General features: G+C 42.0%; 3 protein-coding genes across 3 annotated transcripts; 2 read left to right on the top strand and 1 right to left on the bottom strand.

The window, feature by feature from the left end:
- Positions 1-1,594: 1,594 nt before the first annotated feature.
- Positions 1,595-24,298, top strand: LOC139448426 (nuclear envelope phosphatase-regulatory subunit 1-like). Its single transcript, XM_071229979.1, has 6 exons — positions 1,595-1,664; positions 4,781-4,852; positions 9,842-9,915; positions 13,182-13,291; positions 17,565-17,619; positions 21,930-24,298. The coding sequence occupies exons 1-6, from the start codon at positions 1,646-1,648 to the stop codon at positions 21,966-21,968; spliced, it is 369 nt and encodes a 122-aa protein (XP_071086080.1). The 5' UTR covers positions 1,595-1,645; the 3' UTR covers positions 21,969-24,298.
- A 1,181-nt stretch (positions 24,299-25,479) lies between these two features.
- On the top strand, positions 25,480-27,757 carry LOC139453683 (mucin-6-like). The gene is made up of 2 exons (XM_071235158.1): positions 25,480-25,497; positions 26,294-27,757. Exons 1-2 carry the CDS (start codon positions 25,480-25,482, stop codon positions 27,755-27,757), a joined length of 1,482 nt encoding a protein of 493 aa, XP_071091259.1.
- Positions 27,758-36,551: 8,794 nt separating this feature from the next.
- LOC139454228 (guanine nucleotide-binding protein G(o) subunit alpha) lies at positions 36,552-100,519 on the bottom strand. Its single transcript, XM_071235815.1, has 8 exons — positions 99,819-100,519; positions 99,456-99,498; positions 68,579-68,720; positions 55,699-55,859; positions 50,697-50,825; positions 49,079-49,208; positions 48,439-48,592; positions 36,552-41,471 (listed from the first exon to the last, which is right to left on the bottom strand). The coding sequence occupies exons 1-8, from the start codon at positions 99,934-99,936 to the stop codon at positions 41,284-41,286; spliced, it is 1,065 nt and encodes a 354-aa protein (XP_071091916.1). The 5' UTR covers positions 99,937-100,519; the 3' UTR covers positions 36,552-41,283.
- Between the last annotated feature and the right edge of the window lie 2,297 nt (positions 100,520-102,816).

The raw sequence follows: 102,816 nt of genomic DNA, 5'->3' as shown, positions 1-102,816 counted from the left end.
CTACTAGTAGATATATCTATATCTGTATCTATATCTATATCTATATACATACAAATAAATATTTAATCATTTACACATCTTATTTACTGGGTATATTTTACATTATATTAAATGATAATTTATATGCCTCGTTAAAATGTAGACATTAATTGCGCAAAAAGTCGTTTTCGCTTTGTCACGGCGATAGATGTGTGACAACCCTGTCATATATTCCCCAGTACGCAATTTGTAGCGATCCCATAATGACAATAATCTACAACACTGTGTACGTATGCTAAGAAATAAATACCTAAATAACATATCAGAGTTGCCCTATTCAATTCTAATAAGAACGGTTTATGTATTCATATATCTGATAACTGCGCATGCAAATTATGATCAGTCGTTATTTTTTTGTTACATCTTTGGTGTTAACATGGTTAATTTTATTTTTGGGGGTTTAAAACAGAAGTAATGTTGCTTCCGTTGAATCTATAAATGGCAGGGGTTAATTACAGACGCATTTGCATTATTTTACGTCCGTTTCAGTCACTATTTGTCACATACTTTTTGTCAAATGAAGATGTTTGTGATTGGGGGATCCTAAATATGACACAAGACAGATATATTAACTAAGGAATTATTTGTTCTGGATATGTAAGAAGTGATTCGTTGAAATGGTTCAATGAGTATTTTGTATTTGCGTTAATCCAAACACGTATACACAATCAACAATCTTTTAAAATATCTGTTTTTGACAAGCTGAAGAAACTCCCCAAGTACTTCAGTAAATCATCACACGTCTTCAAACAGCATGCAACATATAATTCAACAAGTGCTTCCTGCGCATATGCTAGAAGTAAGCGTATTTGTCACTGTAAGCAAGCGTGTCTGTATATCTCTAAAAAAACACTTTTTGTTGGTTGGTAGACACAGGTGTTTGGTTGATTGTCAACTGATTATGACGATATTTCGACAGAATTCTCACAGCTGAATTATTTCTAAAAAAAATCAGCGTTAGTTTCGAGGATTAACAAATGACTTTTACAGAGTCAATTGTTTTATACTGATAATAGTAACATTTCGTGCTAATAAAATCCATATACGAAAAGTAATGGAACATTTTTTAGGGCTACTTGAGTGTGCAGGGTGACTGATTGGTAGTCAGCTTGATACTTGTTATGGTGTATTGTTTGTTGTTGAATTCTGCTATTTCAACCTGCCATACTTAGCGGATGCAACCAACCATTCACTTTCAGTTTCAACGACAAACTGTAATAACCAGACTGCCTGTTAGCTGACATCACAATTTTGCAATCTTTCATCATTTATATTGTTAAATCCTGAAGATCATAAGTGTATTCGAATTATGTTTGGAAAATATTTCCGGTATTCGTCTTTTAATTCGCCAAAATATTGATGATGATAAATGTGAATACATCGAGAGATTGAATAATGGGTTTGTGTAAAATAACGACACTTTGTCATCATTGGTGAATATACAATGTAGCGTAGCGCAACTGAGACCGGGAACCAGGTTTGTTGTGTATGAAATAAATGGACCAATCAGCGTTCGCGTCTCACGGCGGAGAAGGGAGTTTTCCAGTCGTGTATGTTGCACGGCATTGGTCCACATCTGCACGATATCGTGTATACAGACGGTCCGATGGCAGAACAAACGGAAGGTAACAATATATTGGAGAATAAACGAAGAACGTTTTTCTGAAAATAGTACAAGGATATTTTTTCTAGTTTTGGGCCTATATTGTCAAAATTGCAATCAAACTATTAACTTCAAGTGTATATTTATGCATGTGTAATCTTCAAAACTGTCCCCGAAGGGCACCTGTCAATGTCTTCTTGATAAAGGATAACTCGAAGACTTATGTTTACACCACCACAAGCGCCCAAAAATCACAGGCATCAGTGCATGTTACCAGAGACACGTTTTTTGCACCCTAATCTAGTAGATCTAGCAGTAATGATAATGTAACAGCCCTGAACAATAATATAGGCCTATAGTAAATGGGTCGAAGTAATGGTGGAAAAAATATCACCTGTCCATATAAGATAATGGGAGATTCCTTTTATTGTTGCAAAGTATGCAGACAAGAAATGTACCACTCCGTCAGTCTGTGCGGTTCCTTTTTCCTTTCATAGTCTCATTATCAAGGCTTCATGCGCAAACACGGTTGTCAATGGATATGATGGAGCACCCTAAGAATACAGTACCACAACTTCTTGTGAGAACGATATCTGCCGTAGGTCACATGTCTCAAAGACAAGCAACCAGTTTTTGTGAGAATCTGTCTGACGCAAACTCGCAACCTTGGGATTGTTTGTCCGACACGTACCCGACTGAACTATGTCCACACTGAGAAACTAAAGAAAATTGGACACTTACGAAGGTCCCGTACTCTACAAGATACCAAGTGGTGAGGAATGAGGCGATATGGTGCAAACTGAAAACGGCTCCAGGCATCACACGTCAAACTCTCGGGTATGCATGGATGACATGGTATTTAAAGATTTTTGTGCAGAAAAGTGTGTTAGGGAACACTGTAAGGATAATGGGGATAATAGTAAGGAAGGAGGGAGGAAAAACCATGGCTAGTGACGACAGGGTGAGTTTGCTTTTGAATCAGTACTGAAAAAATGTAGTGGGTGAAAGTGGCTTGTGTGAATGTTCCAGGACAGTTTCCAGTAGCCAAAATATTTGACACTAAACCATTTCATCCTTTTTTCTCAACATTTTTGTGTGAAAAATATTAGATGCTGCTATAGAATCTATAATAGCAACTAAACAGGTACTTAACCCTAATGATCATAAATCTGGGGTTGATTGATCATAAAGGGGATCCAAGGGCTAAGGACAGAGTTCAGGTATTCTATTAGCTACAAAACGGGTACCTAACCCTGATGATAGTAAAGGGATGATTGATTGTAAAAGGGATCCAAGGGCTGAGGATAGAGTTCGGGGTAACCTACTTTAACCCCAGAGACATTTGGATGTGTTCAGTGCCAATATAATATACCTAATAAACTGCATTCCTGTGCATAATAATGAAAGTTAATGAATCGAAATAATAATGTATCTATATTAGTTCCCATTTATAATCATTTCAGCCCTGGAATTATGAAAAAGACGAAATAACAAATATATTGAAAATAAAAGTGCTTTCATAAGCGCTTGCTATATAAAATGCGCCGCAACTGATTATATTTAGTAAACAAATATTCAAAACTCTCAACATCGCTGGGCGTATTCAATAACATTGCGTGTAGAGATGATAGATCACTGGGAGGAGCTTATGCACACTCGATGACCCCTGACGTCACAGCATTGTTTTGCCGGTGTGATTGGCAACAAAATACCACAAATTAAGTCATAGGGTATTGACATGTGTTTGAAAAGTCTGTGGTTCTGTATTCTAAGGGTAGGCTGATATGATTCACATAAAGCATGATTGAATGTTTGGTAGCTCTGCACATTGACAAGGTTTTCGTCTTCAAATGCTACTAGCCTACATATTAGCTCTCCACTGATCAGGTTAGAATACATTTGGAGTGTGCCACACTTTTAGTAAGAGCTGACTTATATCATGTCTTGAAGTAAAAGCTTGGTCCCTGCATGTACCTTCTTTATTCATCCTCTTTGGTTGTGTCGAACTTGGGATAACTTGAATGATTGACATAGGTCCTCTCCACTGCGACACAACAGTGTTTGACAGTATATCATTGTGTGTCACCTTACCCAGACTGCATGGGATGTTGCTCATAATATCAACCACTGGTTCTGTTTCAGTCTTGATTATTACAGGTTGCTATGATAGAGCTGGATATTATCCTGATTGATTATGGCACTATACTAAACACTGTGTCTGATAAACCACGTTCTTGCCAACTAATGTCAATTAAAGTCCCAGGAGATGTTTTGAAAATTTGATAAATTGTATCATGAGAGAGTCAGTTTAAGGAAACAATGTATAAGCATGTCTAACATATGTATGTTAAATGAGAATGTCAAAAACGTGACAAATATTTTGCCTGAATAAAAAAATTCCATTCGCCATATTAACATAATTGAAAGTGGATTAATACTTTTGAATACAATTTTGGAACATTTTGTATATTTTGAAGCATTTATAATTACATATAATTTCTGTGTATTTGACTCAATAATTTACTCAAATACTGCATCCATTTTTGATGACTGAGGCGATAAACATGATAAACTACTGACTACAATATTAAGTTTATCCATCTAACCTGAGGGCGGTCGGGTAGCCTAGTGGTTAAAGCGTTCGCTCGTCACGCCGAAGACCCGGGTTCGATTCCCGACATGGGTACGATGTGTGAAGCCCTTTTCTGGTGTCCCCAGCCGTGATATTGCTGGAATATTGCTAAAAGCAGCGAAAAACCATACTCACTCACTCACTCACTCACTCACTCACTCACTCACTCATCTAACCTGAGCCTTCAGGTTGCCTGCACTGGATCATGGCTCACGTGGATTCTAATGCATTCTTTGTACTTTCTTAAATGACACTTACTGCATGGACTGTGTAAATGCATAAATTGATAGAAAAAACAACTGTAAGATCATAACTGTATTTGTGTAAAGAAAGTCATGACTCCCAAATATAGAAAATAACCCCACCCACCCCAACTTGTGTCAGACTTAATATATTGCCCTAGCTCAAGAATTCTGACACTTGTATTGTAAAATCAATATGACACACATATAATAATCTCTATAAATGAGCTGGTGTTTTCAAGAAGTGTTGACTTTGTGTTTTAGATTTAAAGGCGTTTGAGAGGAGGCTGACAGAAGTTATAGATAAGCTTCAGCCCGCAGCAAGGTTCTGGAGAAGTAAGTACAGTCTGAGACTGGATTAATGATGTCGACAGCAATATATGAGAGTGGCTGAAAAGTTCAGAGCCAAACTACAAAGGATGTACAGTACACCCTTAACAGGTCACATGTGTTATGTACAATACCTTCAAAGCTGACCGGCTGCATTTGAACCAAATACGCAATCAGGAGTTCAAGAGGGAAAGAAAGCCTCGTAGATGATTCAAGGTCAGGAAGACCAACAACTGCCACCACTGAGGAAAATGTTGATAAAATACCTGATATGAGGGTATGATAAAGAATAGGGTGCAGGCTAAAATGGCACCTGAGCGAAAAGTCGCTGATTTCTCGGGCTAAAACGACACCCCATTTTGCAAAACGGCTACTAATTGTTGGGCGTAGTCCAATTTCTTGACATTTCCGCCAGACTCAGTTTCAGCTTGACATTGGCTGATGATTGAGTTACTTTGAGTAAAGGTACTTAAAACTTCAAAGCATGTGATGTTTCAATGATAAGTTTAGTTGCGCCTCCCAGTCAGAGTCGGTGAGTAACTTGGAGTAGAGGTTAATTTCTAAAGTAAACTTGTTTTATGAGGATTAACATTTCACAGTTATTTGTGTTTGCAAAATATTTTACTTCAAAGCATGTAATGTTTTCACAATAAGTTTAGTTGTGCCTCTAAATCAGATTCGGAGAGAAGAGGCAAATTTCTAATGTAAACTATTTTTAGCATTTCACAGTTATTTGTGTTTGCAAGTGACCATGTGAGTTTTATTTCAAGTATTCAGTATCAAGGTAAAAACAATAATAAGGTGCCGTTTTCGCCAGGCAGTAGTAGCTGTTTTCATTTCAGACGAGGTGCCATTTTCGCCAATAGGTGCCGTTTTGCTGAGGTGCCGTTTAAGCTACAACCCCAAAGAATGCAGTGAGCAGTTGTGCGGCATATTTCAAAATCATTTTCAAAAATCATTAGATTACCATCACATTCCTCTCTTATGGAAAAGTTATAACTTTGTACATGTTCCCCAAAAGCTAAACCCAACTGTACACAATGTACGCCCTGTGGCTTTTACTTCAATAGCTATCAAATGCCTTGAACACCATCTGCTTGATGTCATCAAGCGATTGTTATTTGTCAAAGTTCTGCATATTCTGGAGCTTGGTAATTTGCATATAGGCCCAACAGGGGATGCAACACAGACTCTCCTGCATAAAATCTACAGCCATCTGGTTAACAGTAAATTACATGTAAAAATATTGTTCGTTGATTTTTCACCCGCTTTCAATACCATACAGCATCACAGTCACATACTTATGCAAAACCTTAACAACATGAGTGTTTCAGTCAATATTGTCAAATGGGTTAAGTCTTTTATTGTAAACAGGCCACAGTTCGTCACCATTAACAGCACCCGCTCATCTCTTATTTGCGCTTGTACAGGGGCCGTCAAGGTCTTGTTATCTTGCCCATTTTATTCAATTTGTACACAGATGACTGTATAAGCCCTTTTTTTCATTGTTTTACTGTAAAATTTACGAATGACACTGCACTTGCAGGTCTTATCAAAGATTTGAGTACAGAAATTTCTAATTTTATATCATGGTGTAAGGAGGGTTGTCTGTTTTTTAAATATCAAGAACACAAAGGAAATGGTCATAGTGTTTAGGAAAGATAACTCCTGTTATAATCCGCTTGTTAATGATAATGAGGTAATAGAAGTTGTAGATAAGTATAAATATCTGGGCACATTGATTCAAAACTAGGATGCAAATGAAATATTAGCTTGTGCCACATTTAATGCTAATTCCGTTTGTGATGCTCTTATTTATTTGTATGTGTGTTTATCAATAAGCTGAGACTCAAATTTCCTTCGTGATAATAAAGTCTCATCTTACAAAGGTTTCATCATCCAAGTTCAATGACTTTACATTGTTTTGAAGCAGTCCCAGCTTATTTCGTTCAGCAATTTGTAACACTGGATGAGTCTTGGATTCACCACTATCAGACAGAGACTAAACAACAGTCTCCTCTGAAGAAGGCAAAGTCTGTTCAGGGTGATGGCTTCGGACAATGCACTTGTGTACGTCTGTTGTCACCATGGCTGCAATGCCCGACTGTGGCTTTCCACTCGCTGAATTTCCTCTGTATTAACTACATTTCCACCAGCAAATTTCCGGGTCTTCCCAAACTTGTGGAGTTTTTTTTTTCATCGCCTTTATAATACTATCATACCAAAGTAGTTCTATCCCGTTCTACCCTAATAGTAGAACACGCAGTTTGGCGTAAAATGCGATGCTAGTTCATTCATAAGCAGTCCTCAATACATCTATCTCGTTCTTACCCACTCTGCAGTCCGTTTGTATCCAGTTCAGATTGTGTAAAAGTGCCCGTTCACCTCATCCTGACAACAGTTCGAAGCAGTTCAAGCACGTCCATAGCCATTCTGAACTCGTTCTTAACCAGTTCAACCCCATTCAACCCCGTTCTACCTCAAACACAATATGTCCAAGCCAGTTCTAACTAATTCTTAACACGACCAACTCGTTCGCAGTACGTCTTCATCTCGTCCCAAGTGTGTGTGTATTTGCGTCCTGGCCCATCCTGGCCTGACGCCTATTGATACCAAGCTCATTGTTGCCAGTTTTCATTCAAGTTCAGGGCTCTGAGCTGTACACATCATGCCTTCAAAGAGAAGTCGACCCGATCGGTATGCACATGTACTGAAATTTATGTCCGACTGCACCACGTCGTAACATGTCCCTAGTACATGTAGTAGGTTCGAAGTACGGCAATTCTGTTCGTATAATGTCTTTCTCATTTTAAGTACGTTGTCAGTCCGACTAATTGCAGAACGGGATGGACAGGATAAAATTTTGAGCAGACTCAAAGATCTAGAGCACCCTCCCCGTCTGAGCCCGTCCATGAAGTTCGTAAAAAGACTGTCAATAGTTCATACACAGTTGGAGCTCATTTGACAACATTTTCACGAACGTATTGAGAACTAGTTTGGTGTGATGGGGGTAGAACACCAGTGGGACCCAGGCACTCCAGCATGGTTAGCAGAAGACTTCGGATAAAATTACTTTGAAAAATAATTAGCAACCGTCTTTTGATACACCAGCCCTGGGTTTTCCTGTCTTATGTTATACCAGCCCTGGGTTTACCTGTCTTTTGATCCACCAGCCCGGGGTTTACCTGTCTTTTGATACACCAGCCCTGGGTTTTTCTGTCTTATGTTATACCAGCCCTGGGTTTTCCTGTCTTATAATACACCAGCCCTGGGTTTACCTGTCTTATGATACACCAGCGCTGGGTTTACCTGTCTTATAATACACCAGCCCTGGGTTTACCTGTCTTATGATACACCAGCCCTGGGTTGACCTGTCTTATGATACACCAGCCCTGGGTTTACCTGTCTTATGATACACCAGCCCTGGGTTTACCTGTCTTTTGATCCAACAGTCCTGGGTTTACCTGTCTTTTGATCCAACAGTCCTGGGTTTACCTTTTTTCTGATACACCAGCCCAGGGTTTACCTTTTTTCTGATACACCAGCCCTGGGTTGACCTGTCTTTTGATACACCAGCCCTGGGTTTACCTGTCTTTTGATCCAACAGTCCTGGGTTTACCTGTCTTTTGATACACCAGCCCAGGGTTTACCTTTTTTCTGATATTCCAGCCCTGGATTTACCTGTCTTTTGTTACACCAGCACTGGGTGTACCTGTCTTATGATACACCAGCCCTGGGTTTACCTGTCCTTTGATACACCAGCCCTGGGTTAACCTGTCTTGTTGTGAATCCTGGGTTGACTCTCAGTAACAGTTGTGAAGGGTCCCAGGCTCACATGTTTATACACAATGTGTTCATTATACATTATAAATACATGTATATATATATGTGTGACGTCAAATGGTGAGTGCACGAGGAATGACGTAATACATTGTGCACCTCGGCATGCAGTTATCATATACACGGCGGAACAAGCCGATTAAACTTTGAATGTTTTACAAATTGCAGCGCCATCTGGCGTTCTTTATTGTCCACGTCCTTTTGTGCTGAGTGACGTTCTTTATTGAAAACGTCCTTTCATGCTCACGGACGTTCTTTCGTACACATAGTTCTTTCTTTTCTTATGACATCTTTTTGTAACATTTGACTATTAATATTGCGTACTTTTGACATTTATTTCACCTTTGTATGTTTAACCCTTGTCTGTTTGTTTTGTATTTTGACCTTTAGTAGTTACATTTAGTTCTTTATTTGTAATATTTGACCTTAATTGCATACTTTTGTCCTTTTGTCAACTTTGTATTTTTTGACCAAATGGCCGCCCATATAATTCTGTGAAATCTAACTGCAAAATTGCTTATGATATCAATCAGTGGAGATCATCAATTATATACTGGCCTCATATAGCTAGATTACAGGTGAGTGCAACGTTAAGCAACAAAAAATAAAGTTTTTAAAATTAGGACCCTAGACATCATTGGTTACCATGTCGTCACAATCAAATGACATCACCTAATGGCTCTGCTACTGAAGCTGTTAGCAGTACACAGTTTTTCCACTTTTATCAACTTGTGTTAATATATTTGGTATCAAAAGACACTTGGGTGAGATTCTTTACATCTCAGTTGGAACATCCTTGACTGAAACAAGCAGCTATATGATTAGCATTTCCCATCTCACTTACAGCAAGGTGCGGCTGGTAGCAGAAAGACTTCCCACACCCTGCCTTTATACTCAGGAAGACATCTTTTCCAGCCCCATGTTTGTTTAGAGTCTTCTCATTTGTTATGGTGTTATGCAAAGTCACCACTGCGCCGGAGTGTGCTTCTAAACAAGGTTGTGGAACAAAACATATTAAGAAATAATATGTATTGTAATGACAAGAAGTGTACGATTGGTACCTACATCATGTTGTAATGTTAAAGGTGCCTGTGACTAGACTTACTGTAGTCCCATTGACTATACTGAATCATTGATGGTCATTGTGTGTTTCAGTCATCCTGATCTTCATCTCCGTGTGTACAGCAGTAGGGGCATGGACGTGGCTCTGGGACCCCCTCACACCTCAGGTGGGCACTGGCACTTAAAGGGGGAACAGGGGATGTTGGTGTTGGCCCAAGTTGGCCCAAGTACCCCATAGTTGTCCCAAGTAGCCCATAGTTGTCCCAAGTACCTCATAATTGTCCCAATTACCCCATAGTTGTCCCAAGTACCCCATAGTTGTCCCAAGTACCTCATAGTTGTCCCAAGTACCTCATAGTTGTCCCAAGTACCTAATAGCTGTCCCAAGTACCTCATAGTTGTCCCAAGTACCCCATAGCTGTCCCAAGTACCTCATAGTTGTCCCAAGTACCCCACAGTTGTCCCAAGTACCCCATAGTTGTCCCAAGTACCTAATAGTTGTCCCCAGTACCCCACAGTTGTCCCAAGTACCTCATAGTTGTCCCAAGTACCTAATAGCTGTCCCAAGTACCTCATAGTTGTCCCAAGTACCCCATAAATGTCCCAAGTACCCCATAGTTGTCCCAAGTACCCCATACTTGTCCCCAAGTACCTCATAGTTATCCAAAGTACCTCAAAGTTGTCCTACGTACCCCATAGTTGTCCCAAGTACCCCATAGCTGTCCCAAGTACCCCATAGTTGTCCCAAGTACCTAATAGTTGTCCCCAGTACCCCACAGTTGTCCCAAGTACCCCATAAATGTCCCAAGTACCCCATAGTTGTCCCAAGTACCTCATAGTTGTCCCAAGTACCTAATAGCTGTCCCAAGTACCCCATAGTTGTCCCAAGTACCTCATAGTTGTCCCAAGTACCTAATAGCTGTCCCAAGTACCCCATAGTTGTCCCAAGTACCCCACAGTTGTCCCAAGTACCCCATAGTTGTCCCAAGTACCCCACAGTTGTCCCAAGTACCCCATAGTTGTCCCAAGTACCCCATAGCTGTCCCAAGTACCTAATAGTTGTCCCAAGTACCCCACAGTTGTCCCAAGTACCTCATAGTTGTCCCAAGTACCTAATAGCTGTCCCAAGTACCTCATAGTTGTCCCAAGTACCCCACAGTTGTCCCAAGTACCCCATAGTTGTCCCAAGTACCTAATAGTTGTCCCCAGTACCCCACAGTTGTCCCAAGTACCTCATAGTTGTCCCAAGTACCTAATAGCTGTCCCAAGTACCTCATAGTTGTCCCAAGTACCCCATAGCTGTCCCAAGTACCTCATAGTTGTCCCAAGTACCCCATAGTTGTCCCAAGTACCTAATAGTTGTCCCCAGTACCCCACAGTTGTCCCAAGTACCTCATAGTTGTCCCAAGTACCTAATAGCTGTCCCAAGTACCTCATAGTTGTCCCAAGTACCCCATAAATGTCCTAAGTACCCCATAGTTGTCCCAAGTACCCCATACTTGTCCCCAAGTACCTCATAGTTATCCCAAGTACCTCAAAGTTGTCCTACGTACCCCATAGTTGTCCCAAGTACCCCATAGCTGTCCCAAGTACCCCATAGTTGTCCCAAGTACCTAATAGTTGTCCCCAGTACCCCACAGTTGTCCCAAGTACCTCATAGTTGTCCCAAGTACCTAATAGCTGTCCCAAGTACCCCATAAATGTCCCAAGTACCCCATAGTTGTCCCAAGTACCCCATACTTGTCCCCAAGTACCTCATAGTTATCCCAAGTACCTCAAAGTTGTCCTACGTACCCCATAGTTGTCCCAAGTACCCCATAGCTGTCCCAAGTACCTCATAGTTGTCCCAAGTACCTAATAGTTGTCCCAAGTACCCCACAGTTGTCCCAAGTACCCCACAGTTGTCCCAAGTACCTCATAGTTGTCCCAAGTACCTAATAGCTGTCCCAAGTACCTCATAGTTGTCCCAAGTACCCCATAGCTGTCCCAAGTACCTCATAGTTGTCCCAAGTACCTAATAGTTGTCCCAAGTACCCAACAGTTGTCCCAAGTACCTCATAGTTGTCCCAAGTACCTAATAGCTGTCCCAAGTACCTCATAGTTGTCCCAAGTACCCCATAAATGTCCCCAAGTACCTCAAAGTTGTCCTACGTACCCCATAGTTGTCCCCAAGTACCTCATAGTTGTCCCAAGTACCTCATAGTCGTCCCAAGTACCCCATAGTTATCCCAAGTATCTCAACGTTGTCCCAAGTACCCCATAGCTGTCCCAAGTACCCCATAGCTGTCCCAAGTACCCCATAGCTGTCCCAAGTACCCCATACTTGTCCCAAGTACCCCATAGCTTTCCCAAGTACCCCATAGTTGTTCCAAGCACCCCATAGTTGTCCCCAAGTACCTCATAGCTGTCCCATGTACCCCATTGTTGCAAGTATTGGTTACCCAGTACGTTGTACATTGTTGCATGTATCGGTTACCCTGTACGTTGTACATTGTTGCATGTATCAGTTACCCAGTACGTTGTACATTGTTGCATGTATCAGTTACCCAGTACATTGTACATGGTTGCATGTATCGGCTACCCAGTACGTTGTCCATTGTTGCATGTGTCAATTACCCAGTACATTTTAAATTGTTGCAAGTATCGGTTACCCAGTACATTGTACATTGTTGCAAGTATCAGTTACCCAGTACGTTGTACATTGTTGCATGTATCAGCTACCCAGTACATTGTACATTGTTGCAAGTATCGGTTACCCAGTACATTGTACATTGTTGCAAGTATCGGTTACCCAGTACATTGTACATTGTTGCAAGTATCAGTTACCCAGTACATTGTACATTGTTGCATGTATCAGTTACCCAGTACATTGTACATTGTTGCAAGTATCAGTTACCCTGTACGTTGTACATTGTTGCATCTATCAGCTACCCAGTACATTGTACATTGTTGCATGTATCAGTTACCCAGTACGTTGTACATTGTTGCATGTATCAGTTACCCAGTATGTTGTACATTGTTGCATGTATCGGTTACCCAGTATGTTGTACATTGTTGCATGTATCGGTTACCCAGTATGTTGTACATTGTTGCATGTATCAGTTACCCAGTACGTTGTACATTGTTGCATGCATCAGTTACCCAGTATGTTGTACATTGTTGCATGTATCGGTTACCCAGTATGTTGTACATTGTTGCATGTATCAGTGACCCAGTACGTTGTACATTGTTGCATGTATCAGTTACCCAGTACGTTGTACATTGTTGCAGATATTGGTTACCCAGTACATTGTACATTGTTGCAGATATTGGTTACCCAGTACATTGTTGCATGTATCAGTTACCCAGTACATTGTATATTGTTGCAAGTATCAGTTACCCAGTATGTTGTACATTGTTGCAAGTATCGTTGATCTTGTACATTATGTTCCAGGTATCGTTCACCCAGTCTCTTCTGAACCACCCATTCTTCACCATCAGCTGCCTCGTCCTCGTCATGCTCTTCCTCTGGGGCATCCACAAGCGAGTGGTGGCACCATCAATGTATCCTTCAGCTAGCTCATGGCTTAGTATAGGGTTTTGGGGTAGGAAAAATCATTACCCGTTTTGGACTCGTGTATCGTGATATCATGTAAATTGATACAACATTCACCTTATTTCTCAAGAACAAATCTGCATGTTGCTTGTATCAATTGTTTACAAAGTTGCAAACTCAAACAGGACACCAAATATTCCCACAAAAGACAATGTCAACTAGCACACACTGCTGACTAAGTCAAAGGCTTAGCAAATGAAGGGAGGCAACTCAGGCAAAATAGTTCATGCAAGGGAAGTAATATGGACAGATAAAACATAAGTTGTTTTTTCGTTGTCTGTTTTTAATTGAATGTGAATTATAAATTCCCAAATGGCAAGTATACAGGTCACATTACCTTTTTTAGGTTTTTATCTTTAAATCAAACATACACTATAAACTTCGAACTTGGTTGTCAGTTTAGTTAATAAACTATACAAGTCACAAAATATGTTTAAGACAAATATAAAAAAGTTAACATTGCCAAAGCTCTGCTAATAATTTCTGATATGTTTTACTGTAAGGAGTGACTTAATTAAATTATCATCCAGTCAAGCACATGAAAACCTCACTAGTAACTTTTGACATTAGGGGAGTACATGATTCATTATGATTGACACTAATTTTAAAGAGAAATACTGTTATATTTGTTATAATTTGAGAAACTGAGACGCATTAGGATTTGAATGGTTTTGATTACAGGTTACAGCAAGACATTTCCTGTCTTCTGCCATGTTGATAATAATTAATAATTATAACATGAAAATGTATGTGACTAATGTATTTGTTGGGTTATGTGTAATGTTACCCGTTTGGTATAAAACATAACTTGCAGTCTTTGGTGGAAATGGCCTTTCCTCTCTGATGTCAATACCCATGGCAGAGATTTATACAGGCACTTAGTAAAAGGGGCATAACTCCGCTAAGCTTAACTGAAGATCATTGGCATTTTCCTGATATGCTTGGGATCACAACAATATATTTTTGTATTGTATTGTCACCAAGCTATCCTTTACGCAAATGTCGATATTGCAGCCATATTCATTATGGTCTTTTCAAAAATCATAAGACATCTTGAAATGGTATTATATTTAAGAAAACTTAATGTGAAAATGTATGACCCTCTATAACATGCCCCCCCCTAACTATGTAAGTCGCATTGTATAATTTAAAGAAATGAAGAAAATTTGAATACTTTTATGTCATAAGCTCATAAGATCAAAATTTATTGCATAAAATTTTATTTTGAGCTATGTAAGAAATACCATGAATAGACATAAAATGAAAATATTTCAAAACATAACATTACATTTTTTTAACAGACATTCTTGTATTACTACATTATCATATAACTATATCAGGAATTTCTTTCTCCAAAAACATCCTTTTTGTTTCAAAGTATCAGGATAAATTATATATTGTTTGCCTATAGTTATCAATAAAATTAAAGTATTATCAATTTTCTTCAAGTGTTCAGTTTATTTTAATTAGAAATAAAACAAAATGTTTTTTCATTAACCTGTTTATATGAAATTACCAGGATGAACTTACTCTGTGAAACAAAGTTCAAGTGAAGAGTAGGTTATCATAAGATTCATTACTTCTGTTGCATGTGATATTAAATTCTTGTAGTATACTTTTGTGTAATCGCCGTTCATATGTACATTAATAAGTCATGTAAGTAATCAAATCAAGCTGACAATCAATCTGGTTTTTGTTGTTAGTGTTTTCAGTTTCCATCGTAAAGGCAGATAAGCACTGTTGCTGTTGTGCAGGATTTTTTATCACTCATGGACAATTTTTGTTGAATTTACCAAATCACTAATGTATCCATTTTAAATTCCCACATTCTATTAAATTCTTCCTTAGTTGAGTCAATGAATGGATCAAATAGATGAATGGATCTTTCAAAAGTAGAAAATGGTACACAGTGTGAAACCAAACTTTCGCCTTGATCACTTTTCGAAACAAGTGTTGCATTCGTATTCACACTAGAGTGGATTCTTTTGATTTTGTCTATACAATTTTTGTGACGTTTGTGTGACATTTGTCATTTAGTTCTGAAAAATGTGGAATTTAGTTATTCATGAGCAGCAGGTGAGTGTGATTAGATGTGATGTAAAATGGATCCAATTACCAGCTTATGCAAAACGTGACTTTGTACATGCTATCCAGCATTGAAGAAAGTTCACTTCTGTGTTAATATTTAGGTCTTTACTGAAACCATCTAAACAAATTTCTGTTTTTTCTGTGATTTGGCAGAATGATTGTTGGTGTCTTGAAAAAACACAGACACTTGTGATCTTTTATCAGGGAAATGTCAGAACTAGAGATATTTATGGTGTATTGCTGTGTTTTGCATTGCCTAAAATGACTGTCAGTGATAGAACAGAACAGATGAAGTGTTGCTCTGTCCACAATTGGGAAGTATGTATTGGACTTTTGCTCAACTTCAAATTGAGGAGGTCTTGAATAAAGGCAACTGATTTAACTTGCACCAGTCGCATGTTGACATGAAAAGCTAGTTGCACCAGTCGCATGTTGACATGAAAAATTAGTCGACCAGACAATACCAGGTTGCACCCAGGACCCATCAAATTATCAAAGTTGAAACATTGATGTCTACACCAGTATAATATATACAATCTCAGATCTTGACGACTGGCATGATTTTAAAATGGTTAGTACTTACGGTTGCAGTGCTTATTTGGCACTGTCATCAATGACAAGCATCATATAATGCAGGGCCTGATTTAAAGACATTCATTAACTTGCAGCAGATGCATGTTGACACGACAAGCTAGTTGCACAAGACAACTAGGTTGCACCAAAGTTGAAACATAGATGCATAAACTAATCTAAATAAATAAAATCTCAAATCTCTGATGACTGACTGTCTTGATTTGACATAAATTAAGGAGGTATTGCTGTAACATAAGAGGAACATAGTCTATGTACATAATCTTGCAGCACCCAAGAAACATGACAAATTACACATAACACAGGAATTACTGATGTAGTGTGCTACATGAAGCTTAAAGGTATTGAGTGTGGTGGATGTTGTGTGGAAAAGTAATGGATAGTCAAACACGCTGGTGCTGGTGTTGTGGAGCGAAAATCTAACCCTGACTTCCAGGGGATTAACTTCTGGTCCTTTGGCCAGTCTCAAGCATATATAACCAAGGGCCTGCTGTTGTTTAAAGTCAGGGGCCCCTTCTTTTGTATCATGTATATGGTACTACACAGTATATATTTTTGGAAAGCTAGATCTTTCGTTCACTTCCTGGGTTCTTTCTGTTGTGAGATATGCAGGTTACTGTAAATCCTTGTCATTTAGTAAGTTCTGTAATACCCAACAATCAACAACTGCTTGCACCCTATTACAGTTATCTCAAACAATGTGTGTAAAATTATTTGAATATCCAATTTTGTTTTTTTAAACGAAAATATACCATTAATTATTTGAATTCAATATAACACATTTTGGGATGTATTTTATATTCACTAAGAATAGAAATATCAGAAACAAAAACTGCAGAAATGGGCGTTTGAACACATTGCATGAACCAAGGCAGCTACAGTAAGGGAGGTAACTCTGCTTGTCTCGGCACCAGCCATGTCACACAATGCTTCCATCTGGGCCTACATCATCATAATTTATCTGAGACTGGTGGATGAATGCACTGGTGTGTCTCCAGGCCCATTATGCAGGAGCAGGCAGACAGCCCTAGCCATGCTGACAGCTTGTCCTGTGTCAGTCTGCACATACACACACATAACTTGGGTGTTTACACTGACTGCCTTTCTTGTTCAGCTTGTGTAGACTGCTTATTGTGCATGCATTTATAATTACGGATAATTTGAATGGTTGTTTATGTTAATCTTGTGTATGTATATTTATGACATACAATGTATAGTTTACTTACTGGTAATTTTTTGGTAATTCACATAAGTATCTTTTGGGGGGCATTATTTATGTTATTATTTTTACTGGAATTTTTTTTATGACAGGTATTTTTTTCCTTATATATATATTTAAGCCATACACAGATGTTTCCTGTCAACAAAATTATTTTGTAAGTTGATATTGTATTTTCAGTTTAAATAATTTATATTGCTTGGTACCTATATATTATTTTGTTTGAATTTTGTTATTTGATGTATTTATATTAAAGTGAATTTCAGGTTGAGGAAATATTTTTGGTAATTGAGAACACATGTTAATTTCCTTAACGTTCACAGAATTGCTTCCAGATGCCGGCAAGTCCTGGGAGATTATAACATGTCCTGTGATGACGTAAGACTTTTCACCTTTCTCCTCAGTGTCAGTTATGGATGTTGCCTTCACAGTATAATGTTCCCTGTCTGTGGTTGTGCTGCACAGAGAGGAAGCATTAGGAAGGGAAATAAGTGGGGTTTTAAGAATTGGTTTACGGATCCTCCGACCTTAATTTCACAAATGTGGAATGAAGTTAAAGTTTTGGGAAGAATCAGTTTTGGGAAGAATCAGTTTTGCAAAATTTGTTAACTGGAAAGAAATCTGCTGTATGCCAGTATGATCAGTGTGTTGAAGTAATCCTTTTGCTAAGATTTGTTTGTCCTTTATTTCCCCTATCAATATCTTTGTGGAATCAATCGGAGAAAAAGATGAATTTTGTTTTTATTTCGGTCAGCAAAACTATGGGTTTGCAAAGAAAGATCTGGATAAAAACAGTAATAAAACAAAGGCCTAAATACAATTGTGTAAATAATTTTTATTCTCACAGGAATAGAACGATAAGCATTCAAGTTTATTTTCCAATATTTAAATTATGCTAATTAAGCAATTGGAATGGAAATAATTGTTTGGAGCCATGCCAAAATTCACTCAACAGCATCAACTAATTATTGAGCAATAAACATTTTTTTTCAGAATATGTTTCACCATTGTTATTGTTTGTATAGTAATGGACATGAAATACATGCTAATGTAGAGACTGTGCAATGGGACAGTAACCTGGTTCTGGGTTTATGTCAAATATGAAACAGAAACAACATTACCGGTACTCAGAACTCAACCATCATGTCTCAAGGAATGAAATAGGAGCCATTTTAAGTGAAAGTGTGCTTTGTCCAGTATGTCTACATAACAACAGTACCTTTATAAAAAACTGTTCCCATTTTATGTATCAAGGAACTCTGTTATTAGGGGTTGTGTCATGACTTGTATACCTTACCATCACAATAAAAACAACATACTAGATCTGATTGCATCCCAATTGCGTGGATCGATGCTCATGATATTAATCACTGGATTGTCTGGTCCAGACTTGATTATTTACAGACGGCCGTCATATAGCTGGAATATTGCTGAGTGCGGCATTAATCAACAAACCAACCAGTCTTTCCTTCTTTATTCATCTCAGCGGGTACAGCATATATATACATGTCATGTCAATAAAATTGTGATTTGAAAGTTCACCTGATGCGACCAGTGGATTGGTCCTCAGATGTTCATGCAGAGAGGAGTGGTATCAGATCCAAGATCTGATTTTACTGAGATTGACTTACAAATGTGCTATAGACAATAAGGAAAGAGGAAGTTGATAATTTTTTCTTTATGATTGTAATGAGTGTTGGCACAGTTATGACACAAAGGTGTAGGATGCCTCGTGACCTCTCTTTATTATTTATGCTGTAATGCAATGTAAATGTCAGTCATGCTGTGACATCCTCAATCCACAAGGAACAACTACCTCAAAATTCTTTTGTTGAAGAATGTTATTTCTAGATGTTGGTATGTACAGCTGTGCATCCTGTTGTTTTAAACTTCCTTGTCTGATTAAATTAACGTCATATTTAACCAGAATCGCTCAGTACTACCAAGCAATTAACAGGAAGGAAACATGTTAAGGTGGGAAATATTTTTCTGTTTGGCTTCACAAGAACATGAAGAAGCCTGATGGTACCAAACACACTGAGAGGCAGTTGAGGCAGCTACCGCTATATTGTTGTCATTACATTTGTTGACCAGGACAGGCTCACTCCCAACAGTGTGCACACAGTGATAAGAACATAGGCAGATTCATTCATGAAATTAACTAATGCTTGACATAGGACATTGTCAGCAGCTATAGATAGTAGAGTTTAAAAAAAATATTTGTTCATGATGTCAATCACTGGATTGTCACAAACAAAACATACGGCCAACTGTGCGTTGTTATTATCACACATGTGGAAGCTAGTAAAAGTAGGCAGTGTATGAACATTACCTGACTCTAAAGCAATGTGTACAGTTGTGGTATTAAGGGTATGGCACATGTTGTACGAGAGGTATCGCCGATGTACATGTGAGTGCTGATTGTTGTGATGACTGACTGAACCAGGCAGTGGGTTCACAATAGCGAGTACACAGCAAGGTGGCTGTGTGTATTCACGCGTGATGCCAGAATGTAATGTACACAAACCCTTCAAGTATGGACAATGTGAACAGTTTAAAATATATATAGATATATTCTCCCCAAAAAGTGGGAGACATTTGAAAATAATTGATATAGGGAAATACAACGACACAAAGAGTGATTGTAATGGATGAATAAGAAAAAAGAGACACTAGGTGTGACGATCAACAGAACATGTTGCCGGGGTATTGTGAGGCTGCAAACAACCAAGAACGACGACAGTGGTGTGCAGTAAATAAATGTATATATTTAGATGACTTGATCAATAATGGGTCAAACATTCATTTATATGACGTGACATGGTCCAAATCAATCTCCTCGCTGACTTGGTTGATGCATGTCATCGATCCCAATTGGGTGGATCGATGCTCATGATATCAATCACTGGATTGTCTGGTCCTATAGCTGAAATATTGCTGAGTGCGGCGTTAAACATCAAACCAACCAACAACCAAATCAATCTCCCAATGACAGTTTCAGGGAGCCTTGTCTACAACTCTTTCAGGCACAGACCAACATAGTGGGTGTCCCTTGACGTCTCATGATCCTCTCCTAGATTTGCCCTATTGGGTGAAAGGTCAGGACTCATGGATGGCCTTTGCATTCTGGTGATTTGCTGCTGGAGGTAGTCCGCTGCAATACCTGCAGGGTGGGCATGAGCATTATAGTTTTGGAAGACAAAATGTTGACCAGCATGGCCTGCAAACGGCACCACTATTGGTGCCAGTGTGTGTCTTAGTGGTAGTGCTCAGTGACCCTTCCTTGGACAATATGTAGTTCTGGCAGTCAGTGATTCTGACCCATATCTTTACAGACCCATCCCCAAATCTGTCACATTGTCTTATGAAGACGTTTGCGTGACATTTGTTAGGACGCCTCAAGACATGTCCTCGCCTATCCAAAAAAGTCTGAGGGGTGGTCGGATAGCCTGGTGGTTAAAGCGTTCGCTCGTCACGCCGAAGACCCGGGTTCGATTCCCGACATGGGTACAATGTGTGAAGCCCATTTCTGGTGTCCCCCACCGTGATATTGTTGGAATAGTGCTAAAAGCGGCATAAACCCTTACTCACTCACTCCAAAAAGTCTGAAAATGTTACAGAAAACCATCAGTGTTTTCTACTCTCTAAACACCATTGGTTCCTGGCTAGACTGTGTCAATTTGTTCATGCTGGTACAACACATGGTCGCCGAGCATGCAGATTTCAGAGATTTCTTTGGCTTTTTAGGCTTGATTTCTTAAAGCCTGGTTTCTGATTAATCAATCCCTGCTGTTGATCTTGGATGATGCCCTGTATGGTGCCGATCATTAACATTTTGTGTCTGCAGAAACCTGTTCCAAAGTCTGCAGATTAGAGACTGACACACATTGAATGCATTGGCTACCTGTCGTTTTAAGCCCTTGAGCATTCATCATATTGTAGACGACTCTTTCCCAATCGGATAAGAAATACTGCATTAAAGCACGAGTAGTGAGCTTACATGTTACTGTGGATAATGAAAATCAACAATACAAATGGCTCAGAGTGATTTTACCATCTACCGATGTGCACTTAGGAATGTGTTGGGGCGTTAAGTTATTGTTTCCATCTGGCAGTCATTTTCCAAAGCTGATCTTTCTTCTGACGACAATTCACAATATTTCATGATACCCCTACTGTATTTGGAGAGTATATTTCTAAAGTAAAACGTCTACTGCCAGACATATTTGAAACAGTTGGATGAAAATCTAATAATTAGTGTTTCATGGCCTTACGAGCACATGTCGTCTATCCAACTCTTTTCAAGTGTTGTTTTTTTTACCAAATGACAAGCAATATTTACCATCTGTTGTCATTGATGTGATTCAAAATATTAATTGTTGTCATAAGAGTTTGCTTAAACAGTGACTAGATGATTGCATGTGTGTCGGTGTACTCTGATGTTGTTTCTTATGCTATCAGGTCTTACCTGGATTATTTCCAAACTGAAATAGTATTTCTACATATGTGTGCACATATATGAAGTCATTTTGTGAACGAATCTGATGGCATATGCTTTGATCATTGAAAACATTGTGGCCTCAACAGAAAATCCCTGCTTGAGCTTTAGTCTGCTTCATGTAGCCCACAAGTGAAAATGAAATAAATCCAATTTAATACTAATTATCGTCTATGTTTTTACCTTGCAGACAGGAAAGCTTATTTTGAAGCCTAGGCCATCAACCTGACATAAAGACCTCGCCTAGAGCCAGTGAAGGACTTTCAGTGCAGTACATGTATTATCAGTGCATATCACATCCCTTGCCTGCAGCCAGCATCCATGTCCGGGGCCCATCAACATGAAGTACCTGGCCCTGATTGAGGATACTGAAGCAGCAAGATGAAGGATGATCAGCATCAGTTAACCAGCTGTGTAATTGTTAACTAGGGGGCACTTGTATGGACATTTTAGATGGAATTTTATTGAATGTCCCCTTGATATCTGTAAGGACGTGGAGAGGACGCATCACAGTGTTGTAGGGAAACTGAACTGGGTAATATTGGTGGGGAACTAAGTGTGAGGCCATCATGAATCATGAGAAGTGGAATATACATGTATATGTGTTTGGATTTATAGCTCATCATGACATGAGTCATACTGTCATTAGTATTCTTTCAATAAATGAAATGACCTGAAATTAAACCAACTGATGGATCCAGAGAAGGCTGAGTTAGGGACATAACACACACTATGTACATGATCTAGCCACAGCATGAGTTAGGGACATAACACACACTATGTACATGATCTAGCCACAGCATGAGTTAGGGACATAACACACACTATGTACATGAACTAGCCACAGCATGAGTTAGGGACATAACACACACTATGTACATGATCTAGCCACAGAATGAGTTAGGGACATAACACACACTATGTACATGAACTAGCCACAGCATGAGTTAGGGACATAACACACACTATGTACATGATCTAGCCACAGCATGAGTTAGGGATATAACACACACTATGTACATGATCTAGCCACAGAATGAGTTAGGGACATAACACACACTATGTACATGATCTAGCCACAGCATGAGTTAGGGACATAACACACACTATGTACATGATCTAGCCACAGCATGAGTTAGGGACATAACACACACTATGAACATGATCTAGCCACAGCAATGAGTTAGGGACATAACACACACTATGTACATGATCTAGCCACAGCATGAGCTAACAGCATAACACACACTATGTACATGATCTAGCCACAGCATGAGTTAGGGACATAACACACACTATGTACATGATCTAGCCACGGCATGAGCTAACAGCATAACACACACTATGTACATGAACTAGCCACGGCATGAGCTAACAGCATAACACACACTATGTACATGAACTAGCCACAGCAATGAGTTAGGGACATAACACACACTATGTACATGAACTAGCCACGGCATGAGCTAACAGCATAACACACACTATGTACATGAACTAACCACAGCATGAGTTAGGGACATAACACACACTGGGTACATGATCTAGCCACAGCATGAGTTAGGGACATAACACACACTATGTACATGATCTAGCCACAGCATGATCTAGCAGCATAACACACACTATGTACATGATCTAGCCATGGCATGAGCTAGCAGCATAACACTATGCATATCCAGACACTTACAACAGAAGCAGGATGTGCCATTTTAACCCAAAAGGGACTGACTGTTTGATATTCTTAGGGGAGGTGGACTGGGATTTTGCATATGTCAACCAGATATTTTTCAGCCATAGCCGTAAAACCAGATTTAAAAAATTTAAACTGTGAGCCTTATTATTTTTTTGGCAATCTGGGACAATATATGATTTTTCTTATAACCCCCAAATATCAAATGGTTGGTCCTTAATGGTATGAACATTTTAAGATGTATCAGTTTGTATGTCATATCCCTTTGTAATGTAATATCTGTGCAGCGTAAGTTGTGTTAGTGTGGCACTGTGTGTCATGCTTTTTGGATGATGGATGTATGATGAGGAATTCAGCATTGCATCCTAATGCAGTTCTTCTGTGTATTTACACAGTGTGGGATGCTAGGGGGTGCTTTCAGTCTAATAGTCTGTCTGGTAAATGTGAGATCCACATCTACATTTGCCTCCTCTTCATGTACAAGTCTGCAGTCCGAGCTATATATAGTCTCCATCAACAGAAGCTTTCTGCCCTATACCCTCTAGTCCACAAGGGTAAAACTCCAGTATCGGCTGATGGGTGGTAGCAGCCTGTACAATTGAACTAAACCTCACAATTTCTGAAAATTAGGGGGCGGTCGGGTAGCCTAGTGGTTAAAGCGTTCGCTCATCATGCCGAAGACCCGGGTTCGATTCCCGACATGGGTACAATGTGTGAAGCCCATTTCTGGTGTCCCCTGCTGTGATATTGCTGGAATATTGCTAAAAGCGGCGTAAAACTATACTCACTCACTCACTGAAAATTGGACTAACCCCTTCATTTCAGTCATGCATCATTTGACATCTCAGAGAATTAAATAAAAAAAAATGTACATACTTCATGTGAAATGTGTTTCTCCTTTTTTTGTATCACTGTTGCTGGCTAATCTTGCTGAAATCGTAGCTTTTGCTCAGATTTGATACCTCTGTGTGTGAAGATCTGAGAACACTTCCAAATAATAGGGGGCATGGGTGGCCCAGTCTTCGCCAGAAACCTATGATCATGGGTTCGAATCCTGGTTCGCCCTGATTATGTTTCTAGGTTTGTCAGTGCCATACCCGTGCTCTTGGGTTTCACCGAAGTGGTAAACGTCTGAGACCTGCATCACTTCGGGCTTTTCTCCCACATTAAGCTGACACACCATGATATAACTGGAATACTGTTAAAAGCGGGGTTAAACCCAACTCACTCACTCACTCACTCACTCACTCACTCACTCACTCCAAATAAAAGGAGGTGTTGGTGAACTTTTTAATCTGCCAATTTGCACCATTTTTCTAAATTCTTTTCCAAGCATGTCTGCTCTGAATGTAAAAACATGAAGCTGTTTATTTGTTTTCTGTGGAGGTTTACTTTTGCTCAATCCAAATTCCCCAGTTTAGATGGAAAAGAAAGCAGATATGTGATTGTCTCAAGGACCCACGCACCCTTTATTTGTATTGGGTGGTCACATTTGATTCTGGGCTCACCTGATAACTTTATGTGGAGATGCATATTCCTGCTAAGGGGTATTCTGGTCCATTTCACACATGAATATCAGATAACAGAATCGGCTTTCAGGGAGCCTCACAGTAACTGTGTCACATGCTGGAACTCATCATCATTTAAACAGGCTCACAAATTGTATGATGTGTTTTCATACATTCACTGCTTTAAAGAATACTAATATGCTTGACTCACAACATTTTTTTATCAACAATGTTATGATGCAACATGTGACACATATTGGTTACAATGTTGTGTTATCATGTCACTTCCAGCCAGAGTAACAGTGTCATGTCACCTTCAGCCATTGGGACAATGTCATGTCAAGTCCAGCCATTGTAACAGTGTCATGTTAATTCCAGCTATTGTAACAGTGTCATGTCACCTCCAGCTATTGTAACAGTGTCATGTCACTTCCAGCCATTGTAACAGCGTCATGTCACTTCCAGCCATTGTAACAGTGTCATGTCACCTCCAGCCATTGTACCAGTGTCATGGCACTTCCAGCCATTGTAACAGCGTCATGTCACTTCCAGCCATGGTAACAGTGTCATGTCACCTCCAGCCATTGTACCAGTGTCATGTCACTTCCAGCCATTGTAACAGTGTCATGTTAATTCGAGCCACTGTAACAGTGTCATGTCACTTCCAGCTATTGTAACAGTGTCATGTCAATTCGAGCCATTGTAACAGTGTCATGTCACTTCCACCCATAATAACAGTGTCAAGTTACTTTCAGCCAGGGAGTTGAACTCTGGTCGTTCAGGTTAACACCCAGAGCCATGCTGTCTCTATGATATTAATGAACTCCTGTATAACTGCTCTCTTCCTTTCTAATAAAGTGCAAGCTCTTATGGAAACATTTATCTGGACAATGATAAAAGTGTAATTTTGACCAGTTTGGTCATTTGATGAAGTCGGTGGTCTATGTCGTCAGAAACATAGTTGGGGTAATGAGGTGTACTCCTCGTCATCAAAGATAATAAGCTGGTATTAAACATTGACGTCATGTGCTGAATGTTCTTGGTGATTTATAGATTAACAAGCAGTAAAGACCCCTAGGGACATACTTAATATATCATATGGCATGTCATCAGCAGACTAGCGCTGAAGAGATCAGAAATCATAAGTGATTAATTGTATGCATGAATTATGTTTTATACTAGTAAATGCCACATGGTCTCATTGAAACGTGTATGTGTTTTGCCAGTAAAGGTTATTTAAAAAAAAGCTTTCAATAAATGTAATCTCCAAAATAGATTCCACAAGTTATCTTAGAATGATGTCTGCTGTAACTCCCATACTTAGTCGTAGAATTGAACACATTCCCTCTACAGGACACCACACCAGTCCTGCCGCTCTGCTCCTCTCACACCACACTCCCTCTACAGGACATCACACCAGTCCTGCCACTCTGCTCCTCTCACACCACACTCCCTCTACAGGACATCACACCAGTCCTGCCACTCTGCTCCTCTCACACCACACTCCCTCTACAGGACATCACACCAGTCCTGCCACTCTGCTCCTCTCACACCACACTCCCTCTACAGGACATCACACCAGTCCTGCCACTCTGCTCCTCTCACACCACACTCCCTCTACAGGACATCACACCAGTCCTGCCACTCTGCTCCTCTCACACCACACTCCCTCTACAGGACATCACACCAGTCCTGCCACTCTGCTCCTCTCACAACATGCTCCCTCTACAGGACACCACACCAGCCCTGCCACTCTGCATCACACCACACCAGTCCTGCCACTCTGCTCCTCTCACACCACGCTCCCTCTACAGGACATCACACCAGTCCTGCCACTCTGCTCCTCTCACACCACACTCCCTCTACAGGACATCACACCAGTCCTGCCACTCTGCTCCTCTCACAACATGCTCCCTCTACAGGACATCACACCACACCAGCCCTGCCACTCTGCATCACACCACACCAGTCCTGCCACTCTGCTCCTCTCACAACATGCTCCCTCTACAGGACATCACACCACACCAGTCCTGCCACTCTGCTCCTCTCACACCACACTCCCTCTACAGGACATCACACCAGTCCTGCCACTCTGCTCCTCTCACACCATACTCCCTCTACAGGACATCACACCAGTCCTGCCACTCTGCTCCTCTCACACCACACTCCCTCTACAGGACATCACACCAGTCCTGCCACTCTGCTCCTCTCACACCACACTCCCTCTACAGGACATCACACCAGTCCTGCCACTCTGCTCCTCTCACAACATGCTCCCTCTACAGGACATCACACCACACCAGCCCTGCCACTCTGCATCACACCACACCAGTCCTGCCACTCTGCTCCTCTCACACCACACTCCCTCTACAGGACATCACACCACACCATCCCTGCCACTCTGCATCACCCCACACCAGCCCTGCCACTCTGCTCCTCTCACACCACACTCCCTCTACAGGACATCACACCAGCCCTGCCGCTCTGCTCCTCTCACACCACACTCCCTCTACAGGACATCACACCAGCCCTGCCACTCTGCTCCTCTCACACCACACTCCCTCTACAGGACATCACACCAGTCCTGCCACTCTGCTCCTCTCACACCATACTCCCTCTACAGGACATCACACCAGTCCTGCCACTCTGCTCCTCTCACACCATACTCCCTCTACAGGACATCACACCAGTCCTGCCACTCTGCTCCTCTCACAACATGCTCCCTCTACAGGACATCACACCACACCAGCCCTGCCGCTCTGCTCCTCTCACACCACACTCCCTCTACAGGACATCACACCAGTCCTGCTGCTCTGATCCTCTCACAACATGCTCCCTCTACATCACACCAGTCCTGCCGCTCTGCTCCTCTCACAACATGCTCCCTCTACAGGACATCACACCAGCCCTGCCACTCTTCTCCTCTCACAACATGCCCAATCTCAGGGAATGGCTACACTGGATATTTTCCCAATCTCAGGGAATGGCTACAATGGATATTTTCCCAATCTCAGGGAATGGCTACACTGGATATTTTCCCAATCTCAGGGAATGGATACACTGGATGTTTTCCCAATCCGATATAATGACTACAAAAACACTGGATATTTTGCCAATTCCAGGCAATGACTTAACTGGATATTTTCTCAATCCCAGGCAATGACAAGACTGTTTTCCCAATCCCAGGCAATGACTAGACTGTGTGTTACCAATCCCAGGCAATGACTAGACTGTGTGTTACCAATCCCAGGCAATGACTAAACTGGGTGTTTTCCCAATCCCAGGCAATGACTTAACTGCGTGTTTTCCCAATCCCAGGCAATGACTTAACTGGGTGTTTTCCCAATCCCAGGCAATGACTTAACTGGGTGTTTTCCCAATCCCAGGCAATGACTAGACTGGGTGTTTTCCCAATCCCAGGCAATGACTAGACTGGTTATTTTCCCAATCAGAGACAATGACTAAACTGGATATTTTCCCAATCCCTGGCAATCACTAAATTTGGTGTTTTCCCAATCCCAGGCAATGACTTAACTGGGTGTTTTCTCAATCCCAGGCAATGACTAAACTGGGTGTTTTCCCAATCCCAGGCAATGACTAGACTGGGTGTTTTCCCAATCCCAGGCAATGACTTAACTGGGTGTTTTCCCAATCCCAGGCAATGACTAGACTGGGTATTTTCCCAATCCCAGGCAATGACTAGACTTGGTATTTTCCCAATCCGAGACAATGACTAAACTGGATATTTTCCCAATCCCAGGCAATGACTAGACTGGGTGTTTTCCCAATCCCAGGCAATGACTAGACTGGGTATTTTCCCAATCCCAGGCAATGACTTAACTGGGTGTTTTCCCAATCCCAGGCAATGACTTAACTGGGTGTTTTCCCAATCCGAGGCAATGACATGCCTTTCTATTTTTCCAATCCCAGGCAATGACTTAACTTGGTGTTTTCCCAATCCGAGACAATGACTAAACTGGGTGTTTTCCCAATCCCAGGCAATGACTAGACTGGTTATTTTCCCAATCAGAGACAATGACTAAACTGGATATTTTCCCAATCCCTGGCAATGACTAAACTGGGTGTTTTCCCAATCCCAGGCAATGACTTAACTGGGTGTTTTCCCAATCCCAGGCAATGACTTAACTGGGTGTTTTCCCAATCCCAGGCAATGACTAGACTGGGTGTTTTCCCAATCCCAGGCAATGACTAAACTGGATGTTTTCCCAATCCCAGGCAATGACTAAACTGGGTGTTTTCCCAATCCCAGGCAATGACTAGACTGGGTGTTTTCCCAATCCGAGGCAATGACTAGACTGTGTGTTACCAATCCCAGGCAATGACTAAACTGGATGTTTTCCCAATGCCAGGCAATGACTAAACTGGGTGTTTTCCCAATCCCAGGCAATGACATGCCTCTATATTTTTCCAATCCCAGGCAATGACTAGCCTTGGTATTTGCCCAACCCCAGGCAATGACTACACAGGATATTTTTAGGTCCCGGACAATCTCACACATACCCCTGCTTATAGCAAGTATGAGTAACTAATGTCCTTAAGCTCAACCCACCTGAAAGTATAAATTTCTCCAGAGAACCAGGTACATGAAGACACACAGTTAATATCAGTATCAACTGATTCACCTAATCGCGTATGTGAATACTGTAGAGATTATCCCAGGTTTACATTCCATGTTCATGTTCCTCTTGTGGCACAGGTGGTCCGCCCATGTGGCCGCCCCAGTGACACAAATGTGACAGTAGTCTTGTGTTATGTAGCAGTATATACTGTGTGTATTTTTAGTGTCTGTTGGTGGCAGCTAATTGAAGCCCTCGTAAAATGGTAATGTGACTGGATTATTTTGGTGGTATGCGTCAACCAGAAATTAAAGTTATTTCCCCACTTCACTTCTGGGACAAACTCCCCCACTCAAGATGATTCGCTAGGTAACAGTTTCTAGGAGGCTGGCTGAACCTTTATTAGCAAGATGGGGTGATTCGAGGCCTCCCTTCACGACCTGACTTGCGACTTATCCACTTGCCGAGTGAGGACGGAATCCCACCGACTGTCCTGCCAGCTTCGAACAGTGATTCCTGGATTCAAGAATGGAACACATGCCTCACTCAGTACATTCAACAGTTACAACATTTGGACAATCGTGAGTGCACGGATTATGTAATATGGCGTGTTATTTATTGTTGGGGCCACATATTTGACCCATTGTATTGCCTTCTATTACTGCAAATCTAATCTTGTATATTTTAATATAATTTTAATTATTTATTCACATTGTGTGGTTTACCGATATCCCAACAGTTCTGCAGGTACCGATTTCAGGGTTAACCTTCGTGTTTCAACTTGCGAATCAACTCGTAACACTAGATGTCCACTACAGCTTGTTTGCAACAGCTTATTAATTGAAGCATCATTCATTCAATCATCTTTACTCAGAGTAAAAATAATCCATTAATAAGACAGTCTTTTTGTATATGGTATTAAGTAGAAATTAGTGATATAAATTTGGCAACGCCTTCTTATAAACCCACTGCCAGGAAAGTCCAGCTTATTTCTTTGTTTTAAGGAAAGTCGACTGTCTTTCTTTGGGGTAAGAAAAGTCGACTTTTTTGTTTGTGGTAAGGAATGTTAACTTCATTTGAATGTGGTAAGGGAAGACGCCTCTATTTCTTGTGCTAAGGCCTACTTTGTAATTTTATTATGGAAAGAAAAGTCAACATTATCTGTTTGTAGTAAGAAAACTGTTATTTCTCTTTGGTAAGGAATGTCTACTTTTTAAACTTTTTGTGGCAGGGAAAGTCAACTTTATTTCTATGTGTTTAGAAAAGTCGACCTTAATATTTTGTGGAAAGGACAGTCGTGTCCATTTCTATGTGATAAGGAGAGTCGGTTTTATTTCTAAGTTGCAAGGAAAATCTATCTAATTTCATAATTTCTTTGAGGTATGGAAGGACCCCTGCATTTGTTTGTGGAAAGAAAATTTTAATTTTAATTTTTGCAATGAGGAAAGGAAAATCATCTTAAAGTTTTGTGGCAAAGAAAGTCAACTTAATTTTTTTGTGTTCAAGATAGTCGATTTTTTTCTTTTTGGAAAGAAAAAACGACTTTATGTTTTTGTGGTAAGGAAAGTCAATGATATTTCTTTGTAGTAAGGAAAGTCGACTTTATTTCCATGTGGTAAGAGGAGTCACGTCTATTTCTTTGTGATAAGGAAAGTCGACTTATTTCTTTGTGGTTAGAAATGTCAGCTTTATTTCTTTTGGGTGAGGAAAGTCTGTTCTGTTTATATTTTTAACAATCATTTTTTTATGTTTGTATATATTGTGCAACTAATGTATTTCCTTGGCTCCTGGGGTGTTTATTTGCAAACATCTCAGAATATATTTAGAGTATTTGGAAATGTTTCAAGGGGAACGCTTACATAAATTATATTTTAGGGTTAGTTAACTGGACAGAAGAATTACAACATAGAGCCTGTCAGTGTTTTTGCTGAAGAGTGTAGCTTTTTACACTTATTGGTGAGCAGTTCAGTCTACCAGGTATCAGCCCGCAGGTTTAAGTATGAGATCTGAAATTCAGTAAGAGGATTTGCACATATCTCCACCACAAATGGTACCCATGGAGGGGCTGCCGCAGAATAAGTAATACCCCTTGATTGTGAGACAGTAAAATGAGGTTCATGTTATAACATGTTTGACACCATACCCAGATGGCAATGATTCCTGCTCAAGCTATCAATCACTGGTGCAAGACAAGATTAATTACAGATCACTGTGATATAACTGGAGAAGGGAGACGAGGTGTACATAGTGTCCTTAAAATCAGATCTGTTGCTCCAACACGTTTCCTCTCTGTATGAAGATTTCAGAACACCTCCACAGGTCATATCAGGTGCATTTTCTAATCACTGAAGGATGGGTTCTAAATTCTTGATACCAGTGAGCAAAACATTCAGACAAGCTTTTCCGATCTCGAGAACAAATATAAGGTGAGGTGAGGTAATATATGGGGTTTAATATTTTTGCACTTATATAGTGATGAGCATGTTTGTGTGCGTGTGTGCATGCATGTTTGAGTGTCTGTGTGTGTCTGTGTGTGGTGTGACTGCTTGTACTTGTTCAGACGTATGCCGGTTTCATATAGTGCTAGCCAACTAAAATACCTTTCGCAGTTTAACAGACTATTCAGATGTGTGTGACTGATGAATAGGGTTCTGTTACAGGAGCAGCAGGTGTGTCTGGTGGGTCAGTGGGATTCTGTGACTGGAGCAGCAGGCGTGTCTGGTGGGTCAGTGGGATTCTGTGACTGGAGCAGCAGACGTGTGGTGGGTAAGTGGGATTCAATGACAGGAGGAGCAGATGTGTGTGGTGAGTAAGTGGGATTCTTTGACCGGAGCGGCAGACGTGTGGTGGGTGAGTGGGATTCTGTGACAGGAGGAGCAGATGTGTGTGGTGGGTGAGTGGGATGTCACATTGTAAAGAAAGCATGGGTCTGTGGGCGCATACCATATCACATTGTGAAGAAAGCATGGGTCAGTGGGCACATACCATGTCATATTGTAAAGAGAGCATGGGTCAGTGGGCACATACCATGTCACATTATAAAGAAAGCATGGGTCAGTGGGCACATACCATGTCATATTGTAAAGAGAGCATGGGTCAGTGGGCACATACCATGTCATATTGTAAAGAGAGCATGGGTCAGTGGGCACATACCATGTCACATTGTAAAGAAAGCATGGGTCAGTGGGCACATACCATGTCATATTGTAAAGAGAGCATGGGTCAGTGGGCACATACCATGTCATATTGTAAAGAAAGCATGGGTCAGTGGGCACATACCATGTCACATTGTAAAGAGAGCATGGGTCAGTGGGCACATACCATGTCATATTGTAAAGAAAGCATGGGTCAGTGGGCACATACCATGTCACATTGTAAAGAGAGCATGGGTCACTGGGGTTATACCATGTCACATTGTAAAGAAAGCATGGGTCTGTGGGCGCATACCATATCACATTGTGAAGAAAGAATGGGTCAGTGGGCGCATACCATGTCATACTGTGAAGAAAGAATGGGTCAGTGGGCGCATACCATGTCACATTGTAAAGACAGAATGGGTCTGTTGGTGCATACCATGTCATATTGTGAAGAAAGCATGGGTCAGTGGGTCCATACCATCTCACATTGTAAAGACAGCATGGGTCAGTGGGCACATACCATGTCACATGTTGTGAAGAAAGCATGGGTCAGTGGGCATATACCATGTCACTTGTTGTGAAGAAAGCATGGGTCAGTGGGCTTATACCATGTCACATGTTGTGAAGAAAGCATGGGTCAGTGGGCACATACCATGTCACTTGTTGTGACGAAAGCATGGGTCAGTGGGCGCATACCATGTCACATTGTGAAGAAAGCATGGGTCAGTGGGTGCATACCATGTCACTTGTTGTGAAGAAAGCATGGGTCAGTGGGTCCATACCATGTCACATTGTGAAGAAAGCATGGGTCAGTGGGTCCATACCATGTCATATTGTGAAGAAAGCATGGGTCAGTGGGTCCATACCATGTCACATTGTAAAGAAAGAATGGGTCAGTGGGTCCATATCATGTCACTTGTTGTGAAGAAAGCATGGGTCGGTGGGCGCATACCATGTCACATGTGAAGAAAGCATGGGTCAGTGGGCGCATACCATGTCACTTGTTGTGAAGAAAGCATGGGTCAGTGGGCGCATACCATGTCATATTGTGAAGAAAGCATGGGTCAGTGGGTCCATACCATCTCACATTGTAAAGACAGCATGGGTCGGTGGGCGCATACCATGTCATATTGTGAAGAAAGCATGGGTCAGTGGGTCCATACCATGTCACATTGTGAAGAAAGCATGGGTCAGTGGGTCCATACCATGTCATATTGTGAAGAAAGCATGGGTCAGTGGGTCCATACCATGTCACATTGTAAAGAAAGAATGGGTCAGTGGGTCCATATCATGTCACTTGTTGTGAAGAAAGCATGGGTCGGTGGGCGCATACCATGTCACATGTGAAGAAAGCATGGGTCAGTGGGCGCATACCATGTCACTTGTTGTGAAGAAAGCATGGGTCAGTGGGCGCATACCATGTCATATTGTGAAGAAAGCATGGGTCAGTGGGTCCATACCATCTCACATTGTAAAGACAGCATGGGTCGGTGGGCGCATACCATGTCATATTGTGAAGAAAGCATGGGTCAGTGGGTCCATACCATGTCACATTGTGAAGAAAGCATGGGTCAGTGGGTCCATACCGTGTCATATTGTGAAGAAAGCATGGGTCAGTGGGTCCATATCATGTCACTTGTTGTGAAGAAAGCATGGGTCGGTGGGCGCATACCATGTCACATGTGAAGAAAGCATGGGTCAGTGGGTCCATACCATGTCATATTGTGAAGAAAGCATGGGTCAGTGGGCGCATACCATGTCACTTGTTGTGAAGAAAGCCTGGGTCAGTGGGCGCATACCATGTCACTTGTTGTGAAGAAAGCCTGGGTCAGTGGGTCCATACCATGTCACATTGTGAAGAAAGCATGGGTCAGTGGGTCCATACCATGTCATATTGTGAAGAAAGCATGGGTCAGTGGGTCCATATCATGTCACTTGTTGTGAAGAAAGCATGGGTCAGTGGGTGCATACCATGTCACATTGTAAAGAAAGCATGGGTCGGTGGGCGCATACCATGTCACATGTGAAGAAAGCATGGGTCAGTGGGCGCATACCATGTCACATGTTGTGAAGAAAGCATGGGTCAGTGGGTGCATACCATGTCACATTATAAAGAAAGCATGGGTCAGTGTGTGCATACCATGTCACATTGTATAGAAAGAATGGGTCACTGGGCTTATACCATGTCACATTGTAAAGAAAGAATGGGTCAGTGGGCTTATACCATGTCACATGTTGTGAAGAAAGCATGGGTCAGTAGGCTTATATCATGTCACATTGTAAAGAAAGAATGGGTCAGTGGGCACATACCATGTCACATTGTAAAGAAAGCATGGGTCAGTGGGCTTATACCATGTCACATTGTAAAGAAAGAGTGGGTCACTGGGTGCATACCATGTCACATTGTGAAGAAAGAATGGGTCTCTGGGCTTATACCATGTCACATTGTATAGAAAGAATGGGTCTCTGGGCTTATACCATGTCAAATTGTAAAGAAAGCATGGGTTAGTGGGCTTATACTGTGTCACATTGTAAAGAAAGAGTGGGTCACTGGGCGCATACCATGTCACAATGTAAAGAAAGAATGAGTCACTGGGCTTATACCATGTCACATTGTAAAGAAAGAATTATTCAGTGGGCACATACCATATCACATTGTGAAGAAAGCATGGGTCAGTGGGTGCATACCATGTCACATTGTGAAGAAAGAATGGGTCAGTGGATGCATACCATATCACATTGTGAAGAAAGAATGGGTCAGTGGGCTTATACCATGACACATTGTAACGAAAGCATGGGTCAGTGGGCTTATATCATGTCACATGTTGTGAAGAAAGCATGGGTCAGTGGGCCTATACCATGTCACTTGTTGTGAAGAAAGCATGGGTCAGTGGGTGCATACCATGTCACTTGTTGTGAAGAAAGCATGGGTCAGTGGGTGCATACCATGTCACACTGTAAAGAAAGAATGGGTCAGTGGATGCATACCATGTCACATTGTTATGAAAGCATGGGTCAGTGGGTGCATACCATGTCACGCTGTAAAGAAAGAATGGGTCAGTGGGTGCATACCATGTCACATTGTAAAGAAAGAATGGGTCAGTGGGCGCATACCATGTCACATTGTAAAGAAAGAATGGGTCAGTGGGCACATACCATGTCACATTGTAAAAAAAGAGTGGGTCACTGGGCGCATACCATGTCACATTGTGAAGAAAGCATGGGTCAGTGGGCTTATATCATGTCACATGTTGTGAAGAAAGCATGGGTCAGTGGGCCTATACCATGTCACTTGTTGTGAAGAAAGCATGGGTCAGTGGGTGCATACCATGTCACTTGTTGTGAAGAAAGCATGGGTCAGTGGGCACATACCATGTAACACTGTAAAGAAAGAATGGGTCAGTGGGTGCATACCATGTCACACTGTAAAGAAAGCATGGATCAGTGGGTCCATACCATGTCACATTGTGAAGAAAGCATGGATCAGTGGGTCCATACCATGTCACATTGTGAAGAAAGCATGGGTCAGTGGGCACATACCATGTCACATGTTGTGAAGAAAGCATGGGTCAGTGGGCACATACCATGTCACATGTTGTGAAGAAAGCATGGGTCTTTTGGCGCATACCATGTCACATTGTAAAGAAAGAATGGGTCAGTGGACTCATACCATGTCACTTGTTGTGACGAAAGAATGGGTCAGTGGGCGCATACCATGTCACACTTGATTGGCTGGTTACTCGATTATTTACAGGCATTCACTTTTCCTCACATAAATGTACAATTAGACAGAAGAGGTGCTTTTTGTGGGCAGTAAAACTTTTCTGCCGGTACTGTTTTTGTACACTGCTTCTCACAATACGACTCCCAGAAGAAGATAAAACAGAAACTTGCACGTAAAATTCTAAGTTTTTATTTCAGGTTGATTGAAGATAGACAATAACACATTGACATCGTTTGTTGCAAATTCTCTACGGTTACTATACATCTGCCGAGTACTCAGTGTCAGGCCATTGATAGCCACTGATTAAAAGGACATATACTATGTGATCTTAACCTCTCACCGTGGAATTCAAATATTGAAATTTTAAATTGCAGTTAACACTTGACAGCAGTTCCTATGATGTACAAAAAGGGACATCCTGACCCTGTTTAAGAGGTCAAGGTTATTGACCTTGGTAAGATCTTCTCACTGGAACCGTGCAGGCAGCCAGAACGAAAGTGCCAAAATCAACCCACAGAAACATGAATAAATAGACCGAAAATTGACCCCTTGTAAAGAATTTTGAAATGTTTTCAATGCAGGAGGATTAGATGTTTCAATGGACAGTCTCAGACCAGCTGAATCTGCACGAGCCCCAGTATCAGGCCTACCTTAGCCTTGCTGATTGATGGCAAAGTCAGAAATCAGTACAATTGAACATTAAAATCGTTGGCTTTACACATATAATATATGGACCATAACAACCATCTTCTTAGTTCAAAGTTATACACTCATGCAAATGATCGTCTTCATAACACTGAAATAAATAAATAATAAATAAATAAACTGAAAGAGTAGGGATGTATATGTTCAATCCTCTTGACAGAGGCTTGTTCATCCCAATTACATGTACTAGGCTAGATGCATGGTCATTAACCCTTTACGTGCTAAGCACAGTAACATCTCTTTCAAAGCTCCAGGAAAGTCAGATCAGTAGCACACCAAGGGTTAACAGCATATGAATACAAATTCTCAGCACAATTTCACTAAGACCCCCCCTCCCATCCCACAATTCCCATAGCTAAGATTAAGACCCTCCCTCCCAATTCTGTTCACCGACACGTGAACAGACCTAGCGAGGAAATAAGCAAGCAGGCCAGGAAGATAGTGAAAATGACACAATTATAATAGAATGACGAGGCAGATTGCCCCATATTATTACATGATCCCGATATCGGGGTACCAGCCAGTGGTACGTAGCACGATCGATCGTAACTGAGTCTTTAAAACACGCTACTTAGCAGGTCAACAGGATGGAACAATTATCAAAACAATCTGTAGACAGTTGTGATGATAACGTTATATCCTACAGCAAGGGAGAACACGCTGTTCTCCCCACAACTAGTTTTACTTCAAAATATTCCAATGAAATGTGTCAGAAAAATAAGCCTCGTCTCAACAGGAAAACCAACGCTTTTTAATGTCAGGTGCCATTTTTACCTGCTTAGCACTTCCCTTTAAACACATGGGTTAATTTTCACATTCAATGAATTAATGCACATGTCCGCCAGTGTTCTTCATCTGGCCACATGTGGAAAGATGAATTACATGTCACACAACATGGAACAAGTTGAATTGTGATCACAATGTTTACTGATGCAGATACATGCAATGCTCATTCAACTAGTACAGAACACAGTTATTACGAATACAGTAATGTACATTAATGTGCAAAAAATCACCTTTACAACTTGCGTCATAGGCATACAGTACGATTTTAACAGACGTGCATGATGCGGCGTCATGGTTTATACACATTTCATCATCACTGTAATACACTCATATAATAAGTAACCTACAATTTCCTGAACAAAATAATTTCCATATATCAATTTGTCCAAGCCAGACAACATCTCTGGCACAAGACAGCGAAGAAATTATTTTGTAATATAACACACTTGCGTATAGTCAAGGCTTGAGTTAAACTGCGTAACGTTGCCAATAGCCTATTTCGAAAATTGTGACTTCTACAGAATTCACTGCTCATTGTCTGTGCAATGAAACAGACGAACTGATTCCCAAACACTCTACACAATTTTCATCCTCAGTTCAACAACATCTAAAATGAAAATTTGAAATAGGCCATAGCCAACAGATAGACAGTTGACCCCTTAAAAACCCAAGAAGAGGCCATACACAAGGTGTGGACATGGATCTTGTCACAGAATAAAGCAAGCTCATGGTTTATTTTGTACAAGATTATCAATATAATCAACAGGAGCTCATTAAATGTTCCAGCTAAAAGCACTGACAAAAGCCAATTTCACGACTATAAAGCTAGATCCCCTACAAAAACACCACTTTAGGGGAAAATATTTGTTTTTGAGCTCAAAATGATGGTCTCTTAACATGTAAGGGCATAATCAGTAAGAACGTGTCACTATCTACGTATAATACACAAACCGATATACTTGACACAGCTGACAACGAGTTCAGCCGCTAAGGTCATATGCCAACATCTCCTCTCCGTATGCCTTTCAGTGGATTGGAATAATCGTGGCGTCTGCTAGCACAAGCAGACGTCAGCCTTGTGCAAAAATCACAGAAAGTTCCCTGAACTGACGACAGTGAAAACAAAGCAAGGGTGTACACAATATTAGCCCAGAACTTCATTCCTCATAGACTTGCACTGCAGATGAGCTCCGTACGAAGTGAGTGAGGCATGATGGTCTGGGCTATTACAGGATATTCATATAAACATCACACATTATGAGATGTCTGGAAATCATTCACACACACACAAGACTTCAACTTAAAATGACAGTCTATAGTTTCTATTTCAGGTTTGCTAAAACCCTGAAATTCTCCCCAGTCTACGAGTTATTATTGAGAAATCTGCCACCAAACCCCTTTTTTCTCACCCCCATGCAAAATGATGCTCTTTAATTTTGGCATTCAAGGGATTCTCTTGGTGCATGAAAATAGAATCTGAAAAATATCAAGAATATTTTGCAATAAATCTTTGTTTTGACACAGACAAAATTTGTGTGATCATTAAAGACCTCATTTCCATTTATTCAGTTTGAGAAATTTAGAAAATAAACATTTTCTGTCATTTCTAAATAGGTTTTTTCACTAAGAGATTCTATTCTCACTATCTTATCTTTTTCAGAATAATTCTGCTTTAAATATATTTACTTTTCAAAGTAAGATGAAGTGTGTATGCCAGATAAATAAATATATAGTATTTCCTGACTCGTCATTCATTATGCGCTGACTAGTCAAAGAGAAATATTTGCACTTTGCCCGGATATTAAGAAAAATAAAAACAAGATGAGCAATTATGTAAGAGTGTAAAATAGTCATTTTGTTTGCGAGACATTTGCATGCCACTGTAATGAGATCTAAAACAACTGGTAGGAAATCACAGGAGACAGTGAATTTTGTTCAAATTTCAATTCTGAAACTCTTGAGCAATTATGTATTTCAAAAAAATTCAATTTCAGTTTTACATGGATTCCTACACAAATATAAGCTGCCATTAATGGAAAAGGCCTGAGGCTTGTAATTTACTGGACTAATTTTACAAATAATTTCCATGTCTATTCTTAAGAATAATTACTTTTCTCCACCACTGAAACATAACCCCAGTCAGATTTGAATTTGCATACACCTGCCTCTTGTATAGACTAACCAATCAAATAAATATATCTGGGTGAGCAATCACCCATCCACACAGTGGGAGAGGATTTGTCGTACATGTGCGCAAGCGCGTCGTACATAGAGCCGGGCACTGCCCAGTTTGACCATTACCTCAATGGTCATAAAAAAACTCGGCAGGACAAACAAACTGAGTCCAGTTCCATGGTACCGGGACAAGCATCAGAGACTACACACATACTCAGCAACAAGACAGAAGAACCAACTCAACTTGCATTCAACACAAGACGAGGCCGAGGCTGTGAATCCCTTGATGGGAGGGGCTTACACGTTACACGGCAACACTGATCGGCGTGGGACATAAAGTACAGTGCATGTCCCAATAGGCGCTTGCTTCAAGGAGAAAACAGACTGAGTGGCACTGTTCTCATATCCATTCAGTAGCAACAAGCAAAATCTAGGCATATGTTGAAGCCACTGGGAAACAGTATTGTCAATAATGCTCTCTATGTACTAATGTTGATACAGGCTTGCCAGCTTCTAGTGTGGTTGTTGGTCCACTCGGTTTCAACAACTGAGTGAACGTATGCAAGTGGGCCAGCGAATAAGCGTGAAGCGTAGCTAAACAAGACCTCGGTTCTGTTGCAATACGCACACACATACATACATACATGTGAAAGTGTAACCAGAGTTGTCTTCTCTTAGCTCCTTTGTAAGACACAAGCTGGCCACTACTTCTGTTGATTCACAACAGAGACACAATGGCCGCCGAGGGCCAGCAAACTTCCTCCTACGGTTGTAGTCGAGGATGTATGTCCAGTGAAGACCAAGCAAGAGAAATCATCTTCTATCTTTGTTGAGCTCTTTTTTATATTACTGTGTTGCCTCTGCTGATCACATAGCCCATACTTTAAAATCTTAGTCCTTTTGGCTAGTGTTCACACCACTACGTCACCATAGCGACGAGTATGTCTGCACATGAACAGTGAGCTCTTCACAGCTGACAGACGTGAGACACACGTCTGCTGCAGCTCAACACTGAAATTGCACACAATATTTCATAAACAGGACTTGGTTTGTTGTAGTCCCGAGATCCATAAAATGCAGGTCCCGTGAAGAGGAGTCAGAAACAGACAGCGACACAATTGACACAGACACATGCACGCCCCGCTCGCTCGCCCGCCCGCCCATCCATCCGTCCGTCTGGCGGTCGGTGAACGGTCCAGCCACCTTAAGCCTCTTCTCGTCCGCCATGTTCCGCCATATTTAGTACAATCCACAGCCACGCAGATTGTTTGCGATGATTACATCCGTGACGGCATCAAACACAAACTGAATATTGTTGGTATCCGTGGCACAGGTTTGGTGGCAGTAGATTTCCTTGGTGGAGCTCTTGTTCTTAGCCTCAAACTGAGCCTGGATGTAGGCAGCTGCCTCCTCATATGTTTGCTTGCCTGGAACAGATGCATCACAATTAGAACAGAACCACAACAACAACAACCTTACACCAGCAGAGATTTTTCTAGGATTCCAAACTAAGTGCCCTTAGCAGACAAACTGTGAAAAAATCCAGATAGCATTCATAACTGGAATTTCTGATTGTTCTTATTTTCATAAATTCCCCAAAATTAATTAATTCAAACTGGGATTTTTTACTGTTTGTTTCGATTGTTGTTTAATGCTGCAATATTTCAGGTATATGACAGCGGCCTGTATATAATCGAGTCTAGACCAGACAATTCAGTGTTTAATATCATGAGCATCGGCCCATGCATTTGGGATATGATGACATGCATCAACCAAGACATGTCATTTGCTGCAGACGTTGGGCTGAATATCGGCCTCTGATCCTGGGCAAATAAATCCTGACCCAATATATCATAATTGTTTTCACAAGTTCTCCTTACTGTTGATATTGGCCTGGAGTACAGTTGGTCAGAATCAGAGTGAGTTAGGATACAAGTATAATATAATAATTTGATCCCAATTTTTTATCTTTTTATCTGTGGATGATTGCCCAAAGTAATGCATATCATATATATGTTTACAGATCATATAAATATGTTTACAGATCATATATATGTTTATAGATCATACAGTTTGTTTAAAATTTAGTAAGATCTTTACATTAGGAAGTATTTTTTTTCATATTTACTGAACTTGAAACTCATAATGTGCCAAGATCAACACTGATGAACCATCTAGAACATGGGCCTGGAAACGCACAGGTGTTACGCCGACACCACAACACATCACTTTGAAGACATGCCAGTTTGAACCAACACAAATGTGTTGAGAGTCTAGACCTGGGAAAACCTCCACTTCTCTCTTAGCACCTCTGTCCATGGAGGGACATGTGAACACAGGGTAAACAGTTCACCTCTGTCCATGGAGGGACATGTGAACGCAGGGTAAACAGTTAACCTCTGTCCATGGAGGGACATGTGAACACAGGGTAAACAGTTCACCTCTGTCCATGGAGGGACATGTGAACACAGGGTAAACAGTTCACCTCTGTCCATGGAGAGACGTGAACACAGGGTAAACAGTTCACCTCTGTCCATGGAGGGACATGTGGACACAGGGTAAACAGTTCACCTCTGTCCATGGAGGGACATGTGGACACAGGGTAAATGGTTTACCTCTGTCCATGGAGGGACATGTGAACACAGGGTAAACAGTTCACCTCTGTCCATGGAGGGACATGTGGACACAGGGTAAACAGTTCACCTCTGTCCATGGAGAGACATGTGAACGCAGGGTAAACAGTTCACCTCTGTCCATGGAGGGTCATGTGGACACAGGGTAAATGGTTTACCTTTGTCCATGGAGGGACATGTGAACACAGGGGAAACTGTTCACCTTTGGACAAAAGAGATTTTAATTCAGGTTTTCTCAGTTCTCCAGCACATTTTCAATGACCTATTGGACTGACTGTAATGTCATTCTCAAGTTGTCGTAATTCAAGAAACATTATTTCTGAATTATACCTTCTACAAATTTTGGTTTGGAATTATTCGCATGCAACATGACATATTAACTCACTCACTCACTCTATGTTTTTGGATGTGTGAAGCCCATTTCTGATGTCCCCTGTCATGGTAAAGCTAAGAGTACCATGACACATTACCCACCAACTCACTCAGTTTTCAGAGGTTTTAGGTAACAAGTGCAAGCTGCAAAAGTAGCCCTTCTTCGTGTACACAGAGGTACCCCATATATATGTCTAGGAGCCAATGTGGTATCATTATAAACCTTGGGGGTTGAATGCATGAAGTAATCAACTTATCAGATATCTTATTGAACCAGTATTGATCATTCTTAATTATTTTCATCTGTATATATCAGTATGATTAGCATACCATTGGCCTGATAAAACTAATAACTAAACAAGTCAAGTATGTTATTCTTATACCTGACACAAATACAGGCACAAATAATAACTTAAAAGATATTCCAGCAAATGTATGAAAAAACTGTTCCAAAACAGATGGAAAACTACATGTCTGTAGTATCAGTAGGTGTATTGTTTTGCTGGTGAAGGTCTGTGAGGTGTCCACCAAACATGGTGATATCTCCCCACACTGGGCCGTAGCACTGAATCTATTACTGTACATCTAGATAATGTCCCTTCCAAATTCCCACATTTCAGAACTCCAAAACATACTGAAATGCCTCTAATTCCTACCATAATAGGATAAATCCATAATTATCTACTCATACACACTAGTGTGTCCTTGGTGCCATATCTATCTGAATTCCATCAAATCAGTTTGTGAAATGGCTCCGGTTCACAATCATGGCTATATTTAGCCATACCGACTTGCTGATAATTTATGTATATCATTAATGGCAAATGTTTGAGAAATACGGAGGGAAAATGACATTTATTTTGCTTTGTACAACCAACTGCCAAAACTATGCCTCAAATACCAAATTCTACCCAATCCCTTGTTCCAAAATCATGCGAGGATGTCAGACTGTGCCATTTCAGCACCTTCGAACAGTATTGATCTTGCTGGGTTGGACTCCATTTTCTATTTCTGCATAAATAATGAGGTCTGACAAGGGCAGGTAACTCATACATGACTAGAGTACCAGGTACCTAATTAATTATACAGTTCTACAAAATCCATCAGATTTGACTGTAGTTTTTTACCAATAATTAAAAAAAATCAATTTCAATTATATTTGTAAATCATGAAAGGAATATTTTTTGACAACTTCATTGATTTTGGGTGGAAACTAAAATGGTGTAATAAGCTGAGTTTAATTTATCTTGAATACATTTCAGAAGCAGGGATGATACCACATTTCAGGTAGGTAGTTATGAAGTACTCAAATTATGTTGATCCTTTCTTGACTTCCTCCAACTAATTCCCCTCACTCCCCTAGATACCCACACTGCATGTCTACAGAATGATGCAGACAAATGCTTCATTACATCACTGTCTGTTTCATAAATTCATAAATTTCAGCTTAATTATTTTACAACCAATGCCCCTGTTTTCCTGATGACTCGGATGCTATGCAACAATTTAATGCAGTAAAAATTATGAGGAAATGTCTATTTGTGTGTACATCTCCAAAAGCATGGTCTCGCCTGACATCAGCTCAACCATCTTGTCTCTGTATAACATCCTCATAGATAATAATAATAATATAACAAACATATTGGTTTTGAGTCGACTTTGCTAAATACTACAGAAATGCACATACTGGGAAAGTATAGTGACCTAAGTATTCTGGATAAGGTACTTACATAAGTTAATAAATGCTACTGAAATGATTTTGTTTCACTGTAATTGGAACAGCCTAATCCTAGAAATGAAATTATTTGTGTTTGTTAGTAGCCAGGTTGAAGGAGATGGTAGCTGGGCCTGGGTGCTGTGGGAGTAGAGGTGGACAGGGCTTGTAGGGCAGGGTGTGGGTAGGAGGGCCTGGGTGCTGTGGAAGTGGAGGGGGGAGGGGGGCTTGTGGGTGGGGCAGGGTGTGGGTAGGAGGGCCTGGGTGCTGTGGAAGTGGAGGGGGGAGGGGGGCTTGTGGGTGGGGCAGGGTGTGGGTAGGAGGGTCTGGGTGCTGTGGAAGTAGAGATGGACGGGGCTTGTAGGGCAGGGTGTGGGTAGGAGGGCCTGGGTGCTGTGAGAGTAGAGGTGGACAGGGCTTGTAGGGCAGGGTGTCGGTAGGAGGGTCTGGGTGCTGTGAGAGTAGAGGTGGACGGGGCTTGTGGGGCAGGGTGTGGGTAGGAGGGCCTGGGTGCTGTGAGAGTAGAGGTGGACGGGGCTTGTGGGGCAGGGTGTGGGTAGGAGGGCCTGGGTGCTGTGAGAGTAGAGGTGGACGGGGCTTGTGGGGCAGGGTGTGATTAGGAGGGCCTGGGTGCTGTGAGAGTAGAGGTGGACGGGGCTTGTAGGGCAGGGTGTGGGTAGAAGGGCCTGGGTGCTGTGAGAGTAGAGGTGGACGGGGCTTGTAGGGCAGGGTGTGGGTAGGAGGGTCTGGGTGCTGTGAGAGTAGAGGTGGACGGGGCTTGTAGGGCAGGGTGTGGGTAGGAGGGCCTGGGTGCTGTGAGAGTAGAGGTGGACGGGGCTTGTAGGACAGGGTGTGGGTAGGAGGGCCTGGGTGCTGTGGAAGTGGAGGGGGAGGGGGGCTTGTGGGTGGGGCAGGGTGTGGGTAGGAGGGTCTGGGTGCTGTGGAAGTAGAGATGGACGGGGCTTGTGGGACAGGGTGTGGGTAGGAGGGCCTGGGTGCTGTGAGAGTAGAGATGGACGGGGCTTGTAGGGCAGGGTGTGGGTAGGAGGGTCTGGGTGCTGTGAGAGTAGAGGTGGACGGGGCTTGTAGGGCAGGGTGTGGGTAGGAGGGTCTGGGTGCTGTGAGAGTAGAGGTGGACGGGGCTTGTAGGACAGGGTGTGGGTAGGAGGGCCTGGGTGCTGTGAGAGTAGAGGTGGACGGGGCTTGTAGGACAGGGTGTGGGTAGGAGGGCCTGGGTGCTGTGGAAGTGGAGGGGGAGGGGGGCTTGTGGGTGGGGCAGGGTGTGGGTAGGAGGGTCTGGGTGCTGTGGAAGTAGAGATGGACGGGGCTTGTAGGGCAGGGTGTGGGTAGGAGGGCCTGGGTGCTGTGGAAGTAGAGGTGCACAGGGCTTGTAGGGCAGGGTGTGGGTAGGAGGGCCTGGGTGCTGTGGAAGTAGAGGTGCACAGGGCTTGTAGGACAGGGTGTGGGTAGGAGGGTCTGGGTGCTGTGGAAGTAGAGATGGACGGGGCTTGTGGGGCAGGGTGTGGGTAGGAGGGTCTGGGTGCTGTGGAAGTAGAGGTGCACAGGGCTTGTAGGGCAGGGTGTGGGTAGGAGGGCCTGGGTGCTGTGGAAGTAGAGGTGCACAGGGCTTGTAGGGCAGGGTGTCGGTAGGAGGGTCTGGGTGCTGTGAGAGTAGAGGTGGACAGGGCTTGTAGGGCAGGGTGTGGGTAGGAGAGCCTGGGTGCTGTGAGAGTAGAGGTGGACAGGGCTTGTAGGGCAGGGTGTCGGTAGGAGGGTCTGGGTGCTGTGAGAGTAGAGGTGGACGGGGCTTGTGGGGCAGGGTGTGGGTAGGAGGGCCTGGGTGCTGTGAGAGTAGAGGTGGACGGGGCTTGTGGGGCAGGGTGTGATTAGGAGGGCCTGGGTGCTGTGAGAGTAGAGGTGGACGGGGCTTGTAGGGCAGGGTGTGGGTAGAAGGGCCTGGGTGCTGTGAGAGTAGAGGTGGACGGGGCTTGTAGGGCAGGGTGTGGGTAGAAGGGCCTGGGTGCTGTGGAAGTAGAGGTGTACGGGGCTTGTAGGGCAGGGTGTGGGTAGGAGGGCCTGGGTGCTGTGAGAGTAGAGGTGGACGGGGCTTGTAGGGCAGGGTGTGGGTAGGAGGGTCTGGGTGCTGTGAGAGTAGAGGTGGACGGGGCTTGTGGGACAGGGTGTGGGTAGGAGGGTCTGGGTGCTGTGAGAGTAGAGGTGGACGGGGCTTGTAGGGCAGGGTGTGGGTAGGAGGGCCTGGGTGCTGTGAGAGTAGAGGTGGACGGGGCTTGTGGGGCAGGGTGTGGGTAGGAGGGCCTGGGTTCTGTGGAAGTAGAGATGGACGGGGCTTGTGGGACAGGGTGTGGGTAGGAGGGCCTGGGTGCTGTGGAAGTAGAGGTGGACGGGGCTTGTAGGGCAGGGTGTGGGTAGGAGGGTCTGGGTGCTGTGAGAGTAGAGGTGGACGGGGCTTGTGGGACAGGGTGCTGTGGAAGTAGAGATGGACGGGGCTTGTGGGACAGGGTGTGGGTAGGAGGGTCTGGGTGCTGTGAGAGTAGAGGTGGACGGGGGCTTGTGGGTGGGGCAGGGTGTGGGTAGGAGGGCCTGGGTGCTGTGAGAGTAGAGGTGCACAGGGCTTGTAGGGCAGGGTGTGGGTAGGAGGGCCTGGGTGCTGTGAGAGTAGAGGTGGACGGGGCTTGTAGGGCAGGGTGTGGGTAGGAGGGTCTGGGTGCTGTGAGAGTAGAGGTGGACGGGGCTTGTAGGGCAGGGTGTGGGTAGGAGGGCCTGGGTGCTGTGAGAGTAGAGGTGGACGGGGCTTGTAGGGCAGGGTGTGGGTAGGAGGGTCTGGGTGCTGTGAGAGTAGAGGTGGACGGGGCTTGTAGGGCAGGGTGTGGGTAGGAGGGTCTGGGTGCTGTGAGAGTAGAGGTGGACGGGGCTTGTAGGGCAGGGTGTGGGTAGGAGGGTCTGGGTGCTGTGAGAGTAGAGGTGGACGGGGCTTGTAGGACAGGGTGTGGGTAGGAGGGCCTGTGTGCTGTGGAAGTAGAGGTGGGCTTGTGGGACAGGGTGTGATTAGGAGGGCCTGGGTGCTGTGGGAGTGGGAGGGGGGGCAGGGTTTGATTAAGAAGAAATGCATTGTTTCAAGAGCAAAGGTATAACAAATATTCATGTCAACATCAGGAAAAACTCTCTCCACTGTCACACGAACCAGATCCTAGTGTGTCATCTATCGCAAAGTGTACGTTGTAAGCATCATGTTCCAGGATAGCATAGCATCTCTAGCAGTCTACTCTGCAAGCACCATCTTGTAGGTTAGTTTATTATTATTTGTTAAAGAATTCAGCTATCTGATTAGCCAGTCACAGTCTTGTAAATACCCAAGTAAGTTGGCTTTGAGTTACCATACTGAAAGTCTGATGGCTGTCACAAGACAGATCTAAATTGTCACACAAAAATATCTTACAAAATATGTCCTTGCAGTTCAGCAACCCCTAATGATACATTGTAACATGCATCACTAGCAGGATGTACAGACTTTACAGCTGAACATTATCTTACACTCCTCGACCATCGATCAAGTTGTGAACACTCCCATTCAGATTGCACACTCCTGTACACCCCACTCGTACTCTATGTGACTCCAAGTACAGATGTGTTCAGTTATGCCTGTATTATACATACCTGTATACTCTTGGAAACATATCGTTAGCGGAGATTTTCTGATTTTCTCTTCAAACAAATCCTTCTTGTTGAGAAAGAGAATGATGGATGTATCTGTGAACCATTTATTGTTACAGATGGAATCGAACAACTTCAAGCTCTCTTGCATGCGGTTCTGGAAGAAAAATGGGAATTGTTTATGACTTTGTGACAGGAATCAATCTTGTCTTTTTCATTTTTTTGGAGCATCTTTAGCATTACTGCATGTAAGAATTAGTACTACCTTAATACAGATAACATATTAGTATTAGTACTACAATGTCATTGAAGAGTTTTATAAATATCAATATTCTTGTTGACAAAAGTTGTTGTCCTCATGACAGTTCACAATACCCCAATTGGAATGTTTAACATTACCTACTAGAATATACAAATTGGTTTCAAATGTTCAAACCATGGACGATGGATTCTGGTTTTGTAAGTTAGAAATACTCTTCCAAAAGATAGATAATCATATGCTTTCATGGCAATAGGAAATCCACAGGAACAAAACAATTCACAAGTACATGAACAGAAAAAGAAAATCCACAGAAAGATTTGTCAGAATTCTATGAAATGATTCCAGTTCATACAGCCTCCCTACGAGGGACTGGATACTCACAGTTGTTTCATCTTCATGTAACACTTGATCGTATTCGCTCATGGCTACACAAAATATAATGGCAGTGACATCTTCAAAACAGTGAATCCATTTCTTTCTTTCTGATCTCTGCCCTCCAACGTCAAATAATCTGCAAGGACAACCAATGTTGAGACACAAGCTAACGCCAATGTTTAGAAGTTGAGCTATTTACTTCCAGGTTGTATAAGAATAAGTTATTACAGGTGTGTATGAAACTTTCAGTCACAATACTTGATTTACATGCTTTGATCAATTGCAAATTTTTCAGATCTAAAAAGTAGTTCTTGTAGTCAGTATTCATACTGTTTTCAGTGAGAAAAATTGAATTACATAAATCAATGCATATGGCATAACATTATCTTTTGATACTAATTTAAGATCTTTCTCCATGTTAATGGCTAGATTGCCAATGCCTGATATTAATACTTACCATGAAAACAAATTAATAGTAAATAAATAGTTTCTTCTAAGATATTGCTCTACAGGAACAAAATACATTTCTTTTTTGCTTTTATCTCCTTATGGTTAAAATAACAGGGTGACCTCATGCAAGATAAAGACTTGAATCTTCATCTGCAATGAACACTTAGAGTTAACATACAAAATGATATCAAACACCATGTTAATATGTCCTGATTCTACCATCATCTGAAATAAGCAACTACTGGTATATCATATTTTGCAAGTGTAGTGAGAATCTACAAGGAAGGAAGGTTTCAAGCTAAGGCCACAACAGTTAGCTATTAGATTTTCATCCATTTTTTCTCTCACAAGATTATGGCAAGATTTTATTCTTTAAATTTTATTTTCAGAAATTGGCAAGAAAATGCAAAGATCTTCATCTTGCGTTTAGAGAAGTGGGTGACTGAAAGACAATGGCTGTCACTCTACTGAACATGCATATTAAGTTCCCAGTGCAAATAAACACTCCAAATGTTTTGAAACCAATATTTCAAGATTGCATGTGGAGGTATTGTCCTTTCAGTCTAGGTCTTATCATTATTACATTGTAAGTACTCAGAGACATTAAATACCATTAAACTGAGCAATTATTACCGAGGATGTCAAATTTTCTACAGCTCACAAAATCCAATGAGGTGGGTCAGGATGAACATCTAGTGCTTCATGATGGCCTGATATGGTGATAGCAATGTTAACACTGGATGTCACATTATTTCCCCTGAATTTACATCAAATCAGTTCAAACTTGCTGATATAAACATGAAACTTCTTGATAAGTCAGACTCCATTGCAGATGCATGGGAATGGAGAATGGCCCATTGTTCTGTTAATATGATATCCCACCCCAGTCAATCTGATAAGTGGCCAAATGTTGTTTTGTATCACAGTAACCTAGGCCCTTGAAGGGTCATTTCAAGGTCATGACTATTGAGTGTCAGTTCAGGTTGTTGAACACTTTAGCTTCCTTCAGTTTCTCACCCTTCTAGGGGAAAATATTTGAAGAAAGCTTTTGGAAGATGTGAATGATTAGTAAACCTTTTCTACAATTTGAAAGCAGAATGAAAAGAACTAGAACTTCACAAAGGCCCTACCAGGAAGATTAGGATGTACATCAACACTTTTGGTTCATACTCACTTGAAATTTAAATTCTTAAAGGAGAAGTGCACTTCTACAATACCAGTTGTTTTCACTCTTGTCCTCAAGATATCCTGCTCAGTTGGCATGTAGTCCTTTGCCCCTAAACGATCTAAGTCATCTAAAAAGCTGAAAAGTGAAAGAAATGTGTTAACTAGGAATTGAAAGAATCATCACATGTTCTGAATAATGTTATCAAATGGTCACATACGTCCATGTCCATGGCATTCCCAGCCTTTGTAGACGTCTTTAAGTTCCACTCATACTTGTGGATGAAAATCTGCAAATTCATTGTCATTTTTATGTGATCAGGATGCAACAGAAAAATCACAGTTTCAATTTTCTGTCAAAAGAAAACGGGTCTATCTTTTTGCTGTTTTGTAAAGACAATGAAACCATTCTCTCGCTAAACTATCCAACTTTTAACCATCTGACATAAGGAGACAACGAGACAACATAAATAAGCTATTCACAAGCCATTGAGAAATACGTGAATATTGCTGACCTCATGAAGTACAAGACAACATAGGTAAGCTATTCACAAACCATTGAGAAATACGTGAATATTGCTGACCCCATGAAGTACAAGACAACATAGGTAAGCTATTCACAAACCATTGAGAAATACGTGAATATTGCTGACCCCATGAAGTACAAGACAACATAGGTAAGCAATTCACAAGCCATTGAGAAATACGTGAATATTGCTGACCCCATGAAGTACAAGACAACATAGGTATCCTATTCACAAGCCATCTTGACATAGGTACAATATAGCTAACAGCAGTGGAAAACAAAATTCACTTCAATTATTACATTTTTTTATCCATGATAGAAGAGAAAATGATTCAGCTAAACATTTAATCAATTTTTTTGTGTGTTTCCTTTTATACCTTGACTAGATTGAAAAAAAATATGAAATGATGTGAGTGATCAGTTGTCAAAGAAGGTGTATGTTGTGACTAAATCAACACCAATAAAAGTAGGTCACAGTGACCTGCTGCACGGACTGTCCCTGAACCATTACTGTAGTGAAACAAACATGGTGGTCTGGCACATGGGCATGACAGGAAGTAGCAAGGGAACACATCCACTTTGTTAGATCCACCGTGTGGGGGCAGTGGTTGGACCCACCCTGCAATATACACTGGCCGGGCATAAAGGGCCATTAATCCAGGTTGTCATTTTAGAAAATAATTTCTGCACCTGATGACCCGAGCTTTGTACAGTAAGGTTCACAGCTTGGCTTCTGCCACCTGCCACAGAATCAATACCCCACAAAACGTTCAGATGCCCACATGCCCTACAAAACATGCCCTTAAGAAACCTGGGAAAACATACCATGCCACACCGAGCCTAGTAAACCCAGCCTACCCTATAAAACACGTAAAAACTTTCACTGCCATACAGTAAACCTGAAAATCTACACTACCCTACAAAATATATATGACAACCTACAAAGAAAAGCTGTAATTATGTAAAGTGGAAAAACATACATTTGCTACCAATACTGCAGCTCTATGACAGTTGGGGCACCTAGTAAGTTCGTGGGTATGGCTTGAAAAGACGTTTATTCCTGCTACATGACAGTGGAGAAAGGATTCAGCAAGACTGGATCTCATACACAGTGCCTGGGTGGAAATCGTACCCAGGTAGTAGGCATGAAGTGGCAATGCCTTAACCCTTAGCCTACACTGGAGCATGTTTTAACAGTCCAAAAACAACAAAATATATTCTCAATGATAAGCCATCCTCTATACACCTTAACTAAACCCTGGACTCTTTCATGTAGTTCTCACAATCTCAAATTACCCGCCCTTGATTTCCTTCAGACATTTTGATTGGCTACACTACTAGGTGTAACGTACCAATCAGAATGCGAGTTACAAACTAGTCTCAATGTTATGTTAGAGATACACACAACATAGCGGCCATTCACATTGATTACCACAGAGTTTGTGAGAAATTCATCGTTGAAAAACGTGCATAGACTGGCAAAAGAAAGTCCTCAAAAATCTTTTTTATAGAAAGGATGTCTTCTTGTCCATCAAAACTAGTGTTTGCTTCGGTTTCTAGGCATTACAAGTTACCTCCCTTACCCTTTTTCTATTTCCTTTTCTTGACGGTTGACTGGTCCTTAAAATGTTAATAAATATCAAGGGCAGGTAATTTGAGATGACGAAAACCTTGTGAATGGATCCTGGGGTTCATGTTGATTTAGCGGAATGAGAGCCCCGGAGATACAGAGGATGACTACAAGCAGATGGCTTGATAATTGGAATGCAATAACCTGCTGTAAGATTTAACATTTGAACACTCAGATAAACATCCTTTAAACTGTTGACTCACTAAGCCAGATATGTAAGCATGAATACTAAATGTATCAGCACTCTCATGGACAAGTAAATCCATTATCTATTACTAAGCTGGGTTAAATAGCATGCATGGTTTTTTTTAAATATGTTCGTAAGATAGAATTTATCAACAGGTTGAAGGTACATCTCCGCCCACTGATGGTTATCAGCAGTTACAAAAGTCAGATTATATAAAACACAACTGCAAGATAACATCTACCTGGCTACAACGTTCCAGTACCCGGGATTTACCTTGGCTTCTAAACTATGTGCCCCTGGAGGACAAATGGGGAAAAATAACGTTGTTTAGAATTGGAAGTTTTTTAAAATTTTTATTTTCTCAAATTCAGAAGTATTTTAACATTGTATTTTGAGATTTCATTCAATGCAATAACATAAAGCTAAACTCTTCCACGATATTCATCCCGCTATTATTAAAATTACAGATTACCTCTGTAAAGCCATAAAATTAGTTATTAGTTACACATACTAACCTGAATTGGGAATATTAAATTCCAATTTGGGAAATTTGACTGCAATTTGCTGCAGACCTGGGGCAGAATATTGCCTTCTGAGTGCTCTATACAAGTCCCTGACTGCTCTATACAAGTCCCTGACTGCTCTATACAAGTCCCTGAGTACTCAATGCATAGTTTAAGGTGAATGATGATCTGCTGGTCACAATGGCAGCACATGGATACGACTGTCAGGCAACTCTTTGTTTTAATTTTCGTTTGATAAATTTAACTACCCAGAGGCAAGAAACACAATGACTAAATAGCCATGGTAAATACATAACTGTACAAATAATAAAACAAATATTGCAAATAATATCCTAGCATTATATTATCCCATTATACTAACCTCTAAAAGTATTGGACCTTATCACCATGCAAAACTATCAGCTGACACCTTGCTTATTGTGTGGCATCATACTTCACACCAAAACATTGCAATTATTATTATTGCTACAGTTTTTAAAAGCCTGTTAAGATGGCCGTTACCAGACTGAATATTATTACAATTTGAGTCACAGCACACCAAGCATTCTTTACAGGTGGTAAATGGGCAAGGGTTGGCCATCCAATACATAGTGCATCACAATAATTTTCAGGGAACACAGATACAATCTACCTGTGTTCCATGTGATGCAGACATTATGCCAAACTTACTACCGTGTACCCAGCCCAATACTACCTGGCCCTACCCGGACACCTGTTGCAGGTCTCAAGCTGGCTACAAACTGGCCAATTGAGAATTGCTTTACAGAGGCCCTGGCAAAAACTACTTCGATACAGGCACAAAACAATCTGATCATGTATAAACTGAAGTTGACTGAAGCTTTATCTCTACTCAAACATATAAAAGTCAGAAGGAATGGATACATAGTCAGAAAGAAATGAGAACATGTTCCCTGAACAATCTGGGGTCACAATCACTAGCTTAAATTAGGCCCATTGTACTAAAATTTTGGTCAAATGAAAATTAAAGTAAAAAATAAAATAACCATGCTTTTAATTTTTTTGTCTTCCTGGTGGATTACAAAGAAAATTAAACATGTGTTGTTGGCTTAGCTCCCGTCTTAATGTCACCTACTTTGAAGAAAAAGAGGCACACATTGAAGGTGAAATAACTGCTCTCCAAACTGTTAACAATTCCACATTTGTGAAATATTGAGTCACTGGTTCTGCAAACCTTATTTTGGTGGGTCCTTTTTCTTATTAAAAATCCTTATGTTCTTCTTAAAAATATCATCTGAATTTGTCAGAAATGGTCTCAACTGTCTTTCAGAAATTCTCAATGTGGGCAGTGGGTCTCCATGTGCGACAAAATATAACATATTCTAACTTATCTTCTAGCCAAATGAACATATGATTTTTTGGGTTATCAAACACAATCAATGATTAAGTAGGCCTCAAATTACCTTTTATCTTCAACATGCATAATGAAATATACAAAACCTTCTTTTAGAAAACTTTAAAATCCCCAGACCCAAAGTTGCATATGAAGCACGAGGTTATCATTTACATATAGTTTAGATATTTTATTACCTTGCAATAGAGTTGTTTTGGTTGTTTTGATTACAAACAGTAATCCAAAGTCCCAAAACTACTTTATTTATACATTACTTGGCTGCCCTAAACATGTTTTCTTATAAGCTGAAAAGTAGGAACTCAAAGACCTGTGTGGAGTTCGCAACGCCTTATGTTGAGCATCAAGTGGGGCATATGATTTGTTTGTTTGTTTGTTTGTTGTGTAACGCCGCACTCAGCAATGTTCCAGCTAAATGATGGCATTCTGTAAATAATCGATTCTGGACCCGAACACTCCACTGATTGATATCATGAGCATCAATCCATGCAATTGGGATATGATGAAGGGTAGAATGCCTGCTACTTGGAAGCAAAACAGTCAGACTTTGAAATGTTCTAAACATTTGTATGTTGTATGCCAAAACAACACACGTTTTTGAGGACTTCGTTGGTTTTGTCCAAAATATATAATACATGAACAAAATCCTGCTGCTATGGTCAGTTGTTTTCCCTGATTTCCATCTTCTCTGCCTCCAATCTGCTACAGTAGGACATACTGCCACACAGATTACATTCTGTTGGTCTACAGCTCTAACACGTGTGTGTAATACTTACTATTTGGCTGAATCGTTCAGCTGATATTCATTAGATCTAGCGAAGCACTCCTGCACTCCAGTATCTGTCCATAGGCGCTTCATGGCAGCCAGTAAATCCTCAGAGAATGGTTCTGTATCCTCCATGCGGGCGATAACATCCAACACCATTTTGGCATCAGACTGAAACAGTGAAACATTTGAGTTGTAAATGCTGAATAACCAAATACTTGTGGCAGAGTATTCCAGGGGTCCAGTTTTCAAAGCAAAGTCATACCTTTGACTCTCTCTATGTAATATCTTTTCATGAAATCATGAGTGAGAGAGTTTGGTCTGACACTGCTCTGAAGAATATTTCAGTCACTGCATGTCAGCTTGATGTGAGATGAAAGCTAGAAGTGGTGCAGGTCTTTGACATTTACTGCTTTAGTGAAACCAACAGGCACAGGAATGGAGCTACAGAAATTGTGTCTGTAAGATGACTGCAGATATTGTTTTGTTGTAGTCAGCGACAGAAATTGTGTCTGTAGGATAACTGCAGATATTGTTTTGTTGTACACAGCGACAGATATTGTGTCTGTAGGATAACTGCAGATATTGTTTTGTTGTACTCAGTGACAGATATTGTGTCTGTAGGATAACTGCAGATATTGTTTTGTTGTACTCAGTGACAGATATTGTGTCTGTAGGATAACTGCAGATATTGTTTTGTTGTACTCAGTGACAGATATTGTGTCTGTAGGATAACTGCAGATATTGTTTTGTTGTACACAGCGACAGATATTGTGTCTGTAGGATAACTGCAGATATTGTTTTGTTGTACTCAGTGACAGATATTGTGTCTGTAGGATAACTGCAGATATTGTTTTGTTGTACTCAGTGACAGATATTGTGTCTGTAGGATAACTGCAGATATTGTTTTGTTGTACTCAGTGACAGATATTGTGTCTGTAGGATAACTGCAGATATTGTTTTGTTGTACACAGCGACAGATATTGTGTCTGTAGGATAACTGCAGATATTGTTTTGTTGTACTCAGTGACAGATATTGTGTCTGTAGGATAACTGCAGATATTGTTTTGTTGTACTCAGTGACAGATATTGTGTCTGTAGGATAACTGCAGATATTGTTTTGTTGTACACAGCGACAGATATTGTGTCTGTAGGATAACTGCAGATATTGTTTTGTTGTACACAGCGACAGATATTGTGTCTGTAGGATAACTGCAGATATTGTTTTGTTGTACTCAGTGACAGATATTGTGTCTGTAGGATAACTGCAGATATTGTTTTGTTGTAGTCAGTGACAGATATTGTGTCTGTAGGATGACTGCAGATATTGTTTTGTTGTACTGCAGTCTAAAGAAGACACCATCTCTCACTAACTACAGACTGCAATGTAACTTAAACTCTCGACATCCAATAGTTATTTATAATAGTCACTACTCTTTGCACCAAAGGTGAATCAAATCAAGAGAAAACATCAATGCTACTTAACAAGTTCAGCCTAACACCATGAAGCAGGAAACCTGAGGCTGATCTAAAATCAAGGTTTTCTGACAGATTTCTGTACAATGTTTGTTAAGGTACCTGTTTCAAAATCCTTGTTGTACACCTTTCCAATAAGACCATGCTGTTTCTACGATACATATGTGGTATGAAGCTCTTTATGAGATGTATGCAAGTTGGCAAAAGACACCTCCATGAAAACCCCATCTCTGGCAGAGTGAATGACCTCAGCGAGGCTCGGTGTCTGCCACACTGATGAGCACATGTGTAAGTACCAGCAACTTGAAAACAAGTGGCAATGACTAATCTTGCACATCATCAACACAAGGCTTCCTGGCTCTTAACTTTAGATTTTGATTCACTGTGAAAACATAATTTACTAATGCCTTTAATCTCATGCACCTCCCTCCGTTTAGATGAACATTTTGCCATGTCAGTCAAGGCCAGATGTTCCTGTTTCAGCCAAGAATACCACGTCTACTATCTAGTTCTTGTGTTGAAACTGTTATAGTGTTTGCTGTTTTATCTGTGGATAATACATTAAGTCCACAAAATGAAGTCTTTTCTGTGGAACTATTTTCATTCATATTGAGATAATAGTTGCTCAAAATATTTCAAAAATCATATTTTTCATTACCTAAAAGATGCAGAAATATATTCAGATTTTGGGGCAATTTAAGTGTTAAATCTTTTATTTGCAAACAATGGAACATTTTCCAACATTTATATTATCAATCAAGCAAAATAGTGAAAGTTATTTTCACTCCAAGGTACCATAGTCCTTGGAGTTGACTAAAATGTAAGAAGTCCTATTCATATGTGTATGTACACCTTTGTGTTGTGGATGAACATTTGTTTTGTGGAATATAGTATGCAACAAAAAGAAACATGATGTGTACTGATACACAAAGAAATGCAATGACTAGCTTTGTGAGCATGTAGGAGCATGACACTCAACCAAGTGTTCCCTATCCAAGTATTAATGGGGATTAACAACATGGCAGCGGGCATATATCAATACATCTTGATGTTTCTACCCATCAGCGAAAGAAGCTGACCAGCTGTGGATACAAGATCTGGGAACATCTTCAGTGCACAAAGGCAGAATGCACATGGAATACCATGGCCGAAATCAACCATGCAACAATATATCAGAGGGACACAAGGATGGCAATCGAAGAGGCCGGATACAAGCATACAACCACAGAGGCCGGCTACAAGCATACAACCACAGAGGCCAGATACAAGCAAACAACCACTGAGGCCGGATACAAGCAAACAACCACAGAGGCCGGATACAAGCATACAACCACAGAGGCCGGCTACAAGCATACAACCACAGAGGCCGGCTACAAGCATACAACCACAGAGGCCGGCTACAAGCATACAACCACAGAGGCCGGCTACAAGCATACAACCACAGAGGCCGGATACAAGCATACAACCACAGAGGCCAGATACAAGCATACAACCACAGAGGCCGGCTACAAGCATACAACCACAGAGGCCGGATACAAGCATACAACCACAGAGGCCGGATACAAGCATACAACCACAGAGGCCAGATACAAGCATACAACCACAGAGGCCGGATACAAGCATACAACCACAGAGGCCGGATACAAGCATACAACCACAGAGGCCGGATACAAGCATACAACCACAGAGGCCAGATACAAGCATACAACCACAGAGGCCGGATACAAGCATACAACCACAGAGGCCGGATACAAGCATACAACCACAGAGGCCGGCTACAAGCATACAACCACAGATGCCGGATACAAGCATACAACCACAGAGGCCGGCTACAAGCATACAACCACAGAGGCCGGATACAAGCATACAACCACAGATGCCGGATACAAGCATACAACCACAGAGGCCGGATACAAGCATACAACCACAGAGGCCGGAAACAAGTTGTGCTGTGCCTGGGCAATAAGAACACAGCCTTCTTAGGTGTAACATTCAAGTCTGTTTTAATACACAGTTCTGTTTATCAGCAAGTCCTGGTACTATGTGCTGGCTGAGGTTATTTATAGTCTTCCAAGTCTTACCTCTGGCATTTAAAAGAGGCAAGGTTATTCTCAGGCCCAATCTCGCCCATGTCCAGGGAAGGGGAATCTTTAATAAGCGTGAGGGTTTATCGACCTTGTTATTTATCTTGTCCAGTCTCCAGGAAAATACAAGCACATTAATCAGCTACTCCAGGAATATCCAGGCTGTATTTTATCCATGTAAAAATTGCATAATCATAGAACTACTTTGAAAATATTCATTGATTTGGAGTTGATATTTGTGGTGACAAGACAGACTGACTACGGCCATCTTGCTTGGTTGGGGAAGGGTAGAGCCAGGAGCTGTTGCAGGCATTGTCTACTCGCTAACTTCACGTCCTCTGCTACTTATTGATTGGTCTGATTCGTTACCATGGCAACTGGGTTGTTCTCTCCTGCCATGTATCCTCGTCTTATTCATTAGAGCTGGTAGCATGCAGGAGATGTAGAAATGACAGATATTCGCAAGATCGCAGATTTAGAGACAACTGAGCAATAGATAACTGCAGGGAAATTTGAGGTGTCAAACCGAGAAGTGGTTGAGCAGTGTTGATGAACGGACATTTGGGAAGATTGAGAGACATATGAGTGATACATCTGCATGATATACCCATAGGTGACATTGGAGCCATGTCAATGAGACATTTCGTACAAATATCCAACGATATAGTATTTTAGGTTTTATAATATATGAGATTGAAATATATATAAAATAAATGTGTATTTAAAATGATTTATGTGTTCCTCAAAACACCTAATCTGCATTATTTTCAACTTATCCATTCAAGAAACAAGTATTACAGCTGAATTTATAGGAGAAACAGGATCACATAACATGCTTCATGAAAAGTATCTGCTATGAAGGATGCATGTGTTAAAATACAAAAAATACCTTGAATGTGATTGAGGTCAGTATTGTTGCATATCTGTTCCAACATTCATGAACCAACTGAAATAGTAGTGGTAACATCTGGAATGTTGCTGCCTACATTGTATGGCCAGTCCTAGATCAGGAATGTTCCTGCCTCAGACACTGGGGAGCCAGTCCTAGATCAGGAGTGTTCCTGCCTCAGACACCGGGGAGCCATTCCTAGATCAGGAGTGTTCCTGCCTCAGACACCGGGGAGCCAGTCCTAGATCAGTATTGTTCCTGCCTCAGACACGTGAGAGCCAGTCTTAGATCAGGAATGTTCCTGCCTCAGACACTGGGGAGCAAGTACTAGATCAGTATTGTTACTGCCTCAGACACTGGGGAGCCGGTCCTAGATCAGGAATGTTCCTGCCTCAGACACTGGGGAGCCATTCTTAGATCAGGAGTGTTCCTGCCTCAGACACTTGGGAGCCAGTCCTAGATCAGGAGTGTTCCTGCCTCAGACACAGGGGAGCCAGTCCTAGATCAGGAGTGTTCCTTCTCCAGACACTGTGGAACCAGTCCTAGATCAGGAATGTTCCTGCCTCAGACACTGGGGAGCCAGTCCTAGATCAGGAATGTTCCTTCTCCAGACACTGTGGAAGCAGTCCTAGATCATGAATGTTCCTTCTCCAGACACTGTGGAACCAGTCCTAGATCAGGAGTGTTCCTGCCTCAGACACTGTGGAACCAGTCCTAGATCAGGAGTGTTCCTGCCTCAGACACTGGGGAGCCAGTCGTAGATCAGGTATGTTCCTGCCTCAGACACTGGGGAGCCAGTCTTAGATCAGGAATGTTCCTTCTCCAGACACTGTGGAACCAGTCCTAGATCAGGAGTGTTCCTTCTCCAGACACTGTGGAACCAGTCCTAGATCAGGAGTGTTCCTGCCTCAGACACTGGGGAGCCAGTCCTAGATCAGGAGTGTTCCTGCCTCAGACACTGGGGAGCCAGTCTTAGATCAGGAGTGTTCCTGCCCCAGACACTGGGGAGCCAGTCCTAGATCAGGAGTGTTCCTGCCTCAGACACTGACGAGCCAGTCTCTGATCAGCAATGTTCCTGCAAGGATAATGGGAAACAGGTCCTAGATCTGGGGTGTTCTCTGCTTTACCATTGCATGTGCTTGTGATGGGTGCCTCTAGTGGGGTGAATACTTGGTACCATCACTAATTAATAGTGATTCATAGGCACATGTTTATGATATAGTCAGATATGTGTACTATGGATTCCAGCAGCTATGTCTGATCATAATGGAAAGGGTTTTGTCACTTTTATTTCTACTGACACTGAAACGCAAGTCCTGGACACTGACAGTCCAAGATCAGGGACATACATTTATTCTGTATCGTTTTGCTGGACATCATCAGCTGAGACTTACGCCACAGGAACATGAAGTTAGGATGCTGATACAATTCCCTGTCACCGATATCTATGATCAGTGTCTCAGTGTAAATGTCCGTTAGTCCATGAAGGGTAATGTCTTTGTCTCAGTGTAAATGTCTGCTAGTCCATGAAGGGTAATGTCTGTATCGGTATATTAACATTTGTTGGATTCATAGGTAAGGGAAATGTCTCAGATGGATATAGCATTTAAATCTGCCAGGAAGTAAGCATTTCTTGTCAATTTCAGTGTGGCAAAACAGCTTCACTGATTCATGATAGATTCAATTGAAGTGCTGTTATGGTGCTGGACACAGATAGGCATTTTTTTCATCAGTGGATGATAATGAGATTTGCTTCACAATGTATGACTGACCATCTGTCTATCTATTCCAACACAGCAGAAATCCTTCCTACGCTGTTCTCAGCATCACTAACCATTGCATCTGCTTGGATCAATAGAGGCGGCCATGTTTAGTGTAGCAACATGGACTCAACGGAAGATGGAAAAATTGCAAAAACTTGTTAATCAATGTGGAAATAATCTCTCTATACTGCCCATGAAATTACAATCGAAAATGTCCTCATCGCTTTATAAACCCTAGCTCTGGTTACTGATGTGTTTAGGAATGACGTACTGTCTCCCAGAGTACCAATGAAAGCAGCTTGGTAAACATTGGGCATTCACATGTGAAGGGGTGGTGACAATAGTGACAGTCACTTGTGAAGGGGTGTCATTTGAAATCATTGTCAGATATAGGTTATTGTGCCACACCTACTACAAGTCCAGTGAAACTGTTACATGTCCAGTGAAATAATTACAAGTCAACTAAACCATTCACTCACCAGCCATAAGTCCATGAAACCATGAAACCATTACTACACCTACCATCAGGCCAGTGAAAATGTTACAATTTCAATCAATTGAATCTGTCACCTCACATGCCCCAAGTCCAGTGAAACCTTTACAAGTCATGTGAATCTGCCACCTCACCTGCCCAAAGAGTGAAATCATTACCTGCCCCAAGTCCAGTGAAATCATTAACTGCCCCAAGTCAAATGAAATCATTAACTGTCCCAAGTCCAGTGAAATCATTAACTGCATAAGTCAAATGAAATCATTAACTGCCTGAAGTCGAGTGAAATCATTACTACACCTGCCCCAGGTCCAGTGAAACCATCACCTTGCAGTTCTTAATATAAACTGTTTTTCAAGTGCTATTTCCTTCCTTGGATCACTTAACTATCCTCCTTACATTCTTGAGTTGTGTTTAAGGAAGGATTTTGCCACAAATATCCTTGTTAAGTCAATGTTATCATAAAGATGATCAGGTAGCTGAAACACACACCAAGTGAAAGGGAAGTTTGTTGACCAGGAAGACCATGCAGTGTATGCTGTTTAGGTCTTATTCACAATTTTGTCAGGTGAACACCTCTAAGTCTATGTATATAACAAATTATTGCCAAAAATAATTGGGTCTTTTATTTTTTCATTCCAAATTAGTCATATTTTCAACAGTCTCTTTTATTCACATGGATAACCAGACACATTTTCCAAACTCGTGCAAAGCACAAGGACACCCCCAGGAAAGGTACACTGGAACTATCAGGGGAAACACAGAATATGTGTCAAGGTTTTCAAATGATAAACTGACTAAAGTAATATGAAAGGAAAATCAAATCTAATTAACATCAGATGTATTACTCCAATATGATACCACTCTGCATGTAGATCTGAAGACGCCTCAATAGCAGTTCCTGACTTTTCTGAGTGACATGGCATCTATGCCCACAATGGTGCACCATAGATGCCATAGTTGTCTTTTCTTTCAAGTTACAAAAGCTGACATCTGAAAGCTCAAGAACCCATGCATCCTTCATTAAGACTGGAAGTCAAAGTTCACTCAGTGTTCACCTGAGACAACGTTCTAGCCTCAGATCAGCAGACAGAAAGGAATTGCATCAGGGTAAATGATCGAATTTGAATGAGATAAGAGGAAAATCAGAATCTGGATGAGCAGATTTTTGTTTTCCTTAACTTGAACCAAAACAGGACATCAAGCAATTATTCCTGGAGTGTTAATGGTGTGAAAGAGTCATTACGTAATAAAGAAAACATAATTACTTTGTTTAACAAGTCTGTACATGATCATTGTAAGCTAATTAGCCAAATTTATTAGACGACTAGCTTCTCCTGGCATTAATGACTGTGGACATGGCATATCAGTTGCCAAAAAGTAGAACCAGACACAGCTGACAGTTGGTGCTTGTAGAAACAATGTTATAGAAGTATTATTCCATATTTCCATCTTGTTTTCATAATTCTAAATCTAAATCAGGAAAATTCCCTATTCCCCAACCTTGGTCTTCAACCAAACCCTGATCCACCCCCAACCATCTCAATTCTCAACCAAAACCTGGTCCACCCCAACCATCTCAATCCTCAACCAAACCCTGGTCCACCCCAACCATCTCAATCCTCAACCAAAACCTGGTCCACCCCAACCATCTCAATCCTCAACCAAACCCTGGTCCACCTCAACCATCTCAATCCTCAACCAAACCCTGGTCCACCCCAACCATCTAAATCCTCAACCAAACCCTGGTCCACCCCAACCATCTCAATCCTCAACCAAACCCTGGTCCACCCCAACCATCTCAATCCTCAACCAAACCCTGGTCCACCCCAACCATCTCAATCCTCAACCAAACCCTGGTCCACCCCCAACCATCTCAATCCTCAACCAAACCCTGGTCCACCCCAACCATCTCAATCCTCAACCAAAACCTGGTCCACCCCCAACCATCTAAATCCTCAACCAAACCCTGGTCCACCCCCAACCATCTCAATCCTCAACCAAACCCTGGTCCACCCCCAACAATATCAATCCTCAACCAAACCCTGGTCCACCCCCAACCATCTCAATCCTCAACCAAACCCTGGTCCACCCCCAACCATCTCAATCCTCAACCAAACCCTGGTCAACCCCCAACCATCTGCATCCAAAGACACTCATGTCCTGTGTAGCAATGTGTTTGAAATACTCCGCAATCCTTCTGAGTACATCTTGTTACATAACTTTGTCCAGTTTAATCATCAAAACAATAATTGCCTTGTATTTATAAACATTCAACTTTTTCACCTACAGTAACATGCAAATTCTTTCAGACACTTTCAAATACAACCAATTCCATACCATTCCCATTTTTATGGGGTTTTTGTAACCAGGGAATGGAATTAACTAACTGACACAATCAAGATATTGATAATCAACCGAAGCAACATTTAAGATAATCACTTTTGCTCATTCCACTAATGCATCAATGTGATACGACTACAAGAAGTGTTGTATTTGGCCACATGCCATATATCCTCTTTGGAAATTGGGGGATGGATCTGAGAACCAGATTTTATGCCCAAGATGCAGATGTCTCATTCATCATCTTCTTTAGAAATGCAACAGACCCTTATTGAAAGATCCAATGTATCAGCCTCTAAACCCCAATATGACCATATGTTTCCTGCAACAAGTAGAAGTCGGCTAGTACATCTGAGCTCATTGTCTGTGCTACATCTGAGCTCATTGTCTGTGCAGAGAGGAAATAGGACGAGACAGGCAAAAAACATTAAACAGAGTTTGTGTACAGGTTATCTCAAAGATATGGTCTGCAGAAAGAAATATTAAATGTTGTTTACAATAAACATGAAGTGGCATTTTGATAAAGAGATGCTTCCTATAGATATAGATACATATTATGTATGTAATATCTACATGCAGACACAACATATTCACATCCTGATGGCCTTCTACATGTATTTCAAATGATAGTCGCATTTATGAATTTGATTTAGAAGAAGATGCATCGGTAGTAGGATAAATATGTATGAAAGTAAACTATGAAAAGAAATGAGGGTTGTGCAGGCACAATGTGTGACCTAGCTGACGGGACACTTGTTCCCTGAGACGTTAAAAGATGGCACTTGTTGTGATTCTGTCTGGCACTCGGCATTAAGGGGCTAAAACAAGGACTGGTCGTATACTGTATACTGTGTCTGAGTGGGGTATTCATGTTAAACTGCGGCATGGTACTTAGTGAGCTAGCACTATAAATCAGCATCAGTCCGGACTAGTACAAGCAGCCCTACACACACGTGCATGCATGTCGCTATACAAGTGCAATAATCTTGGACAGGACGCTAAACCCCATTTCACCTCACCACCTCACTCCTGTGAAAGAGACAGACCTGAAGTGCGACACAACACTGGCTGTAGGTGTGATGTGTGTCAGGAACAACCCCCACTGAGTGAGCTACCATCAGTGTTATATCAATGTGTGTTACTTTTCCAGTGCAGGGCTTGGTTTAAGAAACTTGATTTAACCAGCACCAGGTGCATGTTGTGGCGAAAACCTAGTTGCACCAGACCAAACCAGGCTGCACCCTGGTCCCATAAATTTATCAAACTTGAAACACAGATGCATTAACTTGTCTAAATATTAAGTAAAATCACAGAATCTCTGATGAGTGTCATATATAGTGAAACTGACGCAACTATTAGTGATATAGTATGGTAAATAAAACTATATTGAGTTGTTCAAAGGATGATGCTATGTGGACAACTCAGGGTTAGTGTACTTGGTGAATGTAGGCTGAATTTGTCAGAAATAGTTTGAACTGGTGCCCGTTTTATACAGCTAAATCGAGCCCTGAAGTGTAACCATCATATCATATGTTAAATTCAAGTGTGATCATCAATTGTGTAACCATCAATGTGTATGACTATCAGTGTGTTACTTTCAGAGTGCTATCATCAGTGTGTGTAAGCATCAGTGTGTGTAAGCATCAGTGTGTGAGACCATCAGTGTGTAAGCATCAGTGTGTGTTACTTTCCGAGTGTGTGGCCATCAATGTGTGTGACCATCAGTATGTGTTACTTTTCGTGTGCCATCATCAATGTGTGAGACCATCTATGTGTGAGACCATCAATGTGTGTGACCATCAGTGTGTGTGACCCTCAGTGTGTGAGACCATCAATGTGTGAGACCATCTATGTGTGAGACCATCAATGTGTGAGACCATCTATGTGTGAGACCATCAGTGTGTGAGACCATCAATGTGTGAGACCATCAATGTGTGAGACCATCTATGTGTGAGACCATCAATGTGTGAGACCATCTATGTGTGAGACCATCAATGTGTGAGACCATCTATGTGTGAGACCATCAATGTGTGAGACCATCAATGTATGAGACCATAAGTGTGTGTGACCATCAATGTGTGTGACCATCAGTGTGTGTGACCCTCAGTGTGTGTGACCCTCAGTGTGTGAGACCATCAATGTATGAGACCATCAATGTATGAGACCATAAGTGTGTGTGACCATCAATGTGTGTGACCATCAGTGTGTGTGACCCTCAGTGTGTGTGACCCTCAGTGTGTGAGACCATCAATGTATGAGACCATCAATGTGTGAGACCATCAGTGTGTGAGACCATCAGTGTGTGAGACTATCAATGTGTGAGACCATCAATGTGTGAGACCATCAGTGTGTGAGACTATCATTGTGTGAGACTATCAATGTGTGAGACCATCAGTGTGTGATACCATCAGTGTGTGTTACTTTTCGTGTGCCATCATCTATGTGTGAGACCATCAATGTGTGTGACCTTCAGTGTGTGAGACCATCAGTGTGTGAGACCATCAGTGTGTGTTACTTTTCGTGTGCCATCATCAATGTGTGTGACCATCAATGTGTGTGACCATCAATGTGTGTGACATCCGTGTGTGTGACATCAGTGTGTGTGACCATCAGTGTGTGTGACCATCAATGTGTGTGACATCAGTGTGTGTGACATCAGTGTGTGTGACCATCAGTGTGTGTGACCATCAATGTGTGTGACATCAGTGTGTGTGACATCAATGTGTGTGACCATCAATGTGTGAGACAATCAGTGTGTGAGACCATCAATGTGTGTTACTTTTCGTGTGCCATCATCAATGTGTGTGACATCAGTGTGTGTGACCATCATCAATGTGTTTGACATCAGTGTGTGTGACCATCATCAATGTGTGTGACCATCATCAATGTGTGTTACTTTCCGTGTGCCATCATCAATGTGTGTGACATCAGTGTGTGTGACCATCATCAATGTGTTTGACATCAGTGTGTGTGACCATCATCAATGTGTGTGACCATCATCAATGTGTGTGACATCAATGTGTGAGACCATCAATGTGTGTTACTTTTTGTGTGACATCATCAATGTGTGTTACTTTTCGTGTGCCATCATCAATGTGTGTGACATCAGTGTGTGTGACCATCATCAATGTGTGTGACATCAGTGTGTGTGACATCAGTGTGTGTGACCATCATCAATGTGTGTGACATCAGTTTGTGTGACCATCAATGTGTTTGACCATCAATGTGTGTGACCATCAATGTGTGTGACATCATCAATGTGTGTGACCATCAATGTGTGTGACATCATCAATGTGTGTGACCATCAATGTGTGTGACATCATCAATGTGTGTGACATCATCAATGTGTGTGACCATCAGTATGATATGTGTCACCATCAGTGGTTGTGACATCAAAGTATGCAACTTACAGCATGTGATCACAACGTCTGTGAACATCACCACAGGTGTACATCAATATCTGTGACTTGATGTGTGTGATCATGATGTAGTGTGACGCTAAATGTGTTACAGTGACTGATCATTATATTTGATACATCAATATCTGTGACAAATAAGTCCGTGACTCTCTCTTGTTTTGTGTGTGACATCCTTCTTCCTTCAAATCTATATGCAGTGTTATATTAATTAGTGTGCTAGCAATGTATCTGGGTTCATATGTGACATTTCTCCATCAACTACAACGTGCAGGTGATCAACATCAATCAAAGTCACAAACTTATACATACCCGTTTATGTTTTAAATTGCTTGTTTCGAAATCAGCACAATGTATCTCTTAAGTATCAAAAACACTATTACCTTTTCAAGGTGATCTCACAAGTATTCACTCCAGCAAACAACTTACCTCCCTTTCGTTATCCCCAAAAGCTATGTTGAGCGTCCCCATAGCTCTGATAATGGCCACTAGGGACTGTATTGTATTGCTGTACACAACGGGCTTGTACTGTTTGTTGTCTTCGCTCGTAAAACCTCCCTCGTGAATAATTCTGAAAAATCAAAATCAGCGTTAGTAAATAACAACAAATATCTAACGCAGCATAATAAAATTCGGAATTTCCCAAACGACAGAATATAGACCACGGTATCACTTTTAAGTTTCTGAAACAAGCATTTCAAATGTAAGTTAAAAGATATATTTGTACCAATGGCCTTCGGTGGAAGTTCTTCCTTAGACTCCCACCACCTACAGGCAAAAAGACTCTTTAGTACATAAGCATCCACAGAGGACCAGCAGGCCATTCAGGAATATTGACAGTTCGTAGGTGATCGTATTTCACACATGCTTCATGCATGCGCACAATACAGACATATTAGACTGGAATTTGCAGCTGATTATTGACACATAGCATGTGTCATGAGATATTTGAACTTGATGTCGCATTTAGTCACAGTGTCATCTTCTTTCTAAGGCCAAGAAAATAACCAATCAATTCCAAACATCAGGTCTGTCAAAGCCCGTTGTAAAATCAATGGTGATTCAGTAATAGGCTGGTTGCCTGTGAGCTTTGAAGATCGGCAAATATTCTCCGCTGTATGCGCTATGGAACGGCCAACAGCCAGCACCTGCAATGCTATTTTTAGAACAACATCCAGACTCAATAACGTGTAGACTCTATAATAGATCCGTCAGTCATTAATATAATTTCTTGAGATAGTGTACCATAGCTTTTTCATCTTCTTCTTGTAATTTTAGACCAAATGTCTCATCTGACTAGACGCTTCTGCAGCCGAGCCGACATTTAATAGAAAGACACTTTTTAAATTCCTTATATGCAAATATTTGACTTTCATAGCATTTTGCAGAAAATATCGTTTAATCACAGTGTTATCCGTTTGAGTAAAGCGTCGCCTAACAAAACTTGGAAATATATATTTTTCGAGGATGCATTGCAGTCGCATTGGTGGAATTTGGAATAAACCCCCATGATCCAAGTGTAGCCCTTGTTCAGACGCTGGACATTTAGATAGCCATCCTGGTCTGAAATGTGAACAGAGTCGAGACGCACATGCCCTTATAGATCTTCTACGTTCTCCGAGACGAGACCTATATATGCCCATATAGGTCCGCGTACTGGGAGACAACCAGCTAGCGACCCCCAATTCACATTCCACAATTGGTATCGATCTGAAATAATTCCATTCTGCTAGTGTTGGTTCATGTCGGCGCTTACGCCGGGGAGTGTTAATATTTTAACATCGAGTCTATGTAGCGCTGCACCTCGATGGAGTTCACATAGTGAAATGTGCTGTACAACACTAACACAACACAAGTCGCACCATCAGCGTGCCTTTACGTTCAGTCTTTGCAAATTGATACAGTGGCACTTCGACTGTACTATTACGCTTGCATAAAGAATCAGCAAGAATCGCTTTTTAAAGAATCTTCCCCAAAAGGCAGGGTTGAAGCAGGGTTTACGCTAACCGAACATATTTGAGTGGCAAACCGTTTTATAAAAGCAAGCGTAATTACCTTAACGCACATATAAGACGATAAACCATTTCAGGATCTAATAGTCCACTACCATCAGAACAGGGTGCCCACGATTGCAAACTCTCGTGACCGATCACGTTAGTCTGTACTGACGCAGAAATTTAACGGGATAACACGAAATCTGACGAATTCGTCACACAAGAGGCTAAAGCGTAAAGACGATAATCTAAAGAACATTAACATCCCTCCAAAAATACAACAGCCTCAGGAAGTTCAGCTAATCAAAGAAAATACCACCTATTGAAAAACAGGTGCAGAATAAAACCATGCATTAATGTTAGAAAACGACAAAGCAAATATAAAGTATATATGATAGAGTAGAGGGATGATTCAAGTTCACGGATACCGAGCAATGGTGTCCGTAGCTAGAAATAGGCAATTATCATAACGAGTTTGGTGGCGTAAGAGCACGCCTCTAAATGTGGTCATTTGCGTGGTACTTGCTGGCGATGCGGAATATGGTCTTCAAGGCTAAACGGCTTCCTCATTTGAATGGGGTTTCTGTTTAGCTGTTAGGTAGTAGGTAGTGATTGCAGCATGCCCCGTCACGGGCACACAGAGGAAGACCTAAAACCGGCAAACTATTTCAATCAAATAATTACGTCAAGGTCGGTATTTGAACACAAAGATGGATCACGACCGCCAAAAGTTAAACGGGTATTTCGTTGACGTCTTTGGGTTTGTCAGCACACTACAGTGCGTCTTTATCTGCCTTTATTTGTGTTTAGAACATATCGTATTACTTCCCGTTGGACGCAAACCGCTGGACGAAGGTCAAGGCTAGCTTACTAAAACCTTTCAGTGCTCATTGATTATGACTAAGATATGACACTTTCATATGATTTATCTGAGCTCAGATGGAGCTGACGAGATTATTGTCCCAAAAATTGTCAGAGTCGTTCGAAATGTCATTTCTTGAAAAAAGTTCTTATTCTCTCCTAGTCCTATTGAAGGTTGTCTTCTATATCTTCTCACAACCTAGTCAGTCCTATTGAAGGTTGTCTTCTATATCTTCTCACAGGCTAGTCAGTCCTTTTGTACGTTGTCTTCTACATCTTCTCACACGCTAGTCAGTCCTATTTTTCGTTGTCTTCTTTTTCTTTTCACAGGCTAGTCAGTTCTTTTGTACGTTGTCTTCTATATCTTCTCACAGGCTAGTCAGTCGTTTTGCACCTTGTCTTCTATATCTTCTCACAAGCTAGTCCTATCGTACGTTGTCTTCTATATCTTCTCACAAGCTAGTCCTATTGTACCTTGTCTTCTATATCTTCTCACAAGCTAGTCCTATAGTACCTAGTCAGTCCTATTGAAGGTTGTCTTCTATATCTTCTCACAGGCTAGTCAGTCCTTTTGTACTCTGTCTTCTATATCTTCTCACAGACTAGTCAGTCCTTTTGTACGTTGTCTTCTACATCTTCTCACACGCTAGTCAGTCCTATTTTTCGTTGTCTTCTTTTTCTTTTCACACGCTAGTCAGTTCTTTTGTACGTTGTCTTCTATATCTTCTCACAGGCTAGTCAGTCGTTTTGCACCTTGTCTTCTATATCTTCTCACAAGTTAGTCCTATTGTACGTTGTCTTCTATATCTTCTCACAAGCTAGTCCTATTGTACCTTGTCTTCTATATCTTCTCACAAGCTAGTCCTATAGTACGTTGTCTTCTATATCTTCTCACAAGCTAGTCCTATTGTACATTGTCTTCTATATCTTCTCACAAGCTAGTCCTATTGTACCTTGTCTTCTATATCTTCTCACAAGCTAGTCCTATTGCACGTTGTCTTCTATATCTTCTCACAAGCTAGAGACCCATTGCACATTGTATTCTATATCTTCTCACAAGCTAGTCCTATTGCACGTTGTCTTCTATATCTTCTCAAAAGCTAGACAGACCCATTGCACGTTGTCTTCTATATCTTCTTGCAAGCTAGTCCTATTGCACGTTGTCTTCTATATCTTCTCACAAGCTAGACAGACCTATTGCACGTTGTCGTCTATATCTTCTTGCAAGCTAGTCCTATTGCACGTTGTCTTCTATATCTTCTTGCAAGCTAGTCCTATTGCACGTTGTCTTCTATATCCACCTCGTCCTCATGTTGTCCCCAGCACACATATCGATCAATCGTATCATATTTCCCCACCGGTCCAAGCAGAACCAAGCAGTAAATATAAAGTTGCACAAGCAAGACACTGTGTCTGACAAAACACAATCTCCTAAGTCCTTATCTATTTCAGCTGCCTATTTGAAATGCCACCATCACCCGCTTCCTGTCCTATTGTTTCGTGTAAAGCAAATGTGGGCGAAAACACCGAATATGATTGTGAAGGGTAACGAGTGACATGAAATGTCAGTGTAAACTAGGTACAGTAAACTACGGTTATAACGAACTTAAAGGGACTATTAATTTTAGGTATAACCGTAGTTCGTTGTAGGCACACATACAACCTATATATAGCAAATGGGCGGGACCCTAAAAAGGTTCGTTACATCAGTAATTTCGGTATAAGCGTGTTCGTTATAAACGTAGTTTACTGTACTAATATGGCGGTACCAGATCAGAGACACTCGGTTGCTCGATGTAGGTATACAATATGTCTGTCTAATCCTCTTCCACTCAATCCCATGCACATCTTTGCTAGTCCATAATACAAAATAGAACTGTCTTGCTTGTGCCCGGTAACTGCATTGAGGGAAGAGTACACCAGAGCCGCGATGTTTTCGCGTCAGTGTGTACTAGTATTTCAAAACTGATGCTAAAAATATAAGCATTTCAAGCAAATTGCACTTTGAGTAATGTAGAGACGAACTAGAACGGCCTTTACCACGGAGTCTGTGTCTTCTCCCGTGAGCGAAAGTATGTATTTGTTTGCAGGTGTACTCGTATCTGATATTGTGTGATCTATTGGTGTGATTGAATGCAGTTGTGTGTATTGTGTGAGCGTGCATGTGTGTCGGCCTGATCTTGTAACGTGTCTGTATCCATATGCACCTTGTGCCCCCATATGTGCCCCCTATTGTATCAACTCTGTCAGTTATCGTGCGACTGGACATGGTGCTGAAGTCCAGAAGAAGATAAAAAAGTCCTTTCGTCTGATGATTACACTCAGTAGTATAGGAAGGGGAAAGAAATTGTCATGTAGGTCTTTGGATGAAATATGCATGTTACGTCAGTTGTTGTCTGGATACTCCGTATACCACAATATTTGATAATATAACTGTATGTCTATGTAACTCACTTAAATGTGTGTCTTTATACCACAGAGGGTGCTATTAATCGGCCATCTTTCTCAAGGTACTTCACACAGTGTATGCATATACTCGATCCGAGGGAATACCAGTATCAGTGTAGCTTTACCTCAGTGGCAGAAGCAGATTTGTTTCTCCCGAGTTGTTTAGATGTGTTCATTCAAAATTTAGTTTCCTACACGTTTCTAAATGTAATAGTTTTAAGGAAGACATAGCAGCGGAAAACCTGCCCCACGGTCACATAGGAATCTCACATAAATGTAGAGCGGGATGAATGCCCAGTGTGACGACCTGGAAAACCAGTCAATATCCTCACGGCTATTTATCAGTACCCGACTGGGACGAGTCCCCGGGGTAATTTGGATAACCAACCCTTCTAGTATGAAGACATCTCTTTAATGGGGGAGGGGGAGGGGGACCGCCATTTTGGTCTTTGTGATTTCCATTCGTGTGTCGTCTGGTCCTCCATTCTGAGAGAAGCAGTGTCTTCCATTCACAGTTCGCCGCCTCGACCTTTCCGAAAGCTGACTTACAGCGCGGTAATTGACAATTTTCCTTAATTCAACAACGCCAGGTTCACGCCAAGACTCAAGCCTGGCCCGAAGCCATTTATATTAATGTCAAATGTTTTCAAATCGGCCTTGCTTTGGTCAACTTCATGCTTGGATGATGCAAACATATACATTATAACGTGAACACACATGCTATCTTGGTGTGATCTTGAACGCCAGGACAGAAATTCCATATGCTGTATTGTCGTTTTCATACGTTCTGTACAGTCACCTCAGCATGTTCACCCTGACGATATGGCGTCGTTACAAATACATATCACACAAATACTTAACCTCCTGCTCAGATTGAAGAAGGATTATTTCAGGGGCTTGATTTCAAAGCATCTCGTCCAGAATCCTGTATCACTGTGCGACGGGCTAGATTTATACATTCCGCCCTGCCTCGTGAAATCTCTAACATTGGCGTGGCACCAGAGAACCACTGCGTGCATACTGCTATGAGTCTCTTTAACATTGGCGTGGCACTAGAGAACCACTGCGTACATACTGCTATGAGTCTCTTTAACATTGGCGTGGCACTAAAGAACCACTGCGTGCATACTGCTATGAGTCTCTTTAACATTGGCGTGGCACCAGAGAACCACTGCGTCCATACTGCTATGAGTCTCTTTAACATTGGCGTGGCACTAAAGAACCACTGCGTCCATACTGCTATGAGTCTCTTTAACATTGGCGTGGCACCAGAGAACCACTGCGTGCATACTGCTATGAGTCTCTTTAACATTGGCGTGGCACCGGAGAACCACTGCGTGCATACTGCTATGAGTCTCTTTAACATTGGCGTGGCACCAGAGAACCACTGCGTGCATACTGCTATGAGTCTCTTTAACATTGGTGTGGCACCAGAGAACCACTGCGTGCATACTGCTATGAGTCTCTTTAACATTGGCGTGGCACTAGAGAACCACCGCGTGCATACTGCTATGAGTCTCTTTAACATTGGCGTGGCACTAGAGAACCACTGCGTGCATACTGCTATGAGTCTCTTTAACATTGGCGTGGCACCGGAGAACCACTGCGTGCATACTGCTATAAGTCTCTTGAAGTTGTCTTATTGTCCACAAAATGACATTAACATCAACTGCCAAATGTCCCGGCGTCGCGAGAAGTTATTGCAGATGTAGGTCAGAAACAGCAACTGTGAGAGACAAATGTTTCTTCTATCACTTGATGTCCACTCAGACACCGTGAGAGATTGGTCACGGTGATATAAAACAGGTAGATCACCAGTACCTCAGTCACAGTCTTCATACATTAAAGGGCAAGAAGCCAACCCCAAGCGCATCAGGAAGTTACAGAGGTTTAAGATGAATGGCATTCTGGACTACAAAAGATGCTGTGGTAAAATGCCAGCAGTTGCCAGAGTCATGTTGTCCGTAGGCATTATATATCATATCAACATTAGACTTATTACCAATAAACAGATGGTGACGCAACACGAAGACCCGAGGTACCCTAATCAAATACACCGCTCACTGTGGTAAACAAACAAGCGTGTTATTGTGGCCAGCTACTGGACATGTGTGTTACCAGTATTGGGTGCTGGCTTGCCACGCCATAATGACACATTGAAGCGACAAAACATGGCACAGTTAATATAACCCGTTGCCATGGTTGTGATGACGTCCACCGTGCTAGTGAAACACACAAACACCTGTATGACGTAAGGGGAACCAATAATTTGTGGGCTTAGCAAAGCGCTCCGATTGAGATGACGTCACTGATGAAACAGATTTTTTTTATCAGAAGGAAATGTGGGTTAGTGGCCGAATGTTATGTCAATTTGACCAGGTCGGGTATTCAAAACAGCCTTTCTTCGAAACAATAGCACTGCGTGTACTCGCACTGGAAACAAATATAAGTAACTTGTCTGGTTTCCACACAAAGAGATAGGAGTTCCCATATTAGTCACGATCAGTGTATAATAACATGCTACAAACTGAACCGTATTTCAGACAAAGAAAGAATGAAGGATCATTTCAACTTTTGGATCAATGAAACGTGCATAACAATGTCAGTGACTATCAATTGTGTGATTGATGGGTGTTCTGATTCGTCAATAATAGGGACCCTTATTATCTACATAAATACACATGGAGAACTGGTTGACGCCTACGCTGTTGCTGTAAAGAAAGTCAACTGATAGGTAAAGGGGGGCTGTTCTCAGTATAATTTCAAGGTCATGGTTACATACGTGATGACGTAAAGGGGGACAACCCATGTATGTTTGAGCGGAAGTAGAAAAACAGGTGAGGTGAAATGGGTCCTTGTTTTAGCCCCTTAATGCCGATCGCCAGATAGGGTAACAACAAGTACCATCTTTTAACGTCTTTTGTTATGACGCGGCCGGGGATCGAACCCCGGACCTTCCGCTCTCCGGGCGGACGCCACTAGACCACGGAGGCGGTCAGTTCAAATATAATAATTCATAATTGTAATATTGTTGGATATATGCTCTATAGTCACTTCAGCTGCGGAAGATCAAGAACAACCTATTAGGCTTTGCAATAATTTTGAATGGTACAACCTCCACTCCTTGGACTTATTTCTGTTCCTAATTCCTATTACAAGAGTAACAGAATGAACTCCTGTTAAAATATTGTCCCATAAACGACAAGATCGCGTATGCACAATGACTCAATTGGCATATCGATACACTTGTAGAAACAAAGCTTATGATATATTGACCAAAAAATGGGGTTTATACATAGTTACTATACAGTCTTTTATTACAGGGAATACTTCAAGAGTATGGCGCGGGTTTGTTTGTTGTTAAACTGCCGTATCATCATGAGACACAATCGCCCCCGCTGCCTCGATTACTAAGATGAAAGATCGCGACGACGGGCACATGTTGACGTGTGTTCCATCTATATCGTAGCACCAACGGCAGTCGCGAGAACCTACGTGACGTCACTACGGGCGGCAGAGAAGCGACAAAAGTGAAGCATGGCGAAGCAGAAGGACATTTATGGACCTGTCGCCTCCGGGAACATCGGCCGGAATGGCTATTTTAGTGAAGCACTCATTTCTTCAGGCTTCGTCATATTCGCTCTGTTCCCATGATCTCTGTACCCTACACGCACCTGCCATAGAAGAATTAACTAGGCTTGGAGTGACGTCATGGATTGCACAAATGACGTTGAATATTGTCACAGATGCTTCTGACGAAGACCAATAGCTTGAAATATTCTCTTCATTACGGATGTCATGATTGGTTTGTTGTTTAACGCCGCACCCAACAATATTCCAGCTATATGACGGCGGTCTGTAAATAATCGAGTCTGGACCAGACAATCCAGTGATTAATATCATGAGCATCGGTCCACGCAATTGGGATCGATGACATGCATTAACCAAGTCAGCGAGTCTGACCGCGTGATCCCGTTAGTCATGAATGTAAGGGACCGGCCATTGGACATTCGGGGATATTTGATACAGAAACAAAACCAGATATTTTTTAGTTCAAAACTATTAGTCTGATTTCATGTGATTTTCGCCTCAATCCTAACATATAGGACGAAGGACAGCTAATACAATTCTACTATTACAATGGCTAGGAGCCTCACAACATCTCATAACAAGTGTGATGGTTGCTTTTGACATCAACAAACAAACATACAGAGCTACGTTCCCCCCGACATGATACGGTGATCATTGCACCGAATCTGAGCATAAGTGGCGTTTCCCAACACTGTCATATGTAACATGCATTTTGGTGTATGAACCACGTTTCATGGATGTCAACTTATCATGAATAGGTCCACTACTATTAGGTGGATGGGTCGCACAGTAGCACTCCCCCACACTGACGTTTTACTTAATCTTTCATTTAGAAGTGATATCTAAGAACCAAGCCATCATGTCAACTTCTGTATTGTGGTTTTGCCCGACGAAGTGAATGGGGGTGGTTCGACGCCGAATAGCAATATCGTTGCGGGAGACACCAGAAGTTGGCTTGCTTTTTCACAGATACTCGAACCTGGGCCTTCAGCGTGGTGAGCGAAAGCTTTACCACCACGCTAGCCCACCGCCCCAGGCGACGAAGCAAGAACACCCTCCAAAACGTCGGGTGCCTGTCCACATTAAATTGACATCCATTGGAGGGTTTGGTAATGATCTTTACTTGGCTTTAGGGAGTCACTAAGAGTGCCACTATAGCAATGTCTCTGTGGGATGTTGTACACCACTGTACGAATAATTACATTTATCATATAATGGGTAGGTTTCTCGACAGGATAAAGCCAACGGATAAAAACGATATCCGTTGGGGTCATATGCGGATAGAGATGCAAATATCAAAGGTCAAGTAGGACTACTTTCACTGTTTATAAACAAACATGGCGTCGCCCTCGTCATTCGGCGATCGAGTCAGAATTAACCATCGGGAATCTGGATAAACTACAGGGATAATTGCTATCATTATCAAAAAAACAGTCTAACATACTGAAAATCAGTGTCTTACTGTGACGTAGCTAAGGCATTTTATAAGTTTTGGCAACTTTGGAGATATAAATTTCGAAACAATTTTGCGAGGGCACGAGGCAGAGCCAAGCGGGATCAGTAGCCATATCTGTGCTTGTAGACCTCTGCGGCTTGAAACCTTCTCCCCAAATTAAAATAGTTGTATTTGGCCGAAATATGTTTGAATTGTTACCTTGTTTCGTTTTGTCGCCGTGTGTACATCTGACTACACTTCTTAACGTTATGACAGAACAGACCGACTGTCAACAACATCTGACTGTGGCCGTGACGTCTCAGACTAGGTTTAGAGTAGTTTCCCTTTGACAAAGGGCAGTTACTCTAGCGAATAGACCGATGGATTGCCGCGAAAGGCAATTTAAAACAACTGTTGTTTTCTGTATATGTTGCTTCGCCACTGTATAAGAAACAGATTTTAGTTGGAACTATACTGGCTACTGTCACTGTCCGACTGACACATCACTTACCCTGTGACGTAATAAATATTAATGCGCGCATTCCAGGAAAACTCGCAATGTTTCGGTAATGTTTGTGAGAGAGGGAAAGCGATTTTGAAACACAGAATTAAAGAATGACATTATATGATAAAGAGGTTATCACGCTTGTGTGTTTGAGGATGGTAAATATCCTGCATTAGGAATAAACACTATGTATTTAGCTCGCCAAGGCTCGCTAAATACAATGTTTATTCCTAATGCAGGATATTTACCATCCCCAAACACACTCGCGTGATAACCTCTATGTAGGAACAAACAAACTAGAGGTTGATACCAGTGGCAACGCTGGGGTAGCCGCCCAATCTTCATTTGAATCAGTTGTTAAGACAACCATGGTTTAGTGGGGCTCTTTTCTTCACCATCCCTACATGAAACTTGGGCGTATATACTCGTACAGCCGACAATTCTAATATTGTCTCGTTCAAGGCAAGGTAACATCAACAGAACATGTGTTTTTCGTCCAGACTGTTGTTGTAGTTTGTATGTGTCAATGGGTTGTTTTCAAGGGGGCATGTTTACGCAATCATTATCAGAACAAAACAACTACACTAAAGCTATGTCTGGACAAATATGTTGAAGTGGGTCACCTTGACGTAAAGTCACCACGTTACGTATATCCACGTTGCGGTGACAACACGTGACATCAAAACCTCACAAATCCCACTGCGCATCTCCAGCGCACATCAGACGAACCTATCTGTCACATACGTAGTCTCGGTCGTAAAGTTCTTCCCTTATTCTCCATTCATACTCGTCATTTCCCTTTGGGCATGGTATCTAAAACAAACCTCCTTGCTTCTCTTGCCTTCCAGACCCAACGTGCTTCATGCTCTCAAAAACTACGTCATTTACCGTCCTACAGAGAATCAGGAGCCAGCGGCCATCTGAGAAAATGGCGGTATAATTTACCCCTGCTCCGGCCTCAAGGACACATCGTTGACGAGTCAACATCACTGAGATTTTCTTGTAAATCGCTATTGAGCTATCTGTACAATTTTAGTAGTAACGAAGTATTGTGTTTTGGGTCATAGGTGTTTCAACACGTACAAGATCCTCGTTATACGGGTCAAACTGAGTTACAAATACTTGCGTGTGATCGATACAGACATATGAGCCATCTCGTTGTTCTTTCATGGAGTGACAGTAATAACAAACATAACCATTTTAATCACAACCTATGGAGCTATCCTTAATGTTGCATCTGCCGTCTCTTATAATGGACAACATATGTTCTCAATTGGTTATTTCCGTCTTCCAAAACTTTTGAATATAGGTCATCACATGTGCTTGTACTTCCGCACAGATCTCTCTTTTACTACCAACGAAGAGATCCAGAAATAAATCATTCGCGAAATAGAAAAGAACTTATCCCAATTTCAGTCAATTTCATGAAATCTCTCCGCATCAGTGTCCGCCTCTTTTCTTTATGCGTCCTGTTGCGCCTGCGCATGGTGCCTCAATTGCGGAAGTCCTCTGCAGGAGATACTCCTATTTGTGACATTAGCCGCAGGATACGGCATGAACTAATTGTTGCACCAACAACCACTATGATTGCTCAGACAATCTCAAAAGGTATTCTTACGGACTGTACCTCGTTATGACAACATTATTTCAGGCCTTCATTGACTCCCTAAGAAGGGATGCTATATTGGCATAAGGGAGCGGTGCCTATTCAAACTTTGAAAAGGAAGGACAATAGATTGCATTCCCGCACGGTATGTCGGATGGCATATACATTTAATACAGGATGCACTTATATGTTGGTTTAAATGTCCTTCCTTTTAGCAGGTTTGCCAATTTTCGTCATCATTATGAAGAACTAACAATGGACCGATTATTGCTTGTCATGGTTTGTCATGGTTCTGACCATGACAGATTCTGTTTTGAAGAAGTAATGGCCATTATGTATGACATTGTATGTATGTATGTATGTATGTATGTATGTATGTTTGTTGTTTAACGTCACACTTCGCAATATTCCAGCTATATGACGGCGGTCTGTAAATAATCGACTCAAGCCAGACAACCCAGTGATTGACATCATGAGCATCGATCCACGCAATTGAGATCGATCAACCAAGTCCGCGAAACTGACCACCCGATCCCGTTAGTCGCCTTTTACGACAAGCATAGTCGCCATTTACGGCAACCTATTCTACCCCGGATCTTCACGGGTCCCACTATGTATGTGTATAATTAATGTCACTGTAGTTAGTTGGACAGACAGCAATAACTTATCCTTAACTAAACTGACGTAGGTAATGATATTCCAGGCACTAATAAGCATGCATGTCTATTAAGCCAGGTACACGGGTGCAGAATAACTCCGTGTTCCTGTTTGGACCGATCCGAACTGGATATCCAGTTCATTGCACTTAGTTCGCGTCAATAAAATACGAATATACGCGTTCAGGGGGATTGAATACATACAACATTATTTAAGCAACGTTACTTCCCCTCCAATTTTACTTACGCCGACGTTCCTGATAATTTGTTTTATTTTTAAGGATGAATGAAATGGGATTACAAGTTACAGGTTACATCTAACAGAGTGTCTGTGTGACTATAGGACACTGACAATTGGGTTCAGCTGCACAATATACAAGAAAGTGTAATGTAGGCTTCATGCAGCATGATGGTAGATGTTACACGCTAAACATCCATAACCAGATGCTTTGGTTAACAACATCAGCAGCCCCATTCACGGCACTCCTTATTTTAGTGCCACACCATTTGTATCATAACTCGTGGTCGCTGCAGTCCGAGTATCCGATGGAATAGCGTCTAACGGTGCGGTAGTAATGCACATTTAACAGTGCATTTGTGCTTTGTAAATGTCAGTGCCTTACTTAACCACTTGCATAATGCTGAAGGTTTGATTTCTCGTCTACCAAAACAGCAGAGATAATTAGAATGTCATCTAATTTTAAATTGACTTTTTCTTTAGGACAGGCCAAGAGAAATGGAAAACGGAGCGCAGGCCGGTTTGTCGTTACTGAATGGCAATGTTTAAGTATGGATGTCGTTCTACCATTATGACAAGTTTCCCATCACTTCATATTTGACAATTGGATGGCATCAATATTTAATACCCCGCGTGGCCTCAGCCATACAGAAACAGACTGCCTTAAACTAATTACACTACAGGATCGATACCCTGACACTAGTGTATAATAGCAGGCAGACCGTGCCTCCACCAGCAAATATGTTTGAATGGAGCAACAGCATCTCATCTGGAGGCCCTGGAACGCCGAGGGGTGGTATGGTGCTAAAATAAAAATTAAAGCCTGCTTATGCGGGTGGGTGGCTAGATCAAGACGGGGTGGGTATATTACATGAAACATAAAATCAATACTGCAGAGATTGTGATGTGCAAGGGAACAATCCGACCAGTATGTCAATGTGACTTGGTGTCTGTAGCTTGGTGCGCTTGAGCACAAAAGCATGCGTATTGAAACATTGGTATAAAACAGAAGATGCCAATGTGAACATGAAGTGTGTGTGTGTGTGTGTGTGTGTGTGTGTGTGTGTGTGTTTTCATATCTCTGATTCGGTCCTTGACCAAGACAATGATAACACATAACACATGTGTCTCCATCCATGATTGCCACTGGGCTGACTTTGGAGATATATTGTGTTTCAACTGCTGAAATGTGCGCTCATATTAACATAATCGGGTGTGTCTTTCGGTTGCCGTCTGACAGGGCAGATGACCCGCCACATATGATGCATCACGGCAATGAATCATAAACAAGGAGACACTATGTGGTATATGTAGATATATGTGAACATATGTTGGCATATGGGCTACACCTTTTGTAGTCTTTCAATGCTTCCGTACATATGGTTGTACCTATATCATGCAGGTGGCACCTGTATTAAAGAATCTAATAATGCTATGAGCATTCAGAGGCGCCAGGTGAAGTATAGGTGGCTGAAAGTGTACCAAGCCCTACTGACGCGAGGCTGTGTTTTGACCATTGGTTTAGGTAGGAAGCTGTCTATGTCCCAGCTGTTTGCAACTCGAGACGTAAGCTAAACACCTTGACTACACACTGTGAAAAAAACTACAGTCTCACCAGCCTATAGACACACCTCAAAGCATAGCGCTGGATCGCGAAATAAGACGCTGGCATGGGCCTCATGCCATGCATGCCTTGCCGTGCAGGAGGGAGGGAACATGTGATAAAGAACGCTGGAGTTGCATTACAGGAGTACAGTAAGGCTTTGAGGCGTTCTACTCAGATGTCGGCGTGTGCGGCTGGGAGGGGGAAGCGGTGGGCTTGAATAAATACCTCTAAATTACATGGCGAGCGAGAGGAGAGCGATGACAAGAGCCCGGAGTCCATGTTCTTGGTCAGTGTACACTGGTGTCTACAGTACAGCGCGGTAAAGTCCGTACGGAGGGTGGTTTGAAGTCCAACACAATATGTACGACTTGTAATCCCACAAGTATGAGGTCACGTGATTACAACGGTTTATCGAGTCGCAAATGACTGTAATGTGGTCATAGAGTGGCTAGTTTAAGGTTGAAATACTGACATAATTCTGAACATCTGCCGTGTGGAAGTTTGTTATATAAATGAACGCAAAATCACGAAAGCCACTATGAAGATTCATATGAACCATTAATGTGTCTACAGACATGTCTTTCGATTGGTTCCTTCCAGTAATCAGATACTGTGCGTCGGTTTCTCCACTGTGATAGCTCTGTTAGTACATGTTGATGGTTTGCAAGAGACACACGGCCAATAATAAGTCCATATAAACATAGAACAACATACTATACTCAGAACGACTAATTACACACTTGCATTAGATCTTTTGTTCTGTGTAGGGATAAAGCATTTGCTAATAAACAAACACGAGTTCAAAATACTGATAATGCACCGTAATGGCGCTGAGCTGGGCCCGAGCAAGAACGTCAATACGTTATTTGAAAGTATCTGCATCAACCGAAGCTTGACTTTCACCAGCAAACCAGCAATCACATAAATTACAGAGACAGTCTGATAACTTCAACGTACTTGTTGTACCTAGAACTTGCTTAGACTCTGAGGGGCAGACTTCCATACATGAATTTACTATTTCCGCCCAAGTGTAAATGACCCCGTCCTAAAACAGGCGATAGAAAATCGATTTGGTCTATCTGCAATATATGGCTGAAACTGTCGGTGAGGACTTTCCTTGGCGTGCTTGACAATGGCGTCTTGTCGGTGTGATTCTGGAGCCAGGAATCGGTTAGTGTTCGGGTATTCTGACACAGACCAACAGTCTTCCAGATGCCATTCTTCCCTCCATCAATCGGTTTGGCAATCGGGTACATGAGCATCGACCGGCACACGTCCATCGTGTTGCCAACGTTATCTTTGGCTTTCGGGTGTATGGACACCGACGTTGGGTCTTCGCATCTGTCTGAATCATCTAGGTCAGTTCATTAAATAAAATTCTTCGCTTGAAGCCGAGCGACACAGCCTAATTTTTCTGGCAAGTCCCGAGATCAATGGACAGCGAGAATATCGGCCCAGCCTTGCATGGCTACCGGCGACCAGTCATAGTAAGTAGCCATCGTGGTCAGGCCATCGTCCGCATCGCTAACTTATACCAATCGATTTTCTGCAATCGTGACGTCACTCCACCAGACAACGCCCCCCAGAGACGCCGCACAATCGTTTACGCGGTACTAATGAAACATGTTGTGGAATATAATACAAAACCTTCCTCGATATAAGGCGGATCTGAACGACATATTCTAGGATGGACGTTTAGACATGGTTCTCAGTTCGCTAACCATGAATACTATGGAGCCGTAATGTATGAAGCAATTATAATACCTCACTTTGGTACGCAGACAAGAACTTTTGACATTCACATTAATAAACAAGTAAACATAAAGGATGTACGGTGGACAGCAGCTGTCGTGATCCCCAAATGCTTCGTGTACTCATTCAACTTTGATGTGTCAACATACAAGGCTCTAGTTTAGGTTTTTATTATCCACGATAATACTTTTGATAGTGAGTGCAACCGAAAAAATCCCAGAATATTCTTAATGAACGACAAAACACATAACGGCGGACGCGCATATCAGACGAGTCTGAGGTGGTAGGAGCTTGGTTCATTACGATGGAAGTCCCACAAAGAGCGTGACCATGATGCACGCTCACCAAGCATCACAACTGCTAAATCAAGGTTACTGCCATTTAATTACGATTCCATCCTGTAAAGAATAATGTACCGAACCTCTTACGAATTAAACTGATCTAAAATCAAACCTGTTTGGTGAGGACGCAAGGCGCTGAGAACGCCATGTATATATTTCCGAGGCAGCTTTATGGTTGTAGGAGTTCAATGAGGAGCTACTCAAGCCTAGGTGAAGTTATTGCTATCCCTGCATTGAGCCAGTGATATACTGCAGTATATCTGGTGCCAAAACCACGTGTCCAAAGCCGGCTATGTTTATTTCCATCTTTATGTCACGTGGTAGTTAATTATCAGCACACGAGGCGCATCATGTTGGCGCTATTCCTGCACCCCGTGACGTCACCTTAAACCAGGAATACCACCTCTCCAGCAGTTGTGAGCAGATAGCCAAAACCTTGGGTAGTAAAATGGGCTCTAGATCTAATTTTCTCGTGATAGAAACCTCGCTGCTTGTAAACAAAGCCGGGCGCATACATCCGGGCTTTTACCATGGCAAGGTTGCCATTAACTCATTAATGATATAAGCGCTTACAGGTGGACGACGGACACACCGGCTGCGGCAGCTTCTCCGGCTGTAACATCTACAACGTGAAGGCTCGACATGAACGTCAGTTACTTTGAACTACGTCATTGACATACTAAATATCTACTGCCCTTCGGGTATATGATTCAGGAAGGAGTCACGTGACCTTACGTGGTGCCAGTAACAAAGATATTGTTTACATTATCCACAGGTCCAGGTCAACACAATGTAAATATTTACATGCATGAATTCTTGAAAACTGGCTGTGAAGACGTGCCCAACACTATTCGCCTCCCGACGGCGAACGAGGCGTGATGGATGCATGGTCTTCTTCACCGTCGCATCACAGTTGGAACTCAAAACTCTTATGTCGAAATCGAACCCAGGACTTTATGACGTCACGTGGTCATGTGTTCATGACACAGGTCACAAATCAGGTAAATTAAGCAACGTTGGTCGCGGGGAGTAGTTGGATCGCGTCCTGTCCCACACTGAAGCACATGTGACTTTGTTCGAAATATGCCCCTGGTCACCCAACAGTAGAATTAGATGAAAATGTGATTGTTAACCTAGCGCATTAGGCATATGTGGTAGCTTACTCTCCTGGGAGCTGAGAATGAAAATCATGTGCACACTGACCCACTGATATTACAGCTATATGAAGGCGGTCTGTAAATACTCGAGTCTGCCCCAAGACAATCCAGTGATTGACAACATGAGCATCGATCCACGCAATTAGGATCGATGACATGCATCGATCAAGTCAGCAAGCCTGACCACCGGATCCTGTTAGTCGCCTCTTACGACAAGCATAGTCACCTTTTACGGCAAGCATGGGTTGCTAAAGACCTATTCTACCCCGAATCTTCACGGGCCGAGCATGCTTTAGGGTGTGGATCTGGCGCATTATACATATGCACATAAATATAACATTATGCGTGACGATAAACACTCCTAACCATTGGGCGCTTAACCAGTAGCAGAATGACCATGAGACTGACGCGAAATGAAACTACTTGAAATTCTATAGGTTCCAAAGAAGGAAATGCTGCTTCTTTCAGCTCCAGATATCGACTTCCAATAATGTTTCGATATGTGCAGCCACTTGGGGGAACACCATCATACATGAGCCTTAATGTAACTTCTAAATACCACAAGTCCCCAGACAGAAGGCCAACACCCCGTTCCTGTATACCAAGTACCCCGCGTCAGGCCTCAAGAGAACAAATCACAACACGCCCTGAATTTGAACACCTTCGAGACATCAGACGGTTGCAACTCTATTCTTGATATAATGCTTCCAATGAACTAATCACAAAACGGCACGAACACCTTCGAGACATCAAAAGATTGCATACAGACAATACACTCTCTGTACCCTTGGTATCGAGCACTATATAATGTTTGATATGAACATCAACGAATGTGCACGAGCATCTTCGAGACATCAAACCATTGCATTCAGAAATTCACCTCTCTGTATCCTTGATATCGAACATGTTATTGCATCAAATGAACTAATTATGACTGAGCACGACACGTTGGAGACAGCAGGCCTTTGAAACACGCTTGCAACACTCTGTTTCCTGGACATCGAGCACTCCATATAATGCTGCAGATGAACCGATAGATCTTTGAATTGGCGCAAATTTATTCGAGACACCACAAGACCGCAAAAAGAAGATCGACAGGCCGTATCCTCCGCACAATAAACTGTATGTAACACCGAGCTATTACAGTGCATCTATTTACAAGAAGTATGCGCAACAGACAAATAATGGATTGACGACGTTAAACTTTGTATTGCCATAGGCCTGACACATACACATACCGCCATTGCGTGCAACACATCAGTATAAGTAACCACACATACTGGTTTAATGAGCTGTAATAACTGACTACTTTTTGCGCTAATTATCCGAACGTATTCACAGGAACTAATTGTAACTTCTGGCTATCTGAACGGCACAGTCAGTATATTTGTTAAGATAGCAACACGACCTAACTGCATGAAAACATACTATGTATAGATGAGGAGATGGAGAAAAGCCGGCCTCGACCTGTTGGCAATGACTCAGTGTTATTATAATATTCAGTTGCGAGTTGTTCAGGTTAGAGTTAGGTAGATATTGTGCCAAAGGAAATTCGACATTTGTTGTTGATGATTCCCAGACATGTACCGTAAGTGAAAATTAATTACACGCACAGCAGCAGCATTAAACATGTGCTGGAGAAGAGCTTTGTGGGCTGACCTTCGTATCAGTTACACACTGCTGCCGAATGGTGTCATATACTCTCCTACAGAAATTGTCTGCTGAGTCACTGCACCTTACATTGTCATTCTCAGAAGTAATCACATCTATTTACAGTCGTTTTGCTACACCGCATTAATGGTGGACTATATTTGTCAAATGTTAAAAATGTTTTATGGAGACAATCATCAAGTTTACTTTTTATGAATTTTGCTCATATATTTTCAAAATGGATTAATTTATTAACGCCTGATCACGGGCGACGCTGATATAGGCTGCTTCCTTACGAGGAGGTACACATGGGTCGCTGGCTAGCTGGGGATATTAACATTATCTGCCATGAAATATCAATCATAATATTATGTGCAAAATAAATTTCAACTTACTTATCACAGGTGTTAGTATTGTGCAGTTCTAGATTTATGAACACATTCGAACTAGTCAATAACACCACCCAGGAAAGGGAGACGAGCTTCTGCATTAATTAACATTATTTACCCATCGGGGAAGTTTCAGCTCCATCAAAACATACATGTTCGTTAACGATACGTCATATCAGTTGGGCTTGCCTTGCGGAATAATTATGCAAATGGCCCAAAAGCGTTATTAGACCCTAATGTGCATAATCCGACTCTCATTCTCTGCACATGAATGCAACTCGAAGTCTGTTGTCCTTGACACGACCTCATTCTGAAAGTGTGGCACATCCGAGTAGCATTGTTTCACCAGCTGGTGGGTCAGGTAAAACCCACCCGTCTGGAACGCCCGTCGTCCATATCAATCACCTGCCCCGCCGGGAGGTGGAGAGGGGAGGTGTATCTAGCGTAGAAATCGATGGCAAAAGATCATGAATACTGTCACGAGATGTAAAAGTCCAGGTCTAGAGAACCAACAATATCTCTATTATCTCGTAACAAAGGTCGATATCTGAAGGACCGATAACGATAGAATTTAGTCCATACATGTCTACCTGAATCGAACACCACAGAAGATAAACAAAACGCAGCTGTCTTCGGGTTCTCTTTGCAGGTACATGTAGTGATGGCGGAGAGATACGGCTACTGTCATGGCGCACGTCAGGGCTTGGCTTCACAACGCTCGTCATTACATAACTTTTTCTTCTCCGATATATGCAGAGTCAAAAGACATATGCTTCACTCACTGACAGACATGTACCCACGTATCGAATGAGAAAAGCGTCTTCTTTCCAAAAAATCAAGATATAAGTTTACAGAACAACAAAGACGACCCGTTCAAACGTCATGTCACTTTTCCGTTTATGGATTACGAACAATGCGCGCAAATACGCCAATAATTACTTTCAAATCACTCTTTCCCTGACCTCGCGAAGAATGAACAGTCACATGTGGAGTTTATGCCAATCGAAACTCAATATATTGACTCGAGCTACCATGCATTGTGCTTAACACGACTTTTGTTGGAACAAATATAGAAACAAAATGGTGCCTGCTTAGCCAGTGTGTTTACAGTGCCAGATGGGCTCGACTACTGAGTTGGGTAACCTTATATATATGTATTAAACCTCCGACTGCTGTTACTCTTAACGGAATAAGCTTTAAACTCGTAATTTCATGCGATAATCGTAAAAGGGTTTCAATGATCTAGACTACAGAGAGACAGAAGCAGGTTGAAGGCACATAGGCGGCTGAGGAAATCGGTAATACTATACAACACACGTTGATGACGACGACGACGATGATGATGATGTCTGGGTGAAGGCCCTGTCGCATCACATCATAGCTATATATAACCAAATACATTTGTATCCACGGAAATCATCATTTATACCTATCAAAGTATTACAAAACGCGGCGTTCTATACCCCATTGTTTTGTGATAGGTCGCGGTGCAAGATGTCGCCATAACATTATGCCCGACTTACAACAACCCAGCTACAGTTTTTAAAAAAAGTTGGAATATGCATTCATATCTATCATACGAGTTACACAACCAACAAATGCCTTGGTACAAGTTTATAATCACGTCTGGTTTAACAGAATAAGGTTTTGTCCAACATGAGGCTGCCAACCCCCTTATGGTATGGATTCAGGGGTCTATTTAGAGGGTATTCGGGACTCGGTAGTGTGGTACGCCGGACGCCAATAAAAGCGCATTTGGTACGCAGATTCGACATTTTAAACACATGACGTATTTAAAGGTTTCCGTTAAAATATTTAATTTTTTCGATATTGTTCAGTAATTTAACGCTAAAAACGCACCCTTGTCTCAAAGCCTTTGAGGTTTGTGTTAAGTAGTATTCGGGATTCATGGGAGAGCAGATGAGACATAGAGTAAAAAATAAGTTGGTATTCGAGATTCAGGGAAGGAGGGGTTGACACCCTTAGACATATCGTGAGTACATTATGATTGGATTAAACCAACTCTGCCTCAACGTGAACCCATCAGGTGCAACACTTCCCACGGTATGGGATAAACCACCCCATATGGCACTTTAGTAACATGCACTACACAAAAACAGTGCGGCAGGACTGCACTGTAATCAATACACACTGCTGTATGTGGGAGTGTGTTTACTATGCGCTGATCGCGAACCCCTATCACCTCACACTGTTCTAACTCTGCAGCATCGCGTCCGTCGCATCAAATACAAGCACCTGTTGCAAACATTCAGCACATCGTTACAAGTAGGCTGTGCTGCTCGGAGAGCCTCATTATGCTGCGGCATATATTCAAGCAGTTAATGTTGTTCAACAATGGTACAGCATTATAGTCTTCCTATAGGACTACTAGTAACGATGCATCAAGCCTGGTATCAGTTTCCAGATGTCTTCGTTTGCGCTTTGTCATGGCCTCAATAATGAATATTCATTCGTGTATACAGATGGCGGCACAAGGAAGTTTTAAACATTGCCATTATTAGACTTTACTATTGGATTACTCTTGGTGACATATCTGACATTGCCTGGATGTTTTAATATATCTTCTTTAGCATCGTTTTATGTTTTTAACTACAGGTTTACTAATCAAATGCGTTCCATTGATTTGGTATAAGCACATTATTCCCAAGGCAAAATTTCAGAACATTGTTGTTCACGAAGACTACTTAAAACTATGTCTTGCATCTTGTTGCATGCAATTCTCTACTTGACCTTTGGATGACTTGAAAGTAATGCTCATCACAGATGTTTGGCAAAGAGCGACATTTCATAACTGAGAAAGAACATGAATCGCGATTGAGAAAAACTGCGATTTTTCTTCAAATATTTGTCAACTGCTTAAATTACGGATCGACAACATGCCAACAATGTGGTGATTTTCCTGATGTCAGAAAACATTAAAAATGACGTAACTTTAGCGGCGGAACATAACCTGGCTTCAGCGACTTATCAGGTAATTCAGTTTTTATTAAAGAATTCTATATATTCACGCCGCGGAAACTTTTATAAGCCTGAAATGTCTCCGATTGTGGTTGAAGACCATTTCAACCAGACACTTCATTGCAGACATTTTGGCCGAAGAATTTCTAAAATGGTGACTTTTTCAAACGCGTTCTAGGCACTGGGGGTATGTTGTAGCCGACACTAACACCAGAGGCGGTATGAATATACACGTCACCTGACCAGACAAGGACGTGTCAATGCAGTACATTTCAAGCATATAGAACAGACCAATAGTTTTGGGGTCGTTGTTGGAACAAGTATCCAAGATACCATATTGTGTACACAGACGTGTGTGGCAGTATGGGCGCTGAAGTCATCGTTGTAGCGGACCAAGGTAAACAGATCACTTGCAGTGGTGTATATATACTGCCCAGCTAGGTTACTTTTGTGTATATAGAGAGGTACCCGGGGAACATATCTGTAGTACAACCACACCAACAAGTCTCTTTCCACATATCCAGAGTAAAAATAACAGTCCACATACAAAGCGCCCGACGCCACGCTCAATGTATACTCTAAACGCTGCATTATAATTACCCCGATTAATGGATCAATGTACACTTAATTTACATTCTTAGCTCCCTGGGAAGTATACAATCCGAGCTGCATGTGGTTGATAGTCACATTATCAACTCATTCTAACGGGTACCCATTCACAGATGGGTGAACAGAGGTATATCTCGAACACAGATACTAGCCTAATGAGACACCACACACGGCCACATGTGGCGCAGGAACGAAACCTATCCAAGGATTCTATTGCGCTACCACATTGGGATGTAGGGAGACAAGGATGTAGATGCAGGTGTACACTGAAATAGATGCAGGTGTACCCTGATATAGATGCAGGTGTACCCTGATATAGATGCAGGCGTACCCTGATATAGATGCAGGCGTACCCTGATATAGATGCAGGTGTACCCTGATATAGATGCGGGTGTACCCTGATATAGATGCGGGTGTACCCTGATATAGATGCAGGCGTACCCTGATATAGATGCAGGCGTACCCTGATATAGATGCAGGCGTACCCTGATATAGATGCAGGTGTACCCTGATATAGATGCAGGTGTACCCTGATATAGATGCAGGTGTACCCTGATATAGATGCAGGCGTACATTGATATAGATGCAGGTGTACCCCGATATAGATGCAGGTGTACCCTGAAATAGATGCATGCGTACCCTGATATAGATGCAGGTGTACCCTGATATAGATGCAGGTGTACCCTGATATAGATGCAGATGTACCCTGACGAATTCAGTTCAGTATAGATATGTCACCATCATCTTGAATACACAACGTCTGGGAACAAAGACATGATGGACGTCTGATCGGCTTAAGCAGGGCAACGCATATCGCTCCTTCGAAATCCAACAATCTAGATAACCTGCAAATGCCCGGTAGCGTCACATCAAGGTTAAATAGGACATCATATGCAGGTTCTAGCAGATGGCTGCTGCCTGTATTGGGTGCATGTGTTCTGGGTGGTGAGCTATCAACTCCAAATGTACAATCACGATGCCCACAGCTACTGCCGTCACCGCTATCCCCAAGGCATGCCGCAGCTGATGTGCGATCCCGGTACGAGATGGTGTTTACATCATGTAAGTAGGAACACGTCGGGCACACGCTTGCTGCTGTACAATGATCATATCATAACATACCAGAGTAAAGTTTAGTATTTCCACACTGACAACCATCGGGTCACAAGGAAATTAAAAACGGTGTTTTATTTTATAGTTTGAAAAATACGAGTCAGGTAAGTGCTTCAGGCAAACCCCGACAACTAAATGCATTACCACAGTGCATTTCCCCATTCTTCCAACGTAGGTTTGGCTACAGAAAAACATCCTCATCTATTTGTGACTACAGCTTTCACCGTTTGAATAACGACTGGCCTACCTACATATTGGTACACCGTACAACACTGGATTCTCCTGAAGTACACAGTTCAGTGGTGATACAGTGTGGCTTTAGTGTTTAGACCGTCTGCAACAAGCACTGATCTGCCACACGTCGTCTGCAACAAGCACTGATCTGCCACAGGCCATCTGCAACAAGCACTGATCTGCCAGAGAACCGTCTGCAACAAGCACTGGTCTGCTGCAGGCCGTCTGCAACAAGCACTGATCTGCCACACGTCGTCTGCAACAAGCACTGATCTGCCACAGGCCGTCTGCAACAAGCACTGATCTGCCACAGACCATCTGCAACAAGCACTGTTCTACCACAGGCCGTCTGTAACAAGCACTGTTCTGCCACAGACCGTCTGCAACAAGCACTGATCTGCCACAGACCGTCTGCAACAAGCACTGTTCTGCCACAGACAGTCTGTAACAAGCACTGATCTGCCATAGACTGTCTGCAGCAAGCACTGATCTGCCAAAGGCCGTCTGCAACAAGCACTGTTCTGCCACAGACCGTCTGCAACAAGCACTGATCTGCCACAGACCGTCTGCAACAAGCACTGATCCGCTACAGGCCGTCTGCAACAAGCACTGTTCTACCACAGGCCGTCTGCAACAAGCACTGTTCTGCCACAGACCGTCTGTAACAAGCACTGATCTGCCATAGACTGTCTGCAGCAAGCACTGATCTGCCACAGACCGTCTGCAACAAGCACTGTTCTACCAAAGGCCGTCTGTAACAAGTACTGATCTGCCATAGACTGTCTGCAGCAAGCACTGATCTGCAAGAGGCCGTCTGCAACGAGCACTGATCTGCAAGAGGCCGTCTGCAACGGGCACTGTTCTACCACAGGCCGTCTGCAACAAGCACTGTTCTGCCACAGGCCGTATGCAACAAGCACTGATCTGCCACAGACCGTCTGCAACAAGCACTGTTCTACCACAGGCCGTCTGCAACAAGCACTGGTCTGCCACAGGCCGTCTGCAACAAGCACTGTTCTACCAAAGGCCGTCTGCAACAAGCACTGATCTGCCACAGACTGTCTGCAACAAGCACTGTTCTGCCACAGGCCGTGCAACAAGCACTGATCTGCCAGAGACCGTCTGCAACAAGCACTGATCTGCCACATGTCTGCCACAATTCTTTATGGCTAATGATCCAGTAATGAAACCTATCTTCCAATACTGGGACTATCTTTGTTTATGACTTGCAAGTGGCATGACAGTACTCCACACCTGCTCCTATACCTTACACGTCTCGTCTCTTCATGTTATATACACATATATGCTTAGCGTGGTGCACGTACTTGAGTTTGTCCCTATGTTTCAATGAAAGGTACACCCACTGCGTCCTATGTTACAATGAAAGGTACACCAACTGCGTCCTATGTTTCTTATGTTTAAATGAAAGAAACAACAACTGCGTCCTATGTTTCTTATGTTTCAATGAAAGGTATACCCACTGCGTCCTATGTTTCAATGAAAGGTATACCTACTGCGTCCTATGTTTCAATGAAAGGAACGCCCACTGCGTCCTATGTTTCTTATGTTTCAATGAAAGGTACTACCCACTGCGTCCTATGTTTCTTATGTTTCAATGAAAGGTATACCCACTGCGTCCTATGTTTCAATGAAAGGTATACCTACTGCGTCCTATGTTTCAATGAAAGGTAAACTCACTGCGTCCTATGTTTCTTATGTTTCAATGAAAGGAACACCCACTGCGTCCTATGTTTCTTATGTTTCAATGAAAGGTATACCCACTGCGTCCTATGTTTCAATGAAAGGTATACCTACTGCGTCCTATGTTTCAATGAAAGGTAAACTCACTGCGTCCTATGTTTCTTATGTTTCAATGAAAGGTATACCCACTGCATCCTATGTTTCTTATGTTTCAATGAAAGGTATACCCACTGCATCCTATGTTTCAATGAAAGGTACATCCACTGCATCCTATGTTTCAATGAAAGGTACACCCACTGCGTCCTATGTTTCAATGAAAGGTACACCCACTGCCGCCTATGTTTCAATGAAAGGTACACCTACTGCCTCCTATGTTTCAATGAGAGGTACATCTACAGCCCCCTATGTTTCAATGAGAGGTACACCTACTGCCTCCTATGTTTCAATGAAAGGTACACCTACTGCCTCCTATGTTTCAATGAAAGGTACACCTACTGCCTCCTATGTTTCAATGAAAGGTACACCTACTGCCTCCTATGTTTCAATGAAAGGTACACCTACTGCATCCTGTTTCAATGAAAGGTACACCTACTGCCTCCTATGTTTCAATGAAAGGTACATCCACTGCATCCTATGTTTCAATGAAAGGTACACCCACTGCGTCCTATGTTTCAATGAAAGGTACACCCACTGCCGCCTATGTTTCAATGAAAGGTACACCTACTGCCTCCTATGTTTCAATGAGAGGTACATCTACAGCCCCCTATGTTTCAATGAGAGGTACACCTACTGCCTCCTATGTTTCAATGAAAGGTACACCTACTGCCTCCTATGTTTCAATGAAAGGTACACCTACTGCCTCCTATGTTTCAATGAAAGGTACACCTACTGCCTCCTATGTTTCAATGAAAGGTACACCTACTGCATCCTGTTTCAATGAAAGGTACACCTACTGCCTCCTATGTTTCAATGAAAGGTACACCTACTGCCTCCTATGTTTCAATGAAAGGTACACCCATTGCGTCCTATGTTTCAATGAAAGGAACACCTACTACCTCCTATGTTTCTTATGATTCAATGAAAGGTACTACCCACTGGGTCCTATGTTTCTTGTTTCAATGAAAGGTACACCTACTGCCTCCTATGTTTCAATGAAAGGTACACCTACTGCCTCCTATGTTTCTTATGTTTCAATGAAAGGTACACCTACTGCCTCCTATGTTTCTGGGGTAACGGCCGTGTCATGTTTCAGTCCTATGTATCAATACAGGGAGGGTACACCTACTCCATCCTAGGTTCAGGGGGTAATGGCTGTGTCATGTTTGAGTCCTAAGTATCAATACAGGGAGGGTACATCTACTCCATCCTAGGTTCAGGGGGTAATGGCCGTGTCATGTTTCTGTCCTATGTATCAATACAGGGAGGGTACACCTACTCCATCCTAGGTTCAAGGGGTAATGGCTGTGTCATGTTTCTGTTCTATGTATCAATACAGGGAGGGTACACCTACTCCATCCTAGGTTCAGGGGGTAATGGCCGTGTCATGTTTCAGTCCTATGTATCAATACAGGGAGGGCACATCTACTCCATCATAGGTTCAGGGGGTAATGGCTGTGTCATGTTTCTGTCCTATGTATCAATACAGGGAGGGTACACCTACTCCATCCTAGGTTCAGGGGTTAATGGCCGTGTCATGTCTTAGGGTGTACTATATGTGTCAAAACCTGGGTGTGGTCAATGAATCAATCCTTATCGAATAATGGGACGTGTACTTACTCTTCGTTAATTTGAAACGACATATTCACCGTGGGCAGAAGCTTGTGTAAGATACGGAACTTGTGATACACCCTGTAATAATGTGGCACAGACTATTTCCACCAAGAAAATCCCAACCAAAAACAATGTGCAACCTGGTGACGCAACGAGCTAAAACTTATCGGATGTGAACACTTTCGTATGCACCCCAATAAACGTAGGCTAAGATTCACTCTTGTCCAGCGTTAATCTGTGCGTCCTGTCGGCTAACTAAGATCCATGATAAACAGGCAGCTGCTGGAGCCGAGTGATGCGGCAATATCCAGAAAACTACACACTTGCCAAATTCGGTCACAGACACTCAAAAGCTGCAGCTTTTAACATGACCCGTGTTTTCACAACTAACTATTAGGATACAACCGTTATGTTATCGTTCCAGAGAGGTACGGAGGCAGAGTGAAGTACGAGAGTTTCTCCACAAGCGCGATGTACGTCCGCTGTCTAGATTCCCCGGCGGCTTAACCAGCCATGGAAGACACTACAAGACAGGTTCTCTTCAGGCTATCCAACACGGTTCTGGGTTGCCATGACAACGCGCGATGAATGAGCGCTGCTATATCGGACTATATAAAATACACCATGTACGAGGAAAGGAACAATCTCATCTGTGTAATCCCTAACATTCTATTACAGATAAAATACATTTACATCCGACCTAATTCTGACTCCCGCATATTTAATTTATTTCACTGCTCAAATCTGCCAACACTGTCTCTGTGGAAATATAGACCTCCATCCATATCCCACAGGTTCTTTCAACAGTGTGGGGAGTTACAACGATGAGTATAAATATTGCCCTGCGATAATTAATTTGTGACTAGATTTTAATAATCTCTAGCAAGCGAGCTATCGGATCGATGAGAGTGGAGGGAGGGAGCTGTATGGAGGTTGATCAACTCCCGCCATCTTGGTTTCCAATCGCACCGCTGCCACAGACTTGTAAACCTACCAACACGCTCCCTAATACCGCTAACTTGACCAAAACACATCAATATTTCGATGAATATGCCGAAGATTGTGTCGAATCTGCGATCACACTAGTTCGTCCACCATTTTGAATAGCTCAGCGAACGATCGCGGGGATAATTTATGAATGATACTTGACAATGGATAACTGGTAATGGTCGCGACTATACAACAAGGCTGCTTCAGCCTAGGCAGGGAGAGGGAGAGAGTGTTGAGGGGTGGGTTGTTCCTGGGGTGGGGAAAGATGGCGTCTGATGTAGGTGCTTGTGTTAGGACAGTTACTGGAGATGGGGGAGGGAGGCAGCAGGTGGCTTATACAAGGGCAAGGCAGCTTCCATCACTAATGGCGGCGATGTCGCATTGGAAGGGGTCGTTGTGCTTACCTTGAGGCTATGATAATATTTGTTGAAACGAAATATCATATATTCTTAAGAGATATGCATCTATAGTATCTACCTACCTATTTTAAATATACAAAATACGGAAGTTTACATTAATGATTATGTATGATAGGCAAACGCAATGAATCAATATGTTTATGAAAACACTATCTATTATAATCCAAATTGTATATAAGTCTTATAATTTGTGATGCATAAACATTGATAAAGAGATAGTCAGATAGTCATTTCGTATATCTCGATCAATACACCGAATGGAGATCAAACGTCTTTTTGCTTCAGCTGTTGAAAAGTGTTTCGCGAGGCCAAAAATGTGTGAACTACACGTGTTGTTGAACTGTCAAAAATATTAACAGGTTTGTACCTCAGTGACCCATCACCGTACACAATAGAAATTGCTGTATGGGGTGTCCAGCCACACGCAATTGGGTCGGGTTAGGGGGAAGGGGGAGAGAGGTCACACACAGGGGCCAGCAGGTGACTTGCACACCTGTCAAGCTAAGCATTGTATATGGCAGTGTGAAAACTACATCATTGTGAAAACACATGACGGGCGTATTACAAACACGCGCTGATCAGGAGAAAAGCCAGTATGCATAAATGAAATACTACCCTTTGAACCCCAGGGGTCAAGGCTGACGATAACGACTACGCTAATTAAAACGGCGTACAATAATAAAATACTACGTTTGAATGTTTTTACTTCAAAATGAAGTTGATATCAAACCCGAAACACTCAATATTTCATTCAACCAACAGCTTTGAAATTCTATTGTTGGAGTGGAATAATAGCACAAGTTGTTTTATACATGCGGAAGTATCGTATGAACATCTGCAACCATTTGGCGTGCGACACGGTCGACTGGTTCCAAAAAGTACTTAATTAACCCGCGACATGTGTTCAGAGAAAAATTAGTATCTATGTGAATTCGCCGATTGTGTACAAAGGTGTCATACAAGCGACGATCCACATAGTGAGATCTGTCGAATAATGAACCGCCATACCAAAGATACAGCCTCAAGATGAGTAAGGTCTCCATGTCGTCTGCTTCGATATCGGTAGCAGACGACAGAATGGTTGGCAACACCCTCAACTGGCATAATAATTGCAAGCATATGGTTGGGGAATCTTTAACATTAGGAAGTAATCGGCCCTTGAAAAACAACACTCGACCCATGTGGAAAGTCGATAACATGACCACACCAAAATAAAATCGAAATACTCCAGATAACATCAAATAATGAAAGAATTTGCTTACTTCATTTGTTTGACAATTGTGCTTTTGCCCGATTCTCCCGCACCTATATAAAAACAGAAACGAGAGTATGTAAATATAGTCTCAAATAGAGCTGTTTACTAAGCTAGATTGGTGCATTTTAATGTCACAATATATGCATTTTCAAAGCAGGAACCCCAAACAGCAAAAACGGTGCCATTACGGGGTTATTTTAGCCCAAAGTGTGCAGGTTCTTGGATTGGCGGGCTTGTACAGAGATATCCAATATGGCCGCCGCATAATAACAATCCGTTACTAAAAATTACTTTGATTATGCTTTCCGGTGAATTCATTAATCACTGGCTATCTTGCACTCACAACAGACATGCCCTGTGCGTTTCTTACCTAAAAGCAACAGTTTTATATCCTTGGCAGCTTGGATACCATCCTCTTTGAGATTTTTCTCAATGGCCTTACTTCGCTCCAACGCCTGTCGTTCTTCTGCGCTCATGGTACAACCCATCTTGGTGGCGATGCTAGGTCCAACTCACTGTACACGGCTCGTTGCTGTATACTTGTCGCGCCAATACTGCCGCCCAACACACACCGCTGTCACCGACGCTGCCGTCTTGTCCAGCTAGAGCGGCCCTTCTACAGCCTCGACTTGTTAAAGAAAAATAGCTACAATATATATCCTAGCTGAGGCTATCCGGTAGGGCTCCGTCTCTGCATAAAAAGAGGCCTCTGTTCCACAACTGTGTGATGCTTGGCGAGATGCAGCAACTCGCTCGCTCGCTAATGATTCTCAATTTGCCAATACACCCAGTCCCCAACTCGCGTCGCTTCTCTCACACCGAAGCAATGTTCTCGTGTTGCTACAAGACATGGAACACTCAAATACCAATATTTGGCAGAAGGCATCGAACAACCATCCCCCTTCTTTCTGGCGTAGTTCCCGAGAACGGTGCGTGGTTTGTTGGAGGCCCGAGCTAGTCACGGGAACAAAGGCAATGTTTAATATGCCGGCTAGCGCTGGCGAGCCCTGGTGTCGGTAGATCGAACTCTTCTCTGCTACGTTGTCCTAATAGATCGCCAACGTGGGGTCACAGAGTGACGTCATAGCAAGCACGGGCTGCCTGGATATTATTCTGCAGGCGATGGAATTAAGAAATTATGAAAATTAAGGTCATTTCATATTACGAATGGAGTTGTAGTGAGAATGGTGGTATATCGAGACCAGACAGCGATAAGGGCACACTGGGTGGGCTTGTAGGGTGCGGGCTTGAGCTCTTACTCGCCAAAATATTGGTTCCGAGTTCCATGGCATTATTAACATATATCACATGGTTCCACATCAATTATTCCATGCATATTTATAGCCGCTTGTTTTCTATTCCTGTTAATTTATTATGGGTGGGAGATATATACACTTTTCGCATGTTCATCGACGGTTTGAATATCTATTTTTATGAGTCTATTAAAGCTGGAATTTATCGTCTTTTTAGATTTAGTAGTTTTGTTATTTACAACCTGATACGCGAGTAGGTTTTGCTGTATTTTTTATGTTTAGTTTTTTCTTAAAGGCGAACTGAGCGGTCCCAAACCCGTAAAATTACAACTTTCCAGCCAATTAAAGAATCATATATTTTCAAGTATTGAAAAAATACTTCGATTAAAATGCCGAAGGGTCATGTGTTTGTTTTGATACATTTCAAAACTTTATGTTCTTGCTTGTTGTTTGGTCATTTTAATGGCAAATATAATAACAGTGAACAAATAACTACTTTGGTATTTACTATAACATTTGTCAAAATATTTTATATAAATAAACAGCGATATATTATTCATAACAACACAATGGATACCGAAATACGAAGTTTTGTTTGATTGTTCATTTCCCTCTATAAAAAGGATCTCTTTACTACGTGTTGTGACACAGATTTGACAATAGCTGGGTTAACGGTCCACAGCTTCATCCATCCTTTATCCTTCCCCACCCCGGCGCTATTATCTCCCAGGCCGGACAGATGTCACTATCAGGTCGTATCAGTAACAGGTAGAGCTGTAAATGTAAGTGATAGAGGGGAGGCAACCGCTGTCGCTGAGAAAAGACTTTTGTACCCCTTTGGGACCATTCGGTCCTCATCGACGAAGACAAAATATTTTTAAAGAATGAAACAGAGGCATAAACAACTGTTATTAAATGTCATCCTAAAGTACGGCGATACAACTATAATTAAAAATGTTAAAAGTGTTTCAAAAAGTTGATCTGTCTTCCCTTGTGTGCGTCTGTCAGTGTGTGTCTGTCAGTGTGTGTCTGTCAGTGTGTGTCTTACTGTGTCTCTCAGTATGTGTCTGTAAGTATGCGCCAGTCTCTCAGTGTGTCTGTCTGTGTGTGTCAGTATGCGTGCCTGTCAGTGTATGTCTGTCAGTGTGTGTCAGTAAGAGTCTCTCAGTGTGTGTTTCCCAATGTGTGTCTGTCAGACTGCATCTGTCAGTGTGTGTTTGTTAATATGTGTCTATCCGTGTGCGTCTCTCAATGTTTGTCTCCCTCTGTGTTTATCTCAGTGTGAGTCTGTCAGGGTGTGAGTCTGTCAGCGTGTGTGTCTGTCAGTGTGTGAGTCTGTCAGTGTGTCAGTTGTTGTGTATATCTCAGTGTGAGTCTGTCAGCGTGTGTCTGTCAGTGTGTTTCGTGCTGTGTCTGTCAGTGTGTCAGTTGTTGTGTATCTCTCAGTGTGTGTCTGTCAGTGTGTGTGTCTGACAGTGTGTTTCGTGCTGTGTCTGTCAGTGTGAGTCTGTCAGCGTGTGTGTCTGTCAGTGTGTTTCGTGCTGTGTCTGTCAGTGTGAGTCTGTCAGCGTGTGTGTCTGTCAGTGTGTTTCGGACTGTGTCTGTCAGTGTGTCAGTTGTTGTGTGTCTGTCAGTGTGTGAGTCTGTCAGTGTGTCAGTTGTTGTGTATATCTCAGTGTGAGTCTGTCAGCTTGTGTGTCTGTCAGTGTGTTTCGTGCTGTGTCTGTCAGTGTGTCAGTTGTTGTGTGTCTGTCAGTGTGTGTGTCTGTCAGTGTGTTTCGTGCTGTGTCTGTCAGTGTGAGTCTGTCAGTGTGTGTGTCTGTCAGTGTGTTTCGTGCTGTGTCTGTCAGTGTGAGTCTGTCAGCGTGTGTGTCTGTCAGTGTGTTTCGGACTGTGTCTGTCAGTGTGTCAGTTGTTGTGTCTCTCAGTGTGAGTCTGTCAGCGTGTGAGTCTGTCAGTGTGTTTCGGATTGTGTCTGTCAGTTTGTCAGTTGTTGTGTGTCTCTCAGTGTGAGTCTGTCAGCGTGTGTGTCTGTCAGTGTGTTTCGTGCTGTGTCTGTCAGCATGTGTGTCTGTCAGTGTGTCAGTTGTTGTGTATATCTCAGTGTGAGTCTGT

Source organism: Haliotis cracherodii, unplaced genomic scaffold (genome assembly GCF_022045235.1).
Source record: "Haliotis cracherodii isolate W230 unplaced genomic scaffold, xgHalCrac1.p SCAF_10, whole genome shotgun sequence".
NCBI lineage: Eukaryota > Metazoa > Mollusca > Gastropoda > Lepetellida > Haliotidae > Haliotis > Haliotis cracherodii.
This window is presented reverse-complemented; position numbering and strand designations above follow the sequence as displayed.

Coding starts and splice junctions, on each gene's coding strand:
- LOC139448426 (XM_071229979.1), top strand. Junction 4,853..9,841: donor CGCAGCAAGGTTCTGGAGAA/GTAAGTACAGTC, acceptor TGTGTGTTTCAG/TCATCCTGATCTTCATCTCC. Junction 9,916..13,181: donor GGGACCCCCTCACACCTCAG/GTGGGCACTGGC, acceptor ATTATGTTCCAG/GTATCGTTCACCCAGTCTCT.
- LOC139454228 (XM_071235815.1), bottom strand. CDS start 99,936: ATGGGTTGTACCATGAGCGCAGAAGAACGACAGGCGTTGGAGCGAAGT. Junction 55,860..68,578: donor TTGGGGATAACGAAAGGGAG/GTAAGTTGTTTG, acceptor TCACTGTTTCAG/TCTGATGCCAAAATGGTGTT. Junction 50,826..55,698: donor CTGAACGATTCAGCCAAATA/GTAAGTATTACA, acceptor TTCACTTTTCAG/CTTTTTAGATGACTTAGATC.